The 144,179-nt window shown below is 38.9% G+C and overlaps 1 protein-coding gene across 1 annotated transcript; it reads right to left on the bottom strand.

Annotated features, from left to right (window-relative positions):
• Window positions 1–91,833: 91,833 nt before the first annotated feature.
• LOC100713917 (mammaglobin-A-like) lies at window positions 91,834–94,763 on the bottom strand. Its single transcript, XM_013150566.2, has 3 exons — window positions 94,608–94,763; window positions 93,515–93,702; window positions 91,834–92,037 (listed from the first exon to the last, which is right to left on the bottom strand). Exons 1-3 carry the CDS (start codon window positions 94,660–94,662, stop codon window positions 91,996–91,998), a joined length of 285 nt encoding a protein of 94 aa, XP_013006020.1. The 5' UTR covers window positions 94,663–94,763; the 3' UTR covers window positions 91,834–91,995.
• Window positions 94,764–144,179: the final 49,416 nt, after the last annotated feature.

Below are 144,179 nucleotides of genomic sequence, written 5' to 3'. Positions count from 1 at the left end.
GGCAGACCATGGCATGGCCAACCAGGGTCTAAGCCAAGGACCTACGGTGGACCTACACATAGGGCATAAGCCTCTGCACCCAGTCCAGGAAGGGCTACGATGCGCACATTCATAAAAAATAAAATAGGGGGAGATGTTGGGAGCCGCGTCTGTGATAGCTCGCCTTGCGCGGCGGACGTGCGGCCTGTAGTAAAGAGCAAAGCCTGAGGTAGATTACCCCTCCCATCGAATATGTTAGTTTCCTGCTTACCGCGTAAACAACCCGCTCAACAATATAGTCTGCCTGGCAACTGATGATGTTAGCCAATCAGCTTGCCTTGCTTACTTTAACATGATTGGACACTGTACCCGTATATATACCGGTGCCACCCCTGGGCGGAAGAAGAAGCCAGGTAGAAGCCCAGAAGTAAAAGCCCAAAAGGAGCCGCGGAGAGCGGACCGGTAGAGGCTTTGGGGCAGACTGAAGCACAAAAGGAGCCGCGGGGAGCGGACCAGAGGAGGCTTCAGCTGGGAGAACCCAGGGCAGGCTGTACGGAGAAGGAAAATAAAAAGAAAAGGTTGTCCACTACCAGACTTTGTCGTGTGTCCTTCCTGCCGGCCGGGAGCGGACATCGACAGAGCTCAACAGAAATGAGGCAGAGAATATCAGATGGTAGGAACAGCTATTTTGGAGAAAATAAGACATCATAGTAGCTAGTGCTGATTTAGTATCATCTTGTTTTGAAGTCCCATCAAACTTGTATTCTTCTATCTTCATTGGTCTTAAAAAGTTGTATCTTATTGGATTTTATAATATATGATAATATAAGTAAAAACTTTTATAGACAAGGAGATTATACAGAAACCATTGTTCATTTTCTGTTAATTGGTTCTAAATACCCTGTAATAATGTCATTCTCTTGAATGGTTTTATAGTGTCTTGATATGTTTGGTGCTACAGTATATGAAGTTATACTCAAAGATTTCAAGAAAAGAGACACTATGGTAACTATTTTTATGTCAGGATATCTTGTGGTAAAACACTATTTTGCTTAAATGGTTATGTTTTAACCTGCACTGTTCTGTTGTTATGCCCTCTTTTATCTCAATCCCTTTTTTAAATTATTTACTTTTTTCTTTTTATCTTTTTAATTAAGAGAAAAATAAGAAATAGAAGGATACTTTGATTTCCTATTAACTTGATTTGAAATCCTGTATTGCCCTCACCATCTTGTTTTGACTGATTTTCCCCTATTCTGCTTTGCTTGATAGTACCAAGTTCGAAAGTATAGGAAAAAGTGTGAAGACAGTAAGAATCATTATGACACCCATTCCGGCTGACTATTATCTTCTTTTAAAGTCCTGTAATGTCTCCAGTGCTTTGGTTTTATTCTTTACTGTTTTATTCAATTTTATTATAACTGGCAATTCTTCTTCTTTTTTTTGGTCTTTTTCATTTTTATTGGTACCAGGGATCAAACTTATGACTGCCTGCTTGCAAGGCAGGCACTTATGCTGCTGAGCTAAATCCCCAGCACCCTGGCAATTCTTCTTAAAATAGCAAGAGGCAGTATGGTAACCATTGTTGATTACCTTATATTTTGTTTTTACGTTATCTATTATGTCCATCTTTTTAATTTGACTGACTCTTCTGATATGTCGCATTTGGTTTTACTCTCTTCAAAAAAAGTAATAAGAACTGTGGGAGTAATAAAACCCAAATTGTGTAATTGTCATTGTACAAAAGGAAAGAAAAGAAAGTGTTCTAAAGGTTATAACTGCATATATGTTAAGATAGATAACCATATTACTGAGTTGTTTTGATCATTGAACAAAGCTGTTTGCATTCTCACTGTTTGAAAGTCCACTTTATATGCTTCAATTTTGTAACTTGAACAACTATTTCTAAGATGAGAATATATAATCTATTAACTAGTGATTTCTTACTGTTTATTTTTTAAATTTTGTATTACTTGTACCCTTTTTCTGTTTTTTTCTTTTTCTCCTTAAATAAAAAAAAGACAAGCTTGGAGTGAGGTATTTCAAGCACTAAAAGAAAACAACTCTCAATCCGGAATGATTTACCCAGCAAAATTTTCTTTCAATTAATCAAATTTCTTTCAATTAATGGAAAAACAAGATACTTTCATGACAAAGAACAATTGAACAAATTTATGTCCACAAAACCAACCCTAGAAAGAGTATTGAAAGACATACTAGATGGACAAAACAATGGCCACAACCCTGAGAACACCATCAGAAAGAAAACACCAGGTAGGACAAGAAGTTAAACAATGGGGAAAAACAGAAAGCAAACAATTGGAAGATAACATGGCAAAGTGAAGCCAGTATATGTCAATGATATTCATCAATGTAAATGGCCTCAGGCAGAGGCCCCGTCCTTTGTCTGGAGGAGGAGGGGTCCCGGGTTCCTGGGGCACCTCGGCCCGTACCCAGCAGCGCCTGGCCGTCGGTGTGCGGAGGAGGAGCTGCGCGGACCCGGAGCCGCCTGCAGAGGCCCCGTCCTTTGTCTGGAGGAGGAGGGGTCCCGGGTTCCTGGGGCACCTCGGCCCGTACCCAGCCGCGCCTGGCCTTCGGTGAGCGGAGGAGGAGCTGCGCGGACCCGGAGCCGCCTGCAGAGGCCCCGTCCTTTGTCTGGAGGAGGAAGGGTCCCGGGTTCCGGGGGCACCTCGGCCCGTACCCAGCAGCGCCTGGCCGTCGGTGAGCGGAGGAGGAGCTGCGCGGACCCGGAGCCGCCTGCAGAGGCCCCGTCCTTTGTCTGGAGGAGGAGGGGTCCCGGGTTCCTGGGGCACCTCGGCCCGTACCCAGCCGCGCCTGGCCTTCGGTGAGCGGAGGAGGAGCTGCGCGGACCCGGAGCCGCCTGCAGAGGCCCCGTCCTTTGTCTGGAGGAGGAGGGGTCCCGGGTTCCTGGGGCACCTCGGCCCGTACCCAGCAGCGCCTGGCCGTCGGTGTGCGGAGGAGGAGCTGCGCGGACCCGGAGCCGCCTGCAGAGGCCCCGTCCTTTGTCTGGAGGAGGAGGGGTCCCGGGTTCCTGGGGCACCTCGGCCCGTACCCAGCCGCGCCTGGCCGTCGGTGTGCGGAGGAGGAGCTGCGCGGACCCGGAGCCGCCTGCAGAGGCCCCTTCCTTTGTCTGGAGGAGGAGGGGTCCCGGGTTCCTGAGGCACCTCGGCCTGAGCCCAGCCGCGCATAGCCATCTGCGTGCAGAGGAGGAGCGGGGTAGATCCGGAGTGCCCGCAGGAGGCCCTTCCTTTGTCTGGAGGTTTGTGGATATCTCTGCCAGCAGGGAGGGATCACAGGCTCCTGAGGCACTGCGGTCTGTGGTGAGTACCCTAACCCGGCTGCGATCCAAGAGCTGTGGATCTACCAAGGGGCAGGTGGGTGCACAGTGTCCCTGAGGCCCAGCTTGTCTGGAACCGCGGAGTTCTGATCAAGCAGAGAAGGGCCATTGGTTCTGCAGGCCCAATGGCCTGGGGTAGAGGGGTGCCAGAGTCTCAGTAGCTGCAAACATAGAAGGGGATTTTCAACAGATCCTGAGGAGGCTTTCAAATAACACTTGAAACACAGAAATATAGGAAAATGACAAAACGAAAGACCAAATTACAACCTCAAACCTCCAGCCCAACTCAGGAAACCCTAGGAGAAGTGTATTTAGAAGAAAATATATCCCATCCTCCTCATATATTAGACACAATAGCTACTGAAGTTGACAAGCAACTCCAGGAAGCTTTAAAGAAATTCAAACTCGAAATAATTTCTCAGATAAAAGAAGAAATGATAAAAGAAATGAAAGAGATTCTAAATATATCTAAAGAAAACACAGATAAAAAATTGGAGGAATTAAACAAAAAGATAGAATCCCTAGACGAGCAATATAAGAAACAAACAGAATACATAATGCAGATGCACAGAGATATACAGGAAATAAAAAACTCCACTGAAAGTTGTAAAAACCGCCTTAATGAAAGTGAAGACAGAATTTCAGACCTTGAAGACAGGATTGCAGCAAGTGAACAGGAAAGGAAAGATCTTTTAAAAATAACAAGGAATCAGGAAATAACAATTCAACAACTGCAAGATGATGCAAAGAAGAATAACATAAGAATGATAGGGATTAATGAAAAAGAAGGAGACAACATAAAGGATATCAAGAGGATATTTAGAGAAGCAATAGCTGAAAACTTCCCAAGCATGAGATCAGAAACTGACATCAGGATCAGTGAAGCATATAGAACTCCAAATAGTCATAACCAAAATAAAACTACACCCAGACATATAATAATCACCATCCCAGAAATCCAACACAAGAATAGATTATTAAAAGCTGTCAGAGAGAAAAGACAGATCACTTATAAAGGAAAACCTATCAGAATCACAGCAGACTTCTCAGCACAAACAATAAAGTCAAGAAGAGCATGGAGTGAAGTATTCCAGATCCTAAAGCAAAATGATTTCCAACCTAGACTGATATATCCTGCAACACTATCATTTAAAATAGATGGTGAAATACGAAACTTCCATGACAAAGAACAGCTGAAGAACTTCATGAACACCAAACCAACCCTGCAAAAAATATTGAAAGACAGTTTAGATACACAAAGGAAAAAACCACTAAGCAAAGCAAATAATTAAACAGAACAGAAAGATAAAGATGCAACAGCAGAGAGATAAGAATCCTACAATTAAACAACATTTAACAGTAATAACCATTAATGTAAATGGTCTCAATGCACCAATCAAAAGAAACAGACTAGCAGAATGGATCAAGAAACAAAATCCAACCATATGCTGTTTACAGGAAACCCATCTAACCCAGAAGGATACTCACAGACTGAAAGTCAAAGGATGGAAAACAATTCTTCATGCAGCAGGAATCCAAAAAAAGGCAGGAGTAGCCATTCTGTTTGCAGACAACGTGAACTTTAAACCAACAATGACCATAAAGGACAAAGAAGGTCACTACATACTCGTAAGGGGAAAACTCCAAGAGGAAGAGATAACTATCTTAAATATATACGCACCAAACTCCAGAGCGCCCAGTTATATAAAACAATTATTAACAGAAATGAAAACTCAAATTATCAGTAACACAATTGTAACGGGAGACCTTAATACGCCATTGACACCAAGGGACAGATCGACCAGACAGAAAATGAGTAAAGAAATAACAGAACTGAATCATACCTGTGAACAAATGGGTTTGATAGACATATACAGAATGTTCCACCCAACAACATCAGAATACACATTCTTCTCAGCAGTACATGGATCATTTTCTAAAATAGACCATATATTAGCTCATAAAACATATTTAAACAAGTGCAAAAGAGCTGAAATCATCCCTTGCATGTTATCGGATCACAGCGCTCTGAAATTAGAAATTAATGATAAAAGATACCGCAAAAATCCCACAAACACATGGAAACTGAATAACACACTCTTGAGTAATCAGTGGGTCACAGAAGAAATTAAAGAAGAAATCAAACAATACCTAAAAGAAAATGAAAATGCAGATACAACTTACCGGAATCTGTGGGATACAATGAAAGCCGTTCTGAGAGGAAAATTTATTGCACTGAGTTCCCACATCAGGAAAACAGAACGAATACAAATAAATAACTTGATGCTACACCTCAAACAGCTAGAAAAGGAAGAGCAAGTCAAGCCCAAAGCCAAAAGAAGAGAGGAAATTATAAAAATCAGAGCAGAAATCAATGCAATAGAGACTAAGAAAACAATCCAAAGGATCAACAAATCAAAGAGTTGGTTCTTTGAAAGAATAAATAAAATAGATAAGCCCCTAGCCAACCTTATTAAAAAAAGGGAAGAAAAAGCTCAAATTCATGCAATAAGAAATGAAAAAGGAGAAGTCACTACAGACCCAATAGAAATACAGAAGATCATCAACACCTATTTTGAAAACCTCTACTCTCAAAAGTTTGATAACACAGAAGAAATAGACAGTTTCTTAGAAGCATATGAAGTGCCAAAGCTAGATCAAGAGGATGTAAAACTGTTGAATAACCCAATCTCGGTTACTGAAATTGAAAATGTAATTAAGTCCTTACCCACCAAGAAGAGCCCAGGCCCAGATGGATTCACTGCAGAATTCTACAAGAAATACAAAGAAGACCTAATGCCGACACTCCTCAAACTATTCAATGAAATTGAAAGGGAAGCAATCCTGCCTAAGTCATTCCTGGAAGCAAATATCACTCTAGTACCAAAACCTGAGAAAGACCCAACTAAAAAAGAGAACTATAGACCGATCTCCCTAATGAACACAGATGCAAAAATCCTCAATAAAATATTGGCAAATAGGATCCAGCAAATCATCAAGAAGATTATACACCATGACCAAGTGGGATTCATCCCAGGAATGCAAGGATGGTTCAACATACGCAAATCAATAAATGTAATTCACCATATCAATAAAGCCAAAAATAAGAATCACATGATCATTTCTATAGATGCAGAAAAAGCCTTCGATAAGGTCCAACATTTATTCATGATAAAAACTCTACAGAAAATTGGAATAGATGGTCTTTACCTCAATATAATAAAGGCCATTTATGACAAACCAACAGCCAGCATCATACTAAATGGCCAAAAATTGAAAGCCTTTACTTTAAAATCAGGCACAAGACAAGGATGTCCTTTATCACCACTCCTATTTAATATAGTACTGGAAGTACTAGCCAGAGCAATTAGGCAAGAAAGAGAAATAAAAGGGGTAAAGATAGGAAAAGAAGAAGTTAAGTTGTCATTGTTTGCAGATGACATGATACTCTACATAGAAGACCCCCTAAGCTCCATTGAAAGACTCTTAGATACAATAAATAAATTCAGTAATGTGGCTGGATACAAAATCAATACTCAGAAATCAATAGCATTCCTATACACAAACAACAAAACCACAGAGAGGGAAATAAGGGAAACTGGTCTATTCACATTAGCAAGCAAAAAAATGAAATATTTAGGAATTACTCTTACAAAAGAAGTGAAAGACTTATACAGTGAAAACTATATTACACTGAAAAAGGAAATTGAAGATGATCTCAGAAAATGGAAAGACATCCCTTGCTCATGGATAGGAAGAACAAACATTGTGAAGATGGCCATTCTCCCAAAACTCTTATACAGATTCAATGCAATCCCAATAGAAATACCATCAACATACCTTATAGATCTAGAGAAATCACTCCTAAATTTCATCTGGAACCAGAAGAGACCTAGAATCGCAAAAGCAATTCTAAGCAGCAAAGACAAAGCAGGAGGCATCACAATCCCTGACTTGAAATTATACTACAAAGCAACAGTAGTAAAATCAACATGGTATTGGAATCAAAACAGAGCTGAAGATCAATGGAATAGATTAGAAGATACAACCACAACTACAAACACACTCAACCACCTTATCTTCGATAAAGGAGCCAAGCAGGTTCACTGGAAGAACGACAGTCTCTTTAATAAATGGTGCTGGAAAAACTGGCTCTCCATTTGCCGAAAACTAAAGCTAGACCCATGTCTATCACCATGTACTAAATTAAAATCTAAATGGGTCAAAGATCTGAATATTAAAACAGAAACGCTAAATCTATTGGAAGACAAATTGGGTAGAAACCTTGGAGGCATAGGAGTAGGTAGAGAATTCATGAATAGGACTCAAACTGCACGGGAAATACTTCCCAGAATCAATAACTGGGACCTCTTCTTATTAAAAAGTTTTTGCATGTCAAAAGAAATCTCCAGCATAGTGAAAAGAAAACCCACAAACTGGGAAAAGATTTTAGTGAACTCTCTCTCAGACAAGGGCCTCTTGTCTAAAACATATAAAGAATTAAAAAAACTCAGACCTTCAAAATTCAAAGATCCAATCCAAAAATGGGCATCTGAGATGAATACGCAATTCTCAGATGAAGAAATGCAAATGGCAAATAAATACATGAAAAAATGCTCATCATCATTGGCCATTAGAGAAATGCAAATTAAAACCACACTGAGATACCATCTCACTCCTGAAAGAATGGCCAGGATCAAGAAAACCAACAACAACAAATGCTGGAGAGGCTGTGGGGAAAAAGGAACTCTCCTGCACTGTTGGTGGGAGTGTAGACTGGTACAGCCTTTGTGGAGATCTGTCTGGAGGTTTCTCAAAAAGTTGGGATTGGAAATCCCATTTATTCCAGCTATTCCACTTCTAGGCATATTCCCAGAAGAACTGAAAGCATCATACCACAGGGATATATGTGCACCTATGTTTATAGCAGCACAATTTGTAATCGCCAGATCTTGGAAACAACCCAAGTGTCCATCAACTGAGGAATGGATAAAAAAGTTGTGGTATTTCTATACAATGGAGTATTATTCAGCTATAAAGAAGGATTGCATTGAGATATTTATCAATAAATGGGCGCAGCTTGAGACCATACTCATAAGTGAAATAAATCAATCTCGCATGTATGAATACCGAATAGTTTCCCTAATGTAAGTAATGATTCAAATATATAAAAATATGTGATAATCATGATTCCCCATTATGTGGCCTTGAAGCCTTATAAAATTTTCACTTATTAATTAGAAAGGCTTTACTCTGGGCTTTTTGATATGGAAATATTTGAAGCTATAGTATATGAAGTTTTATCCAAATATTTTAAGGAAAAAGACAGACACTATGGTAACTACTATTCTTTAAAAAAAATTATTTAGCTATTTCTTATGTTTATTTTAATTAAGGGAAAAACTTAAAAAATTAGGATATATAGTAGTAACTCTTTTTGATCTCCTATTAACTTGTTTTGAAGTCCTGTAATACTCCCAAGATCTTGTTTTGACTGATTAGACTCTGTTCCATTCTGTGCGACAGTAGCAAGTTTGAAGGTATAGGCAACTAATTTGAAGGCAATAAGATTCACAAAGATGCCCATTCTGGTTTGACTATTGTCTCCTTTGGAAGTCCTGCAATGTTCACAATGCCTAAGTTTTATTGGTCTTGTTCTCCACTGTTTTGTCCAACTTTATAATATCTAATGAGATAGACAATTCCTTTTAAGGAAACAAGAGACAATGTTGATAACCATTGTTGATGACCTTGTACTCTGTTCTACATCATGTGCTATGTCTATCCTTGGTTTGGACTTACAGCTTTGTTTTGCCATATTTGACTTTATTATCTCCCCCCCAAGAGAGTAATGAGAACTGAGGAGTAATAAAATCCAAAATGTGTAAATTTTGTTATAAAAAAGTGAGGGAGGGAAAAAAAAAAGAGCTCTAACGGATATAACAACAAGTGTGTTTAGGGATGTTAAATAGCTGACTATATTAATGTTTTTGGATCATTGAACACAGCTGTTTGCAGTCTCTCCGTTTGAATGTCTACTTTGTATTCTTTGATACTGTGATTTGAGCAACTATTTCCAAGATGATATTATGTAATCTATTAACAGGTGATTTCTTACTGTTATGTTTATTTTTTTTTTGTAGTTCTGTATTATGTGTAACCTTACACTGCTTTGTCTTGTTTTGTGTTTTTCTCTTTTTCCTCTTAAATAAAAATAAAAAAAAAAAAAAAAAAGTAAATGGCCTCAAATCACCAATCAAAAGAAATAGGTTGACAGAATGGATCAAGAAACTAGATCCTCCAATACGCTGTATACAAGAAATATATCTGACCCAAAAGGGAACTCATAGATTAAAAGTCAAAGGATGGAAAACAGTATTTCATGCAAAAGAAATCCAGGAAAAAGGAGGAGTAATTATTCTATTTGCAGACAACATGAACTTGAAACCTAAAAAGGTGAAAAGAGACAAAGAAGGTCACTACATACTCATTAGTGGAAAAATTCAAGAGGAAGAACTAACAATTATAAATATATATGCACCAAATACGGGAGCACCCAACCATATAAGACAGATACTAATGGATATAAAAAACCAAATATACAAGAACACAATTATAGGGGCAGGCCCAGGCTTCCTGTCAGGACAAGTAAGTCCAGCGGAGGCACAGAACCCTGCCCCAGCCCAGCAGAGCTCTCTTCCTTGCCTGGGGGTCAGGCCCTGGCTTCCTGTCGGGACCAGTAAGTCCAGCGGAGGCAGGGAACCCTATCCCAGCCCTGCAGAACTCTCTTCCTTGCCTGAGGGACAGACTGCAGCTTCCTGCTGGGAACAGTGAGTCCTGCCAAGCTATACAACCCTTCCCAGCCTGGCTGACCTCTCTCCCTCAATTGGAACAATGCTTGAAGCTCAAAAATATAGGAAAATGACAAAACAAAAGACTAAAATGCAATCTCAAACATCCACCCCATCCCAAGAAAGGCCGAAAGCCATGTGCATAGAAGAAAATATATGCCACATACCTGAAATATCTGAAATAATAGTAACTGAAATAAAGAGGCAACTCTGGGAAGCCTTAAAGGAATTCAAACTAGAAATAATCTCTCAAGTAAAAGAAGAAATGATAAAAGAAATGAAGGAGATGCTGAACACATCTAAAGGAGACACAGTTAAAAAATTGGAGGAACTAAACAAAAAGATAGAGTCCCTAGATGAACAATATAAGAAACAAACAGAATATATAAAGCAGATGCAAAGAGATATACAGGAAATCAAAAACTCCATTGAAAGTTGTAAAAACTGCCTCAATGAATGTGAAGATAGAATTTCAGACCTCGAAGACAAGATTGCAGCCAGTGAACAGGAAAGGAAAGATGTTTTAAAAATAACAAGAAATCAGGAAATAACAATTCAACACCTGCAAGATGACACAAAGAGGAACAACATAAGGTTGATAGGGATAAATGAAAAAGAAGGGAACAACATAAAGGATGTGAAGAGGATATTTAGAGAAGTAATAGCTGAAAATTTCCCAAACATGAGATTTGAAACCGATATCAAGATCAATGAAGCATACAGAACTCCAAATAACCATAACCAAAATAAAACTACACCCAGACACATAATAATGGCCATACCAGAAATTGAACAAAAGAATAGAATATTAAAAGCTGTCAGACAGAAAAGACAGATCACTTATAAAGGAAAACCTATCAGAATCACAGCAGACTTCTCAGCACAAACAATAAAGTCAAGAAGAGCATGGAGTGAAGTACTTCAGATCCTAAAGGAAAATGACTTCCAACCTAGACTGATGTACCCTGCAAAACTGTCCTTCAGAATGCATGGAGAAATAAGATACTTCCATGACATAGAACAGCTGAACAACTACATGATCACCAAGCCAGCCCTGCAAAGATACTGAAAGACAGCCTAGATACATTTAGGAAAAAAACCACTAAACAAAGCAGACAATTAAATAGAACAGAAAGATACAGATGCAACAGCATAAAGATAACATGTCAACAATTAACCAATATGTAACAGTTATAACCATTAATGTAAATGATTTCAATGCACCAAATAAAAGACACAGACTGGCAGAATGGATCAAGAAACAAATTCCAACCATATGTTGTCTACAAGAAACATATCTAACCCAAAAGGATAACCATAGACTGAAAGTCAAAGGATGGAAAACAAAACTTCATGGAACAGGAACCCAAAAAAAGCAGGGGTGGCTATTCTGTTTGCAGACAATGTGAACTTCAAGCCAATAATGATCAGAAGGGATAAAGAAGTTCACTACATACAGTTAGGGGAAAACTCCAAGAGGACAAGATAACTATCTTAAATATATATGCACCAAATTCCAGAGCACCCAGTTATATAAAACAAGTACTAACAGAAATGAAAAACCAAATTAACAGTAACACAATTCTAACAGGAGATCTTAACACACCATTAACTCCAATGGGCAGATCAACCAGACAGAAAATCAGCAAAGAAATAAAAGAACTGAATCACACCCGTGAACAAATGGACTTAATAGACATATACAGAGTATAACACCAAACAACAACAGAATACACATTCTTCTCAGCAAGACATGGGTCATTCTCTAAAATAGACCATATATTAATTCACAAGACATATTTAAATAAATGCAAAATGGTTGAAATTACCCTTTGCATGCTATCGGACCATAGCGCTATGAAATTAGTAATTAATGATAGAAGATACTGCAAAATTCTCACAAACACATGGAAACTGAATAACACAGTTTTGAGTAATCAGTGGGTCACAGAGGAAATCAAAGAAGAAATTAAACAATACTTACAAGAAAATGAAAACACAAATACAACTTACCAGAATCTGTGGGATGCAATGAAAGCTGCCCTCAGAGGAAAATTTATTGCACTGAGTTCATACATCAGGAAAACAGAATGAATACAAATAAATAACCTGATGTTATACCTCAAACAGCTAGAAAAAGAAAAGCAAGTCAAGTTCAAAGCCAAAAGAAGAAATTATAAAAATCAGAGCAGAAATCAATGCAATAGAGAATAAAAAAAAAAATTCCAAAAAAAATCAAGGAATCAAATAGTTGGTTCCTTGAAAGAATAAATAAAATTGACAAGCCCCTAGCAAACCTTATTTAAAAAAGGGAAGAAAAAGCTCAAATTCATGCAATAAGGAATAAAAGAGGAGTAATCACTCCAGACCCTATACAAATACAGAACATCATCAACACCTATTTCAAAAACCTCTACTCTCAAAGGTTTGATAACACTGAAGAAATAGACAGATTCCTAGAAGCATACGAAGTACCAAAGCTAGATCATAAAGATGCAAAACTGCCGAATAACCCAATTTCTATTAATGAAATAAAAATGTAATTAAATCCTTACTTACAAAGTAGAGCCCAGGCCCAGATGAATTCACTGCAGAATTCTACAAGAAATACAAAGAAGACCTAATGCCAACACTCCACAAACTATTCAACGAAATTGAAAGGGAAGCAATCCTTCCTAAATCGTTCCTAGAAGTAAATATTACTCTAGTACCAAAACCGGAGGAGGACCCAAATGAAAAAGAGAACTACAGACCAATCTCCCTAATGAACACAGATGCAAAAATCCTCAATAAAATATTGGCAAATAGGATGCAGCAAATCATCAAGAAGATCATACACCATGACAGAGTGGGATTCATCCCAGGCATGCAGGGATGGTTTAATATATGTAAATTAATAAATGTAATACACCATATCAATAGAGCCAAAAGTAAGAACCACATGATCATTTTTATAGATGCAGAAAAAGCTTTTGATAAGGTCCAACATTCATTTATGATAAGAACCTTGGAGAAAATTTGAATAGATTATCTTTACCTCAATATAATAAAGGCCATCTATGACGAGCCAACAGCCAATATCACACTAAATGGCCAAAAACTGAAGGCCTTTACTCTAAAATCAGGCACAAGACAAGGATATCCCTTATTACTGCTTCTATTTAATATAGTACTGGAAATACTAGCCAGAGCAATTAGACAAGAGAGAGAAATAAAAGTGGTAAAGATAGGAAAAGAAGAAGTTAAGGTATCATTATTTGCAGATGACATGATACTCTATATAGAAGATCCCCAAACTCCATTGAAAGCCTCCTAGATATAATAAGTAAATTCAGTAATGTAGCTGGATATAAAATCAATACTCAAAAATCAATAGCATGCCTATACACTAACAACAAATTCACACAGAGAGAGAGAAATAAGAGAAGCCACACCCTTCACTCTAGCAACCAAAAAAATGAAATATTTAGGAATTACTCTCACGAAAGAAGTGAAAGACCTATACAAGGGAAATTATAATACACTGAAAAGTGAAATTGAAGATGATCTCAGAAAATGGGAAATCATCCCTTGCTCATGGATAGGAAGAATAAATATTAGGAAAATGGCCATTCTCCCAAAACATTTATGCAGATTTGATGTAATCCCAATAAAAATACCATCAATATACCTTATAGATCTATAGAAATCACTCCTAAAATTAGTCTGGAGTGAGAAGAGACCTTGAATAGCAAGGAGAGTTCTAAGTAGCAAAGGCAAGGCAGGAGGTATCACAATTCCTGACATGAAGTTATACTACAAAGCAACCGTAGTAAAATCAACATGGTACTGGAACCAAAACAGAGCCGAAGATCAGTGGAATAGATTAGAAGATACAACCACAACTAAAAACACACTCAACCACCTTATCTTCAATAAAAGAGCCAAGCAGCTTCACTGGAATAACAGTCTCTTTAATAAATGGTGCTGGAAAAACTGGCTCTCCATTTGCCGAAAACTAAAGCTAGACCCATGACTATCACAATGTACTAAATTAAAATCTAAATGGATCAAAGATCTGAATATTAAAAAAGAAACACTAAATCTATTGGAAGACAAATTGGGTAGAAACCTTGAAGATATAGGGGTAGGTAGAGAATTCAAGAACAGGACTCAAACCGCACAGGAAATACTTCCCAGAATCAATAACTGGGACCACATCTTATTAAAAAGTTTCTCCATGTCAAAAAAAATCTGCAGCATAGTGAAAAGAAAACCTACCATCTGGGAAACAATCTTATTGAACTCCCCCTCAGACAAGGGACTTTTGTTCAAAACATATAATGAATTAAAAAACTCAGACCCCCAAAATTCAAAGGTCCAATCCAAAAATTGATCTGAGATGTATAAACACTTCTCAGATGAAGAAATATAAATAGCAAATAAATACATGAAAAAATGTTCACCATTACTGGTCATTAGAGAAATGCAAATTAAAACCACACTGAGATTTCATCTTACTCATGAAAGAAAGGCCAAGATCAAGAAAACCAACAACAACAAATGCTGGAGAGGCTGTGGAGAAAAAGGAACTCTCCTGCACTTTTGGTGGGGGTGTAGACTAGTGCAACCATTGTGGAGGCCAGTCTGGAGATTTCTCAGAAAACTGGACTGCAAGCCCCATTTGACCCAGCTATTCCTCTTCTAGGCATATTCCCAGAAGAACTGAAAGCATCATACCCACAGTGATATATGCCACCCATGTTTATAGCAGCACAATTTGTAATAGCCAGATCTTGGAAACAACCTAAGTGTCCATCAACTGAGGAATGGATGAAATGTTGTGGTATTTTTATACAATGGAGTACGACTCAGGTATAAAGAATGATCACATTGGTAAGGCCCTGAGAGCTGATGCTTGCTGTACTGTGTTTTGTGGTTCCCAATCGCTGTATCCTGCTTCAGAAAGAAGCAGAGCTGCCCTCCAGCCACACAATGTGCAACCCATGGTAAGAGTAGAGACACCAAGACATATTCAAAGTTAAGAGCAACCAGGCTGAGGAGATGGGCGGATCCGGAGTACCTGCAGAAGCCCCTTCCTTTGTCTGGAGGACTGAATATTTCTGCAAGCAGGGAGGGATCGCAGGTTCCTGAGGCACCTCGGCCTGTGGTGAGTGCCCAGCACAGTCTGCCAAAATCTCAGACTGTTCCAGACCCCCCAGGCTTCTGGGTGCAGTGAAGTGGAGCAGTGGGTTAGAGGCCACTACAGCCGCCTCCCCATCCCAGCTACACTTGGAGGTCTGCTGAACTCCCGACGGGTGGGCAGGCCTGCACTATCCCCCAAGCCCAGCCGCGCCTAGACATCGGCGTGCAGAGAAGGAGCTGGGCGGATCTGGAGTGCCTGCAGAAGCCCCTTCCTTTGTCTGGAGGAGGAGGGATCCCGGGTTCCTGAGGCACCTCGGCCTGTGCCCAGCCGCGCCTAGCCATCGGTGTGCAGAGGAGGAGCTGCGCGGATCCGGAGCGCCCGCAGAAGCCCCTTCCTTTGTCTGGAGGAGGAGGGATCCCGGGTTCCTGAGGCACCTCGGCCTGTGCCCAGCCGCGCCTAGCCATCGGTGTGCAGAGGAGGAGCTGCGCGGATCCGGAGCGCCTGCAGAAGCCCCTTCCTTTGTCTGGAGGAGGAGGGACCCCGGGTTCCTGAGGCACCTCGGCCTGTGCCCAGCCGCGCCTAGCCATCAGTGTGCAGAGGAGGAGCTGCGCGGGTCCGGAGCGCCTGCAGAAGCCCCTTCCTTTGTCTGGAAGAGGAGGGATCCCGGGTTCCTGAGGCACCTCGGCCTGTGCCCAGCCGCGCCTAGCCATCGGTGTGCAGAGGAGGAGCTGGGTGGATCCGGAGTGCCCGCAGGAGGCCCTTCCTTTGTCTGGAGGACTGTGGATATCTCTGCAAGCAGGGAGGGATCACAGGCTCCTGAGGCACTGCGGCCTGTGCTGAGTACCGTAACCCGGCTGCGATCCAAGAGCTGTGGATCTACCAAGGGGCAGGTGGGCGCACAGGGTCCCTGAGGCCCAGCTTGTCTGGAACCGCGGAGTTCTGAACAAGCAGAGGAGGGCCATTGGTTTTGCCGGCCCAATGGCCTGGGGTAGAGTGGTGCCAGAGTCTCAGTAGCTGCAAACATAGAAGGGGATTTTCAACAGATCCTGAGGAGGCTTTCAAATAACACTTGAAACACAGAAATATAGGAAAATGACAAAACGAAAGACCAAATTACAACTTCAAACCTCCAGGCCATCTCAGGAAACCCTAGGAGGAATGTATTTAGAAGAAAATATATCCTATCCTCTTCATATATCAGACACAATAGCTACTGAAGTTGACAAGCAACTCCAGGAAGCTTTAAAGAAATTCAAACTCGAAATAATATCCCAGATAAAAGAAGAAATGATAAAAGAAATGAAAGAGATTCTAAATATATCTAAAGAAAACACAGATAAAAAATTGGAGGAACTAAACAAAAAGATAGAATCCCTAGATGAGCAATATAAGAAACAAACAGAATACATAATGCAGATGCACAGAGATATACAGGAAATAAAAAACTCCACTGAAAGTTATAAAAACCGTCTTAATGAAAGTGAAGATAGAATTTCAGACCTTGAAGACAGGATTGCAGCTAGTGAACAGGAAAGGAAAGATCTTTTAAAAATAACAAAGAATTGGAATCAACCCAAGTGTTCATCAAGTGAGGAATGGATAAAAAAGTTGTGGTATTTCTATACAATGGAGTATTGTTCAGCTATAAAGAAGGATCGCATTGAGATATTTATCAATAAATGGGCGTAGCTTGAGACCATACTCATAAGTGAAATAAATCAATCTCGCATGTATGAATACCGAATAGTTTCCCTAATGTAAGTAATGATTCAAATATATAAAAATATGTGATAATCATGATTCCCCATTATGTGGCCTTGAAGCCTTATAAAATTTTCACTTATTAATTAGAAAGGCTTTATTCTGGGCTTTTTGATATGGAAATATTTGAAGCTATAGTATATGAAGTTTTATCCAAATATTTTAAGGAAAAAGGCAGACATTATGGTAACTACTATTCTTTAAAAAATTATTTAGCTATTTCTTATGTTTATTTTAAATAAGGGAAAAATTAAAAAAATTAGGATATATAATAGTAACTCTTTTCGATCTCCTATTGACTTGTTTTGAAGTCCTGTGATACTCCCAAGATCTTGTTTTGACTGATTAGACTCTGTTCCATTCTGTGCGATAGTAGCAGGTCTGAGGGTATAGGCAACTAATTTGAAGGCAATAAGATTCACAAAGATGCCCATTCTGGTTTGACTATTGTCTCCTTTGGAAGTCCTGTAATGTTCACAATGCCTAAGTTTTATTGGTCTTGTTCTCCACTGTTTTGTCCAACTTTATAATATCTAATGAGATAGACAATTCCTTTTAAGGAAACAAGAGACAATGTTGATAACCATTGTTAATAAACTTGTACTCTGTTCTACATCATGTGCTATGTCTATCCTTGGTTTTGACTGACAGCTTTGTTTTGCCATATTTGACTTTATTCTCTCCCCCCCCAAAAATAAGAACTCAGCAGTAATAAAATCCAAAATGTGTAAATTTTGTTGTAAAAAAGAGAGGGAGGAAAAAAAAAAGAGCTCTAATGGATATAACAGCAAGTATGTTTAGGTGTGTTAAATAGCTGACTATATTAATGTTTTTGGATCATTGAACACAGCTGTTTGCAGTCTCTCTGTTTGAATGTCTACTTTGTATTCTTTGATACTGTGATTTGAGCAACTATTTCCAAGATGATAATATGTAATCTATTAACAGGTGATTTCTTACTGTTATTTTTTTTTTGTAGTTCTGTATTATGTGTAACCTTACACTGCTTTGTTTTGTTTTGTTTTTTCTCTTTTTCCTCTTAAATAAAAAAAACTATAATACACTGAAAAAGGAAATTGAAGATGATCTCAGAAAATGGAAAGACATCCCTTGCTCATGGATAGGAAGAACAAACATTGTGAAGATGGCCATTCTCCCAAAACTCTTATACATATTCAATGCAATCCCAATAGAAATACCATCAACATACTTGATAGATCTAGAGAAATCACTCCTAAATTTCATCTGGAACCAGAAGAGACCTAGAATCGCAAAGGCAATTCTAAGCAGCAAAGACAAAGCAGGAGGCATCACAATCCCTGACTTGAAGTTATACTACAAAGCAACAGTAGTAAAATCAACATGGTATTGGAATCAAAACAGAGCTGAAGATCAATGGAATAGATTAGAAGATACAACCACAACTATAAACACACTCAACCACCTTATCTTTGATAAAGGAGCTAAGCAGGTTCACTGGAAGAACGACAGTCTCTTTAATAAATGGTGCTGGAAAAACTGGCTCTCCATTTGCCGAAAACTAAAGCTAGACCCATGTCTATCACCATGTACTAAATTAAAATCTAAATGGGTCAAAGATCTGAATATTAAAACAGAAACACTAAATCTATTGGAAGACAAATTAGGTAGAAACCTTGGAGACATAGGAGTAGGTAGAGAATTCATGAACAGGGCTCAAACTGCATGGGAAATACTTCCCAGAATCAATAACTGGGACCACTTCTTATTAAAAAGTTTCTGCATGTCAAAAGAAATCTCTAGCATAGTGAAAAGAGAAGCCACAAAGTGGGAAAAGATTTTAGTGAACTCTCTCTCAGACAAGGGCCTCTTGTCTAAAACATATAAAGAATTATAAAAACTCAGACCTCCAAAATTCAAAGATCCAATCCAAAAATGGGCATCTGAGATGAATACGCCATTCTCAGATGAAGAAATGCAAATGGAAAATAAATACATGAAAAAATGCTCATCATCATTGGTCATTAGAGAAATGCAAATTAAAACCACACTGAGATACCATCTCACTCCTGAAAGAATGGCCAGGATCAAGAAAACCAACAACGACTAATGCTGGAGAGGCTGTGGGGAAAAAGGAACTCTCCTGCACTGTTGGTGGGAGTGTAGACTGGTACAGCCTTTGTGGAGGTCTGTCTGGAGGTTTCTCAAAAAATTGGGATTGGAAATCCCATTTATTCCAGCTCTTCCACTTCTAGGCATATTCCCAGAAGAACTGAAAGCATCATACCACAGGGATATATGTGCACCTATGTTTATAGCAGCACAATTTGTAATCGCCAGATCTTGGAAACAACCCAAGTGTCCATCAACTGAGGAATGGATAAAAAAGTTGTGGTATTTCTATACAATGGAGTATTATTCAGCTATAAAGAAAGATCACATTGAGATATTTATCAATAAATGGGCGCAGCTTGAGACCATACTCGTTAGTGAAATAAATCAATCTCACATTTCTGAATACCGAATAGTCTCCCTAATGTAAGTAATGATTCAAATATATAAAAATATGTGGTAATCATGATTCCCCATTATGTGGCCTTGAAGCCTTATAAAATTTTCACTTATTAATTAGAAAGGCTTTATTCTGGGCTTCTTGAATTGGAAATATTTGAAGCTATAGTATATGAAGTTTTCTCCAAATATTTCAAGGAAAAAGACAGACCCTATTGTAACTACTATTAAATCGGGTTATTTGGTGATGAAGCACGAGGTTGCTAAAACAGTCATGCTTTGACCTCTATTGTTATATTGTTATGTCCTGTTTTAACTCAATCTCTCCCTTATTCTTTAAAGAAATTATTTAGTTATTTCTTATGTTTATTTCAATTAAGGGGAAAAATTCAAAAAATTAGGATATATAATAGTAACTCTTTTTGATTTCCTATTAACTTGTTTTGAAGTCCTGTAATACTCCCACGATCTTGTTTTGACTGATTAGACTCTGTTCCATTCTGTGCGATAGTATCAAGTTTGAGGGTATAGGCAACTACTTTGAAGGCAATAAGATTCACTAAGATACCCATTCTGGTTTGACTATTGTCTCCTTTGGAAGTCCTGTAATGTTTACAATACCTCAGTTTTATTGGTCTTGTTCTCTACTGTTTTGTCCAACTTTATAATATCTAATGAGATAGACAATTCTTTTTAAGGAAACAAGAGACAACGTTGATAACCATTGTTGATAACCTTGTACTCTGTTCTACATCCTGTGCTATGTCTATCCTTGGTTTTGACTGACAGCTTTGTTTTGCCATATTTGACTTTATTCTCTCCCCCCCCCAAAAAGTAATAAGCACTAAGGAGTAATAAAATCCAAAATGTGTAAATTTTGTTGTAAAAAAGCGAGGGAGCAAAAAAAAAAAGAGCTCTAATGGATATAACAGCAAGTGTGTTAGGGGTGTTAAATAGCTGCCTATATTAATGTTTTTGGATCATTGAACACAGATGTTTGCAGTCTCTCTGTTTGAATATCCACTTTGTATTCTTTGATACTGTGATTTGAGCAACTATTTCCAAGATGATAATATGTAATCTATTAACAGGTGATTTCTTACTGTTATTTTTTTTTTTTTGTAGTTCTGTATTATGTGTAACCTTACACTGCTTTGTTTTGTTTTGTGTTTTTCTCTTTTTCCTCTTAAATAAAATTAAAAAAAAAGGTAATAAGAACTGTGGGAGCAACAAAACCCAAAATGTGTAATTGTCATTGTACAAAAGAGAGGAAAAGAAAGTGCTCTAAATGATATAACTGCATGTATATTTAAGTGTATAAGATAGATAATGATATTACTGAGTTTTGTTGGATCATTTAACAGAACTGTTTGCAGTCTCACTGTTGGAATGTCCACTTTATAAGCTTTAATTTTGTAAGTTGAACAATTGTTTCTGAGATGACAAAATGTAACCCATTAACTAGTGATTTCCTACTGTTTATTTTTTTCTGTAAATCTGTATGACTTGTACCCTTTCTCTGCTTTTTTTTTCTTTTTCTCCTTAAATAAAATTTTAAAAAAAGCCCTGGGCTTTTCTTTGTTGGTAAGTTTTTAGTTACATTTTCAGTTTCAATAGTTGATGGGTTATTTAAAATTGCTATATCTTCTTGGTTGAGCTTTGGTAGATCACATGTTTCTAGAAATCTGTCAATTTCCTCTGTGTGAGTAGAAATTTTCAAAGTAGGTATTTATGATCTTTTGACTTTCAATAGGATCTGTCATAATTTCCAGCTTTTCAGTCCTTGTTATGGATGAAGAACTGGTGGTCCACTTAACATCAGCTGGATTACATCAGCATGGCACTGAGTGAAGATGTCTCACCTGAGGAAAATTGTCAGCATAAATATGTGGAGAAAGAAAAGGAGATTGATAAGGCATTAATGCATTATTGCATTGAGGCATTGTGGGTTTTTCTATGAGTTGCTGTTTGAGCCTTTAGATGTTTTTTGGAGAAGGTTTGGTCTTCACATCAAGCATTGTTTTTTGGCTCTGGAAGGGAAGAGGTGTGTCACTTGGTCTCCAGGATGAACTCATCATGCTGGCTTTTTGGCAGGTATCTGACTGTGTTTGTCCTTGGAGGAGCTCAGGGCCTCTGTGTCACGAGGATGGCTGTGGTGCCTTTTCAGACAGCCCTAGTCTTTTTTGTGAGCGTGACTTTTTGGCTCCAGTGTAAAACCCTCATTTTATCAGCACAACTCCTTTACCCCACTGGCATAGACTTTTTGGCTTTTACTGCTGACCTCAGGCCTTTTCAGCATGGATCCATAAAAGAGACTGGTGTGAGTCCTTCTTGTGGGCTCTGGACCTCCAGTTGGACTTGTGGGAGGTACTGTCACGAGCTCTGGGTTTTTATCAGGACTTATGTGGGACATTGTGGTGGGATTTAGGTCCTTGACTAAATATGTTATGTCTTTGGTGCTGTGGATAAATTTTCTGCATTTTTTGTGTTAACTCCCAGGGACCATTATAAAAATAATATTATAAACTCTATGTCCAGTTCTAATTGTTTTCTGTGCACAGCCCCTGACTACAACAGAAATTGGTACTGAGAGTAGGGTCATTGCTGTTATGTGGCCTGGCTATTTTGCTTAAGAACCTTAAAAATTAATTTAAAAAATATTTGAGAGACTGGCCAAAGAGATCGCCCCTATATGCTATACTATTTTAGAGACTCTGATCAAAATCTAAAAAAATCAGAGTACTGACTGAAATGCTGCCAGTTAAGGTAAAGCTTGGGAGGCTTCTGTTAAAAAAAAAGACTGCAATGTCTGTGGGAGTCCAGGTAGTATATTGTGCTTTGGCTAAAATTTGGTCTTCTTGTTTGTGTTCAGACATACTACCTGGGTGGCAGAAAAATTTCAGTGCAGTCTATTGTTGAGATAGTAACACAGTTACTTTGACCAGGTCTATGTTAAAAATTTAGAGCAAAAAGCCAATAAAATAATTTAAAACACTTGGCCAAAAAAGTTTCCATTAAAACTGTGGGTTATAAAGATAAAACAAAAAACATGGTTGTTTTAAAAAATAAGACAATAAAAAATCAAGAATACATTTAAATTGCAGGAGATCCTTAAATTTTAGTTTTGCCATGCCATGATAAAAGTTAATAAAAAGCAAAGACTGTGATTATAATTGCTCCTTTAGTGTAATTTTAATGTTTTTATATGTTTATAACCTGGTTAATTGGTCAAAATATTGAGTTTTAATCTTGGTCACCCTTTAAATTTGTTTTTGGTGCAGAAATTAAGTATAAAAAATTATATATATGTATATATAATTGTATTAATATAAATCTAAATAGACTAAGATGGCTTTAATTTTCACAAATCTGCCACTAAGGACTATAGTTTTAAAAAATGTATGTGATTTATTAAGTTAACCAGGGGTGGCTGTTATGCATTAAGACCTGGTGGTCAACACTTCAGCTGGATTACATCAGCATGGCACTGAGCGAAGATACCCCACCTGAGAAAAGTTTTCAGCATAAATAGGTAGAGAAAGAAAAGGAGGTTGCTGAAGGGACTTCAGTCACATATCCCCTTCCAAGCGGGATTGGTGAGAAGTGCCTTGCCTATGTGACACAGCTGGCTGAGACCCAGTAGGCTAGCACAACCCAGGTCCCAGTGCTTGGAGGTGCACCCTAGTGGTGAAGCCTTCGGTAGGTTGACCTGGAGGGGCAGGCCCTACATACGCTGCCCAGTCCGTAACTCCCTGGTGCGCTGCAGTGGGTAGGAACACCTGGCCAGCACAATTCAATCAGACTGTGGCTGACAGGGAAGGAAGCTGGGCCTCCTATATATGCTTGCATATATAAGGAACAAAGAATATGGGAACAGGGAGCAAAAGAAAGACTCCTCGGCCCCAATCCTGAGAAACAGGCAATAGCAGACACGGCACCAGAGCCTCATAGATGAATTCAGGAATGAAGTTATTAATGACCTGAAGCAAGACATAAGCAGAATAGTCAGAGAAATGCTAAGCACTGCCCAAGAAAAAGCAGATGGTGAAATGGAAGAACAGGAAAAAGGGGGAGAATTGTTTGATGGAGAAAATAGAGAACATGTATACGTGAAGCAGGTTCAAAGAGATTACCAGGAAACTAAAAACTCTATCAAAAACTGGCATAACAGCTTGAAAGAAACTAAGGATAGATTATCTGAATTGGAGGGCAGATTTGTAATATGGGAGCATAAAATGAAAAACTAATTAAAAATAACAAAGAAACAGCCTCTCCCGCCCAGGGCCCAACTACCACCATTGGGTACTGGAAGGTGAGCGTCCAGCCGGGGAGAGGCTGGCCCTGCTGCCGCCTCTCCCACCCGGGGCCCATACTATGACCACTGGGGACTGGAAGGTGAGCATCCAGCCAAGCGGAGGCCGGCCCTGCTGCCACCTCTCCCACCCAGGGCCCAACTACCACTGCTGGGGACCAGAAGGTGAGTGTCCAGCCAGGGAGAGGCCGGCCCTGCTGTCACCTATCCTGCCCGGGACCCATACTACGACCACTGGGGACTGGAAGGTGCACATCCAGCTGAGCGAAGGCCAGCCCTGCTTCCGCCTCTCCCGCCTGGGACCCATACTACGACCACTGGGGACTGGAAGGTGCACATCCAGCTGAGCAGAGGCTGGGCCTGCTGCCGCCACTACCTCCCGGGGCCCAACTACCACTGCAGGGGACCAGAAGCTGAGCTTCCAGCTGAGAGCAGGCTGGCCCTGCTGCCGCCTCTCCCACCCAGGGCCCAACTACCACTGCTGGGGACCACAAGGTGAGCATCCAGCTGAGCAGAGGCTGGCCCTGCTGCCGCCTTTCCCACTCGGGGCCCATACTACCACGTCTGGGGACAGGAAGGTGCACATCCAGCTGAGTGGAGGTGACTCCGGTGCGGCCCTGAATCTGTGCAAATTGAGGTAGCTTTAGTTCTACCTGAGAGGAGCCTGGCAAGCCTCTTTTAATCCAGGGCCTCTGCTGCTCAAGGAGGGAGCTAACTACAAGAGGAGTCCCAAGAGCCCAGGACATAAGACTCAATTTACAACGAAACCAGGGGAAACTCCGAAACAACACTTGAAACACAGTAATATAGGAAAATGACAAAACAGAAGACCAAAATGCAATCTCAAACACACAACCCATCCACCCCAGGAAAGCCTAGGAGCCATGTGCATAGAAGAAAATACATGCCATATACCTGAAATACCTGAAACAATAGTAATAGAAATAAAGAAGCAGCTCCAGGAAGCTTTGAAGGAATTCAAACTAGAAATAATATATCAGGTAAAAGAAGAAATAATAAAAGAAGTGAAGGAGATGCTGAACATATCTAAAGAAGACACAGCTAAAAAATTGGCAGAACTAAACAAAAAAATAGAATCTCTGGATGAACAATATAAGAAACAAACAATATATAAAACAAATGCAAAGAGATACACAGGAAATCAAAAGCAACATTGAAAGTTGTAAAAACTGCCTGAATGACTGCGAAGATAGAATTTCGGACCTGGAAAACAAGATTGCAGCCAGTGAACAGGAAAGGAAAGATCTTTTAAAAATAACAAGAAATCAAGAAATATCAATACAACACCTGCAAGATGACACAAAGAAAAACAACATCAGGTTGACAGGGATAAATGAAAAAGAAGGAGACAATACAAAGGATGTCAAGGGGATATTTAGAGAACTAACTGCTGAAGACTTCCCACACATGAAATTGGAAACTGATATCAGGATCAATGAGGCATATAGAACTCCAAATAACCATAACCAAAATAAAACTACACTCAGAAATATAATAATCACCATTCCAGAAATTGAACACAAGAATAGAATATTAAAAGCTGTTAGAGAGAAAAGACAGATCACCTATAAAGTAAAATGTCTCAGAATCACAGCAGACTTCTCAACACAAACAATAAAGGCAATAAGAGCATGGAGCGAAATATTTCAGACCCTAAAGGAAAATCATTTCCAACCTAGATAGATGTACCCTGAAAAACTGTCCTTCAAAATTGATGGAGAAATAAGATAATTCCATGACAAAGAACAGCTGAAAAAATTCATGATCACCAAGCCAATCCTGCAAAGAATACTGAGAGACAGTCTAGATACACTTAAGAATAAAGCACTTAACAAAGCAGGCAATTAAATAGAACAGAAACATAAAGATACAACAGCAGAAATATGACGTGTCGCCAATAAACCAATATATACAGTTATAACCATTAATGTAAATGGTCTCAATGCACTAATTAAAAGAAATAGACTGGCAGAATGGATCAAGAAACAAAATCCAACCATATGCTGTCTACAAGAAACCCATGTAACACAAAAGGATACTCACAGACTGAATATTAAAAGCAAGAAACCCATCTAACCCAAAAGGATACTCACAGGATGGAAAACAATACTTCATGCAACAGGAACCCAAAGGGCCCACACTATCCCCAGAGCCCAGCCTGTTTCGCTGACGCGCCTAGCCATCCGTGTGCAGAGGAGGAGCTGGGCGGATCTGGGGTGCCTGCATCGGCCCCTCCATATGTTTGGAGGACTGGGGATATCTCTGCAAGCAGGGAGGGATCGCAGGTTCCTGAGGCACCGTGGCCTGTGGTGAGTGCACAGCACACTCTGCCCAAACCTCAGACTATTCCGGACCCTCCAGGCTTCCAGGTGCAGTGAAGTGGAGTAGTGGGTTAGAGGCCTCTACATCCGCCTCCCCATCTGGGCTGCACCTGGAGAACTGCTGAGCTCCCGATGGGTGGGCGGGTCCACACTATGCCCGGAGCCCGGCCTGTTTCGCTGTGGCGCCTAGCCATTGGTGTGCAGAAGAGGAACTAGGCGGATCTGGGGTGCCTGCATCAGCCCCTCCATGTGTCGGAGGACTGTGGATATCTCTGCAAGCAGGGAGGGATCGAAGGTTCCTGAGGCACTGTGGCCTGTGGTGAGTGCTCAGCACAATCTGCACAAATCTCAGACTGTTCTGGACCCTCCAGGCTTCCAGGTGAGGTGAAGTGGAGTAGTGGGTTGGAGGCCTCTACATCCGCCTCCCCATCCCAGCTGCACTTGGAGAACTGCAGAGCTTCTGACGGGTGGGCAGGCCCACACTATCCCCAGAGCCCGGCCTGTTTCCCTGCCGCACCTAGCCATCGGTGTGCAGAGGAGGAGCTGGGTGGATCTGGGGTGCCTGCATCAGCCTCTCCGTGTGTCTGGAGGACTGTGGATATTTCTGCAACCAGGGAGGGATCGCAGGTTCCTGAGGCACCATGGCCTGTGGTGAGTATCCTAACCCGGTTGCAATTGAAGAGCTGAGGAGCTTCCAAGGGACAGGTGGGCGCACAGTGTCCCTGAGGCCCAGCTTGTCTGGAAATGTGGAGTTCTGAGCAGGCAGAGGAGGGGCATTGGTTCTGCAGGCCCAATGGCTTGGGGTAGCGTGGTGCCAGAGTCTGAGTAGCTGCACACATAGAAGGGGATTTACAACAGATCCTGAGGAAGCTTTCAAATAACAATTGAAACACAGAAATATAGGAAAATGACAAAATGAAAGACCAAATTACAACCTCAAACCTCCAGCCCATTTCAAGAAACCCTAGGAGCAATGTATATAGAAGAAAATATATCCCATCCATGTCAAATATCGGACACAATAGCTACTGAAATTGACAAGCAACTCCAGGAAGCTTTAAACACATTCAAACTCGAAATAATCTCCTAGATAAAAGAAGAAATGATAAAAGAAATGAAAGAGATTCTAAATATATCTAAAGAAAACACAGATAAAAAATTGGAGGAACTAAACAAAAAGATAGAATCCCTAGACGAGCAATATAAGAAACAAACAGAATACATAATGCAGATGCACAGAGATATACAGGAAATAAAAAACTCCACTGAAAGTTGTAAAAACCGCCTTAATGAAAGTGAAGATAGAATTTCAGACCTTGAAGACAGGATTGCAGCTAGTGAACAGGAAAGGAAAGATCTTTTGAAAATAACAAGGAATCAGGAAACAACAATTCAACAACTGCAAGATGATGCAAAGAAGAATAACATAAGAATGATAGGGATTAATGAAAAAGAAGGAAACAACATAAAGGATGTCAAGAGGATATTTAGAGAAGTAATAGCTGAAAATTTCCCAAGCATGAGATCAGAAACTGACATCAGGATCAGTGAAGCATATAGAACTCCAAACAGTCATAATCAAAATAAAACTACAACCAGACATATAATAATCACCATCCCAGAAATCCAACACAAGAATAGATTATTAAAAGCTGTCAGAGAGAAAAGACAGATCATTTATAAAGGAAAACCTATCAGAATCACAGCAGACTTCTCATCACAAACAATAAAGTCAAGAAGAGCATGAAGTGAAGTATTCTAGATCCTAAAGAAAATGGCAAACTAGACTGATACATCCTGCAAAACTATCATTCAAAATAGATGGTGAAATCCGATACTTCCATGACAAAGAATAGCTGAAGAACTTCATGAACACCAAACCAACCCTGCAAAAAATACTGAAAGACAGTTTAGATACACAAAGGAAAAAACCACTAAGCAAAGCAAATAATTAAACAGAACAGAAAGATAAAGATGCAACAGCAGAGAGATAAGACTCCTACAATTAATCAACATTTAACAGTAATAACCATTAATGTAAATGGTCTCATTGCACCAATCAAAAGAAACAGACTAGCAGAATGGATCAAGAAACAAAATCCAACCATATGCTGTTTACAGGAAACCCATCTAACCCAGAAGGATACTCACAGACTGAAAGTCAAAGGATGGAAAACAATTCTTCATGCAGCAGGAATCTAAAAAAAGGCAGGAGTAGCCATTCTGTTTGCAGACAATGTGAACTTTAAACCAACAATGACCATAAAGGACAAAGAAGGTCACTACATACTCGTAAGGGGAAAACTCCAAGAGGAAGAGATAACTATCTTAAATATATACGCACCAAACTCCAGAGCACCCTGTTATATAAAACAATTATTAACAGAAATGAAAACTCAAATTATCAGTAACACAATTGTAACAGGAGACCTTAATACGCCACTGACACCAAGGGACAGATCAACCAGACAGAAAATGAGCAAAGAAATAACAGAACTGAATCACACCTGTGAACAAATGGGTTTGATAGACATATACAGAACGTTCCACCCAACAACGTCAGAATACACATTCTTCTCAGCAGTACATGGATCATTTTCTAAAATAGACCATAAATAAGCTCACAGCACATATTTAAACCAGTGCAAAAGAGCTGAAATCATCCCTTGCATGTTATCGGATCATAGCGCTCTGAAATTAGAAATTAATGATAAAAGATACTGCAAAAATCCCACAAACACATGGAAACTGAATAACACACTCTTGACTAATCAGTGGGTCACAGAAGAAATTAAAGAAGAAATCAAACAATACCTAAAAGAAAATGAAAATGCAGATACAACTTACCAGAATCTGTGGGATGCAATGAAAGCGGTCCTGAGAGGAAAATTTATTGCACTGACTTCCCACATCAGGAAAACAGAAGGAATACAAATAAATAACTTGATGCTACACCTCAAACAGCTAGAAAAAGAAGAGCAAGTCAAGCCCAAAGCCAAAAGAAGAGAGGAAATTATAAAAATCAGAGCAGAAATCAATGCAATAGAGACTAAGAAAAGAATCCAAAGAATCAACAAATCAAAGAGTTGGTTCTTTGAAAGAATAAATAAAATCAATAAGCCGCTAGCCAACCTTATTAAAAAAAGGGAAGAAAAAGCTCAAATTCATGCAATAAGAAATGAAAAAGGAGAAATCACTACAGACCCAATAGAAATACAGAGGATCATCAACACCTATTTCGAAAACCTCTACTCTCAAAAGTTTGATAACACAGAAGAAATAGACAGATTCTTAGAAGCATATGAAGTGCCAAAGCTAGATCAAAAGGATGTAAAACTGTTGAATAACCCAATCTCTTTTACTGAAATTGAAAATGTAATTAAGTCCTTACCCACTAAGAAGAGCCCAGGCCCAGATGGATTCACTGCAGAATTCTACAAGAAATACAAAGAAGACCTAATGCCAACACTCCTCAAACTATTCAATGAAACTGAAACGGAAGCAATCCTTCCTAAGTCATTCCTGGAAGCAAATATTACTCTAGTACCAAAACCTGAGAAAGACCCAACTAAAAAAGAGAACTATAGACTGATCTCCCTAATGAACACAGATGCAAAAATCCTCAATAAAATATTGGCAAATAGGATCCAGCAAATCATCAAGAAGATTATACACCATGACCATGTGGGATTCATCCCAGGAATGCAAGGATGGTTCAACATACGCAAATCAATAAATGTAATCCACCATATCAATAAAGCCAAAAATAAGAATCACATGATCATTTCTATAGATGCAGAAAAAGCCTTCGATAAGGTCCAACATTTATTCATGATATAAACTCTACAGAAAATTGGAATAGATGGTCTTTACCTCAATATAATAAAGGCCATTTATGACAACCCAACAGCCAGCATCATACTAAATGGCCAAAAATTGAAAGCCTTTACTTTAAAATCGGGCAAAAGACAAGGATGTCCTTTATCACCACTCCTATTTAATATAGTACTGGAAGTACTAGCCAGAGCAATTAGGCAAGAAAGAGAAATAAAAGGGGTAAAGATAGGAAAAGAAGAAGTTAAGTTGTCATTGTTTGTAGATGACATGATACTCTACATAGAAGACCCCGTGAGCTCCATTGAAAGACTCTTAGATACAATAAATAAATTCAGTAATGTGGCTGGATACAAAATCAATACTCAGAAATCTATAGCATTCCTATACACGAACAACAAAATCACAGAGAGGGAAATGAGAGAAACTGGACTATTCACATTAGCAAGCAAAAAAATGAAATATTTAGGAATTACTCTTACAAAAGAAGTGAAAGACTTATACAGTGAAAACTATAATACAGTGAAAAAGGAAATTGAAGATGATCTCAGAAAATGGAAAGACATCCCTTGCTCATGGATAGGAAGAACAAACATTGTGAAGATGGCCATTCTCCCAAACTCTTATACAGATTCAATGCAATCCCAATATAAACTCCATCAACATACCTGATAGATCTAGAGAAATCACTCCTAAATTTCATCTGGAACCAGAAGAGACCTAGAATTGCAAAGGCAATTCTAAGCAGCAAAGACAAAGCAGGAGGCATCACAATCCCTCACTTGATATTATACTACAAATAACAGTAGTAAAGTCAACATGGTATTGGAATCAAAACAGAGCTGAAGATCAATGGAATAGATTAGAAGATAGAACCACAACTACAAACACACTCAACCACCTTGTCTTCGATAAAGGAGCTAAGCAGGTTCACTGGAAGAACGACAGTCTCTTTAATAAATGGTGCTGGAAAAACTGGCTCTCCATTTGCCGAAAACTAAAGCTAGACCCATGTCTATCACCACGTACTAAATTAAAATCTAAATGGGTCAAAGATCTGAATATTAAAACAGAAACACTAAATCTATTGGAAGACAAATTAGGTAGAAACCTTGGAGACATAGAATTAGGTAGAGAATTCATGAACAGGACTCAAACAGCATGGGAAATACTTCCCAGAATCAATAACTGGGACCACTTCTTATTAAAAAGTTTCTGCATGTCAAAAGAAATCTCCGGCATAGTGAAAAGAAAACCCACAAACTGGGAAAAGATTTTAGTGAACTCTCTCTCAGACAAGGGACTCTTGTCTAAAACATATAAAGAATTAAAAAAACTCAGACCTCCAAAATTCAAAGATCCAATCCAAAAATGGGCATCTGAGATGAATACGCAATTCTCAAATGAAGAAATGCAAATGGCAAATAAATACATGAAAAAATGCTCATCATCACTGGTCATTAGAGAAATGAAAATTGAAACAACACGGAGATACCATCTCACTCCTGAAAGAATGGCCAGGATCAAGAAAACCAACAACGACAAATGCTGGAGAGGCTGTGGGGAAAAAGGAACTCTCCTGCACTGCTGGTGGGAGTGTAGACTGGTTTAGCCTTTGTGGAGGTCTGTCTGGAGATTGCTCAAAAAGTTGGGATTGGAAATCCCAATTACTCCAGCTATTCCACTTCTAGGCATATTCCCAGAAGAACTGAAAGCATCATACCACAGTGATATATGTGCACCTATGTTTATAGCAGCACAATTTGTAATCGCCAGATCTTGGAAACAACCCAAGTGTCCATCAACTGAGGAATGGATAAAAAAGTTGGGGTATTTCTATACAATGGTGTATTATTCAGCTATAAAGAAGGATCACATAGAGATATTTATCAATAAATGGGCGCAGCTTGAGACCATACTCATAAGTGAAATAAATCAATCTCGCATGTATGAATACCGAATAGTCTCCCTAATGTAAGTAATGATTCAAATATATAAAAATATGTGGTAATCATGATTCCCCAATATGTTGCCTTGAAGCCTTATAAAATTTTCACTTATTAATTAGAAAGGCTTTATTCTGAGCTTCTTGATATGGAAATATTTGAAGCTATAGTATATGAAGTTTTATACAAATATTTCAAGGAAAAAGGCAGACACTATGGTAACTACTATTCTTTAAAAATTATTTAGTTATTTCTTATGTTTATTTTAATTAAGGGAAAAATTAAAAAAATTAGGATATATAATAGTAACTCTTTTTGATTTCCTATTAAGTTGTTTTGAAGTCCTGTAATACTCCCACGATCTTGTTTTGACTGATTAGACTGTTCCATTCTGTGCGATAGTATCAAGTCTGAGGGTATAGGCAACTACTTTGAAGGCAATAAGTTTCACAAAGATGCCCATTCTGGTTTGACTATTGTCTCCTTTGGAAGTCCTGTAATGTTTACAATGCCTAAGTTTTATTGGTCTTGTTCTCTACTGTTTTGTCCAACTTTATAATATCTAATGAGATAGACAATTCTTTTTAAGGAAACAAGAGACAACGTTGATAACCATTGTTAATAGCCTTGTACTCTGTTCTACATCATGTGCTATGTCTATCCTTGGTTTTGACTCACAGCTTTGTTTTGCCATATTTGACTTTATTCTCTCCCCCCGAAAAAAGTAATCAGAACTAAGGAGTAATAAAATCCAAAATGTGTAAATTTTGTTGTAAAAAAGCGAGGGAGGAAAAAAAAAAGAGCTCTAACGGATATAACAGCAAGTGTGATTAGGGCTGTTAAATAGCTGACTATATTAATGTTTTTGGATCATTGAACACAGCTGTTTGCAGTCTCTCTGTTTGAATGTCTACTTTGTATTCTTTGATACTGTGATTTGAGCAACTATTTCCAAGATGATAATATGTAATCTATTAACAGGTGATTTCTTACTGTTATGTTTTTTTTTGTAGTTCTGTATTATGTGTAACCTTACACTGCTTTGTTTTGTTTTGTGTTTTTCTCTTTTTCCTCTTAAATAAAAAAAAGTCATTTACTTGTATTCGTTCTGTTTTCCTGATGTGGGAACTCAGTGCAATAAATTTTCCTCTCAGGATCGCTTTCATTGCATCCCACAGATTCCGGTAAGTTGTATCTGCATTTTCATTTTCTTTTAGGTATTGTTTAATTTCTTCTGTGACCCACTGATTACTCAAGAGTGTGTTATTCAGTTTCCATGTGTTTGTGGGATTTTTGCAGTATCTTTTACCATTAAATTCTAATTTCAAAGCCCTATGGTCCGATAACATGCAAGGGATGATTTCAGCTCTTTTGCACTTGTTTAAATACGTTATGTGAGCTAATATATGGTCTATTTTAGAGAATGATCCATGTACTGCTGAGAAGAATGTGTATTCTGATATTGTTGGGTGGAACATTCTGTATATGTCTATCAAACCCATTTGTTCACAGGTATGATTCAGAGTGTGCTGAGCACTCACCACAGGCCGAGGTGCCTCAGGAACCTGGGATCCCTCTCTGTGTGCAGAGATATTCAGTCCTCCAGACAAAGGAAGGGGCTTCTGCTGGCACTCCAGATCTGCCCAGCTCCTCCTCTGCACACTGATGGCTAGGCGCAGCTGGGCTCGGGGGATAGTGTAGGCCCACCCACCCATCGGGAGCTCAGCAGACCTCCAACTGCAGCCAGGATGGGGAGGCAGATGTAGTGGCCTCTAACCCACTGCTCCACTTCACTGCACCCAGAAGCCTGGGGGGGGGTCCGGAACAGTCTGAGATTTGGGCAGAGTGTGCTGAGCACTCACCACAGGCCGAGGTGCCTCAGGAACCTGCGATCCCTCCCTGCTTGCAGAGATATTCAGTCCTCCAGACCTCTTATTACTTTTTGGAAGAGAGTAGAACCAAATGTGACATAACAGAACAGTCAGTCAAATCAAAAGGGTGGACATAATAGATAATGTAAATGCATAATACTAGGTGATCAACAATGGTTACCGTAATGCCTCTCGCTATCTCTAATAGATTGCCTATATCATTAGTCATAATAAAATTGAACAAAACAGTAAAGAACAAAACCAACAAAACCAAAAGGTTGGAGACATTATAGGTCTTCAAAAGTAGATAATAGTCAACCAGAATGGGTGTCATAATGAACCCCACTATCTTCACAGCTGTTGCCTAAACTTTCGAACCTGGTACTATCAAACAAAACAGAATAGAGGAACATCAGTCAAAACAAGATGGTGAGAGCAGTACAGGGCTTTAAACAAGATAATGGAAAGTCAAAGTGGGTTGCTATAATATATCCTGATATTTTAAAATTTATTTTTCCCTTAATTAAAAGGATAAAAAAGTAAATAATAAAATGGAGATTGAGATAAAAGAGGGCATAACAGCAAATCACACAGATCAAAACATAACCATTTAAACAAAATTGTGTTTCACCACAAGATTATCCCGACATAAAAGTAGTTACCATATTGTCTCTTTCCTTGAAATCTTTGAGCATAACTTCATATACTGTAGCATGAAATATATCAAAACAATGTAAAACCATTCAAGAGAATGACAGTATTACAGGGTATTTAGAATCAACTAACAGAAAATGAACAATGGTTTCTGTATAATCTCCTTGTCTATAAAAGGTTTTGCTTATTCTATCATATATAATAAAATCCAATAAGATACCACCTGTTTAGACCAATGGAGACAGAAGAACAAAAGCTTGATGAGACTTCAAAACAAGATGATACTAAATCAGTATTACCTCTTCAGATCGCATTTTCTCCAAAATAGCTGTTCCTATCATCCAATCTTCTCTGCCTCATTTCTGTTGAGCTCTTTTTCTGTCATTAGTTGTCAGTTTGTCTTCTTCATTTTGTTTTCTGCTCCATTCATTGTGGCCTCTCTGCCACTACTTCTGGATTCTTCGTATTTTCTTTTTTAGAATATCTTGCAGTATTCTCTGTAGAGTTGATTTGGTGGTTGCATATTCCCCTAGTTCCTCTTTATCTTGAAAGCACCTTGTTTTTCCATCAATTTCCAGGGACAGTTGTGCAGGATATATCAATCTTGGCTGGAGGTTATTATCTTTCAAAGCTTGAATTATTTCCCCCCATGCTCTTCGTGATTTGATGTTTTGTGCTGAGAAGTCAGCTGTAATTCTGATGGGTGTTCCCTTGTAAGTGATCTGTTTCTTGTCTCTGATGGCTTTTAGTATTGTGTTCTTGTATTGGATTTCTGGAATTTTAATTATTATATGCCTGAGTGTTGCTCTGTTTGGGTTGTAGGTGGCTGGGGTCCTGTATGCTTCATACCACTGAGTATCTTTACCTTTTGCTAAATTAGGGAAATTCTCCTGGATTATTTCTGTGAGTAGCTTTTGTAGTTCATTTGTTTGGTCCCTACTTCTTCTTTTATGTTCTTAATTCTTAACTTATAGATCCTCTTATCATCTTCTAGTCTTTGTATTATTGCTGTTTGTTTCTTTGTTATTTTTAAGAAGTTTTTCATTTCATGCTCCCATATTACAAATCCGCCCTCCAGTTCAGATAATCTGTCCTTAGTTTCTTTCAGTTATGCCAGTTTTCAATAGACTTTTTAATTTCCTGGTATTCTCTTTGAACTTGCTTCACTTATTCTATGCTTTCTCTGTTTTCTCCATTAAACAATTCTCCCCTCTTTTTCTGTTCTTCTATTCCACCATCTGTTTTTTCTTGGGTGGTACTTAGCATTTCTCTAACTATTCTGCTTATGTCTACCTTCAGGTCATTAATAACTTCATTCCTGTACTTGTCTATGAGGGTCTCGAGATAGCCCTTTATGTCTATTGGTGCTGTGTCTGCTGTTGCCTCTTTCTCAGGATTGGAGGCCAAGGACCCTTTTTTGTTGCTGTCTCTTCCCATATTGTTTGTTACTTATGTATGCAAGCGTATATAGGAGGCCCAGCTTCTTTCCCTGTCAGCCACAGTCTGATTGAATTGTGCTGGCTAGGTGATCCCACCCACTGCAGCACACCAGGAAGATGCAGACCAGGCAGCCTATGTGGGGCCCGTCCCTCCAGGTTACCTTCAGGAGCTGGGACCTGGGCTGTGCTAGCCTACTGGGTCTCAGGCAGCAGCGTCATGTGGGCTAGGCACTGCTCACCAATCCTGCTTCAGAGGGGGATTGGTAACTGAAGTCACTGCAGTGTCCTGTTCCTGCAAGTCTGCCTGGTCCCAGAATGTCCTCTGTTGGAGTCTCCTAGACCGTGGAAGAGACCCAGTTTTCCCTCACTCACTGGAGGTGGATGCATGGCTCCCCCCCGTCCTGCTCTCAACTCCGTTCACCGATTCCCATTCTCAGAGCTTCCGCACGCGTCTCTCTCCCTGCTGAGCCGATGCAGATGCAGTGGCAGTGGCGGGAAACCCAAATCGCGGCTTCCAATGGCGTGGGCTCCAGCTTCCACACTGAGGCTTTATCTGTTCCTGTTATAGCACCAGGATTGCATTCCCAGTTGGTTTCTCTCAGCCCAGTTCATTCTTGGGTCACCGGGGCATATCTCCTCTTGCTTATGATTCCTTACGCAGCACCATGTTGGGAGCCACCACATTGCCGAGCCGCCGCATATAGCGATCATGCGGCCTGTGGTAAAGAGTAAAGCCTGAGTTAGATTACCCCTCCCATCGAGCACGTTAGTTTCCTGCTTACCGCGTAAACAACCCGCTCAATAATATGTTAGCCAATCAGCTTGCCTTGCTTACTTTAACATGATTGGACACTGTATCCGTATATATACTGGTGCCACCCCTGGGGGGAAGTAGAAGCCCGGAAGGAGCCGCGGAGAGCGGACCGGTAGAGGCTTCGGAGCGAAGCCCGAAAGGAGCCGCGGAGAGCGGACCGGTAGAGGCTTCGGAGCGAAGCACGGAAGGAGCCGCGGGGAGCGGACCAGAGGAGGCTTCGGCTGGGAGCGATCCCAGGGCAGGCTGTACGGAGAGAAAATAAAAGAAAAGGTTGTCCACTGCCAGACTTTGTCGTGTGTCCTTCCTGCCAGCCGGGAGCGACATCGACATTTGGAGGCCCGCACGGGGAACAACTGATCACCCCCGAGACGTGGTAGTGGACAACGTTCCTTGATACAGCACTGCGAGACAGGTGAGCAGGGGATAAACCTGGGCCCTGGGTGGCGCGCACCTACAGGGTTTTTAGACTCCCCTCAGGCTCACGCGTAAGTGGCGGATTTTTGGGCCTCACGCGGTGAGTAACATATTAAATATGGGTAACGTACCGAGTAACGACACCCAGCCCTTGGTACAGGTCCTCCGGAAGCTCTTAAAGTCCAGAGACCTCAAGGTGGGACGCAAAACGCTGGAGAGCTTTTTTGAGGAGATTGATAGTTTCGCTCCCTGGTTCTTGCCCACAGGGCACTTAAACCTACCCTCGTGGGAGAAGTTGGGCAGGGATCTTTCTCTAGCGGAAAGGGAGGGCGGGGCTTCAGTCTTCGCTCGGCCACTATGGGAAATGATATATGCATGCTTGAAGAGCGAGGGTGGTTGCAGAGAAGGTTCTCAAGAGCTCATTAAAGTGCGTAGGGCATTCGAACAGGCCCAGTCAGGGAGCTCCCGGGAGGGGTCCGTCAAAGGAGACAAAGATATAAAGGAGGAAGACGGGGCTCAGGCCTCGGAGTCGTCTGACTCCGAGAACGAGGAAGGCTTAGACAACGATGAGACCAAGGAGCCTAGATGCCAAGAGGATAGGCCGCTCGATAAGGAGTCGCAGGGTTCTTTCCCAGCGTTGCGCCGCGAATTGCGCTCCGCTCAACTTGGTCTGTGGAGGAGTAGAGAGCTCCTGAGCGCCCCCTGGCGCGAGAGGGAGGCGAAGCCTTCTGCCCCACCTTGGGGGCTGTTCCCGGAAGCGATCCCTCGCCACGAGGGGGCCGCGTGGGAGCTCCCTCCCCTTTCGCCAGAACAGGAAGTGATGCACGGGCCCCCATTTTCCGCCCAATCACGGCCGCTGTCTTATGCTCCGCCGCCGGCGGGTCGGTATTTTTACAGGCGGCTTTGGCAGGGGGGACGTTTGTCTCATGAGGTACATCCACCACCTGGGACGTAATGCATGGGAGCCTTTTGAGATAAAGCAGATTAAAAAACTTAAAAATGCAGTTACAACCTTTGGGCCGACTGCGCCTTACACCATTGCCATGCTGGAGAACCTGTCTTCTGGGCCCCTCACCCCCGCGGACTGGATTCAGCTGGCAAAGGCGTGTCTGCCCTCGGGTAGTTACCTGGATTGGCGAGCCTGGTACACAGAGTTCTCTGCCAAGCAGGCTGAGAAAAATGCCGGTCGAGGAAATGGGAGCTGGGGATTTAGCTTAGCGGCATAAGCGCCTGCCTTGTAAGCAGGCAATCAAAAAATAAAAAATAAAAAACAAAAAGGGGGAGTAAGCCAAGGCCTGCCTCCAAAGGCGCGGTTATCTATGGCATGACAATGGATGGGCCCGGATCCGGTAATCAGCTGGAACCAAGGCGCGGTTTGTGTTTTTCTGCAGGAATCGGGACGAGAACCACTGTGGGTACCGGAGAGACTGACACGGGCGACAAAGCCCTCGACTGAAGATCAGACCTGCCCTACCGGAGATCCATCACAGACCAACCAACAAGATGAATAGAAATAGCGGTAGCCCGAAATGGACAAGAAGATCCTCAGGCATATGCATGGCTCGCTCGCCTAGCCTACGACCGAGTCTAGGGACGGTGAGCTTCCCACACTCCTCCTCTAAAAAATTATGATATAGCAGGGTAGATGAGTCAATGACGGGTAAGAGCATGCCTCCCCAGCATGACTCAACCTAAGACAGGCCCTACCCCATACCGCACGAAAGCCGCTGAATTACTAGGTTCCGCCCAAACCAAATGTCGCCCCGGGGGGATCATGCGGAGCGACATGAGTGTATGCCTGTGTGCATCCAGGTTCCGTCCGGTTCCTTCCTGGCCCTGGAAAAAGGACGAGGGCCTCGGGGCCTCGGCAGACTCGGGGACGGCCGACCCGGTCCGATGCCGAGAGCCCTTGGTGGGCCTCCTATCAGGGCATAGGCCTCTACACTCAATTCAGGACGGGCTGCGATGCATAGACTTATTTAAAATAAAAAAGGGGGAGATGTTGGGAGCCACCACATTGCCGAGCTGCCGCATATAGCGATCATGCGGCCTGTGGTAAAGAGTAAAGCCTGAGTTAGATTACCCCTCCCATTGAGCACGTTAGTTTCCTGCTTACCGCGTAAACAACCCGCTCAATAATATGTTAGCCAATCAGCTTGCCTTGCTTACTTTAACATGATTGGACACTGTATCCGTATATATACTGGTGCCACCCCTGGGGGGAAGTAGAAGCCCGGAAGGAGCCGCGGAGAGCAGACCGGTAGAGGCTTCGGAGCGAAGCCCGAAAGGAGCCGCGGAGAGCGGACCGGTAGAGGCTTCGGAGCGAAGCCCGAAAGGAGCCGCGGAGAGCGGACCGGTAGAGGCTTCGGAGCGAAGCACGGAAGGAGCCACGGGGAGCGGACCAGAGGAGGCTTCGGCTGGGAGCGATCCCAGGGCAGGCTGTACGGAGAGAAAATAAAAGAAAAGGTTGTCCACTGCCAGACTTTGTCGTGTGTCCTTCCTGCCGGCCGGGAGCGACATCGACAGCACCATTCCTGAATTCTAAGCTGGTTGTTTCAGAGAGCCTCTGTAGCTGCTGCTATCTGTCTGCCATGTTCTCCAGGAAAAGAAAAGCCCAGGTCTTGGCGGCTTCATGGCTGAATTCTACAAGAAATTTAGAGAATATTTGATGCCAATACTCCTTAAACTCTTCAGTGAAATTGAAAAGGAAGCAATCCTCCCTAAATCATTCCTGGAGGCAAGTATTACTCTCATCCACAAACCAGAGAAAGAATACACCAAAAAGGAGAACTATTGGCCAATCTCAATAATGAACATTGATGTAAAGATTCTCAATAAAATACTGGCAAATAGAATGCAGCAAATCATCAAGAAGATTAATTATACATTATGACCAAGTGGGATTCATTCCAGGAATGCAGGGATTGTTTAAAATACTCAAATCTATAAATATAATATACCACATCAACAGAGCCAAAAACAAAAACCACATGGTCATCTCAATAGATGCAGAAAAAACTTTCAATAAAATCCAACACGTGTTGTTGATAAAAACCTTCAGAATCTGGGAATACAGTGTCTACCTCAATCTTGTAGAGGCCATCTATGACAAACCAAAAGCCATTATACTAAGTGGAGAAAAACTGAAGGCTTTCATTTTAAAATCAGGTTCAAGACAAGGATGTCAACTATCACCACTCCTATTCAACATAGTTCTGGAAATACTAGCCAGAGAAATCAGACAAGAGAGAGAAATAAAAGGAATAAAGATAGGAAAGGAAGAAGTTAAATTATTGCTACTTGCAGATGATGTGATACTTTATACAGAAGATCTAAAAACCTCCATTAAAAGACTATGATAAGTAATAAGCAAATTCAGCAGTGTAGCCTGATACAAAATCAGTGTTCAAAAATCAATAGCATTCCTGTACACAAACACAAAACTCACTGAGAAATTGTGGACATATCACCTTTCACAATAGCATCTAAAAAAATGAAATACTTAGGAATCAACCTAACTAAGAATGTAAAAGACCTATAGCTGAAAATTATGCTATGTTAAAAAGGAGATTGAAGAAGATATTAGAAAATGGAAGGATATTCCTTGCTCTTGGTTAGGAAGAACTAGTATTGTGAAAATGGCCATACTCCCAAAATTTTATACAGATTTAATGTAATCCCAATCAAGATATCATTAACATACCTCACAGATCTAGAGAAAACAGTCCTAAAATTCATATGGAAACGGAAGAAATCTAGAATAACAAAGGCAATTCTTGGAAACAAGGGCCATGCAGGAAGTATTTCAATTCCCCTGTTGAAACTATACTACAAAGCCACAGTAATAAAATCAGCATGGTACAGGGAAAGAAATAGACCAGAGGATCAGTGGAACAGATTAGAAGATGCAAGCACAAGTACAAGGACACTCAGCCACTTGATATTTGACAAAGGGGCTAAACATGTTCACTAGAAGAAGGATAGCCTCTTTAATAAATGGTGCTGGAAAAATTTGGCCTCTATATGCCCAAGAGTGAAACCAGATCCGTGCCTATCATCATGCACAAAACCATAGTCTTAATGGGTTAAAGATCTACATATTAAAACAGAAACACTAAATCTACTGGAAGACAAGGTAGGTAGAAGTCTTGGAGACATATGGTTAGGCAGACAATTCATGAACAAAACACAAACTGCAAGGGAAACCCTTCAAAGAATCAACAACTGGGCTCTCATATTTTTGAAAAGTTTCTGCACTTCCAAAGAAATCACCAAAAGAGTGAAAAGAAAACCCACAGAATGGAAAAGAATTTTAGCCAGCAACCCCTCAGACAAAGGACTTTTATCCAGAGCACACAAAGAATTGAAAAACATAAGCCTCCCAAATTCAAAGACCCTCTCCAAAAATGGGCATCTGAGTTGACCACACAGTTATCAGATGAAGACATACAAATGACAAATGAATACATGAAGAAATGTTCACCATCACTGGTCACTGGAGATATGCAAATTAAATCAGCATTGAGATTTCACCTACTCCGGAAAGAATGGCTGCGATCAAGAAATCAACTGGTAACAAATGTTGGCAAGGCTGCAGGGAAAAAGGAACACTGCTCCACTGCTGGTGGGAGTGTAGACTGGTGCAACCACTATGGAAATCAGTATGGAGAATTCTCAGAAGACTAGGATTGGAAGTTCCATTCAACCCAGCTATTTCACTCCTGGGTATTTTCCCAGAAAAACTGAAAATATCATATTACACCTATATATGTGCACCCATTTTCACAGCAGTACAATTTGTAATAGCTAAATCCAGGAAACAACCTAGATGCCCATCAACCACAGAGTGGATGGAAAAGATATGGTATTTTTATATAATGTTATATTACTCAGCTATAAAAAGCATACTCTTGAGGATTTCATGGGTAAATGGAAACAACTTGAGGCTATCCTCATAAGTGAAATAAATTAGAATCATATTTACAAATATCACATTGTGTCTTTAGTGTAAAAAGAAATAAGAAATGCAGGAGTAATAAAACCCAAAATGTGTAATTGCTACTGTAAAAGAGAGAGGAAAAGAAAGTGCTCTAAAGTATATAACTGCATGTATGTTTGAGAGATTAGGATTGATAACCATATTATTAAGTTTTTGTTGGATAGTTGAACAGAACTTTTTGCAGTCTTACTGTTTGAATGTGCATGTTATATGCTTCACTTTTGTAACTTGAACTATTTCTAAGAGGACAACATATATTATCAACTAGTGATTTCTTACTGTTTATTTTTTGAAATTATGTATTATTTCTACCCTGTTTCTGTTTTGTTTTTTTCTTTTTTTGAAATTTTATTTAAAATGAAAAAGAGAAAAACAAAATAAAACAAAACAAAACAGTGTAAGAGTACAAGTAATACAGAACTACAAAAAAACCCAGTAAGAAATCATCAGTTAATTAGATTACACATTATCATCTTAGAGATAGTTGTTCAAGTCACAAGATCAAAGCATACAAAGTGAACATTCAAACAGTGAGACTGCAAATAGTTGTGTTCAGTGATCCAATCAAAAACATTAATATAGTCATCTATTTACACACCTAAACACACTTGCAATTGTTTCCTTTAGAGCACTTTTTCCCCTCTCTTTATTACAACACAATGTACACATTTTGGGTTTTATTACTCCCATAGTTTTTATCACTTTTTTTGGAAGAGAATAAAATCAAATATGACAAAACAAAGCTGTCAGTCAAAACCAAGGATAGACATAGTACATGATGTAAAAACAGAGTACAGGGTTATCAAGGATGGTTACCATAATGCCTCTTGCTTCCTTAAGAAGAATTGTCTATCTCATTAGGTATTATTAAGTTGAACAAAACAGTAGAGAACAAGACCAATAAAACCAAAACCTTGTAAACATTACAGGACTTCAAAAGAGGATAATAATCAAACCAGAATGGGCATCTTAGTGAATCTTATTGCCTTCAAAGTAGTTGCCTATACCCTCAAACTTCATACTATCAAACAGAATGGAACAGTGTCTAATCAGTCAAAACAAGATATTGGGAGATTACAGGACTTCAAATCCAGTTCATAGGAAATCAAAAAAGTTACTACAATATATCCTGCTACTTTTTTGATTTTTTCCTCAATTAAAAAAGTAATAAAAATAAATAATTTTTTAATGAGTAAGGGGAGATTGAGATAAAAGAGTACATAACTACATAACAATACAGGTCAAAGCATGACAGTTTCAGTAACCTAGAGCTTCACCACCAAATAACCTGACTTAATAGTAGTTACCATAGTGTCTTTTTCATTGAAATATTTGAATATGACTTCATATACTATAGCATCAAACATATCAAGACAGTGTAAATCCGTTCAAGTGGATGAAAGCATTGTAGGGTATTTAGAACCAGCTAAAAGAAAATGAATAACGGTTTCTATATTATCTCTTTGCCTATAACAATGTTTGTTTATACTATCACATATAATAAAATTCAGCAAGATACAACATGATAAAACCAATGGAGACAAAAGAGCCGTAGTTTGGTAGGGCTTCAAAACAAGATGGTGTTAAATCAGCACTAGGAATTATAATGTCTTGTTTTCTTCAAAATTGCTGTTCATTTCATGACAGGCAATAATATCACACATCCCAGAATAAGGCCATTCCAATTAATAAATGAAAACTTCATAAGGCTTCAAGGCCACATAATGGGAAATCATGATTACCACATACTTTTGTATAATTGAATCATTTCCTACACTAGGGAAACTATTCAGTATTCACACATGCGAGGTGATTTATTTCACTTATGAGTATGATTTCAAGCTGCGCCCATTTATTGATAAATATCTCAATGTGATCCTTCTTTATAGCTGAGTAGTACTCCATTGTACAGAAATACCAAAACATTTTTATCCTTTCCTCAGTTGATGGACACTTGGGTTGTTTCCAAGATCTGGCAATTACAAATTGTACTGCTATAAACACAAGTGTGCATATAGCACTGTGGTATGATGCTTTCAGTTCTTCTGGGAATATGCCTAGAAGTGGAGTAGCTGAAACAAATGGGACTTCCAATCCCAGCTTTTTGAGAAATCTGCAGACTGACCTACATAAAGGTTGTACTAGTATACACTCTACCAACAGTCCATCAGGGTTCCTTTTTCCCCACAGCCTCTCCAGCATTTGTTGTTGTTGGTTTTCTTGATCCTGGCCATTCTTTCAGGAGTGAGATGGAATCTCAGTGTGGTTTTAATTTGCATTTCTCTCATGATGAACATTTTTTCATGTATTTATTTGCCATTTGTGTTTCTTTATCTGAGAAGTGTTTATTCATCTCAGATCAATTTTTGAACTGGATGTTTGAATTTTGGGGCTCTGAGTTTTTTAATTCTTTATATGTTTTAGACAAATATCCCTTGTCTGAGGGGGAGTTCACTAAGATCTTCTCCCAGTTTGTGGGTTTTCTTTTCCCTATGCTAGAGATTTCTTTTGACAAGCAAAAGCTTTTAATAAGATGTGGTCCCAGTTATTGATTCTGGGAAGTATTTTCCATGCGGTTTGAGTCCTGTTCATGAATTCTCTACCTACCCCTATGTCTTCAAGTTTTCTACCCAATTTGTCTTCCAGTAGATTTAGTGTTTCTGTTTTATTTTTTTTTATTTTATTTTATTTTTTTTAATTTTTATTTAAGGAGAAAAGAAAAGAAAGAAAAAAAAACAGTGAAGGGGTACAAGTTATACAGATTTACAGAATAAAAAAATGCGCAGTAGGAAATCACTAGTTAATGGATTACATATTGCCATCTTAGAAATAATTGTTCAAGTCACAAAATTAAAGCTTGTAGAGTGGACATTCCACCAATGATACTGCAAACAGTTCCGTTCAATGATCCAATAAAACTCTGTGATATCATTTTCTATCTTATACTTTTAAATATACATGCAGTTATATAGTTTAGAGCACTTTCTTTTCCTCTCTTTTGTACAGTGACTATTACACATTTTGGGTTTCATTGCTCCCACGGTTCTTGTTGCTTTTTTGGAAGAGAGTAAAACCAAATGTGACATAATAGAACAGAATCGGTCAAGTCAAAAGGGTGGACATAATAGATAATATAAAAACATATTACAAGGTGATCAACAATGGTTACCCTAATGCCTCCCGCTATTTCTAATAGAATTGCCTATATCATTAGTTGTAATACAATTGAACAAAACCGTAAAGAATAAAACCGACAAAACCAAAACATTGGAGACATTGTAGGTCTTCAAAAGTAGATAAAAGTTAACGAGAATGGGCGTTGTAATGAATCTCATTATCTTCTCAGCTGATGCCTAAACTTTCGAACCTGATACTATCCAGCAAAACAGAATATAGGAACCTCAGTCAAAAACAAGATGGTGAGAGCAATACAGGGCTTCAAATCGAGATAATAGAAAGTCGAAGTGGGTTACTATATTATATCCTGCTATATTTTTCCCTGTAATTAAATGGGTAAAAATAAAAAAGTAAATAATGGAGTGGAGATTGAGAAAAAAAAGGGCATAACAGCGAAACAGGGCAGATCAAAACGTAACCATTTAAGCAGAACAGTGTTTCACCACCAGCTAATCCTGACCCAAAAATAGTTACCATATTGACTCCCTCCCTGAAGTCCTTGAGTACAACTTCATACACTGTAGCATTAAGTATATCAAAACAATGTATATCCATTTAAGAGAATAACAGCATTACAGAGCTTTTAGAATCGACCAACAGAAAATGAACAATGGTCTCTGTATAATCTCCTTGTCTTTAAAAGGTTTTTTCTTATATTATCGTACATAGTAAAATCCAATAAGATACAACCTGTTTAGACCATTGGAGACAGAAGAACAAAAGCTAGATGAGACCTCAAAACAAGATGGTACTAAATCAGCATTACCTATTAAGATGTCATTTTCTCCAAAAAAAGCTGTTCCTATCATCCAATCTTCTCTGTCTCATTTCTGTTGAGCTCTTTTTCTGTCAGTAGCTGTCAGTTTGTCTTCTTCGTTTTGGTCTCTGCTCTATTCGTTGTGGCCTCCCCGCCCCTATTTCTGGGTTCTTTGTATTTTTCTTTTTTTAGAATATCCTGCAATACTTTCTGTAGGGTTGGATTGGTGGTTGCAAATTCCCCCAGTTCCTCTTTATCTTGGAAGCACCTCGTTTTTCCATCAATTTCCAGGGACAGTTGTGCAGGATATCTCAATCTTGGCTGTAGATTATTATCTTTCAAAGCTTGAATTATTTCTCCCCATGCTCTTCGTGATTTGATGGTTTGTGAAGAGAAATCTGCTGTAATTTTGATGGGTCTTCCCTTGTAAGTGATCTGTTTCTTGTCTCTTACAGCTTTTAATATTCTGTTCTTGTATTGAATTTCTGGAATTTTTATTATTATATGCCTGGGTGTTTCTCTGTTAGGGTTGTAGGTAGCTGGGGTCCTGTATGCCTCATACATTTGAGTATCTTTACCTTTTGCTAAATTAGGAAAATTCTCCTGGATTATTTCTGTGAGTAGCTTTTGTAGTTCACTTGTTTGTGTCCCTACTTCTTCTTTTATGTTCTTAATCCTTAAGTTATGGCTCCTCTTATCATCTTCTTGTCTTTGTATTATTGCTGTGTGTTTCTTTGTTATTTTTAAGAAGTTTTTCATTTCATTCTCCCATGTTTCAAGTCTGCCCTCCAATTCAGATAGTCTGTCCTTAGTTTCTTTCAAGCTGTTATGCCAGTCTTGGGTATATTTCTTGATTTCTTGATAGTCCCTTTGCACCTGCTTCACATACTCAATGCTTTCTCTGTTTTCTCCATCAAGCAATTCTCCCCTCTTTTTCTGTTCTTCCACTCCACCATCTGCTTTTTCCTGGGTGGTGCTTAGCATTTCTCTAACTATTCTGCATACTTCTAGCTTCAGGCCATTGATAACTTCATTCCTGAATTGGTCTATGAGGCTCTCTAAATGGCGCTTAATGTATATTGGTACAGTGTCCACTATTGCCTGATTCTCAGGATTGGGGGTCGAGGAGCCTTTTTTGTTGCTTCCCTTCCCCATATTTTCTGTTCCTTATAAAATGTAATCTTACACAGGAGGCCCGGCTTCCCTGCCTGTCAGCTACAGCTTGATCGAATTGCGCTGGCTAGTTGTTCCCGCTCACCGCTGCGCCCCAGGGAGTTGCGGAGGAAGCAGCCTACGCGGAAGTCGGTGGCTCCTCCGGGCCACCGTCAGGCTCTGGGATCTGGGCTAGGCCAGCCTAGGGAGTCCGCGAGCAGCGTCCCTCCGGCCAGGCACCTTTCACCAATCCCGTCCGAGAGGGAAATGCGCGGCTGCAGTTGCCGCCGCGCCCTGCTCTTACAGGACTGCCCGCACCCAGAAAATCCTTCCGCTGGAGTCAGACTGCGGTAGGGAGTCAGTTCCTCGCTCACCTCGCCACCAGTCAGCCTTCCTTCCTGCCCGTCGCGTTTCCGAGACCGTTCCCAGACGCCTGTTCCCAGAGCTCGGGGGTCGCGTCTCTCCTTGCCGAGCCGCTGTGGAGGTGGCCGGCCGCCGTGCGGCGGGAAATCCAAACCGCGGTTTCCGATGGCGCGGAGTCGAGTCTCCACACCGAGATTTTTCTGTTCCTATTTTAGCGCCAGGGCTGTATTCCAAGTTGGATTCTCTCAGCCCAGTTCGTTCCTGAGTCAGCAGAGCATATCTCTACTGGTTCGTATCTCCTTAGTCCGCATCATTCCTGGCCTCTGAGCCGAGCCTTTAGAGAGCGTTCAGCAGTTGCTGTTGTCTGTCCGCCATGTTCTCAGGAATCAGTGTTTCTGTTTTAATATCTAGATCTTTGATCCATTTAGATTTTAATTTAGTACATTGTGATAGGCATTTGTCTAGTTTTCATTTTTGACAAATGGAGAGCCAGTTTTTCCAACACCACTTATTAAAGAGACTGTCGTCTTCCAGTGAATCTGCTTGGCTCTTTTATCAAAGATAAGGTGGTTGAATGTGTTCGTAGTTGTGGTTGTATCTTCTAATCTATTCCATTGATCTTTGGCTCTGTTTTGATTCCAATACCATGTTGATTTTCCTACAGCTGCTTTGTAGTATAACTTCAAGTCAGGGATTGTGATGCCTCCTGCCTTACCTTTGATGCTTAGAATTGCCTTTGCGATTCTAGGTCTCTTCTGGTTCCAGATGAATTTTAGGAGTGATTTCCTTATATCTATAAAGTATGTTGAAGGTATTTTTATTGGGATTGCTTTGAATCTGTATGACAGTTTTGAAGAATGGCCATTTTCACAATGTTTATTTTTCCTATCCATGAGGAAGGGATGTCTTTCCATTTTCTGAGGTCATCTTCAGTTTCTTTTTTCAGTATATTATAATTTCCCCTGCACAGATGTTTCACTTCTTTCGTAACAGTAGTTCCTAAATATTTCATTTTTTGGGTTGCTAGTGTGAAGAGTGTGGCTTCTCTTATTTCTTTCTCTGTGATTTTGTTGTTAGTGTATAGGAATGGTATTGATTTCTGAGTATTGATTTTGTATCCAGGCACATTACTGAATTTATTTATTATATCTAAGAATCTTTCAATGGAGTTTATGGGTCTTCTATGTAGAGTATCATGTCATCTGCAAACTATGATAATTTAGCTTCTTCTTTTCCTATCTTTACCCCTTTTATATCTCTCTCTTGTCTAATTGCTCTGGCCAGTACTTCCAGTAGTATATTAAATAAGAGTGGTGATAAAGGACATCCTTGTCTTGTAACTGATTTTCAATTAAAGTCTTTCAATTTTTGTCATTTAGTATGGTACTGGCTCTTGGTCTGTCATAGATGGCCTTTATTATATTGAGGTAAAGACCATCTATTCCAATTTTCCGTAAAGTTCTTATCATGAATGAATGTTATACCTTATTAAAGGCTTTTTTTCCCATCTATAGAAATGATCATGTGATTCTTACTTTTGGCTGTATTTTTATGGTGGATTACATTTATTGCTTTACGTATATTGAACCATCTCTGCATTCCTGGGATGAATCACTCTTGGTCATGGTGTATAATCTTCTTGATGATTTCCTGCAACCTATTTGCCAGTACCTTATTGAGGATTTTTGCATCTGTGTTCATTAGGGAGATTGTTCTATAGTTCTCTTTTTTAGTTGGGTCTTTCTCAGGTTTTGATACTAGAGAAATATTTGCTTCCAGGAATGACATAGGAAGGATTACTTCCCTTTCAATTTCATTGAATATTTTGAGGAGTGTCAGTATTATTTCTTATTATTATTGTATTTCTTATAGAATTCTGCAGTAAATCCATCTAGGCCTTGGGCTCTTCTTTGTAAGTAAGGACTTAATTACATTTTCAGCTTCATTAATATAAACTGAGTAATTCAGTAGTTTTTCTTCTTCTGGACTTAGCTTTCATACTTCATATGTTTCTAGCAATCTGTCTATTTCTTTGTGTTTTGAAAGCTATGAGAGTGAAGTTTTTTGAAATGGGTGTTGATGATCTTCTGTATTTCTACAGAGTCTGTAGTGATTTTACCTTTTTCATTTCTTATTGCATGAATTTGAGCTTTTTCTTCCCTTTTTGAAATAAGGTTGGTGAGGGGCTTATGGATTTTATTTATTCTTTCAGAGAACCAACTTGTTATTTGTTGATTCTTTGGATTGTTTTCCTAGTCTCTATAGCATTGATTTCTGCTCTGATTTTTATAATTTCCTCTGTTCTTTTGGCTTTGCACTTGACTTGCTCTTCTTTTTCTTTTTATTTTATTTTATTTTATTTTATTTTATTTTATTTTTTATTTAAGAGGAAAAAGAGAAAAACACAAAACAAAACAAAGCAGTGTAAGGTTACACATAATACAGAACTACAAAAAAAAAAACATAACAGTAAGAAATCACCTGTTAATAGATTACATATTATCATCTTGGAAATAGTTGCTCAAATCACAGTATCAAAGAATACAAAGTAGACATTCAAACAGAGAGACTGCAAACAGCTGTGTTCAATGATCCAAAAACATTAATATAGTCAGCTATTTAACATCCCTAAACACACTTGCTGTTATATCCGTTAGAGCTCTTTTTTTTCCCTCCCTCTCTTTTTTACAACAAAATTTACACATTTTGGATTTTATTACTCCTTAGTTCTTATTACTTTTTTTGGGGGGGGGGAGAGAATAAAGTCAAATATGGCAAAACAAAGCTGTAAGTCAAAACCAAGGATAGACATAGCACATGATGTAGAACAGAGTACAAGGTTATTAACAATGGTTATCAACATTGTCTCTTGTTTCCTTAAAAGGAATTGTCTATCTCATTAGATATTATAAAGTTGGACAAAACAGTGGAGAACAAGACCAATAAAACTTAGGCATTGTGAACATTACAGGACTTCCAAAGGAGACAATAGTCAAACCAGAATGGGCATCTTTGTGAATCTTATTGCCTTCAAATTAGTTGCCTATACCCTCAGACTTGATACTATCGCACAGAATGGAACAGAGTCTAATCAGTCAAAACAAGATCTTGGGAGTATTACAGGACTTCAAAACAAGTTAATAGGAGATCAAAAAGAGTCACTACTATATATCCTAATTTTTTAAATTTTTCCCTTAATTAAAATAAACATAAGAAATAGCTAAATAATTTTTTTAAAGAATAGTAGTTACCATAGTGTCTGTCTTTTTCCTTAAAATATTTGGATAAAACTTCATATACTATAGCTTCAAATATTTCCATATCAAAAAGCCCAGAATAAAGCCTTTCTAATTAATAAGTGAAAATTTTATAAGGCTTCAAGGCCACATAATGGGGAATCATGATTATCACATATTTTTATATATTTGAATCATTACTTACATTAGGGAAACTATTCGGTATTCATACACGCGAGATTGATTTATTTCACTTATGAGTATGGTCTCAAGCTGCGCCCATTTATTGATAAATATCTCAATGTGATCCTTCTTTATAGCTGAATAATACTCCATTGTATAGAAATACCACAACTTTTTTTATCCATTCCTCAGTTGATGGACACTTGGGTTGTTTCCAAGATCTGGCGATTACAAATTGTGCTGCTATAAACATAGGTGCACATATATCCCTGTGGTATGATGCTTTCAGTTCTTCTAGGAATATGGCTAGAAGTGGAAGAGCTGGAATAAATGGGATTTCCAGTCCCATCTTTTTGAGAAACCTCCAGACAGACCTCCACAAAGGCTGTACCAGTCTACACTCCCACCAGCAGTGCAGGAGAGTTCCTTTTTCCCCACAGCCTCTCCAGCATTTGTTGTTGTTGGTTTTCTTGATCCTGGCCATTCTTTCAGGAGTGAGATGGTATCTCAGTGTGGTTTTAATTTGCATTTCTCTAATGACCAATGATGATGAGCATTTTTTCATGTATTTATTTGCCATTTGCATTTCTTCATCTGAGAATTGCGTATTCATCTCAGATGCCCATTTCTGGATTGGATCTTTGAATTTTGGAGGTCTGGGTTTTTTTAATTCTTTATATGTTTTAGGCAAGAGTCCCTTGTCTGAGAGAGAGTTCACTAAAATCTTTTCCCAGTTTGTGGGTTTTCTTTTCACTATGCTGGAGATTTCTTTTGACATGCAGAAACTTTTTAATAAGAAGTGGTCCCAGTTATTGATTCTGGGAAGTATTTCCCGTGCAGTTTGAGTCCTATTCATGAATTCTCTACCTACTCCTATGTCTCCAAGGTTTCTACCCAATTTGTCTTCCAATAGATTTAGCGTTTCTGTTTTAATATTCAGATCTTTAACCCATTTAGATTTTAATTTAGTACATGGTGATAGACATGGGTCTAGCTTTAGTTTTCGGCAAATGGAGAGCCAGTTTTTCCAGCACCATTTATTAAAGAGACTGTCGTTCTTCCAGTGAACATGCTTGGCTCCTTTATCAAAGATAAGGTGGTTGAGTGTGTTTGTAGTTGTGGTTGTATCTTCTAATCTATTCCACTGATCTTCAGCTCTGTTTTGATTCCAATACCATGTTGATTTTACTACTGTTGCTTTGTAGTATAACTTCAAGTCAGGGATTGTGATGCCTCCTGCTTTGTCTTTGCTGCTTAGAATTGCCTTTGCAATTCTAGGTCTCTTCTGATTCCAGATGAAATTTAGGAGTGATTTCTCTAGATCTATAAGGTATGTTGATGGTATTTCTATTGGGATTGCATTGAATCTGTATAACAGTTTTGGGAGAATGGCCATTTTCACAATGTTTGTTCTTCCTATCCATGAGCAAGGGATGTCTTTCCATTTTCTGAGATCATCTTCAATTTCCTTTTTCAGTGTATTATAATTTTCACTGTATAAGTCTTTCACTTCTTTCGTAAGAGTAATTCCTAAATATTTCATTTTTTTGCTTGCTAATGTGAATAGTCCAGTTTCTCTTATTTCCCTCTCTGTAATTTTGTTGTTCGTGTATAGGAATGCTATTGATTTCTGAGTATTGATTTTGTATCCAGCCACATTACTGAATTTATTTATTGTATCTAAGAGTATTTCAATGGAGTTTAGGGGGTCTTCTATGTAGAGTATCATGTCATCTGCAAACAATGATAATTTAACTTCTTCTTTTCCTATCTTTACCCCTTTTATTTCTCTTTCTTGCCTAATTGCTCTGGCTAGTACTTCCAGTACTATATTAAATAGGAGTGGTGATAAAGGACATCCTTGTCTTGTACCCGATTTTAAAGTAAAGGCTTTCAATTTTTGGCCATTTAGTATGATGCTGGCTGTTGGTTTGTCATAAATGGCCTTTATTGTATTGAGGTAAAGACCATTTATTCCAATTTTCTGTAAAGTTCTTATCATGAATAAGTGTTGGACCTTATCGAAGGCTTTTTCTGCATCTATAGAGATGATCATGTGATTCTTATTTTTGGCTTTATTGATATGGTGGATTACATTTATTGATTTGCGTATGTTGAACCATCCTTGCATTCCTGGGATGAATCCCACCTGGTCATGGTGTATAATCTTCTTGATGATTTGCTGGATCCTATTTGCCAATATTTTATTGAGGATTTTTGCATCTGTGTTCATTAGGGAGATCGGTCTATAGTTCTCTTTTATAGTTGGGTCTTTCTCAGGTTTTGGTACTAGAGTAATATTTGCTTCCAGGAATGACTTAGGAAGGATTGCTTCCCTTTCAATTTCATTGAATAGTTTGAGGAGTGTCGGCATTAGGTCTTCTTTATATTTCTTGTAGAATTCTGCAGTGAATCCATCTGGGCCTGGGCTCTTCTTGGTGGGCAAGGACCCAATTACATTCTCAATTTCATTAGCAGAGATTGGGTTATTCAACAGTTTTATATCCTCTTGATCTAACTTTGGTACTTCATATGCTTCTAAGAATCTGTCTATTTCTTCTGTGTTATCAAACTTTTGAGAGTAGAGGTTTTCGAAATAGGTGTTGATGATCCTCTGTATTTCTATTGGGTCTGTAGTGATTTCTCCTTTTTCATTTCTTATTGCATGAATTTGAGCTTTTTCTTTCCTTTTTTAAATAAGGTTGGCTAGGGGCTTATCGATTTTATTTATTCTTTCAAAGAACCAACTCTTTGATTTGTTGATCCTTTGGATTGTTTTCTTAGTCTCTATTGCATTGATTTCTGCTCTGATATTTATAATTTCCTCTCTTCTTTTGTCTTTGGGCTTGACTTGCTCTTCTTTTTCTAGCTGTTTGAGGTGTAGCATCAAGTTATTTATTTGTATTCGTTCTGTTTTCCTGATGTGGGAACTCAGTGCAATAAATTTTCCTCTAGGGGCTGGGGATTTAGCTCAGCGGCATAAGCATCTGCCTTGCAAGCAGGCGGTCGTGAGTTCGATCCCCGGTACCGATAAAAATGAAAAAGCCAAAAAAAAAATAAATTTTCCTCTCAGAACGGCTTTCATTGCATCCCACAGATTCCGGTAAGTTATATCTGCATTTTCATTTTCTTTTAGGTATTGTTTGATTTCTTCTTTAATTTCTTCTGTGACCCACTGATTACTCAAGAGTGTGTTATTCAGTTTCCATGTGTCTGTGCGATTTTTGCAGTGTCTTTTATCGTTAATTTCTAATTTCAGAGCGCTGTGATCCGATAACATGCAAGGGATGATTTCAGCTCTTTTGCACTTGTTTAAATATGTTCTATGAGCTAATATATGGTCTATTTTAGAAAATGATCCTTGTAGTGCTGAGAAGAATGTGTATTCTGATGTTGTTGGGTGGAACATTCTGTATATGTCTATCAAACCCATTTGTTCACAGGTATGATTCAGTTCTGTTATTTCTTTACTCATTTTCTGTCTGGTCGATCTGTCCCTTGGTGGCAATGGTGTATTAAGGTCTCCTGTTACAATTGTGTTACTGATAATTTGAGTTTTCATTTCTGTTAATAATTGTTTTATATAACTGGGCGCTCTGGAGTTTGGTGCGTATATATTTAAGATAGTTATCTCTTCATCTTGGAGTTTTCCCCTTACGAGTATGTAGTGACCTTCTTTATCCTTTATGGTCATTGTTGGTTTAAAGTTCACGTTGTCTGCAAACAGAATGGCTACTCCTGCCTTTTTTTGGATTCCTGCTGCATGAAGAATTGTTTTCCATCCTTTGACTTTCAGTCTGTGAGTATCCTTCTGGGTTAGATGGGTTTCCTGTAAACAGCATATGGTTGGATTTTGTTTCTTGATCCATTCTGCTAGGCTGTTTCTTTTGATTGGTGCATTGAGACCATTTACATTAATGGTTATTACTGTTAAATGTTGGTTAATTGTAGGATTCTTATCTCTCTGCTATTGCATCTTTATCTTTCTGTTCTGTTTAATTATTTGCTTTGCTTAGTGGTTTTTTCCTTTGTGTATCTAAACTGTCTTTCAATATTTTTTGCAGGGTTGGTTTGGTGTTCATGAAGTTCTTCAGCTGTTCTTTGTCATGGAAGTATCGTATTTCACCATCTATTTTAAATGATAGTTTTGCAGGATGTATCAGTCTAGGTTGGAAATCATTTTGCTTTAGGATCTGGAATACTTCACTCCATGCTCTTCTTGACTTTATTGTTTGTGATTAGAAGTCTGCTGTGATTCTGATAGGTTTTCCTTTATAAGTGATCTGTCTTTTCTCTCTGACAGCTTTTAATAATCTATTCTTGTTTTGGATTTCTGGGATGGTGATTATTATATGTCTGGGTGTAGTTTTATTTTGGTTATGACTATTTGGAGTCTATATGCTTCACTGATCCTGATGTCAGTTTCTGATCTCATGCTTGGGAAGTTTTCAGCTATTGCTTCTCAAAATATCCTCTTGATATCCTTTATGTTGTCTCCTTCTTTTTCATTAATCCCTATCATTCTTATGTTATTCTTCTTTGCATCATCTTGCAGTTGTTGAATTGTTGTTTCCTGATTCCTTGTTATTTTTAAAAGATCTTTCCTTTCCTGTTCACTAGCTGCAATCCTGTCTTCAAGGTCTGAAATTCTATCTTCACTTTCATTAAGGCGGTTTTCACAACTTTCAGTGGAGTTTTTTATTTCCTGTATATCTCTGTGCATCTGCATTATGTATTCTGTTTGTTTCTTATATTGCTCATCTAGGGATTCTATCTTTTTGTTTAGTTCCTCCAATTTTTTATCTGTGTTTTCTTTAGATATATTTAGAATCTCTTTCATTTCTTTTACCATTTCTTCTTTTATCTGGGATATTATTTCGAGTTTGAATTTCTTTAAAGCTTCCTGGAGTTGCTTGTCAACTTCAGTAGCTATTGTGTCTGATATATGAGGAGGATGGGATATATTTTCTTTTAAATACATTTCTCCTAGGGTTTCCTGAGATGGGCTGGAGGTTTGAGGTTGTAATTTGGTCTTTCATTTTGTCATTTTCCTATATTTCTGTGTTTCAAGTGTTATTTGAAAGCCTCCTCAGGATCTGTTGAAAATCCCCTTCTATGTTTGCAGCTACTGAGACTCTGGCACCACTCTACCCCAGGCCATTGGGCCTGCAGAACCAATGGCCCTCCTCTGCTTGTTCAGAACTCTGCGGTTCCAGACAAGCTGGGCCTCAGGGACACTGTGCGCCCACCTGCCCCTTGGTAGATCCACAGCTCTTGGATCGCAGCTGGGTTAGGGTACTCACCACAGACCGCAGTGCCTCAGGAGCCTGTGATCCCTCCCTGCCTGCAGAGATATCCACAGTCCTCCAGACAAAGGAAGGGCCTCCTTCGGGCACTCCGGTTTCCACCCAGCTCCTCCTCTGCACACCGACGGCTAGGCGCTGCTGTGCACAGGCCGAGGTGCCCCAGGAACCCGGGATCCCTCCTCCTCCAGACAAAGGAAGGCGCTTCTGCAGGCACTCTGGATCCGCGCAGCTCCTCCTCTGCACACCGATGGCTAGGCGCGGCCGGGCACAGGCCGAGGTGCCTCAGGAACCCGGGATCCCTCCTCCTCCAGACAAAAGAAGGGGCTTCTGCAGGCGCTCCGGATCCGCGCAGCTCCTCCTCTGCACACCGATGGCCAGGCGTGGCTGGGCACAGGCCGAGGTGCCTCAGGAACTCGGATTCCCTCCTCCTCCAGACAAAGGAAGGGGCCTCTGCAGGCGCTCCGGATCCGCGCAGCTCCTCCTCCGCACACCGATGGCCAGGCACGCCTGGGCACAGGCCGAGGTGCCTCAGGATCTCGGGATCCCTCCTCCTCCAGACAAAGGAAGGGGCCTCTCGCTTTTCTTTTTCTAGCTGTTTGAGGTGTAGCATCAGGTTATTTATTTGTGTTTGTTCTGTTTTCCTGATGTGGGAACTCAGTGCAATAAATTTTCCTCTGAGGATGGCTTTCTTTGCACCCCACAGATTCCGTTAAGTTGTATTTGTATTTTCATTGTCTTGTAAGTATTGTTTAATTTCTTCTTTAATTTCCTCTGTGACGCACTGATTACTCAAGAGTATGTTATTCAGTTTCCATGTGTTCGTGGGATTTTTGCAGTATCTTTTATCATTAATTTCTAAAATCTATCTACTATGCAAGGGATGATTTCAACTCTTTTGCATTTGTTTAAATATTTTCTGTGAGCTAATATATAGTCTATTTTAGAGAATGACCCAATTGCTGAGAAGAATGTGTATTCTGATGTTGTTGTGTGGAACACTTTGTATATGTTTATCAAGTCTATTTGTTCACAGGTGTGATTCAGTTCTGTTATTTCCTTGCTCATTTTCTGTCTGGTTGATCTGTCTTTTGGTGTCAATTGTGTTTTAAGGTCTCCTGTTACATTTGTGTTACTGATAATTTGATTTTTCATTTCTGTTAATAGTTATTTTATCTAACTGGGTGCTCTGGAATTTGATGCATATATATTTAAGATAGCTATCTCTTCGTCTTGGAGTTTTCCCCTAACGAGTATGTAGTGACCTTCTTTGTCCTTTCCGATCATTGTTGGTTTAAATTTCACATTGTCTGCGAACAGAATGGCTACTCATGCTTTTATTTGGATTGCTGTTACATGGAGTATTGTTTTCCATCCTTTGATTTTCAGTCTGTGAGTATCCTTCTGGGTTAGATGGGTTTCCTGTAAATAGTATATGGTTGGATTTTGTTTCTTGATCCATTCTGCCAGTCTGTTTCTTTTGATTGGTGCATTGATACCATTTACTTAAATTGTTATAACTTTTATATGCTGTTTATTGTTGACATGTTATCTTTCTGCTATTGCATCTTTATGTTTCTGTTCTGTTCAATTATCTGCTTTGCTTAGTGGTTTTTTCCTTTGTGTATCTGAACTGTCTCTCAATATTTTTTGCAGAGTTGGCTTGTTATTCATGAAGTTCTTCAGCTGTTCTTGGTCATGGAAGTATCTTACTTCACCATTGATTTTGAATGATAGTTTTGCAAGTACATCAGTCTAGGTTGGAAATCATTTTGCTTTAGGATCTGGAATACTTCACTCCATGCTCTTCTTGACTTTATTGTTTGTGATGAGAAGTCTGCTGTGATTCTGATAGGTTTTCCTTTATAAGTGATCTGTCTTTTCTCTCTGACAGCTTTTAATAATCTATTCTTGTGTTGGATTTCCGGGCTGGTGATTATTATACGTCTGTGTGTAGTTTAATTTTGGTTATGGCTATTTGGAGTTCTGTAGTCTTCACTGAACCTGATGTCGGTTTCTGATCTCATGTTTGGGAAATTTTCAGGTATTACTTCTCTAAATATCCTGTTGACATCCTTTATGTTGGCCCCTTCTTTTTCATTAATCCCTATCAATCTTATGTTTTTTTTCTTTGCATTGTCTTGCAGTTGTTGAATTGTTATTTCCTGATTCCTTGTTATTTTTAAAAGGTCTTTTTTTCTGTTCATTAGCTGTAATCCTGTCTTCAATGTGTGAAATTCTATCTTCACTTTCATTTTGGTGGTTTTACAGCTTTCAGTGAAGTTTTTGATTTCTTGTGTATCTATGTGATTTATGTATTCTGTTTGTTTCTTATATTGCTCATCTAGGGATTCTTTTTGTTTAGTTCCTCCAATTTTTTAACTGTGTTTTCTTTAGATATATTCAGCATCTCTTTCATTTGTTTTATCATTTCTTCTTTTACCTTGCAGATTAATTTGAGTTTGAGTTCCTTTAAAGCTTCCTGGAGTTGGTTGTGTATTTCAGTAGCTATTATGTCCGATATTTGCAGTGTATGGCGTATATTTTTTTCTATATACATTGCTCCTAGGTTTTTTTGAAATGGGCTGGAGGTTTGAGCTTGTCATTTGGTATTTCGTTTTGTCATTTTCCTATATTTCTGTTTTTCAAGTGTTGTTGGAAAACTTCCCCAGTGTCTATTGGAAATCCACTTCTATGGTCACAGCTCCTAGGACTCTGGCACCACTTCCCCCAGGTCATTGGGCCTCTGGAACCCCTGGCCCTCATCTCCCTGCTTAGAACTCTTCAGTCCCAGATAGGCTGGGCTCTGGGGACATTGTGTGCCCACCTGTTTGCTTGAAACTTCACAGTTCTCTGAGTGCAGCCGGAATAGGGAGATGGATGTGGGTGCCTGGGATCCACCTAACCACTTTGCTGCATCGGGAAGGCTCAAGGGTCCTGAACAGGCTAGGCTTGTGGGAGAGTGCACTGGGCACTTACCACAGGCTGCGGGGCCTCTGGAACTGGTGATATTCGCTTGCTTGCTTAGGAATCCACCATCCTCTGTTTTGTTTTTTCTTTAAAAAATACAAAAAAAGAGAAAAGAATAGAAAAGGAACATAGCCCTTAACAGTGGAACATCAGTTGCTGCCAACCAACAACAAAGGGGCTAGAGTTAAAGGTCTCTCTCTCTCAGGCAGGCATAAGACAGCGCCAAATCTTTTGATGTAAAGGACTCATCCTTTCCTCCCAGAGTCCTGACCCAGTTTCTCTAGAAATGTGTGTACACCTCCTTTTCACCTTCTTTTCTAAAGTTAAAGGGCTGAGGAAGTGGGATTATCAAAATTGCAACAGTATGCTAAATGTAATATTAAACACAATACAGGTGCTCCCTGGAAGATCCACAAGATGCTAAATTATGAAAAAACTGTTTTAAAGATAAAGATGTGCTGTGTAAGTCCTTTTTCCACATCCTCAAACCATCTAAAAAATCTGGGTGTGGTGGCACAAATTTTTAATCCTAGGGAGGCTGGGGCAGGAAGAACACAGCAAGTTCAAGGCCAGCTGGGGCTACATAGTGAGACTGTAATAACTTGACACGTGGTATAAAATCCAAGGAAGCAAGAGACTGAAATTTGGGGAGCAAAGGCTTTATTAGGCCAGGCCTAGTGACGAGTCTCTGGGAGCCAATTTGGAGACTGCGTGCCAGAGACTGAAGGAAGGGGGATTTAAAAAGCAGGAGAGAGGGTGGAAGAAAAAAAAGAAACCTTCAGAGCCCTCAAACTTGTTGACCCGAATCTGGAAACTGTATAGCTGTCCACTTAGTTTTTTTTTTTTTTTTTTTTTTTATTTAAGAGGAAAAAGAGAAAAACACAAAACAAACCAAAGCGGCGTAAGGGTACACGCAATACAGAACTACAAAACAAAACAAAACAAAACAAAACAAAAAACCATAACAGTAAGAAATTACCTGCTAGTAGATTACACACTATTTTCTTGAAAATAGTTCCTCAAATCACAGTATCAAAGAACACAAGGTGGACATTCAAACAGGGAGACTGCAAACAGCTGTGTTCAATGTTCCAAAAACATTGATAAAGTCAGCTATTTAACACCCCCAAACACACTTGCTGTTATATCCGTTAGAGCTCCTTTTCTTTTTTTTTTTTTCCCTCTCTTTTTTACAACAAAATTTACACATCTTGGATTTTATTACTCCTTAGTGCTTATTACTTTCTTTGGGGGGGGGGAAGAATACAGTCAAATATGGCAAAACAAAGCTGTCAGTCAATACCAAGGATAGACGTAGCACATGGTGTAGAACAGAGTACAAGTTTATCAACAATGGTTATCAACGTTGTCCCTTGTTTCCTTAAAAAGAATTGTCTATCTTATTAGATATTATAAAGTTGGACAAAACAGTAGAGAACAAGACCAATAAAACTTAGGCGTTGTAAACATTACAGGACTTCCAAAGAAGACAATAGTCAAACCAGAATGGGTATCTTAGTGAATCTTATTGTCTTCAAAGTAGTTGCCTATGTCTTCAAACTTGATACTATCATATAGAATGGAACAGAGTCTAATCAGTCAAAACAAGATCGTGGGAGTACTACAGGACTTCAAAACAAGTTAATAGGAAATCGAAAAGAGTTACTATTTATATATCCTAATTTTTTTGAATTTTTTCTTTAATTAAGACAAACATAAGAAATGACTAAATAATTTTTTTTTGAAACAATAAGGGGGAGATTGAGATAAAACAGGACATAACAATATAACAATAGAGGTCACAGCATGACTGTTTCAATAACCTAGTACTTCACCACCTTATAACCTGACTTAATAGTAGTTACCATAGTGTCTTTTTCCTTGAAATATTTGGGTAAAACTTCATATACTCTAGCTTCAAATATTTTCATATCAAGAAGCCCAGAATAAAGCCTTTCTAATTAATGAGTGAAAACTTTATAAGGCTTCAAGGCCACCTAATGGGGAATCATGATTACCACATATTTTTATATATTTGAATCATTACTTACATTAGGGAAACTATTCGGTATTCACACATGCGAGATTGATTTATTTCACTTATGAGTATGGTCTCAAGCTGTGCCCATTTATTGATAAATATCTCAATGTGATCCTTCTTTATAGCTGAATAATACTCCATTGTATAGAAATACCACAACTTTTTTATCCATTCCTCAGTTGATGGGCACTTGGGTTGTTTCCAAGATCTGGCGATTACAAATTGTGCTGCTATAAACATAGGTGCACATATATCACTGTGGTATGATGCTTTCAGTTCTTCTGGGAATATGCCTAGAAGTGGAATAGCTGGAATAAATGGGATTTCCAGTCCCAACTTTTTGAGAAATCTCCAGACAGATCTCCACAAAGGCTGTACCAGTCTACACTCCCACCAGCAGTGCAGGAGAGTTCCTTTTTCCCCACAGCCTCTCCAGCATTTGTTGTCGGTTTTCTTGATCCTGGCCATTCTTTCAGGAGTGAGATGGTATCTCAGTGTGGTTTTAATTTGCATTTCTCTAATGACCAATGATGATGAGCATTTTTTCATGTATTTATTTGCCATTTGCATTTCTTCATCTGAGAATTGCATATTCATCTCAGATGCCCATTTTTGGATTGGATCTTTGAATTTCGGAGGTCTGAGTTTCTTTAATTCTTTATATGTTTTAGACAAGAGGCCCTTGTCTGAGAGAGAGTTCACTAAAATCTTTTCCCAGTTTGTGGGTTTTCTTTTCACTATGCTGGAGATTTCTTTTGACATGCAGAAACTTTTTAATAAGAAGTGGTCCCAGTTATTGATTCTGGGAAGTATTTCCCGTGTGGTTTGAGTCCTGTTCATGAATTCTTTACCTACTCCTATGTCTCCAAGGTTTCTACCTATTTTGTCTTCCAATAGATTTAGTGTTTCTGTTTTAATATTCAGATCTTTGACCCATTTACATTTTAATTTAGTACATGGTGATAGACATGGGTCTAGCTTTAGTTTTCGGCAAATGGAGAGCCAGTTTTTCCAGCACCATTTATTAAAGAGACTGTCGTTCTTCCAGTGAACCTGCTTGGCTCCTTTATCAAAAATAAGGTGGTTGAGTGTGTTCGTAGTTGTGGTTGTATCTTCTAATCTATTTCACTGATCTTCAGCTCTGTTTTGATTCCAATACCATGTTGATTTTACTACTGTTGCTTTGTAGTATAACTTCAAGTCAGGGATTGTGATGCCTCCTGCTTTGTCTTTGCTGCTTAGAATTGCCTTTGCAATTCTAGGTCTCTTCTGATTCCAGATGAAATTTAGGAGTGATTTCTCTAGATCTATAAGGTATGTTGATGGTATTTCTATTGGGATTGCATTGAATCTGTATAACAGTTTTGGGAGAATGGCCATTTTCACAATGTTTGTTCTTCCTATCCATGAGCAAGGGATGTCTTTCCATTTTCTGAGATCATCTTCAATTTCCTTTTTCAGTGTATTATAATTTTCACTGTATAAGTCTTTCACTTCTTTCATAAGAGTAATTCCTAAATATTTCATTTTTTTGCTTGCTAATGTGAATAGTCCAGTTTCTCTTATTTCCCTCTCTGTAATTTTGTTGTTCGTGTATAGGAATGCTATTGATTTCTGAGTATTGATTTTGTATCCAGCCACATTACTGAATTTATTTATTGTATCTAAGAGTATTTCAATGGAGTTTAGGGGGTCTTCTATGTAGAGTATCATGTCATCTGCAAACAATGATAATTTAACTTCTTCTTTTCCTATCTTTACCCCTTTTATTTCTCTTTCTTGCCTAATTGCTCTGGCTAGTACTTCCAGTACTATATTAAATAGGAGTGGTGATAAAGGACATCCTTGTCTTGTACCCGATTTTAAAGTAAAGGCTTTCAATTTTTGGCCATTTAGTATGATGCTGGCTGTTGGTTTGTCATAAATGGCCTTTATTGTATTGAGGTAAAGACCATTTATTCCAATTTTCTGTAAAGTTCTTATCATGAATAAGTGTTGGACCTTATCGAAGGCTTTTTCTGCATCTATAGAGATGATCATGTGATTCTTATTTTTGGCTTTATTGATATGGTGGATTACATTTATTGATTTGCGTATGTTGAACCATCCTTGCATTCCTGGGATGAATCCCACCTGGTCATGGTGTATAATCTTCTTGATGATTTGCTGGATCCTATTTGCCAATATTTTATTGAGGATTTTTGCATCTGTGTTCATTAGGGAGATCGGTCTATAGTTCTCTTTTATAGTTGGGTCTTTCTCAGGTTTTGGTACTAGAGTAATATTTGCTTCCAGGAATGACTTAGGAAGGATTGCTTCCCTTTCAATTTCATTGAATAGTTTGAGGAGTGTCGGCATTAGGTCTTCTTTATATTTCTTGTAGAATTCTGCAGTGAATCCATCTGGGCCTGGGCTCTTCTTGGTGGGCAAGGACCCAATTACATTCTCAATTTCATTAGCAGAGATTGGGTTATTCAACAGTTTTATATCCTCTTGATCTAACTTTGGTACTTCATATGCTTCTAAGAATCTGTCTATTTCTTCTGTGTTATCAAACTTTTGAGAGTAGAGGTTTTCGAAATAGGTGTTGATGATCCTCTGTATTTCTATTGGGTCTGTAGTGATTTCTCCTTTTTCATTTCTTATTGCATGAATTTGAGCTTTTTCTTTCCTTTTTTTAATAAGGTTGGCTAGGGGCTTATTGATTTTATTTATTCTTTCAAAGAACCAACTCTTTGATTCGTTGATTCTTTGGATTGTTTTCTTAGTCTCTATTGCATTGATTTCTGCTCTGATTCTTATAATTTCCTCTCTTCTTTTGGCTTTGGGCTTGACTTGCTCTTCTTTTTCTAGCTGTTTGAGGTGTAGCATCAAGTTATTTACTTGTATTCGTTCTGTTTTCCTGATGTGGGAACTCAGTGCAATAAATTTTCCTCTCAGAACGGCTTTCATTGCATCCCACAGATTCCGGTAAGTTGTATCTGCATTTTCATTTTCTTTTAGGTATTGTTTAATTTCTTCTTTAATTTCTTCTGTGACCCACTGATTACTCAAGAGTGTGTTATTTAGTTTCCATGTGTTTGCGGAATTTTTGCAGTATCCTTTGTCATTAATTTCTAATTTCAGAGCGCTATGATCCGATAATATGCAAGGGATGATTTCAACTCTTTTGCATTTGCTTAAATATGTTCTGTGAGCTAATATATGGTCTATTTTAGAAAATGATCCATGTACTGCTGAGAAGAATGTGTATTCTGATGTTGTTGGGTGGAACATTCTGTATATGTCTATCAAACCCATTTGTTCACAGGTGTGATTCAGTTCTGTTATTTCTTTGCTCATTTTCTGTCTGGTTGATCTGTCCCTTGGTGTCAGTGGTGTATTAAGGTCTCCTGTTACAATTGTGTTACTGATAATTTGAGTTTTCATTTCTGTTAATAATTGTTTTATATAACTGGGTGCTCTGGAGTTTGGTGCGTATATATTTAAGATAGTTATCTCTTCCTCTTGGAGTTTTCCCCTTACGAGTATGTAGTGACCTTCTTTGTCCTTTATGGTCATTGTTGGTTTAAAGTTCACGTTGTCTGCAAACAGAATGGCTACTCCTGCCTTTTTTTGGATTCCTGCTGCATGAAGAATTGTTTTCCATCCTTTGACTTTCAGTCTGTGAGTATCTTTCTGGGTTAGATGGGTTTCCTGTAAACAGCATATGGTTGGATTTTGTTTCTTGATCCATTCTGCTAGTCTGTTTCTTTTGATTGGTGCATTGAGACCATTTACATTAATGGTTATTACTGTTAAATGCTGGTTAATTGTAGGAATGTTATCTCTCTGCTGTTGCATCTTTATCTTTCGGTTCTGTTTAATTATTTGCTTTGCTTAGTGGTTTTTTCCTTTGTGTATCTAAACTGTCTTTCAATATTTTTTGCAGGGTTGGTTTGGTGTTCATGAAGTTCTTCAGCTGTTCTTTGTCATGGAAGTATCGTATTGCACCATCTATTTTGAATGATAGTTTTGCAGGATATATCAGTCTTGGTTGGAAATCATTTTGCTTTAGGATCTGGAATACTTCACTCCATGCTCTTCTTGACTTTATCGTTTGTGCTGAGAAGTCTGCTGTGATTCTGATAGGTTTTCCTTTATAAGTGATTTGTCTTTTCTCTCTGACAGCTTTTAATAATCTATTCTTGTGTTGGATTTCTGGGATGGTGACTATTATATGTCTGGGTGTAGTTTTATTTTGGTTATGACTGTTTGGAGTTCTATATGCTTCACTGATCCTGATGCCAGTTTCTGATCTCATGCTTGGGAAATTTTCAGCTATTACTTCTCTAAATATCCTCCTGACATCCTTCATGTTGTCTCCCTCTCTTTCATTAATCCCTATCATTCTTATGTTATTCTTCTTTGCATCGTCTTGCAGTTGTTGAATTGTTGTTTCCTGGTTCCTTGTTATTTTCAAAAGATCTTTCCTTTCCTGTTCACTAGCTGCAATCCTGTCTTCAAGGTCTGAAATTCTATCTTCACTTTCATTAAGGCGGTTTTTACAACTTTCAGTGGAGTTTTTTATTTCCTGTATATCTCTGTGCATCTGCATTATGTATTCTGTTTGTTTCTTATATTGCTCGTCTACGGATTCTATCTTTTTGTTTAGTTCCTCCAATTTTTTATCTGTGTTTTCTTTAGATATATTTAGAATCTCTTTCATTTCTTTTATCATTTCTTCTTTTATCTGGGAGATTATTTCGAGTTTGAATTTCTTTAAAGCTTCCTGGAGTTGCTTGTCAATTTCAGTGGCTATTGTGTCCGATATATGAGGTGGATGGGATAAATTTTCTTCTATATACATCGCTCCTAGGGTTTCTTGAGATGGGCTGGAGGTTTGAAGTTGTAATTTGGTCTTTCTTTTTGTCATTTTCCTATATTTCTGTGTTTCAAGTGTTACTTGAAAGCTTCCTCAGGATCTGTTGAAAATCCCCTTCTATGTTTGGAGCTACTGGGACTCTGGTGCCGCACTACTCCAAGCCATTAGGCCTACAGAACCAGTGGCCCTCCTCTGCCTGCTCAGAACTCCGCAGTTCCAGACAAGCTGGTCCTCAGGGACACTGTGCGCCCACCTGCCCCTTGGAAGCTCCACAGTTCTTCAATCGCAGCCGGGTTAGGGTACTCACCACAGGCCGCAGTGCTTCAGGAACCTGTGGACCCTCCCTGGTTGCAGAGATATCCACAGTCCTCCAGACACGCAGAGAGGCCAGTGAGGGCACCCCAGATCTGCCCAGCTCCTCCTCTGCAGACCTGTGGCCAGGCGTGGCAGCTAAACAGGCTGGGCTAGGCTGGTAGTGTGGGCCAGCCCACCTATTGGGAGCTCAGCAGGTCTCCAAATGAAGCCGGGAATGGGGAGGCTGATGTGGAAGCCTTAAACCCACCTCTCTACTTCACTGCACCTGGAAGCCTGAGGGAACTCCAGCAGTCTGGGCGCAGAAATCCAGAGTCCTCCAGACACGCAGAGAGGCCAGTGAGGGCACCCCAGATCTGCCCAGCTCCTCCTCTGCAGACCTGTGGCCAGGCGCGGCAGCTAAACAGGCTGGGCTAGGCTGGTAGTGTGGGCCAGCCCACCTATCGGGAGCTCAGCAGGTCTCCAAATGAAGCCGGGAATGGGGAGGCTGATGTGGAAGCCTTAAACCCACCTCTCTCCTTCACTGCACCTGGAAGCCTGAGGGAACTCCAGCAGTCTGGGCGCAGAAATCCAGAGTCCTCCAGACACGCAGAGAGGCCAGTGAGGGCACCCCAGATCTGCCCAGCTCCTCCTCTGCAGACCTGTGGCCAGGCGCGGCAGCTAAACAGGCTGGGCTATGCTGTTAGTGTGGGCCAGCCCACCTATCGGGAGCTCAGCAGGTCTCCAAATGAAGCCGGGAATGGGGAGGCTGATGTGGAAGCCTTAAACCCACCTCTCTACTTCACTGCACCTGGAAGCCTGAGGGAACTCCAGCAGTCTGGGCGCAGAAATCCAGAGTCCTCCAAACACGCAGAGAGGCCAGTGAGGGCACCCCAGATCTGCCCAGCTCCTCCTCTGCAGACCTATGGCCAGGCGCGGCTGCTAAACAGGCTGGGCTAGGCTGGTAGTGTGGGCCAGCCCACCTATCGGGAGCTCAGCAGGTCTCCAAATGAAGCCTGGAATGGGGAGGCTAATGTGGAAGCCTCAAACCCACCTCTCGCCTTCACTGCACCTGGAAGCCTGAGGGAACTCCAGCAGTCTGGGCGCAGAAATCCAGAGTCCTCCAGACACGCAGAGAGGCCAGTGAGGGCACCCCAGATCTGCCCAGCTCCTCCTCTGAAGACCTATGGCCAGGCGCGGCAGCTAAACAGGCTGGGCTAGGCTGGTAGTGTGGGCCAGCCCACCTATTGGGAGCTCAGCAGGTCTCCAAATGAAGCCGGGAATGGGGAGGCTGATGTGGAAGCCTTAAACCCACCTCTCTCCTTCACTGCACCTGGAAGCCTGAGGGAACTCCAGCAGTCTGGGCGCAGAAATCCAGAGTCCTCCAGACACGCAGAGAGGCCAGTGAGGGCACCCCAGATCTGCCCAGCTCCTCCTCTGCAGACCTGTGGCCAGGCGCGGCAGCTAAACAGGCTGGGCTAGGCTGGTAGTGTGGGCCAGCCCGCCTATCGGGAGCTCAGCAGGTCTCCAAATGGAGCCGGGAATGGGGAGGCTGATGTGGAAGCCTTAAACCCACCTCTCTCCTTCACTGCACCTGGAAGCCTGAGGGAACTCCAGCAGTCTGGGCGCAGAAATCCAGAGTCCTCCAGACACGCAGAGAGGCCAGTGAGGGCACCCCAGATCTGCCCAGCTCCTCCTCTCTGTCCACTTAGTTTTGACAACCTCGGGAGCCTTTGGCACCTTTTGAGTTACTCCCATCCTGCAGAAAAGAATTATCTGCAATAACATTTGGAGAAGAAAGTAGAAAGCTAATTATCTCAGGACAGCTCAATAACACTAACAGGTGGGAAGGGGTCGAAAGTTACAAGAAGCTGAAACTTAAGCCTTCACAAGGATTTGGAACTTAACCCTTTTGGTACATTAGGGTTAAGCCACAACATTTTCCTGTAATTTCTTTGAAGCTAAGCAGTTCTTAAAAACAGAGTAGGCTCGTTTTATGACAGACCACCAGCAGGTCGGGAAGAAGTCACCAGAAACTCAAAATCTTTATGGCCTAGCCTAGATAGATAGGTAAGGGGAGAGGGGAGGCAATAAGGTGCAATACAGAACAGCAAACTGCGGTTATGTTTTTCTTTCTTTCTGGGGAGGGGGATCAAGGTCAGGTAAAGGGTTATGCTAATAAGCAAATCTCCCTGCACACAAGCAAGTTACTTCAAACAAGTGTTAAATTAGAGGGCCATCCTAGTTTTCTTTAGCTCTTTAGCAGAGAATAGAGGTGCCTAACAGTGATTAACAACACTTGTTAGTTTGTTTTAGCACCACTTCTATTGTTTGTAGAGGGCAACTCTGGTTAACATATCAATTAGGTAAGGTTTTACAATTCTTTACAGAGAAGATCATTGATTAACATATCAATTAGGTCATACAAAGGGAAAAGGAAAACACATACATAAGCGGTGTTACAGGTTTTGTTATAATACACATATAATGAAGCTATTTTCTTAGAGTACAACAAGACCTTGTCTCAAAAAAGAAACAATCACAATTTTGGAAGTTCCCTCGTATCCCCTTGGCAGGATTCTGTGGCTAAAATAAAGTCTTGACCTTTTTATATTCCTTGCCTTTGTAAATTCTTTTATTGCCTGAGTCACAAGCCCTTCATCCCCTACTTTGTATAGCAGCATCCTTAACAGTTTAGTAAATCCTTTTATATCAGAGATCTCTTGTTCTTAAGGTTTTGATTTCTTTCCAGCCAGTGTTCATCAGTAATGGAGGATGACACTCAGTTTCCAGCCTGCCTGGGTCAGAGTCCTGATTGCTAGGTCCACGCCCAGCACTTGCTACTCAGCAGATCTTCATAAACACATTCACTCTGAGGCTGAGGATGGTATTTTTATGGAATCCAAAATAGCCTAATAGGAAGTTGGGAAATGTGCACCCAGTTTAGTGTTTGTCTTTTCATCTAAGTGCCTGATGAATGGTTAGTGGACTTCTTTTGTTTGTTAAGCGCCGAAGGCCATGTGCATGAGTAAACTGGGAATTGAAGATCTGAGAATGATGAAAACTAGGACTGTACAGAAATTCTTCAGTGATGATGAAAGCCTCAAAACAGAGGCAGCTATTCCAAAAGGTATCTACCACCTGAGCTCCCCTCTCACCTTAGTATTATAAAAAAAAAACCTGAAAAATCCCATTGGCTTCACTTTCTCTAAGTTGAATCTAAAGTGACTAGTTTGGACACAATGCATCCAACACTCCACCATGAGTCTGTGCAGAGCAGGCTGCACTCTCAATTCCTCCATGTCACACAGAACAGTAGCTCTCAGGTCATATCCAGGAGGGACTTGATTTCATCACATGACAGTATGACCTGAGTCATTCCATTGTGAGTATGTTATCACAGGTCATGGGGTCTGGGAACAGGGTCTTACAATGAACAAACAGCTGGATGCAACACATGATGGCAAGGAAACAGTGACAAAATTTATTAATGTGAAATATACTCAAAATGAAAAAGGAAACTGGTGCGAGCATGGTGGATGTAATAGGGTGTAGAGTTTAAATGTCTTGCCTGGGGTGTAGAGCTTTAAGGGCCTTTAAGGCACTCTTAAAGACCTGTGGTACTGCAGAACATAACAGGGAGCAGGACTGATACGATGCTGAATTCTAGCTGCTCTGCCTACCATGTGTGTCCTTTCCCATAGCTCACTCTGTTGTAATTGCATGTACAAGATGCAGTTTATGTGCATGGACCTTCGGTGAGCTCCAGGGGAGGAAAGATTACTCTAGGTCATGTACAGAGGTCCAGGGAGATGTGTGCCAGGGTCTTGGTTTAGAATTTTTGGAATTTTCTGGGGCAGTCATAGGGTTTTCCTTTTCCCTATTTTAACCACTGTATGTTAAGCCTTTGGGAAGAGTAAAAAATTGGCTCTGGAGCATCGCCCAGGTTTGGGTGAGTGTAGGAGTGGGTGATCCTGAAGCTCTAACTTGTGGCATCTGTATTAATCCCCCTTGAGAGACCTGGACTCCAAAAATCTTTAAGAGATGCTGAGTGTGGAATGTCTATCTTCTGCATCTGCTTCCTTCTGAGTAGGGGTATTGACCCTACTGAGACAGAGACCATGAAGCTTTCACCCTGCCAGATCTAGAAGCCCAAGAGAACTATATTCACCTCAGAAGATGCACAGATGGTCTCTAGATAATGTGATAGTTTAGACCCCAGAATAAAATCCAAGGAACAAGAAATTAAAATTTGGGGAGCAAAGGCTTTATTTTAGGTCAAGCCTGGAGACTCAGTCTCCAGGAGTCAGTATGGAGACTGCAAGCCTTACAGCTCAAAGGGTTGAGTTTAAAAGCAGAAAAAGCACAGGAATATTGTGAACTTTGACCCAATTTGATAACTTCCTTGTAGTTAAACATTTCTTAAGGACTGCACATTGTATTGCAGATAGGCTGGTGGAGGGTTATTACAAGAAACTGAAACTTAAATCTTTTTCAGGACATGGAGACTTAACCTGAAAAGAATGGGGAGGAGAGGAGCATTTACAAGGAGCTGAAACTTAAGTCTTTACTGGAAATGGAATTTTAATCTCTATTGAACCAGCACATACAAAACAGGAAGGAGGCGCATTGGTTAGAACTAGGTTACAACAGATAAGGGTGGTTTTTTTTTCTTGGCTTGAGTCATCATTTCTAGTGTAACAGCTATTCAAAAGAAGAACTAAATTTGATTACGAGATTAAATATAAATGAATAATAAGACTATGAGAAGGATTAACAAAGACCCCACTAAGGAATGTAGCCAGGATACCAATTCCAGATTTTTAGACCCTCATGAATCAATTTCTGGTGGACCTTAGAAACTTGGTCAGTAGATTTCTTGTTGCATCTCTCACTATTCCACACTGACTGATATAAAAACAACATTCACTGTTAATCCTTCCCATAGAAGCACTTCTCAGCCTGCCAAAGAGGGTTCAAGGCTAAAGAAGAATGAGGATAGGACAAAAGAAGCCATTCTGTAACAGGGTGCAAGGATCTCAAAAGTGACACCACAGTGTTGTAGCAAGCAAGAGAATAGAACTAGTCATGCAAGACAAACAAGGAGAAACCAAATTCCTAGGATGGGGGATGGTTTTTGCTGTCCATCTAGATGGAGGAAATCAGTTTACCTATCTGCCTTTGCAGATTTAATGGGTGTTTTTCTCTCCTGAAAAGAAATTTAAGGGCATGCAGTTGTTCACAGTGTACAGGCTTTATGGTCTCTTCTCTTCACTTTCTAGTGCCTCAGGTAGTATGAGTTTTACTCTAAGAGGTTAATCCAACTATATGTCTTCTGTCCCTGTGCATTTTGGTATCCAATGGAACTACTGCACTCAGAATTGGAAGCCAGGTATGCAAATTTTGTCCAAAGTATCTTTCAGAGATTGGGATGAAGACACTGAGGAATTGCTTTGAAAGCCAGATAAGCCTGACACCTGCCCCAGCTTCCTTTTCCAGGTTAGTTGTTTGCTGCATGCGTCTAAAGGATTTTGCACTGCCTGTAACAGGAACAGGGACTCACATGGGCACATAAACATTTCCCCAGAGGAGTTTGGGATAAAAATGATAGTGTTGTGTGACCGGCGCAGCTCCAATGAAACAGGAGACAGGAGATGCTCTTGTGGACGACAGTTAACTGCTAGTTTATTTACGCGGGCTCTGGTTTATATATTTGGCCGTGACCAATCACAGGCTGCCACAAGGAAGCAGGGTGGGAATGGGATGTAGGCTCTGGCTACTATATCCAGCTGTGGCCAATCAGGAGTTGCCACAGAGTACGGAGTGAGCACGGGCTGCGCGCGGGTTGGCTAATTTAAAGAGGGACGTAGTGCATTGCGGAAGCTGGCGTGGTCCTTAGTCCCAGCTAGGGTATGGTATGTTGAGCGCCTGCGCCCAACATCTCCCCCTTTCTTTATAACTGACGCAGGGTCTCCAGAGGTCAGTGCCCCTCGTGAGGTGTCATGCTGCGCAGTCATGACAGTGCCTCACTACTTGTTGGTGCTCTTTTGGAGGGGGCGGGAGTATTGTTTTATGAGCCCAACCCGCATGCTCACCAACATGGGGACCGTGGTGTCTCCTGGCCAAGGACAACACCCCCTGCGATGCTTTGCTCCACACCTGCGTCACAGCATGGTGAGCCATGCTGCCGGGCTTTGACCAGATTCCATGATCAGCAATGCTTGTTTGATACTTTGTCCCTATTCCTTTGTCCGCGAATCCGACAGAGCAGAAGTAGACTGCCGAATGCGCAAGTGTAGTTATGGTAGCCAGAGCCCCTGTTCCTGCCCATTCCTTTATGAAAGCCAATTGGAGAGTTGGCCCGAGCTGGATCACAGGAAACTCGTCTGAGTCCGTCATAACTGGAACCGGTGCGAACTGGAGTACCTGCATAACAGCTGAAAGTGTACTGTTATCCCAACATTATAACACATAACAGGTTGTGGTGGAGCAATTTAGAAAAGTCATTGGCTGCAAGGACCGTACGAGATGCAAGAAGGAGGGGAAAAGGAGGCTACTAACCAGGGGAGTTGGCCAAGGTGCCATAGTTAATGGGTGTTGTGGGTATACTTGCTAGGTCTGGCTTGTGAGGCTCCTGTTGGTTCCCCTGTTCTGTGGTTGACGTTTCCTCTGGGTCGGGGTCTGGTGGTTTGCAGGGACGTATCAGGCGTTCCGGGACCCAGACAGGTTTGCTGCCTTCTTCCTGCGGGAAGATACAGACCGCCCCTCTCGCCCAACTAAGTACTGGGCTGGGGCCTCTCCACACCCCATGCAGGAGGTCTTTCCAGCGTACCCAACCATGTTTGGGTGCGACAGGGTTGGCATGTAGCTGTGCTGGCGTGGATCCTTGTGGGTTGATGTTTACAAAATTGTAAGTAAAGAGGGCGAGATTTAGTCTGGCCCTAGGTGTCATGCCCTGGGCAATACCCTCCTTTTGTTTAAACAGAACAGACTTGAGGGTTTGATATGGCCTAACTTTAATTGCTCTTGAATAAGTTTGGATGCGGCTTTTGTTTTGTCTCGTGGTAGGGCCGTCAACAATGGCAAGCTGCGACTCCTGCTAAGTTAACAAACTACACCTGGTGCTGACCCAGAGCAGCTGTGAGCTGCTTAATGAGCGGCATGGCTGTCTCTGCATCTCCAAAAATTTTCTCTGCCGCCTCCATCATGCGGGCCACAAAATCTGAAAAAGGCTCGCTCGGGCCCTGCAAAATTTTTGTCAAGTGGCCTGAGACTTCTCCCCTAGCCGAGACCCGTTTCCATGCTTGTATGGCTATTTTATTTATCTGTGCATATACCTCTTGTGGAAATATCAGCTGGTTATTGAGATACTGCCCTTGTCCTAATAACATATCTGCGTTCCAGGCGGCCTGATTGTTCTGGGCATTAGCTTGGGCCTGTTCTGTGGCAAGTTCAACATTCCAAGCTTTCCAATCAAGATATTGGCCTGGGCTGAGCACCGCCTTGCACAAACTGGCCCAATCAGCAGGTGTCATGGCGTTTCCTGCCATGGCTTCTACTAGGGACAGGGTATACGCCCCGTTAACACCGTACATGGTGCTGGCCTCCTTAAGATGCTTTATCACCTTTATATCTATAGGCAGGTGGGCTCTGTTTCCCTGAGCATCTACAGCAACCGGAAAAGCCTGGAGAAAAGGGCCCAGGCCTCCTGGGTCCTCTCTTTTGACTTGATGTCAAAGGTCTTCCTGGAATGTCCCAGGGGATGTCTGGACCCATTGCAGACAGCTACATAGCTGATGGCAGGGTCTCTGGTGGGCATGATAATCTGGCGGGTCAGGAGGTAGAGCCGTAGGTCTTATACGGGGTGGCCCTGGGATCCCATACTCGCTTTTATTGACCCATTTACTCTGAGAAATCCTGCGTTGCAGCTCATTTATGGCCTCAGAGTAAGGCCCTCTCGACTGCGTGTGTGTGACTTCCCCTCTTTCGGTGGTGTCTGCATCTGCCATTTTGTATACTTCTCCTTCCTTCCCCTCATTATCTGACGAGTCTGGGTTGGGTGGGGTCACCTCGCCTGTGACACTGGGCTCATGAGATTGCTTGCGGGAGGATTCTGCCTGATGGTAATCAAGCGCCATGACGCCAGCCCTTATATGGTCACGACAAGAGGTGTCTGCGAGGCAGATTCTCACGACTGCCCAAAGGGGTTTGACTCCTGCTGTTGCAAAGTCAAGATCTCTCCCTAATTTATCCCAGCTGGGGATGGTAACGGACCCCGTGGGACCAAACCAAGGTGCTACCTTATTGACCTGATCGAGGAAGTTTTGAATTTGTTCTCGTTTCATTTGTAATCCCTTTTCTCTCAGTAAGTCACTTAAGGTGACTGACAGTGGCTGAGTAGCCGTGTTACCCATGTTAACCGGAATTTCAAGAGTTTCTTTTTATTTTTTTATTTTTTTAATTTTTTTATTATTTATTTATTTATTTATTTATTTATTTATTTATTTTTTTAATACAGGGACAGCTTAGTCCCCGCGCCCCTTTACAGCGCCCCCAAAACCGGCCTCTTTACGGCCCCCGGAACTCTCTTTACGAGTTCCTGACCCTTGCGACGCGTCCGCCCAAGGTTGCCCGATAGCCCCCACTATCCGGCCCTGTTGCGTAGCACCCGCTACCAACGTTGAGCAGTTTAACCTGTCAGCCCCCGCCCGCCAAGTAGCCCCCGCTATTGGCACTTGACGGTTTTACCTGTTAACGTCTCTGTTCCGTCGGAGAGAGAGATTCGTTCCCCGTACTGTCGGAGAGAGGGTCTCAGCGTTCCGGGCTCCCCGTACGGGCCACCAGTTGACCGGCGCAGCTCCAATGAAACAGGAGACAGGAGATGCTCTTGTGGATGACAGTTAACTGCTAGTTTATTTACGCGGGCTCTGGTTTATATATTTGGCCGTGACCAATCACAGGCTGCCACAAGGAAGCAGGGCGGGAATGGGATGTAGGCTCTGGCTACTATATCCAGCTGTGGCCAATCAGGAGTTGCCACAGAGTACGGAGTGAGCGCGGGGTGCGCACGGGTTGGCTAATTTAAAGAGGGACGTAGTGCATTGCGGAAGCTGGCGTGGTCCTTAGTCCCAGCTAGGGTATGGTATGTTGAGCGCCTGTGCCCAACATTGTGGAAAACAGACTTGACATGGGAAGAAACAGCATGGAGGAGGTACAGGAGGCAGTTTATTACACTAGTGGGCTTAACGGGGAATCTCTTCCAAAGAGTCAGCCCTGCATGGTGGGGTTTTAGAGTTTTTCTGTGGAAATCAAGAAGAAGGTATGCAGGCAGACAGCGCAAAATGATTGGAAGGTTGGGTGTTATCTTGGGTTGCTAAGGGAGTTTAAATATTTTAAGTTACATTGCAAGGGCATCAGCTACATAAAGCATAGGGTATATAGAGGAAAAAATGTCCCATTGCACTTTAGGTTACATTGCAAGGTCATTAGTTATATAAAGGTGGTAAAGACAGGGGTTACACAAAGGAACATTTCAAGTTACATTTTAAGGCTATCTGTTAGATAAGCTTACACAAAAGAAGGAATGTTTTATTATCAGGTTGGTCCAGACACGTCTACTTGGTCTTGGCAGGCTTTCTTGACAGGCATTTATTTGAAATTGTAATTTCCCTTTCGAGAGAGGCCTAAAGGGTGATAAAGCAACCAAATTCTATGCCAAGAACCAGAACACACACTGTGAGGTCAACACAAGAGGTTTTAATCAAAGGAAGCTGAAGTGGCACTTTACCCAGTGGACCAGGGCAAGGCACCAGTGGGGCAGAAAAAGCGTCTTTAACGGGTCATAAGAGGGCTCAGTGGAGGGAAGGGGGTTAGGCAGATGTGTCTTCTTTTGATTGGTTGGTGGGTCTCATTGCTGGGCTGTGGGTCTGCTGTCAGTTGGGGTTTTTGTTTTGCCTCTGTTGCTTTTGATTATTGTTTGTCCTCACTGGGACAGAATGAACTTGTACTTTCTAAGTTTTGGGCCTCTTCCTCTTTTGGGGATGGGAGGGGAGGCCTTATCAGAGGGTAGAAGCAAAGAAGTGAAATATTGCATCATGCGTCATGCCTTGTGTTATGCTCTATGCTCATCACCCTAGTAACCATGTACCTGGAGCACTGACCACATTGTTATAAATTAACTGACTGTGTTGTCATGTTGTTTCTGTATGCGTTGTCCCCCCACCTTAGTAACCTGTTTGCTGTGTTGACTTTTGTTCCCCTTGTAAGAGACAAATGATGCTGTGTCAGCCATTGTTTCCTTTATGAGAGACAGATGTTCCTGGAATTGGCAGACCAAGGGCTATGCATTGGCTAACCACCCACTGTCAAATGCCTCTTGATAGAACTGTGGGGCACTGGTGGCAGCTGAAAAGATAAGAAGTATGAATTATAAATGACCTTTATTTTTAGAATGCAGGAGAGATATCCCTGACCCCCTGGGGTGTGGCCTCTCCCCCGGGGTTGGCAATCTCTCTCCATGGTACACATGGAGTGGAGGCATATAAGGTTCCTTAGGGTGGAACCTAAGGGGCATTAGTGATGCACAGGTAGCCCATTGGCACTCATTTTGTTCCAGAGGTAAATTCCTAGGGGTGGGGGAGATGGAGCTCCTTGGTTCTGCCTGAGGGTTTACCAGCTACAGTGTCCTGTCTGGGCCAAAACTCTTTCATATCTCATCTTATGATTATTATTATGGAAAGGGGTGAAGATTTCTTTCTTACCTGCTTCCTGCTGGAAGAGAGCACTGTACTGGTGTCTAGGGGAGTTGATGGGATGACGGTTGATGCCCAGGTAGAAGCTGGTACCATGTGTTTTAGCCAGGACAACTTCACTCGTGAATGCACATATGCTAGACTGGGAAAACAAAGAGTCAAGATGTTATGAGGAGACACGGCACTGTCATATTTAAGGACCCAGGTGAGGTAGAAGGAAAGGTGCCTTTGATTTAGACATGCCATTTTATCAGGATGACGTTGAGGTAGGATCATTGTCATGGTGAGGTAGATTTCTGAAATATAAGTGTGAGGTTAGGAGGAATGAAGTTATGAGATGTGATTACTCTCCCATCTGAAAGGGTAAAAGTTAAGATAGTAGGTAGGTAAGGCTTGTCTCTGGTATGCATGACATTGAAGTCTTTAGGAAATACTGTTAAGAGTCCTGCTGTAAAAAGAATAAGAAATTAGAAACCAAACTAGATAACAAAACATGACAGCCTGAGAGTTGTGGCTGTGAGGTCTTGGTAAGGCAGAGATGAGTAGACAAAAGGATGGTGAGATCTAGGGCTGGAAGGGCACCACTGAGCTTGAGTGATATTCTCCTCTCTCTACTCCTACCTCTAGCCCCTACAAAAGTCCAAGCTGTCCCCAGATCACCTACTGAGTTAAGCCCCTCTCAGCTTATGTAGAGTAGACCATTTGTCTTACAAAACTTGCCTTCACCTTCTCCATCTTCCTCCCTTAGGTGACTACATTTTGGTTTTCTCATTTCTCTGACACTTTCTTCAACAATACACAGATCTTTGCCTCCCTCAACTCTCCAAGGGACACCTAAAGATCTTCATTCATCTCCCGGAGACTCAATCCATATTAAAATTGCTAAACCCACAGGTTCAATTTCAACTTTTCAATCTAAATAAATTGGACCTCACTTGATATAACTTGCAATTCCAACTGCGGTAAAAGTAGAGTATTTCCATGCTGGTTTCCAATCACCCAGATAAGAGATATCATCTGCTGCCTGGTATGCTTGATTGCAAACACATTAAAGGGACTTTGTGGATCTCATGTCCAATAGCTGCCACTCATTTCAGATTAACATAAGACATGTTGCTTTGCTACCCTACCTGGTTTTGGCCTATATATGGCTCTATACTTCTCCTTTTCCTCACAGGTGCTCTAACACTCTACCTCCCAAAATGCACCATTCTCCAAAGGCTTACAGTTATCACACTCTTCATGTTAATAATCTTACTGTTTACATTCCTCAGTTGCCTTAGTCAACATGGTAGGCTTCCTTCTCTTCCTCAATCTGTGCCTTCACCTAATCCTACAACACTAAGGCAGCCCAAAATACAGTTTCTACCTGACTAAACATGGGGGAACCGTGGATCCTTCCCACACAATAATTGCTCAATCTAATTAGACTTCAGGACCTCTAATATTTGATTTCCCTTGGAGTGTGTGCACAATTTTAAATTTTTTTTATTTTTAAAGAGAGTAAAATTAAACAACAAAACAGATCATAACATAACAATTTAAGAGACACAGATTTCAAAACAAGACAACTGGAGATCTTCACTGTCTATCAACATTGTCTCTTGTTTTTTTTTTTTTTCAAATAATTGTCCATATCTTCACATACAGTGAATTCATACAAAAACAAAATAGTATAGAACTGATCAGAACAGAGTGATGAAGGCCCTCTAGGTCTTCAAGACCAGACAATAAGAAAGTCAACAATGGCTGGGATAATGTCTCTCTTTCTCTTCAAAGTAGATGTCCATATCTTCATGTATATTGAAATTAAACAAACAAAACAGACTAAAATCTCTCTGAACAAAGAATAACAGTATTGCTGGATTTCACATCATGATGCTACGGAATCAGTACTTGATACCCTAGTGTCTCCTTTTCTTTAAATTAGCTATTCATTTCATCATGCATTATATCATTAATTCTCTTAAACTTTTTAGATGTTCTATACATGCATGAGTCTCTACACATATACCTATCATTTTTTTAAAATTTTATTTAAGGAGAAAAAAAGCAGAGAAAGGGTACAAGTTATACAGATTTACAGAGAAAAAAATAAACAGTAGGAAATCATTAGTTAATGGATTACATATTGTCATCTTAGAAATAATTGTTCAAGTAACAAAATTAAAGCTTGTAAAGTGGACATTCCAACAATGATACTGCAAACAGTTATGTTCAATGATCCAATAAAACTCTGTGATATCATTTTCTAACTTATACACTTAAATATACATGCAGTTATATAGTTTGGAGCACTTTCTTTTCCTCTCTTTTGTACAATGACTATTACACATTTTGGGTTTCATTGCTCCCATGGTTCTTATTACTTTTTTGGAAGAGAGTAAAACCAAATGTGACATAACAGAACAGAGTTGGTCAAATCAAAAGGGTGGACATAATAGATAAAGTAAATACATAATACAAGGTGATCAACAATGGTTACCATAATGCCTCCCGCTAGCTCTAATAGAATTGCCTATATCATTAGTTATGATAAAATTGAACAAAACACTAAAGAACAAAACCGACAAAACCAAAACATTGGAGACATTGTAGGTCTTCTAAAGTAGATAAAAGTCTATGGGAATGGGCATCATAATGAATCTCATTATCTTCACAGCTGTTGACTAAACTTTCGAACCTGATACTATCCAGCAAAACAGAATAGAGGAACATCAGTCAAAAACAAGATGGGGAGAGTAATACAGGGCTTTAAATTGAAATAATGGAAAGTCAAAGTGGGTTACTATAATATATCCTGCTATTTTTATTTATTTTTCCCTTAATTAAAAGGATAAAAATAAAAAAGTAAATAATGGAGTGAAGATTGAGATAAAAGAGGGCATAACAGCAAAACAGCGCAGATCAAAACATAACCATTTAAGCAGAATATGTCAGATAATCCTGACATAAAAGTAGTTACCATATTGTCTCTTTCCTTGAAATCCTTGAGTACAACTTCGTATACTGTAGCATTAAATATATCAAAACAATGCAAAACGATTTAAGAGAATGACAGCATTACAGGGTATTTAGAATCAACTAACAGAAAATGAACAATGGTTTCTGCATAATCTCCTTGTCTTTAAAAGGTTTTTGCTTATACTATTGTACATAATAAAATCCAATAAGATACCACCTATTTAGACCAATGGAGACAGAAGAACAAAAGCTTGATGAGACTTCAAAACAAGATGATACTAAATCGGTACTACGTTTTAAGGTGTCATTTTCTCCAAAATAGCTGTTCCTATCATCCAATCTTCTCTGCCTCATTTCTGTTGAGCTCTTTTTCTGTTAGTAGCTGTCAGTTTGTCTTCTTCATTTTGTTCTCTGCTCTATTCATTGTGGCCTCCCTGCCACTATTTCTGGATTCTTTGTATTTTTCTTTTTTAGAATATCCTGCAATACTCTCTGTAGAGTTGAATTGGTGGTTGCAAACTCCCCCAGTTCCTCTTTATCCTGGAAGCACCTTGTTTTTCCATCAATTTGCAGGGACAGTTGTGCAGGATATCTCAATCTTGGCTGGAGACTATTATCTTTCAAAGCTTGAATTACTTCCCCCCACGCTCTTTGTGATTTGATGGTTTGTGCAGAGAAATCTGCTGTAATTTTGATGGGTGTTCCCTTGTAAGTGGTCTGTTTCTTGTCTCTGACAGCTTTTAATATTCTGTTCTTGTATTGAATTTCTGGAATTTTTATTATTATATGCCTGGGTGTTGCTCTGTTTGGGTTGTAGGTAGCCGGGGTACTGTATGCCTTATACATCTGAGTATCTTTACCTTTTGCTAAATTAGGAAAATTCTCCTGGATTATTTCTGTGAGTAGCTTTTGTAGTTCATTTGTTTGTGTCCCTACTTCTTCTTTTATGTTCTTAATCCTTAAGTTATGGATCCTCTTATCATCTTCTTGTCTTTGTATTATTGCTGTTTGTTTCTTTGTTATTTTTAAGAAGTTTTTCATTTCATTCTCCCATATTACAAATCTGCCTTCCAGTTCAGAAAGTCTGTCCTTAGTTTCTTTCAAGCTGTTATGCCAGTTTTCGATAGACTTCTTAATTTCTTGGTAGTCCCTTTGAACCTGCTTCACATACTCAATGCTTTCTCTATTTTCTCCATCAAACAATTCTCCCCTCTTTTTCTGTTCTTCCATTGCACCATCTGTTTTTTCTTGGGTGGTGCTTAGCATTTCTCTAACTATTCTGCATACTTCTAGCTTCAGGTCATTGATAACTTCATTCCTGAACTGATCTATAAGGCTCTCTATATGGCGCTTTATGTCTATTGGTGCGGTGTCCCCTATTACCTGTTTCTCAGAATTGGGGGCCGAGGAGCCTTTCTTGTTGCTGCCTCTTCCCATATTCTCTGTTCCTTATATATGCAAGCTTACATAGGAGGCCCAGCTTCTCTCCCTGTCAGCCACAGCCTGGTCGAATTGCGCCGGTTAGGTGTTCCCACCCACCACAGCACACCAGGAAGTTCCAGACCCGGCAGCCTACGCGGGGCCTGCCCCTGCCGGCCACCATCAGGCTCTGGGATCTGGGTTGGGCTAGCCTACTGGGTCCGCCATCAGTGTCACATAGGCTAGGCACTTTTCACCAATCCCGCCTGATAGGGGGATGTGGGGCTGAGGTCTCCACCGCGCCCTGCTCCTGCAGGACTGCCCGGCCCAGAATGTCCTCCGCTGGAGTCAAACTGTGGTAGAGTGTCAGTTTCTCTCACTCACCTCACCACAAGTCAGTGCACACCTCCCTGCCCATCCTGTTTTCGACTCTGTTCACAGATTCCCGTTCTCAGAGCTTCCGCGTGTCTCTCTCCTTGCTGAGCCGATGTAGAGGCAGCCGCCTCGTGGTGGGAAACCCAAATCATGGCTTCCAATGGTGCGGGCTCCAGCCTCCATACTGAGGCTTTTCTGTCCCTGTTTTAGCACCAGGACTGCATTCCAAGTTGGTTTCTCTCAGCCCAGTTCGTTCCTGAGTCAGCAGAGCGTATCTCCACCGGCTTATGTCTCCTTACTCCGCACCCTTCCTGACTTCTGAGTCAAGTCTTTCAGAGAGCCTCCGTAGTAGGTGTTATCTGTCCACCATGTTCTCCCCTCAATCCTCATTTTTGTATTAGAGGGAAAAGCAAAACAAATCAAGACAGAACAAAACAAAATACTGGAAAAACTCCTGATGAAAAAGACATATAAACAACAGTAGCAAATAATGCAGAAAACTGGCATTATGAAAACAAGGTGGTATGAGCATAACTAGGGTTGTTATTCTACATGATGATCTTCAAATGTTTCTCAGATCCCTGTACAATAATACACACAATTGTTCCAATTCTCCGAATGTTAACTATTTTGTTCCAAGAACTTATAGAGTTTGCAGCACAATCATCTTATCTATCCTAAGTGTATTTATATAATTTTAGGCATTTTTATTTTCCCTTCCTTTTTCTTTTTCCTCATTTTCCCTGAGATATTATTTTTTCTCCATTAAGCAGATACTTATCCTTTCACTGTATTTATTGAGTTTTTTGTATCTTGTGTATTCTTACCATTTCTTACACTAGGGAAACTATATTGTATTTACAATTAAATACAATACAATGCAAATACAATTACACATTTACATATCCAGTTGGGAATTTAGCTCAGCAGCATATGCGCCTTCCTGGCAAGCACGTGGTCGTGAGTTTGATCGCTGGTGAAAAAAAATCTCCAGCATAGCCAAAAGAAAACCCACAAATAGGGAAAAACATCCTCATGAACTGTCCCTCAGAAAAAGGACTTCTGTCTAGACTCTATAAAGAATTTTGAAAAATGAGAACCCCAAAATTTGAAGACCCATTCCAAAAATGGGCATCGGAGATGGATACACAGTTCTCAGATGAAGAAAAACAAATGGGAAATAGATAGATGAAAAAATGTTCATCATCATTACTCTTTGGAGAAATGCAAATTAAAACAACACAGAGATTCCATGTCACTCCTGAAAGAATGGCCGGGATCAAGAAAACTACCACCAATATATGCTGGAGAGGCTGTGGGGAAAAAGGAACTCTCCTGCACTGTTGGTGGGAGTGTAGACTGGTGCAACCACTGTGGAGATCAGTCTGGAGATGTCTCATAAATCTGGGATTGGAAGTCCCATTTGACCCAGCTATTCTACTTCTAGACATCTTCCCAGTAGAACTGAAAACATCATAGCACATTGATATATACACACCCATGTTTTATTTTGGTTATGGCTATTTGGAGTTCTATATGCTTCACTGATCCTGATGTCAGCTTCCATTGTCATGTTTGGGAAATTTTCAGCTATTATTTCTCTAAATATCCTCTTGACATCCTTTCTGTTGTCCCTTTCTTTTTCTTTAATTTTTTTTATTTAAAGACAAGAGAAAAAGAAGGAAAAAAAAGGAAAGGACATAAAAAACCAATGCAGTTGTTACTATCAATCGCACATTGTTTTTCTTTGCATCACCTTGCAGCTGTTGAATTGTTATTTTCTGATTCCTTGTTATTTTTAAAAGGTCTTTCCTTTCCTGTTTGCTAGTTGCAATCTTGTCTTCTAGACCTGAAATTCTATCTTCACTTTCATTGAGACAGTTTTTACAACTTTCAAAGGAATTTTTGATTTCCTGTATATCTCTTTGCATCTGCTTTATGTATTCTGTTTGTTTCTTATATTGTTGATCCAGGGATTCTCTCTTTATGTTTAGTTCTTCCAATTTTTAAACTGTGTCTTCTTTAGATATGTTCATCATCTCTTTCATTTCTTTTATCATTTCTTCTTTCATTTGGGAGATTATTTCTAGTTTGAATTCCTTTACAGCTTCCCAGAGTTGCTTCTTTTTTTCAGTTGGTATTATTTCAGATAGTACAGGTTTATGGCATACATTTTCTTCTGTGTACATAGCTCTTAGGGTTTTTTGGGATGGGATGGAGGTTTTTTTTTTAAGAGGAAAAAGAGAAAAACACAAAACAAACCAAAGTGTTGTAAGGGTACACGTAATACACAACTACAAAAAAAAAAAACAAAAAACAAAAACAAAAACAAAAAAAAACATAACAGTAAGAAATCACCTGTTAGTAGATTACATATTATCATCTTGAAAATAGTTCCTCAAATCACAGTATCAAAGAATACAAGGTGGACACTCAAACAGGGAGACTGCAAACAGCTGTGTTCAATGATCCAAAAACATTGATATAGTCAGCTATTCAACACCCCTAAACACACTTGCTGTTATATCCATTAGAGCTCTTTTTCTTTTTTTTTCCCTCTCTTTTTTACAACAAAATTTACACATTTTGGATTTTATTACTCCTTAGTGCTTATTACTTTTTTTGGGGGGAGGAAAGAATACAGTCAAATATGGCAAAACAAAGCTGTCAGTCAATACCAAGGATAGACATAGCACATGGTGTAGAACAGCGTACAAGTTTATCAACAATGGTTATCAACGTTGTCCCTTGTTTCCTTAAAAAGAATTTTCTATCTCATTAGATATTATAAAGTTGGAGAAAACAGTAGAGAACAAGACCAGTAAAACTTAGGCATTGTAAACATTACAGGACTTCCAAAGGAGACAATAGTCAAACCAGAATGGGCATCTTAGTGAATCTTATTGCCTTCAAAGTAGTTGCCTATACCCTCAAACTTGATACAATCGCACAGAATGGAACAGAGTCTAATCAGTCAAAACAAGATCGTGGGAGTATTACAGGACTTCAAAACAAGTTAATAGGAAATCAAAAAGAGTTACTATTATATATCCTAATTTTTAAAATTTTTCCCCTTAATTAAAATAAACATAAGAAATAACTAAATAATTTTTTTAAAGAATAAGGGAGAGATTGAGTTAAAACATGACATAAGTTGGTATTATTTCAGGTAGTGCAGGTTTATGGCATACATTTTCTTCTGTGTACATAGCTCTTAGGGTTTTTTGGGATGGGCTGGAGGTTTGAGATTATATTTTGGTCTTTTGTTTTGTCATTTTCCTATATTTCTGTGTTTCAAGTATTATTCCAAGGCCTGCCCAGGGCCTGTTGGAAATTCTCTGCTATGCTCTCCTATCCTGGGACTCTGGCTGCCCAGTTCTCTGGATTGAGAGAGGGTCACTGGGGGTGGGGCAGGCAGGCCTAAGCCCTATGGTGTTGGTTGAGTGTGGCAGGAAGCTATGAAGTTCCTGGATCGTGGGATTAATGATCCCAACCTTCCTGGTTCCAGATGGTGCAGGGACACTCCCCACAGGCCACGTTGCCTCCAGAATTGAGGGCACTGGCAGACCCAGAACCTCAGAGTCCACCAAACATGACAGGGAGCAGGGCAGTTGGTGCAGACAGGCTCAGGACCCACTGTGTTGGTTCAGCTCAGCAGGAAGCAGTAAAGTTCCTTGGCAGGGACCTAATCAAGGATCCCAAACTCCCTGGCTTGGAGGATGGTGGGGGACACTCAGCCCAGGTCACCCAGCCTCCAGAACTGAGGAAGCTGGCAGGCTCAGGTCCCCAGAGTCCACCAAGCATGGCACAAAGGGGGGCAGTTGGTGCAGATGGGCTCAGGATGTGCTGAGCTGGTGCAGTGCAGCAGGAAGCTGCAAAGTTCCCTGGTCAGGGCTGGAGCGAGGATCCCAAACTCTCTGATCTCTGGGGATGGTGCGGGACACTCACCCCTGACCACCTACCTCTGAACCTAAGGGCGCTGGCAAGCCCAGGACCCCAGAGTCCGCCTAGCATGACAGGGAGTGGGGCTGTTTGTGTAGGCGGGCTCAACACACACTGAGCTCCATTTTCTTTTTCTTTTTTTAAATCTATTTTAATAAACACTAGGAACAAGGAATAGCAGTGAGTTCTGTTGGTTCTTCCCTTCCCAGACCAGATTGTTGGGATATGCTTGGCTGGGGTCATGCCTCTGGCTGGGAACCAATAAGTCACCCCAAACTAATTCCTTACACACAGTGCACACTAAGGCAGTCAAGACCCCTGCAGGTTGACTGACCCAGAAGCGATGGGCCAGTATACACTGCCCCTGCTTGCATCTCAATGACCAATAGCAAACTGGAGAGGGCAGAAATGCTTTAGAAGAACCATAGCCAGCATGCTTTAGCCAGCATGCTTTAGAAGAACCATAACCAACAAGGGAAGGGGCTGGGACCTCCTCTATACACCTTTTTGGAAGAAAACAACAACATAACAAGAGAAAGAGATTAAAAAAAGTCCCCAGCCCCAGACCTGAGAACATTGATCCCAGAGACTGAGGGCAAAATCATGCAATATCAGACATGGCACCAGTGGACATAAAGAGATATCTTTGGAACCTCATAGATGAGCTCAAAAGTGAAATATTTAATCAAGCAAAGCAAGATATAAGTAGATTAATAAAAGAAATGCTAAGCAGCTCTCAAGAAGGCACAGATGGAAGAATGGAGGAACACAAAAAAGAAGATACACTTTTGATAGAATGTAAAGAAAACCTAGAATACATGAAGCAGGTTCAAAGAGATTACCAGGAAATAAAAAACTCCATTGAAAGCTGGCAAAATTCCTTGAAAGAAACTAACCATAGACTATCAAACTTAAAGACATGTTTGCAATATGTAATCATGAAAGGAAAAACCTCTTATAACTAACAAGAAACAGGCAGTAACAGCACAAAGTCTAGAAGAGCACAAGAGGATCTATAATTTAAGAACAAAAAATATGAATGAAGAAGCAGGGGTAAACACAAAGGAAATACAAACGTTATTCATAGAAATAATTAAGGAAAACTTCTCAAGCATAGGAAAATGAAATAATATTCAGATGTATGAGGCCAGCTATGCTCAAAACTCCAGCCACCTACAATCAAAACAGAGCTACATCCAGACACATAATAATTATGATCACAGAAATTCTGTTTAGAATAAGAACAGAATATTAAAATCCATCAGAAAAAAGAAACAGATGACCTATAAAGGGAAAGTCATCAAAATCATGGCAGACTTCTTGACACAGACCATTAAATCAAGAAGAGCTTGGAGTGAAGTATTTCAAGCCCTGAAAGAAAATCACCTCCAGCCCAGATTGATGTGCTCCACAGAACTGTCTCTAGAAATTTATGGAGAGACAAGAGGCTTCAAAGACAAAGAGGAACTGGGGGAATTTATGACCACCAATCCAATTCTATGAGAATACCAATGGACATACTAGAGAGAGAATAAAATACCAGAATTTCAGGAACAGTGGAAGAAAGGCCTCAATCAGTGGAGCAGAAGGAGAAAAGCAGACAATAAATGGCAGAAAAATAGCACAACAGAAACGAGGCAGAGAAGGTTGGCTATAATCTCTAATATAGATGGTTTTGATACACTAAAAAATGAAAAGGAAACAAAAGGAACACAGGCAGAGTAGATCAGGAGGGAGGGGCCACTGATAAGCTCCATACAGGAAATATAATTAAGCTGAAAAAGGATTTATAGACCAAATCTCAAATATGAGAAATCAATATTGTATGTGACAGGGAACCAGAGAGTAACAGGGGCAACTCAACCAGCACCTGGAGATGGGTTGGAAGGATAGGTTTTGTAGGTAAAGAATACCACTTGAGATCAAATCCAGGAGGGAAGAGGTTTGGAATCACTTAGGTGAATATCAGGTTGCCCCCTCAATCTTAAAACTGAGGAGTTGATGGGACCCAAAAGTGCAGAGTGCACCCTATGGGAGTGAAAGGGGAGGAATAATTTTAAAAAAGAAGGCAGAAGATATTGTTAATAATGTATCAGGATCTAAAACCCACATTACTTACACTGCTCTGTTTTGATAGATTATATTCTGTCCCGGTTTGTCTACTTATACTAGATGTCTGGGCACAGAAAGTTCTCCCCAGAAGCAAGATATACTATGGTAATCATCCTTAATTCACTATTAACTTAATCTGAAGCCTGTATAACTTATACTGTTTTACCATGACTGATCTTATTTGAATCTGGTTTGTATGATTGCTTTTTGGGGGCTGGAGATTTAGCTCATGGCATAAGCACCTGCCTTGCAAGTGTGTGGTCATGAGTTTGATCCCCGGTACTGATAAAAAAGAAAAAGACAAAAAAAAGATTGCTGTTTGGTATCAATGGATTTTATTCAAAGCTGTTATGATTGATAGCATCAAGTCTGAGAGTATAGGCAACTACACTGAAGATGACAAGATTCACTACAGTACCCCTTCTGTCTGATATTACCTGCTTTTGAAGTTTTACACTATCTACAAATTTTGTTTTTATTAATATTGTTATGTACTGCTATATTCAATTATACTATGCCTGATGACATGTACAATTCTATTGAAGATAACAAGAGACGACACAGTAACCACTGTAGAACATCTTGTATTATGGTTTTATATGACTTTTTTGTTTCATGTGTTTATAGTAATATGTTTTGTTTCGTATTCCTTTGTTTTGTTTCTCTCTCTAACATAGAAAGGATAGAAATACATGTAGAGACTCAGGCACGCATAAACCTATAAACAGTTTATGAGAACGCATCTTATAATCCATGATGAAATGAACAACTACTTTAAAGAAAAAGAGACATTACAGTACCCAGTGTTGATCCCATAGTGTAATGATGTGAAATCCAGCAACACTATTATTTCTTGTTCAGAGTGATTTTAGCCTGCTTTGGTTTGTTTAATCCTAACATACATGAAGACATGGATAACTGCATGTATGTTTAAGTGCATAGGATTGTTAACCATATTACTAAGTTTTTGTTGGATAGTCGAACAGAACTATGTGCAGTCTCGCTGTTTGAATGTCCAGTTTGTATGCTTCACTTTTGTAACTCGAACAACTATTTGTAAGAGGACAATATGTAATTATCAACTGGTGACTTCTTATTGTTTATTTCTTCTTTGAAATTATGTGTCATTTCTACCTTTTTTCTGTTTTGTTTATTCTTTCTGTACATTTTAAGAAAGAAAATGATCATGATGCAATGTGCATAGTTACCAATTCTCTAATGATAGATGTACTTACAATTTACCACAAATCTATACAAATAAAAAATTGAGAAAAAACTTGAGGGAGATGATGGGTACAGAGAGTTGATAAAAGCATTTCCGGAGAAGATATTTCTGGTAAGGAGACATTTAAAAATATTGAGAGATAAAAAGCAGCAACAGTAAAATGCCTTTTAAGAAGAGTTGCCGCATGCTGTATGTATTCATAAGTGTAAAACACAAGTAGAAAGAAAAAATTTCATGCATATTTATATATACAAACTACATAGATAATTATACTACTAATCTCTGTTAATTCATGAAAAAGAACAATTTGTGCTTTCATTGTTTGATCATTTTTTTTCATGTGTATATCTTGTAATGTGAACAGCTACTTTGAGGATAACAATAAGCAGACTATTAACCATTGTTAATCACTTATTATTTTGAAATTCTACATCATCATTTTAATTCTTTTTCTGTTTTAAGATAAAAATGAAAATGCAAGTAAGAGTTATCTTGCAGAAACTTTCTCATCTTAGCCTGTGCAATTTGGGCAAATAATACTTAGGAGATGGGACCAAGATGGGGATCAGGAGCAGTCAACTGCATTAGGACATCTCGAGTGAATGATCTTCTTCATTTACATTCAAAATACACCTGCCTCTGAATGCATACCCTTGTTTGTGCATTATTTCTGTGTCTTCCGCAAGTTGGCCTATCACTGTTACAGGGCAGTCCAGTACAATTCTCCAGGACATACGAGAAGTAGAGCAGCACATTGTGGAGAGCAAAGGTAGAGGCCAAGGCTGTGTTCGCCAGAGATAGGGGATGATATGGAATTGGCTTTGGTAAGTAGCGTCAATTGTTAGATATTACTCCCTGAAAACATATGATGCTAAGTTCTAAGTAATTGTAAAAATGGCCATGATATTCTGTAGAACCATCCAAGCTCTGTGTCTATGTGGTCTCTGGGGTGTCTCAGGTTCTTCTCAGGAGGGGCTGCAGTGGTTCAGGGACACAAGTGGTGTACTGGATTTCAGCATGTGGTGGCACATAGGCCAGAGGGCAGGAAGGGAGGAGGGTGTATGGGTCAGACCTGGAGGTACTGTTTGTCGTTTCCACATCATTCCACTCAGCTTAACTCAGCAACATGGCCACAGCACTGGGAAACCATGGTCACTGTGTGGGTTTAGGGGAAAAATGGAAAGTGGAAAGGAAAGAGTATTTCACTGTTTTCTATTTCTGTCCTCCAGCTCTAAACAACATAACATTTTGAATACAGTTTACATATGTAAGCAAACACTTGATTTCATTCCTTTTGAGGTTCCCTTCAGAAGAACTAGAAAACACGCATTTTACTCTTCCTGCATGGGTCCTAAGCCAATCTTTATCAGGTCCTGGCCTAGATTTCTGATCTCCCAAACGATTGTATGGCAGAGGCTTAAATAAAATGTCACAAGTGATATGATTTTAGGGCTCCAGGAGGATCAAAACCATTTAGTTGAGCTCGAGAGTCCGAGGGCTAAGACAAAGACTTGTCTGGATCAGCCCACTTTTGTTAGGACTGACAACAAAGGGTGGGGAAACTGAGGAAAGCGTGGGAAATGAACAGGACCTTGGGAGTCATTTCAAAGACTTCTCCAAGTAGTAAATTATGCCAATTTAGGAGAACCATCTTATCTTTAAGATGACATTTATGGTAGGATTGTGACTGCAGGAGTGAAATTCCTTCAGCTGTAGTCTCATTTACTTAATTAGTGTTGGAGCCAAAGTGTCTTCGACTGTGGTCTTTCCTTGCCCTTTGAGGTATCTCTGGCCTCACAGGCCACTATAGCCCTCATCTAAACCAGTGATTCATAGAGGTCCACTTACGGTGAATCAGCTCCCATCACCAGGCAAGGGGCGAAGGCCTAGGACAGACTCACAGATAAACATAGAGCCAATAAGTAAAATTTAAATCGTGCTCAAAGCCATTTTGTAGTGGTGTCCAACAATTCTTAAACTTTTAAAAAGAAGGATGTGATTCAGACATCACCCCAAACCCCGTGAGATGCATTTCCTGCTGAAATCCATCTCCATGCTGTGGGATGGGGCTAATCTGATGTGTTTCTCCATACACATGGGTTCCTGTCTCTCTCCAAACTCAAGTGGTCCTGTGTCCTTTTATGTAATACTCTAGATAGTGTTCACGGACTGGAGGAGGAGAACGTTCTCCATCTGTTGACCATCCTCCTCTTCCATAAACTGGAAGCCATAGGGGCAGGCCTCAGGGAGCACATAAACACAGTGGCAGGTGCCAGGCTCCGAGCACAGCCTGACCTCAAAACTCTGAGCTAGAGGACCTCAGGGAGGTTCACGAGAAGATGCCAAAGCACTTGTCTAGAGAGAGGATCTGTGCTGGGGACAGAAAGGGACAGTAAATGTGCTTTTGAGGCTCCTCAACAGCACACCCTGCAGTTTTTTAATGAAGAAGAATTTCTTTAATGATCTCATGTGCAGAAGTCTTTCAAAGTCTCCAGTGTTGTGGCAGAACAAACAGGAGCTTTAGTGTTGCAGATAGTTTATTGAAATGAAAATGTACTTAAGGTTTCAACAATTGTCTTGCAGCTTATAGGTAGAAGGAGAAAGGCAGGAAGGAAGGTTAGGCTCTGTAGCTTCGGCATCTCAGTTCTTTTCATGCTCTGTAGTCTCGGGAGACAAGAGTCTTATTTATAGAGCTTACAGAAAATGCTGTTATATATTATGTTCTGTAAAACAAAAAGAGGGACATCATGAAGACTTTTAGCTCTGTCTTGTAAATTCAAATATTGACAATCAAGTACTTTTCCTCTTGTGATTTTTCTGTGGTTGTGATGACTGTGTAGCATCCTAAAAAGCTCTGGAAACAGAACAGGTTATCTCCTCACATGTCCCATCATCAGGTGATATTTATTGATACCAAAGAAGGCCTCTAGCTCCTTTCTCCAAAATGAACCCTTTCAATAATTTTTTTCCAAAGCTTCGGGGTCTTCTAAAGAGTTTACATTGAAATATGCCCTAGGTATAAGTTGTGAAAGAACTGCCACAGTAAACTACAGCAATATCAGCTTTTCAGCTGAGCACTGTTAAACTCTCTCCTCAAAGAAGGATGTGACCTCACTCAGTTACCTTATTGCCTTAAATGTTTAATGGCTGAAGGAAAACCAAAGACCTACACCTCTGCCTCTGTGGCCTGCAAAACACTGGTGCTCCACACTATGGATGGTAACTCTAACCTGGGTTGAAATAAGGATAATCACATTATCTTGGAGTGCAGGTGGTGTGCAGTTAAGTCTTATGCTGTTTGACATTTTCCCAAGCTTTCTACAACAAAACGAATTAACAAAAATATTGTAAGATTCTGAACTAAAATCTTACATAAATTGAAATTAGGATTTGTGTCATGCTTTCTTTTAAATGATCCATCAACCACTGTCCGTGTTCACTATCATAATGCACACTTGGCGTTTGACAAACATTTGATGTGGAATAAAAAGATCTAAGGATTTCAAACTTTTCTGCTAAACAGCTTTCAAACAGCTAAAATATGTGTGCGATTAGACAGACAACTTGAAAATCTTTAAAGTAGGTACAAACAATCTTACCAGAATGAGGTTTTTATGGATTCTACCAAACTGTCCTGTTTTTAGCATGTATTTTGTTTCAGGTGAAGCCTTCTTGATTTTTCTGATTGTGCCTAAAGATGATGACTGCTTTTGTTTTTCTTGCAGATGGGGTCTCAGTATGTAGTTCACGTTGGCCTTGAATTCACCATGTACCCCAGGCTGTCCTCAAATACACTGATTTTTCTGCCTCTGTCTCCTGCATGCTGGGATTACAAGTGTGTGCCAGCACACCCTGCTGAGGGATACTTGAGAATCACAATTTTACCCTTCATTGAAAATTTGTGTTTGCATGCGTGCCTGTCTGTGTCAGTGTAAATGTCCTGAAGAACTGAGGGTACCTAAGTCATTTCTTGAGAATTCTTTTCTTTCTTTTGGCTTTTTCACTTGTACTTTAATGATGATTCTAATAGTAAAGTAGAAATGAAAAGCTGATGAAGGAAAAGTCACCACACACCTTTTCCATCATGTGCTTTAGAAATGGAATGTGCCTCAGGTGCTTTGTCAGCATTGGCAAGAGACAGAGAGACTACTCTTTCCAGGTCAAGGACTTAAGAGGTATGAAAGAGGAAGGGAAAATTACCATCAGCTGCTGAACATTGGCCAGTGTTTCATCTGACTGGCTGAGAAAACATTGCTTGAGTTGCTCTGCAGCCTGTTCACTGGGCTTATCATCTAGGTAAGGTTGAAGAAATTCCTTGTACTGAGACACAGTCACATTACGTTCGATGGTTTTTGTGATTACATCCTCAAGAAGCTGGCAGCCAGAACCTGGGGAAGAAACAGAAGAACTGTGCCCCACTGCCATTGTTGAAACCATCATGTAGGAAGTTGAAAAAGCATGGAACTACTGGGTCTAGAATAGTGTTCACTCACCCTTTGAGTTCTAAACTACCTGATACCCAGAGCAGTGAGAAACAGAATTTCTTGTAATGGAGGGGACAGTGGGTGGCCAGTCTGTGCAGAGGAAGTGTTGGCTTGCTCACAGCAGCTGGTTACACATGGCTCTGCAATTTTGTCTCAGGTTGTTGAACACAATGCCTTTTGAACCACCCTCAGGAGCAGAAGGCTGAGGCAGCTTATGAAATGTGCAGAGCATATGACAGCATCGATGTCCACCATGTTGCTTTTGCCAGAGCTTGTTTCCCCTTCATGGCTGCAGGGGACTCCTGAGAATGAGTCCCCCTGCCAGTCAGCACTGATCACAAAGGTAGTGGGAGCCAAAGGGCCATCAGGGAGGTCCAGATCAGCCCCATCTGTTTGTTGTGTGGCCCTCAATATGTTTCCTGCTGGGTCATTTGTTGGAGTCTGGGCTTTCTCTCTTGAAGCTTTTCCATTTCCTTTCCATTTGTGGAGATTCATTAGTACTTCAAGGGAAACTTGTTTGTGTCAAATGCAAGGTAATCATTTGTTTCTACATTTGTCCCATTGGAACATCTGATTCTAGTATCAAATCTCAAAACCCACCCTGGTTCATGATAGCTGTGAACGTGCCGGCACACCTAAGTGCCAATGACACTCTGTGTGCCTCTCCAGTGTGGCTAGAAAGATTCCAAAGAGCACTCCTGATTGCCTGAAATTAATGTCCTGTGCTGAAGCTCGAGGACCAGAACTTCCACTCCAATGACACAGGCACCACCCTTGGTGAAAGACTGTATTCCCTGCATGGAACTCACCTGCATAGCAGCAAAAGGGCAGGGCAGCCAGCAGGAAGAGCAACACCAGCTTCATCTTGGGGCTGCTGTAGAATGTTCTGTCGTGTGTGACACAGGGGAGGGAATTCACTTGCAGGTGAGCACTCTGAACTCTGCTATTTATTACTCAGGTAGCAGCCTTAGTTCCTCCCAGGAGTGAGTGGACAATTGCAGCAGCTCCCTGGCAGTGAACCAGGAAACTTTGCCGGTGCCAAGGGGAAGCAGCAGCCTCTGGTCTATTTGCACAGAGTAGCAAGCTTGGAACTTAGACAATCCAGAGGTGACCATGATGGGAGTGCTTTAGGTAAGCTGGATGAGAAAGGCATTTTTAAATTACAATCCAACATTCCAGGTGAGATTTGCTGCCATGTCTGTCATGATGATTTGTGGCCTTGTTCTATTTTCCCTCCTTTCTTCCTATTCTGTCATCTCCTCATTTTCACACCCTCACCTCCATCTGCTTTCTTTTTTCCTTCTTCTGTAACGTGACAGCGGCTTCATGTCCTTGGGCCCTCCCTTAATCAAACACCTAAAGTACAGAGTTCCAACTTGACTTTTACTAGCATAAAGTTGTTCAGTGGAACAGGAATTGATAACAACGGTGTAGTTCTTACTGAACTACAAAGCACTTGTCGTGGGGTCAGGACCCAGAGGTTCCTGTGATCCTGTGCTGTTGAGTTCAGACTGATGCTTGTCTTTACTGGAAATTGATATTTTCAAGAGCTCTTATTTCAAAGTAAGTATAGAACTGAAGTATGTGATGATCAGTGCATTGTTAAAAGCATAGATATCCTGGTGCTACAATCAGTCATGCGACTTGTTATGAAGCAGTATCTCTAGGATAATGACACTAAGACCAGAGGTCCAGCAGATGTGTCCTTGAAGATCAAGATCAGGGAGAATCTAAAAAGTGGAAGCCACTCTTGTAGCTTCTCCATGACTTTGTGATGGCAACCTTGTAGGTGGGCTGCTGTGAAATATACTGTGCAAGGTGGGGTCGCTTTAGAGCAAAGACAGCACTAATTGGTTTACAGGAGCAATGGTAAACCTGGACTGTCCTGAGCACTGGGTAAGTGTCACCACCCTTTTGATAAGGGACTCATTTCTCAAGTGGGGAACACTCAGGGAGGGATAATAAACCCTCCTTAGGCAGAGCTAGCTATCAGCACAACCGTGATATGAACACCGGAGTTCCTGCTCTGGAGATCGCCTTCAACACTATTAAGCTCCTCACTGTGACTCTCAGGGCTGTCTACAGTGTGACTCCATGGATCCCTGTGGTCTCAAGGGCACTGCTGCCAAATGTCACCTCCCAGTGTGCTTTCTGTGCAGGGCCTGCAGTTTTGTCTCAAGGCCTGTGCTCCCTGAAGACTCACATCCTCCTGCCTCAGTTACTCCAGGTTGAAAGTTCTCACTTATTGTTTGATCTTTCCTAAGGCCAGCACACTGCTCAGTGCCTTTAAAGTCCCCCCAAATGGCCGTGCAGCCCCTCTCTCACAGGATCTCTCTGTGAGCAACTCTCTGCATACCCCAAGATTCTGATTACTCTTCTAGATTCTCCCTGATCTTGATCTTCAAGGACACAGCTGCTTGACTTCTGGTCTTAGTGTCATTATCCTAGAGATACTGCTTCATAACAAGTCGCATGACTGATTGTAGCACCAGGATATCTATGCTTTTAACAATGCACTGGTCATCACATACTTCAGTTCTATACTTACTTTGAAATAAGAGCTCTTGAAAATATGAATTTCCAGTAAAGACAAGCATCAGTCTGAACTCAACAGCACAGGATCACATGAACTTCTGGGTCCTGACCCCATCACAAGTGCTTTGCTGGGTGAGGATTCAGAGGTCAGGAAGGGTGGAGACAGCAGAGGAGAAGTGGTGCTCATGAACATGTCACTTGTGTGACCTACCCTAGATGTGTCTAAAGCCCTGGGACCAGGAGCCAGATGTGGAAGCAGAGCCAAAGTCAGGTGTCACCCGTGGAGTGGTTCTCCCGGGTTTCTTCCCTCAGCTCCCATACTTTACACAATTGCTCATCACTGGGTGTATATGATTGAGCCATTCATCCTTTGCCAATGTGATGGGTAATTAGGCCCCTGAGTTTTCCACATCCACATCCCCAGTGGTCTAGAGGCTGGTGCCCTGTGCAAGTCCCATAGTTTTCTGCTCCTGTTGTCACCACAGGTGTGATCTTCATGAGACAGGGGTGTTGGCAGCGGGTTGGGGAAAATTTCTATAAGAAATTTCTGTACCAAATAAGCATTCTCATAGGAGAGTAGTTTTATCTCTCCCTTTACCAACAAGGCAGTGATTTTGGACCTAGGAATTTGTAGGGTGTAGTAATGACAGAGCCTTCTGCTTCAATGGATCTTTTGGTGATTTAACATTATAAAATAGCTGTGCCTGCGTGAGCTTGTGATGTTACTGCTCTTTATCATTACTGCACTGTGATTTTATTCCTCTTTTTATTTTTCCCTTACTCTTGTAGTTCTTTCCCTTCTCCTACTGGGGACTGCAAATGACTAGTTCACTTGTGCGTCTATGCTGGTATAACAAGGTAGCTGAGTGTGGTTCAATTGTCTCAGCAAGCTCTAGGGGAAAGATGCCCCTCACCCATGGATACCTTTGTATTGGGACTTGTGGAGAACTATTTGCTATTTAATTCCCACTCAATTTAAGTACCTAAGCTTCACAACATCTGTTAGAAATAAGATTTGGCCTGAGGCGTGAGCCCACAATTTGGTGGCCAGCCCGGGCAACAGACAGCCCTTGTCTCCAAACATTTCTAATAATTTGAACAACTCTCCCATTTTTATTGGTTTCACTGAGGTTTTTTGTTTTTAAACTCATTGAATTTCCAACATATGGGTTGGAAAAATAAAGTAGATAACTCTTATATTTTACTTAAAATTCATATGAATGTATAACATATCAAATGTGTCTTGTCAAAATAATTTTTAATCCTTAGAGTACTTGGTGTTAAGGAACTCAAAAATAGTGATGTTTGTACACTGATTTTTCAAAATGAGTTATAAGAATCTGACAATAGAGAGGGACACTGGAGCAATGCTTAGAACAAGTGGTAGTTTTCAAAATCAACCAAAGCAAGGATCACGCACTCATGAGACCAAGAGGAGGAAAAGGCAAGGTTGAGTGATACAAACCCAAGCCAATTTCCTTAGGGATTACACGAAACAAGTAGAAAGATAATCAAACATTGCATCAGGCATACTTAAACAAGCAAATGAGTGTGCCAGAGAGACAAGCCCATCCTTAATGACACAGAAACACATTATTTGCACTGTGGATTATTTGTAACAGCTTTCCTTCCATCATTCGGCAGGAACGTAAGAGGCCAAAACATAACTGCTGTAAGTGAGAACAGAAAGGATATGCTTTCACGTGTACTTTCAGCCACTGGGTAAGGCCAAAGTCTTACTCCACAGTCAACTGAAAGAGTGACATGGAGGTGGACAGTGTCTTGTAGCCCAGAACATGGTGGGGCTGTACCTGGTGCCTCAGTCCTCATGGACTTGCCCTGGCTTTGGCTGGACCAGTGGGTCACTCAGATGTTTCCCATTTGTCTTGAGACATCACACTTCTGTTACATGGGGCCACAACGAAGAGGGCTATTTGTCTTCTCCATCTGGTGGTGATTATTTTGGTCTGCTTTGCTATCACTGAGACACAAAACTCAGCACTCCTTTTTAACTCATTTATCATTTAGAAGAAAAAGTGCAACTGCCTGCCAGACTTATTTAATTTAACAAAAACTTACAAAGTTGATCTAATCTATGAATGCTAACTGTTTTTGACCTGCTCTCAGGCTTTTGGAAGACCTTAGTTATGGACACAAGAAAGTTCTGTTCTTTAAAAGGTCTTCACTTATCTATTACAGAAACATAACATATTTGTGAGCCATTTTTCTCAGGGGTTTGAGTATTTCTACAAAAACTCTACAGCAAGAACTAATGGAATTAGTAGCCCAATCATCTTACCTCCCTTAAGTGTCTTCCTATAAATTTCTAACTTTTTGTCCCTTCCTTTTCTTCTCCTTTTCCCTGGGTTATTTTTCCCCTTTGACAATGTTTCACAATATTGTTGAGGATTTTGTATTTTATTTACCCTTACAGTTCCTTATCCTAGGGAGACAATACTGTATTTACAGTGAGTTTTATTTATTTCACTTATGAGTATTGTCTCAAGTCACATTCATTTATCTATGCCTTAATATGATCCTTCTTTCTAGTTAAAAGTACTTTGTTGTATAAAAATACCACACCTTTTGTATCCATTCCTCAGTTGATGGAAATTTATGTTGTTTCCGAGACTTGGCTATTACCAATGGTGCTACTACAAACATTGGTGAAAATATGTCACTGCAGTATGTTTTCAGTTCTTCTGGGAATATGCTCAAAAGTGGAATAGCTGGGTCAAACAGGACTTCCCAACCCAGCTTTTTGAGGACCCTCCAGACTGATTTCCACAGTGGTTTTACCAGTATCCACTCCCACCAACAGTGAAGAACAGTATATACACACTGAAGATAGCTAAGATAATTGTGCTACTTTATTAGCTCTTGGAACAAAACAGTTAACATACATAGGATTGGATTAATTTTGCATGTTTATATCTGGCAATATGAGGTAATTTTGATGATTACTATGGCAAATAATAATCTTAATTGTGTTCCTATCACCTTGTTTTGAAAGCCTGTATTGTCATTGTTTTGGGTTGTTATTGTTATTTATTTTTCCTTTTTGTTTCTTGCTTTTCCTAGCAATTTGTTTTGTTTTGTTTTTCCCTCCAATACCAAATGGATTTATGTACATATAGAAGCTTATATTCACCTAGATCTTCTCCTAAAGAATTTATGATTGTACTATGCGTGATGATCTGAGCAGTTTGAAGAAAATGAGACATTATGGGGTAGCCACTGCTGATTTCCTATCAGCATGTTGTGAAGTCCAGGAATGCTCTTATTTTTTGGTTAGATTGGTTTTAGTTTGCTTTTTATTATTTAATTCCAATATCTATGTGAAGATATGGACAGCTATTTTGAAGAGAACAGGAGACGTTATGGTGGCCATTGTTGAATTTCCTAATGTCTGGTTTTGAAGGCTTGTAAAGCTTTTATTTTTCTGTTTTGATCAGTTTTATAGCTATCGGTTGCTTGAATTCATTGTGTGAAGACATGGACAACTATTTTGAAGAAAATAAGAGACATTATGGTAGCCACTATTGATCTTCTGTTGTCTTGCTTTGAAAACCTGTGTCACTTGCATTATTCAGCTCTGATCTGCTTTGTTGTATTTTGTTTTACTCCCTTTAAAGCAAAAAAATAATACTTTTACAAAAATGCATTCTCTGGAGCAAATCTGACTGGTTCTCAATGTGAAAATAAAGTATGAAATTTGTCCTTGAAATATTAACATTTAAGAGTGCCATGACAATGACAATGAAAGCAAGATATTTGATGACAGATTTGATGGTTAGTTTAGAACTATAATCTGTGAGTTATCTGTGGGCAAGTTTTGCAGCCCCATGTTCTTCCTGTGAGTATTCTTGGGGAAAACAGATTAAAGGAGATTCTAAACATGACTGTGGTTTTAGGAGATTGAGTTCAGATATGGTTGTCTCTGTGTCAAAGACATCCTGACAGAAGGGTGAGACCAAGGACAGATAGTAGGTGCCTAGAAACCTGGAAGCAGGGCAGGAGAACTGGACCAGACAGACAAGGTCCAGGAGTCACACACAGTACCTAACATCATGCCACCACAGCCCCACAGACTCACACCACAGTGTGTGTTCCTAATGACCACATAGCTACCATTCTTATCCAATTGTCACAGTTGATGTTTCCATCACAAGTGTAACTCTTGGGGCAGTCAGATCATGAGACTTTGGTCCAGGAAAGACTCCTTGGCAGTCAATGTTTCCACAGAGAAAAAGGGACACATAAAGTTTGTAACACTTATTTCTTGACGTTTTACTCTCCCGTAGGAAACTGCCTTGTGAGGATTTCCGAATATACTTCAGAAACTGGACACATGTGGCACTCTCAGTGTCTCACATTTCTCCAAGAAATATGTGGTCATCAACCTCTATGAGAAATATATGAGAATGATAAGTCAGTCACAGGTTCTATGTGAGAGTTGGTGCATTTGGAGAGAAATAAAAATATGGTATAATAAAATGATATTTTACCTGCTCTCAGGATTTTGGAAGATCTTAGTTATGGACAAAAGAAAGTTTTGTTCTTCAAAAGGTCTTCACCTATCTACTACAAAAACATAGCATATTTGTGAGCCATCTTTCTCTGAGGTTTGTGCATTTCCACAAAAACTCTACAACAAGTTATTAGCAAGTTAAATAGGCATCAAATTTTTTAAAAAATTGGTACACATCTGACATGTGTCTGTTCTACAAAATTTGGGAGAAAACATTATACATGGCTTTGATTCTTTTTAAAATTTTTTTATTTTGAAGAGATTAAAACTACATGTGAGAAAACAAAATGGAATCAGTCAAAACAAAAGAATGGACACAGTACATGACTTAAAAACAAAATACAAGGTGATCAACAATGGTTACCATAATGCCTCTTGCTATCTTAAAAAGAATTGCCTATATCATCAGTTATAATAAAATTGAACAAAACAGTAAAAAACAAAACCAAGAAAACCAAAACATTGGAGACATTACAGGACTTCCAAAGAAGATAATATTTAAACCAGAATGGGCATCATAGTGAATCTTATTGTCTTCACAGTTGTTGCCTATACTCTCAAACTTGGTACTATCAAGCAAAACAAAATAGAGTAAAATCAGTCAAAACAAGATGGTGAGAGCAATACAGGGTTTCCAATAAAGTTAATAGGAAATTGAAAATGATTAGCATAGTATATCCTGCTATCTTTGGAATAGCTGTCCATGCCATCAAATCTAGTACAAGTAGACAAACTAGAACAGAATAAAACTGAACTAAGGAGAATGATGAAAGCAGTATGGCTTTCAAATCATGATACAAGATTAACAATGGCTACTGCCTTCCATTTTTAGATAATCCCTACCCTTTAACTTTCACAGGGTGCATTTTACAGTTTGTAACCCACTAATTCCTTTAGTTTTTAAATTAGGAAGGCAACCAGGTATTTAGCTAAATGATTCTGAACCTTTTTACCCCTGAGCATGGTCTCAAGTTGTATCCATTTATCTATAGGAGCCTCAAGGTTTTCTTTCTTTATAGCTGAGTAGTTTTCCATTGCATAAAAGTGTTATGGTTTTCTAACCAATTTGCAGCTGAGGGGAAACTCATCTCCACTTTGCATTGGTGCCCCACCACATAGAGCATTGTTTTCTCATCTTTGACTTTCAATCTATAAGCCCTCTTTTGGGTTAATTGTATTTCTTGTATAGAGCATATTGATGGACCCTATCTCCTGTCCACTCTGCCTCTGTTTCTTTTTATTGGTCAGGTGAAATCATCTATATTAGTGATTATGGCCAACCTTCTCTGTCACATCTCTGCCATGTTATTTTCCTGCTGTTGCTCGTCTACTTTTCCCCTTCATTCCACTGTCTGCCCCATTCAGTGGGCAACCTCTACTGCTATTCCTGAAACCGTGGTCTTTTTCTCTCTGTCTAGACTGTCCTTAAATAGTTTTTGAAGGGTTGGATTGGTGATCATGAACTCCCCCATTTCCTCTTTATTGTGGAAGCATCTTGTTTCTCCATTAATTGTGAGAGATAGTTTTGTATGGTACATCCATCTGGGTTGGAGGTTATTTTCTTTCAGGAGTTGGAATTTATCACTCGAAGCTTTTCCTGATTTGGTGGTTTGTGTTGAGAAGTCTGTTGTGATTCTGATGGGTTTTCCTTTGTAGGTGATCTGTTTCTTTTCTCTGAAAGCTTTTAATATTCTGTATTTATGTTGAATTTCTGGGATCTTGATTATTATATGCCTGGGTGTTTTTGGTTCTGGCTGGCTAGCTATATCAATTTTGGTTATAGCTGGTTATAGCTGGCTATCCAATAAATATATGCCTTATTTATCTGGATATCATTTCCTCTTCCTGTGCTTGGGAAGTATTCTTTTCTTTTTAAAAAATTTTATTTAAAAGGAAAAACAGAAAAAACAAAACAAAACAAAACAGTGTAAGGGTACAAGAAATACAGAACTACAAAAAAAAGTAAATCACCAATTAATAGATTACACACTGTCATCTTAGAAATAGTTGTTCAAGTCACAAGATCAAAGCATACAAAGAGGACATTTAAACAGTGAGACTGCAAATATTTGTGTTCAATGATCCAATCAAAAACATTAATACCATCATCTATTTTTTAAAATATATTTTTTGGCCTTTTTCCTTTTTATCGGTACCAGGGATTGAACTCACGATTGCCTGCTTGCAAGGCAGGCACTTATGCCACTGAGCTAAATCTCCAGCCCCTAATATCATCATCTATTTAACACACCTAAGCACACTTGCTGTTGTAACCTTTAGAGCACTTTTTTCCCCTCTCTTTATTACAACAAAATTTACACATTTTGGGTTTTATTACTCCCATAGTTCTTATTACTTTTTTTGGAAGAGAATAAAATCAAATATGACAAAACAAAGCTGTCAGTCAAAACCAAGGATAGACATAGCACATGATGTAAAAACAGAGTACAAGGTTATCAACAATGGTTACCACAATGCCTTTTGCTTCCTTAAGAAGAATTGTCTATCTCATTAGGTATTAAAAAGTTGAACAAAACAGTAGAGAACAAGACCAATAAAACCTAAACCTTGTAAACATTACAGGACTTCCAAAGGAGATAATAGTCAAACCAGAATGGGCATCATAGTGAATTTTATTGCCTTCAAAGTAGTTGCCTAAACCCTAAAACTTGATACTCTCATACAGAATGGAACAGAGTCTAATCAGTCAAAACAAGATAGTGGGAATATTACAGGATTTCAAATCACGTTGAGAGGAAATCAAAAAAGTTACTATAATATATCCTGCTAATTTTAAAAATTATTCCCCTTAGTTAAAAAAGTGATAAAAATTACTTAAATAATTTTTTTAATGAATAAGGGAGAGATTGAGATAAAAGAAGACATAACAACATAGCAACACAGGTCAAAGCATGACAGTTTCAACAACCTAGTGCTTCACCGCCGAATAACCCGACTTAATAGTAGTTAGCATAGTGATTTTTACCTTGAAATATTTGAGTATAACTTTGTATACTATAGCATCAAACATATCAACACAGTGTAAAACCATTCAAGTGGATGAAATCATTGTAGGGTATTTAGAAGCAGCTAACAGAAAATGAATAATCGTTTCTATATTATCACTTTGCCTATAACAATGTTTGTTTATACCATCACATATAATAATATTCAGTAAGATGCACCATGATAGAACCAATGGAGACAGAAGAGCCATAGGTTGGTGGGGCTTCAAAACAAGATGGTATTAAATCAGCACTAGCTATAATGATGTCTTGTTTCCTTCAAAATAGCTGTTCATTTCATCACAGGCAATAATATCAAGCAGCCAAGAATAAAGCCATTCCAATTAATAAGTGAAAGCTTTATAAGGCTCCAAGACCACATAATGGGGATTCATGATTACCACATACTTTTATATAATTGAATCATTTCCTACAATAGAGAAACTATTCGGTATTCACACATGCGTGTTTGATTTATTTCACTTATGAGTATGGTTTTAAGCTGCGCCCATTTATTTCTTTTTTAAATTTTATATAAAAGGAAAAAGAGAAAAACAAAATAAAACAAAGCGGTGTAAGGGTACAAGTATTACAGAACTACAAAAAAAAGTAAGAAATCACTAGTTAATAGATTACATATTATCATCTTAGAGATAGTTGCTCAAGTCACAGTATCAAAGCATACAAAGTGGTTATTCAGTGAGACTGCAAACAGTTGTGTTCAATGATCCAACCAAAAACATTAATATGGTCAGCTATTTAACACCCCTAAACACACTTGCTGTTGTATCTTTTAGAGCACTTTTTTTCCTTCTCTTTTTTACAACAAATCTGGCTATTACAAATTGTGCTGCTATAAACATGGGTGCATATATATCACTGTGATATAATGTTTTCAGTTCTTCTGCAAAGATGCCTAGAAGTGGAATAGCTTTAGAGTCCCCAAATGGCCGTGCAGCCCCTCTCTCACAGGATCTCTCTGTGAGCAACTCTCTGCATACCCCAAGATTCTGATTACGCTTCTAGATTCTCCCTGATCTTGATCTTCAAGGACACAGCTGCTGGACTTCTGGTCTTAGTGTTATTATCCTAGAGATACTGCTTCATAACAAGTCGCATGACTGATTGTAGCACCAGGATATCTATGCTTTTAACAATGCACTGATCATCACATACTTCAGTTCTATACTTAGTTTGAAATAAGAGCTCTTGAAAATATGAATTTCCAGTAAAGACAAGCATCAGTCTGAACTCAACAGCACAGGATCACAGGAATTTCTGGGTCCTGACCCCACCACAAGTGCTTTGCTGGGTGAGGATTCAGAGGTCAGGAAGGGTGGAGACAGCAGAGCAGAAGTGGTGCTCATGAACATGTCACTTGTGTGACCTACCCTAGATGTGTCTAAAGCCCTGGGACCAGGAGCCAGATGTGGAAGTAGAGCCAAAGTCAGGTGTCACACTTGGAGTGGTTCTCCCGGGCTTCTTCCCTCAGCTCCAATACTTTACACAATTGCTCATCACTGGGTGTATATAATTGAGCCATTCATCCTTTGCCAATGTGATAGGTAATTAGGCCCCTTAGTTTTCCATATCCACATCCCCAGTGGTCTAGAGGCTGGTGCCCTGTGCAAGTCCCATAGTTTTCTGCTCCTGTTGTCACCACACGTGTGACCTGCACGAGACAGGGGTGTTGGCAGCGGGTTGGGGAAAATTTCTATAAGAAATTTCTATACCAAATAAGCATTCTCTTAGGAGGGTAGTTTTATCTCTCCTATTTACCAACAAAGCAGTGACTTTGGACCTAGGAATTTGTAGGGTGCAGTAATGACAGAGCCTTTGCTGAAATGGATCTTTTGGTGATTTAACTTTATAAAATAGCTGTGCCTGCGTGAACTTGTGATGTTACTGTTCTTTATCATTACTGCACTGTGATTTTATTCTTCTTTTCATTTTCCTCTTACTCTTGTACTTCCTTCCCTTCTCCTATTGGGGACTGCAAATGGCTACTTCACTTTTGCGTCTATGCTGGTATAACAAGGTAGCTGAGCTTGGTTCATTTTCTCAAGAACCTCTAGGGGAAAGATGTCCCTCACCCATGGAAACCTTTGTATTGGGACTTGTGGAGAACTATTTGCTATTTAATTCCCACTCAATTTAAGTACCTGAGCTTCACAACATCCATTAGAAATAAGATTTGGCCTGAGGCGTGAGCCCTCAATTTGGTGGCCAGCCGGGGCAGCAGACAGCCCTTGTCTCCAAATACTACTAATAATTTGAACAACTGTCCCATTTTTATCGGTTTCACTGAGGTTTTTTTTTTTTTTAAAACTCATTGAATTCAAGTTTGAAGCATACGGGTTGGAAAAATAAAGTAGATAACACTGTTATATTTTAATTAAAGTTCATATGAGTGTAACATATCGAATGTGTCTTGTCAAAATAACTTTTTATCCATAGAGTACTTGTAGTTAAGGAACTCAAAAATAGTGATGTATGTACACTGATTTTTCAAAATGAGTTACATGAATCTGACCATAGAGAGGGACACTGGAGCAATGCTTAGAACAGGAACACTGGAGCAATTTCAAAATCAACCAAAGCAAGGATCACGCACTCATGAGACCAAGAGGAGGAAAAGGCAAGTTTGAGTGATACAAACCCAAGCCAATTTCCTTAGGGACTGGGTGAAACAAGTAGAAAGACAATCAAACATTGCATCAGGCATACTTAAAAAAGCAAATGAGTGTGCCAGAGAGACAAGCCCATCCTTAATGAAACAGAAGTATGTTATTTGCACTGTGGATTACTTGTGACAGTTTTCCTTCCATCATTTGGCAGGAACATAAGAGGCCAAAACATAACTGCCGTAAGTGAGAACAGAAAGGATATGCTTTCACGTGTACTTTCAGCCACTGGGTAAGGCCAGAGTCTTACTCCAAAGGCAACTGAAAGAGTGACATGGAGGTGGACAGTGTCTTGTAGCCCAGAACATGGTGGGACTGTACATGGTGTCTCAGTCCTCATGGATTTGCCCTGGCTTTGGCTGGATCAGAGGGTCACTCAGATGTTTCCCATTTGTCTTGGGACCCCACACTTCTGTTACATGGGGCCTCAACAAAGAGGGCTTGTTGTCTTCTCCATCTGGTGGTGATTATTTTGGTTTGCTTTGCCATCACCGAGACACAAAACTCGGCACTCCCTTTTAACTCATTTATCATTTAGAAGAAAAAGTGCAACTGCCTGCCAGATTTATTTAATTTTACAAACACTTACAAAGTTTATCTAATCTGTGAATGCTAACAGTTTTTGACCTGCTCTCAGGCTTTTGGAAGACCTTAGTTATGGGCACAAGAAGGTTCTCTTCTTCAAAAGGTCTTCACCTATCTACTACAGAAACATAACATATTTGTGAGCAATCTTTCTCTGGGGTTTGAGCTTTTCTACAAAATCTCTACAACAAGAATTAACAGAATTAGTTACACAATCATCTTACCTACCTTAAGTGTCTGCCTACAAATTTTTATCTTTTTGTCCCTTCCTTTTCTTCTCCTTTTCCCTGAGTTATTTTTCCCCTTTGACAATATTTCACAATATTGTTGAGGATTTTGTATTTTATTTACCCTTACAGTTCCTTATCCTAGGGAGACAATACTGTATTTACATGAGTTTTATTTATTTCACTTATGAGTATTGTCTCAAGTCACATTCATTTATCTTTGCTTTAATATGATCCTTCTTTCTAGCTGAAAAGTACTTTGTTGTATAAAAATACCACACATTTTGTATCCATCCCTCAGTTGATGGACATTTTTGTTGTTTCCAAGACTTGGCCTATTACAAATGGTGCTACTACAAACATCGGTGAAAATATGTCACTGCAGTATAATATTTTCAGTTCTTCTGGGGATATGCCCAAAAGTAGAATAGCTGGGTCAAGCAGGACTTCCAAACCCAGCTTTTTGAAGACACTCGACACTGATTTTCACAGCCGTTTTACCAGTATCCACTCCTACCAACAGTGAAGAACAGTATATACACACTGAAGATAGCTATGATAATTGTGCTACTTACTCTATTAGCCCTTGGAACAAAACAGTTAACATTCATAGGATTGGATTAATTTTGCATGTTTATATCTGGCAATATGAGGTAATTTTGATGATTACTATGACAAATAACAATCTTAATTATGTTCCTATCACCTTGTTTTGAAAGCCTGTATTGTCATTGTTTTGGGTTGTTATTGTTATTTAGTTTTCCTTTTTGTTTCTTGCTTTTCCTAGCAATTTGTTTTGTTTTGTTTTTCCCTCCAATACCAAATGGATTTATGTACGTGTAGAAGCTTATACTCGCCTAGATCTTCTCCTAAAGAGTCTATGATTGTACTATGCGTGACGATCTGAGCAATTACTTTGAAGAAAATGAGACATTATGGAGTAGCCACTGCTGATTTCCTATCAGCATGTTGTGAAGTCCAGGAATGCTCTTATTTTTTGGTTAGATTGGTTTTAGTTTGCTTTTTATTATTTAATTCCAATATCTATGTGAAGGCATGGACATCTATTTTGAAGAGAACAGGAAACGTTATGGTGGCCATTGTTGAATTTCCTAATGTCTGGTTTTGAAGGCTTGTAAAGCTTTCATTCTTCTGTTTTGATCAGTTTTATACCTATCGGTTGCTTGAATTCAATTGTGTGAAGACATGGACAACTATTTTGAAGAAAATAAGAGACATTATGGTAGGCACTGTTGATCTTCTGTTGTCTTGCTTTGAAAACCTGTGTCACTTGCATTATTCAGCTCTGATCTGCTTTGTTGTATTTTGTTTTACCCCCTTTAAAGCAAAAAAATAATACTTTTACAAAAATGCATTCTCTGGAGCAAATCTGACTGGTTCTCAATGTGAAAATAAAGTATGAAATTTGTCCTTGAAATATTAACATTTAAGAGTGCCATGACAATGACAATGAAAACAAGATATTTGATGACAGATTTGATGGTTAGTTTAGAACTATAATCTGTGAGTTATCTGTGGGCAAGTTTTGCAGCCCCATGTTCTTCCTGTGAGTATTCTTGGGGAAAACAGATTAAAGGAGATTCTAAACATGACTGTGGTTTTAGGAGATTGAGTTCAGATATGGTTGTCTTTGTGACAAATACATCCTGACAGAATGGTGAGACCAAGGACAGATAGTAGGTGCCTAGAAACCTGGAAGCGGGGCAGGAGAACTGGACCATACGGACAAGGTGCAGGAGTCACACACAGTACCTAACGTCATGCCACCACAGCCCCACAGACTCACACCAGAGCGAGTGTTCCTAATGACCACATAGCAACCACTTTCATCCAATTGTCACAGCTGAGGTTTCCATTACAAGGATAACTCTTGGGGCAGTCAGATCGTGAGAATTTAGTCCAGGAAAGACTCCTTGGCTGTCAATGTTCCACAGGGAAAAAGAGACATGTAAAGTTTGTAACACTGATTTCTGGACTTTTTACTCTCCCACAGGAAACTGTGCCTTGTGAGGATTTCCAAATACACTTCAGAAACTGGACACATGTGGCATCCTCAGTGTCTCACATTTCTCCAAGAAATATGTGGTCATCAACCTCTATGAGAAATATATGGAAAGATAAATCAGTCACAGGTTCTATGTGAGAGTTGGCACTTTTGGAGAGAAATAAATATATGGATAATAAAGTGATATTTGACCTGCTCTCAGGATTTTGGAAGAGCTTAGTTATGGACACAAGAAAGTTCTGTTCTTCAAAAGGTCTTCACCTATCTACTACAAAAACATAGAATATTTGTGAGCCATCTTTCTCTGAGGTTTGTGCATTTCCACAAAAACTCTGCAAGTTTTTAGCAAGTTAAATAGGCACTAAGTTTTTTTTTAAAAATTGTACACATCTGACATATGTGCTCTACTAAATTTGGTAGGAAACCTTACACATGGCTTTGATTCTTTTAAAATTTTTTTTTATTTTGAAGAGATTAAAACCAAATGTGATAAAACAAAATGGAGTTAGTCAACACAAAATAATGGGCACAGTATATGAGTTAAAAACAAAATGCAAGGTGATCAACAATGGTTACCATATTGCCTCTTGCTATCTTAAAAAGAATTGCCTATATCATCAGTTATAATAAAATTGAACAAAACAGTAAAGAACAAAATCAAGAAAACCAAAACATTGGAGACATTACAGCACTTCCAAAGAAGATAATAGTCAAACCAGAATGGGCATCATAGTGAATCTTATTGTCTTCACAGTTGTTGCCTATATTCTCAAACTTGGAACTATCAAGCAAAACAAAACAGAGTAAAATCAGTCAAAACAAGATGGTGAGAGCAATACAGGGTTTCAAATCAAGTTAATAGGAAATTGAAAATGGTTAGCATAGTATATCCTGCTATCTTTGGAATAGCTATGCATGCCATCAAATCTAGTTCAAGTAGACAAACTAGAACAGAATAAAACCATACTAAACAGAATGATGAAAGTAATATGGCTTTCAAATCATGTATAAGATTAACAATGGCTGCTCCCTTCCCTTTTTAGATAATCCCTCCCCTTTCAATTTCACAAGGTGCGTTTTATGTTTGTATCCCCCTAATTCCTTTAGTTTTTAAATTGAGAAGGCAACGCAGCCTGAGGGAACTTCCTTCCTGATCTGGGGACCAGGCCAGTCCCTGCCGAGCCTGTGAGAGAAGCAGCGATGGTTGAGAATGCTGCCTAGCCTGAGAGAACTTCCTTCCTGACCTGGGGACCAGGCCGAGATTCCCTGCCAGTTCCAGTGAGTGGCGCCACTGGAGGGAACCCCTCCCCATGCTGGCAGATCTCTCCCACACCTGGAACAACACTTGAAGCTCCAAATTATGGGAAGATGACAAATGAAAGACCACAATGCAACCTCAAACATCCAGCCCAACCCAAGAAAGCCTATGAGTCATGTACATAGAAGAAAACACATGTCACACACCTGAAATACCTGAAATAATAGTAACTGAAATAAAGAAGCATCTCTTGGAAGCCTTAAAGGAATTCAAACTAGAAATAATCTCTCGACTATCAGCCTAGCCCAGCCTGTTGAGCTGCCGCGCCTGGCCATCGGTCTGCAGAGGAGGAGCTGGGCAGATCTGGGGTGCCCTCACCGGCCTCTCTGTGTGTCTGGAGGACTCTGGATATCTCCGCCCAGACTGCTGGAGTTCCCCCTGGCTTCCAGGTGCAGTGAAGGGGAGAGGTGGGTTTGAGGCTTCCACATCAGCCTCCCCATTCCGGCTTCACTTGGAGAACTGCTGAGCTGCCGATGGGTGGGCGGGCCCACACTATCAGCCTAGCCCAGCCTGTTTAGCTGCTGCGCCTGGCCATCGGTCTGCAGAGGAGGAGCTGGGAAGATCTGGGGTGCCTGCAACGGCCTCTCCATGTGTCTGGAGGACCGTGGATATCTCTGCAACCAGGGAGGGTCCACAGGTGCCTGAGGCACTGCGGCCTGTGGTGAGTACCCTAACCCGGCTGCGATTGAAGAACTGTGGAGCTTCCAAGGGGCAGGTGGGCGCACAGTGTCCCTGAGGCCCAGTTTGTCTGGAACTGCGGAGTTCTGAGCAGGCAGAGAAGGGCCACTGGTTCTGTAGGTCCACTGGCTTGGGGTAGCGTGGTGCCAGAGTCTCAGTAGCTTCAAACATAGAAGGGGATTTTCAACAGATCCTGAGGAAGCTTTCAAATAACACTTGAAACACAGAAATATAGGAAAATGACAAAACGAAAGACCAAATCACAACCTCAAACCTCCAGCCCATCCCAAGAAACACTAGGAGCAATGTATATAGAAGAAAATATATCCCATCCACCTCATATATCGGACACAATAGCCACTGAAATTGACAAGCAACTCCAGGAAGCTTTAAAGAAATTCAAACTCGAAATAATCTCCCAGATAAAAGAAGAAATGATAAAAGAAATGAAAGAGATTCTAAATATATCTAAAGAAAACACAGATAAAAAATTGGAGGAACTAAACAAAAAGATAGAATCCCTAGACCAGCAATATAAGAAACAAACAGAATACATAATGCAGATGCACAGAGATATACAGGAAATAAAAAACTCCACTGAAAGTTGTAAAAACCGCCTTAATGAAAGTGAAGATAGAATTTCAGACCTTGAAGACAGGATTGCAGCTAGTGAATAGGAAAGGAAAGATCTTTTGAAAATAACAAGGAATCAGGAAACAACAATTCAACAACTGCAGGACGATGCAAAGAAGAATAACATAAGAATGATAGGGATTAATGAAAGAGAGGGAGACAACATGAAGGATGTCAGGAGGATATTTAGAGAAGTAATAGCTGAAAATTTCCCAAGCATGAGATCAGAAACTGACATCAGGATCAGTGAAGCATATAGAACTCCAAACAGTCATAACCAAAATAAAACTACACCCAGACATATAATAATCACCATCCCAGAAATCCAACACAAGAATAGATTATTAAAAGCTGTCAGAGAGAAAAGACAGATCACTTATAAAGGAAAACCTATCAGAATCACAGCAGATTTCTCAGCACAAACGATAAAGTCAAGAAGAGCATGGCGTGAAGTATTCGAGATCCTAAAGCAAAATGATTTCCAACCAAGACTGATATATCCTGCAAAACTATCATTCAAAATAGATGGTGCAATATGATACTTCCATGACAAAGAACAGCTGAAGAACTTCATGAACACCAAACCAACCCTGCAAAAAATATTGAAAGACAGTTTAAATACACAAAGGAAAAAACCACTAAGCAAAGCAAATAATTAAACAGAACAGAAAGATAAAGATGCAACAGCAGAGAGATAACATTCCTACAATTAACCAGCATTTAACAGTAATAACCATTAATGTAAATGGTCTCAATGCACCAATCAAAAGAAATAGACTAGCAGAATGGATCAAGAAACAAAATCCAACCATATGCTGTTTACAGGAAACCCATCTAACCCAGAAGGATTCTCACAGACTGAAAGTCAAAGAATGGACTTCTTCATGCAGCAGGAATCCACAAAAAGGCAGGAGTAGCCATTCTGTTTGCAGACAACGTGAACTTTAAACCAACAATGACCATAAAGGACAAAGAAGGTCACTACATACTCGTAAGGGGAAAACTCCAAGAGGAAGAGATAACTATCTTAAATATATACGCACCAAACTCCAGAGAACCCAGTTCTATAAAAACAATTATTAACAGAAATGAAAACTCAAATTATCAGTAACACAATTGTAACAGGAGACCTTAATACACCACTGACACCAAGGGACAGATCAACTAGACAGAAAATGAGCAAAGAAATAACAGAACTGAATCACACCTGTGAACAAACGGGTTTGATAGACATATACAGAATGTTCCACCCAACAACATCAGAATACACATTCTTCTCAGCAGTACATGGATCATTTTCTAATATAGACCATATATTAGCTCACAGAACATATTTAAGCAAATGCAAAAGAGTTGAAATCATCCCTTGCATATTATCGGATCATTACGCTCTGAAATTAGAAATTAATGATAAAAGATACTGCAAAAATTCCGCAAACACGTGGAAACTAAATAACACACTCTTGACTAATCAGTGGGTCACAGAAGAAATTAAAGCAGAAATTAAACAATACCTAAAAGAAAATGAAAATGCAGATACAACTTACCGGAATCTGTGGGATGCAATGAAAGCCGTTCTGAGAGGAAAATTTATTGCACTGAGTTCCCACATCAGGAAAACAGAATGAATACAAATAAATAACTTGGTGCTACACCTCAAACAGCTAGAAAAAGAAGAGCAAGTCAAGCCCAAAGCCAAAAGAAGAGAGGAAATTATAAAAATTGGAGCAGAAATCAATGCAATAGAGACTAAGAAAACAATCCAAAGAATCAATGAATCAAAGAGTTGGTTCTTTGAAAGAACAAATAAAATCGATAAGCCCCTAGCCAACCTTATTAAAAAAAGGGAAGAAAAAGCTCAAATTCATGCAATAAGAAATGAAAAAGGAGAGATCACTACAGACCCAATAGAAATACAGAGGATCATCAACACCTATTTCGAAAACCTCTACTCTCAAAAGTTTGATAACACAGAAGAAATAGACAGATTCTTAGAAGCATATGAAGTACCAAAGCTAGATCAAGAGGATATAAAACTGTTGAATAACCCAATCTCTGCTAATGAAATTGAAAATGTAATTAAGTCCTTACCCACCAAGAAGAGCCCAGGCCCAGATGGATTCACTGCAGAATTCTACAAGAAATACAAAGAAGACCTAATGCTGACACTCCTCAAACTATTCAATGAAATTGAAAGGGAAGCAATCCTTCCTAAGTCATTCCTGGAAGCAAATATTACTCTAGTACCAAAACCTGAGAAAGACCCAACTATAAAAGAGAACTATAGACTGATCTGCCTAATGAACACAGACGCAAAAGTCCTCAATAAAATATTGGCAAATAGGATCCAGCAAATCATCAAGAAGATTATACACCATGACCAAGTGGGATTCATCCCAGGAATGCAAGGATGGTTCAACATACGCAAATCAATAAATGTAATCCACCATATCAATAAAGCCAAAAATAAGAATCACATGATCATTTCTATAGATGCAGAAAAAGCCTTCGATAAGGTCCAACACTTATTCATGATAAGAACTTTACAGAAAATTGGAATAGATGGTCTTTACCTCAATATAATAAAGGCCATTTATGACAAACCAACAGCCAGCATCATACTAAATGGCCATAAATTGAAAGCCTTTACTTTAAAATCGGGCACAAGACAAGGATGTCCTTTATCATCACTCCTATTTAATATAGTACTGGAAGTACTAGCCAGAGCAATTAGGCAAGAAAGAGAAATAAAAGGGGTAAAGATAGGAAAAGAAGAAGTTAAGCTATCATTGTTTGCAGATGACATGATACTCTACATAGAAGACCCCCTAAACTCCATTGAAATACTCTTAGATACAATAAATAAATTCAGTAATGTGGCTGGATACAAAATCAATACTCAGAAATCAATAGCATTCCTATACACAAACAACAAAATTACAGAGAGGGAAATAAGAGAAACTGGACTATTCACATTAGCAAGCAAAAAAATGAAATATTTAGGAATTACTCTTACGAAAGAAGTGAAAGACTTATACAGTGAAAATTATAATACACTGAAAAATGAAATTGAAGATGATCTCAGAAAATGGAAAGATATCCTTTGCTCATGGATAGGAAGAACAAACATTGTGAAGATGGCCATTCTCCCAAAACTCTTATACACATTCAATGCAATCCCAATAGAAATACCATCAACATACCTTATAGATCTAGAGAAATCACTCCTAAATTTCATCTGGAACCAGAAGAGACCTAGAATCGCAAAGGCAATTCTAAGCAGCAAAGACAAAGCAGGAGGCATCACAATCCCTGACTTGAAGTTATACTACAAAGCAACAGTAGTAAAATCAACATGGTATTGGAATCAAAGCAGAGCCGAAGATCAGTGGAATAGATTAGAAGATACAACCACAACTACAAACACACTCAACCACCTTATCCTTGATAAAGGAGCCAAGCAGGTTCACTGGAAGAACGACAGTCTCTTTAATAAATGGTGCTGGAAAAACTGGCTCTCCATTTGCCAAAAACTAAAACTAGACCCATGTCTATCACCATGTACTAAATTAAAATCTAAATGGGTCAAAGATCTGAATATTAAAACAGAAACACTAAATCTATTGGAAGACAAATTAGGTAGAAACCTTGGAGACATAGGAGTAGGTAAAGAATTCATGAACAGGACTCAAACCGCACGGGAAATTCTTCCCAGAATCAATAACTGAGACCACTTCTTATTAAAATGTTTCTGCATATCAAAAGAAATCTCCAGCATAGTGAAAAGAAAACCCACAAACTGGGAAAAGATTTTAGTGAACTCTCTCTCAGACAAGGGACTCTTGTCTAAAACATATTAAGAATTAAAGAAACTCAGACCTCCAAAATTCAAAGATCCAATCCAAAAATGGGCATCTGAGATGAATATGCAATTCTCAGATGAAGAAATGCAAATGGCAAATAAATACATGAAAACATGCTCATCATCATTGGTCATTAGAGAAATGCAAATTAAAACCACACTGAGATACCATCTCACTCCTGAAAGAAGGGCCAGGATCAAGAAAACCGACAACAAATGCTGGAGAGGCTGTGGGGAAAAAGGAACTCTCCTGCATTGCTGGTGGGAGTGTAAACTGGTACAGCCTTTGTGGAGATCTGTCTGGAGATTTCTCAAAAAGTTGGGACTGGAAATCCCATTTATTCCAGCTATTCCACTTCTAGGCATATTCCCAGAAGAACTGAAAGCATCATACCACAGTAATATATGTGCACCTATGTTTATAGCAGCACAATTTGTAATCGCCAGATCTTGGAAACAACCCAAGAGTCCATCAACTGAGGAATGGATAAAAAGTTGTGGTATTTCTATACAATGGAGTATTATTCAGCTATAAAGAAGGATCACATTGAGATATTTATCAATAAATGGACGCAGCTTGAGACCTTACTCATAAGTGAAATAAATCAATCTCGCATGTGTGAATACCGAATAGTTTCCCTAATGTAAGTAATGATTCAAATATATAAAAATATGTGGTAATCATGATTCCCCATTAGGTGGCCTTGAAGCCTTATAAAGTTTTCACTCATTAATTAGAAAGGCTTTATTCTGTACTTCTTGATATGAAAATATTTGAATCTAGAGTATATGAAGTTTTATCCAAATATTTTAAGGAAAAAGACAGACACTATGGTAACTACTATTAAGTTGGTTTATATGGTTTTAAAGTACTAGGTTGCTGAAACAGTCATGCTTTGACCTCTATTGTTATATTGTTATGTCCTGTTTTATCTCAATCTCCCCCTTAATGTTTAAAAAAATTAGTTAGTCATTTCTTATGTTTGTCTTAATTAAAGAAAAAATTTAAAAAATTAGGATATATAAATAGTAACTCTTTATGATTTCCTATTTACTTGTTTTGAAGTCCTGTAGTACTCCCACGATCTTGTTTTGACTAATTAGAGTCTGTTCCATTCTATATGATAGTATCAAGTTTGAAGACATAGGCAACTACTTTGAAGGCAATAAGATTCACTAAGATACCCATTCTGGTTTGACTATTGTCTTCTTTGGAAGTCCTGTAATGTTTACAATGCCTAAGTTTTATTGGTCTTGTTCTCTACTGTTTTGTCCAACTTTATAGTATCTAATGAGATAGACAATTCTTTTTAAAGAAACAAGGGACAACGTTGATAACCATTGTTAACAACCTTGTACTCTGTTCTACACCATGTGCTATGTCTATCCTTGGTATTGACTGACAGCTTTGTTTTGCCATATTTGACTGTATTCTCTCCCCCCCCAAAAAAGTAATAAGCACTAAGGTGTAATAAAATCCAAAATGTGTAAATTTTGTTGTAAAAAAGAGAGGTGTAAAAAATAGAGCTCTAACAGATATAACAGCAAGTGTGTTTAGGGGTGTTAAATAGCTGACTATATCAATGTTTTTGGATCATTGAACACAGCTGTTTGCAGTCTTCCTGTTTGAATGTCCACCTTGAATTCTTTGATACTGTGATTTGAGCAACTATTTTCAAGATGATAATGTGTAATCTACTAACAGGTGATTTCTTACTGTTATGTTTTTTTTGTTTTGTTTTGTTTTGTTGTAGTTCTGTATTACGTGTACCCTTACACCGCTTTGTTTTGTTTTGTGTTTTTCTCTTTTTCCTCTTAAATAAAAAAAAAGAAATAATCTCTCAGGTAAAAAAAGAAATGATAAAAGAAATGAAGCAGATGATAAATATAGCTAAAGAAGATGCAGTTAAAAAATTGGAGGAACTAAACAAAAAGATAGCAAAACAATATAAGAAACAAACAAAATACATAAAACAGATGCAAAGAGGTATACAGGAAATCAAAAAATCCATTGAAAGTTGTAAAAACCACCTCACTGAATGTTAAAATAGAATCTCAGACCTCGAAGACAAGATTGCAGCCACTGAACAGGAAAGAAAAGATCTTTTAAAAATAACAAGAAATCAGGAAATAACAATTCAACACCTGCAAGATGATGCAAAGAGGAACAACATAAGGTTGACAGGGATAAATGAAAAAGAAGAGGACAACATAAAGAATGTCAAGAGGATATTTAGAGGAGTAATAGATGAAAATTTCCCAAACTTGAGATTGCAAACTGATATCAGGATCAGCGCAGCAAATAGAAATCCAAATAGCCATACCCAAAATAAATCTACACCCAGGCATTTAATAAGGACCATCCCAGAAATCCAACCAACGAATAGAATATTAAAGGCTGTCAGAGAGAAAAGACAGATGACCTATAAAGGAAAACCTATCAGAATCACAGCACACTTCTCAGCACAATCAATAAAGTCAAGAAGAACATGGACTGAAGTATTCCAGATCCCAAAGCAAAATGATTTCCAACCTAGGCTGATGTACCCTGCAAAACTGTCCATCAAAATCGATGGAGAAATAAGATACTTCCATGACAAAGATCAGCTGAAAAACTTCATCATCAGTGATGTACCCTGAAAAACTGTCCTTCAAAATCGATGGAGGAATAAGATACTTCCATGACAAAGATCAGCTGAAAAACTTCATGATCACCAAGCCAACCCTGCAAAGAATACTGAAAGACAGCCTAGATACATTTAGGAAAAATCCACTAAACAAAGCAGACAAATAAACAGAGCAGAAAGATAAACATGCTACAGCAGAAAAATAACATGTCAACAATAAACCAATACATAACTTCTCTAACTATTAATGTAAATGGTCTCAATACACCAATTAAAAGAAACAGACTGGCAGAATGGATCAAGAAACAAAATCCAACCTTATGCTGTCTACAGGAAACCCATCTATCCCAAAAAGGATTCTCACAGACTGAAAGTCAAAGGATGGAGGGCAGTACTTGATGCAACAGGAACCCAAAAGAAGTGGGGGTAGCTATTCTATTTGCAGACAAAGTGAACCTCAAGCCAATAATGATCAGAAGGAATAAAGAAGGTCACTACATACTGGTTAGGGGAAAACTCCAAGAGGAAGAGACAACTATCTCAAATATACGTGCACCAAATTCCAGAGCACCCAGTTATATAACACAAGTTCTAACAGAAATGAAAAACCAAATCAGCAGTAACACAATTCTAACAGGAGATCTTAACATAACATTGACACCAAAGGACAGATCAACCAGACTGAAAATCAACAAAGAAATAAAAGAACTGAATCACTCCTGTGAACAAATGGACATAATTGACATACACAGAGTATTCCACCCAACAACAGAATACACCTTCTTCTGAGCAGTACATGGGACATTCTCTAAAACAGGCCATATATGAACTCAAAACATATCTAAATAAATGCAAAAGTGTTGAAATTATCCCTTGCATGCTATCAGACCATAGTGCTATGAAATTAGAAATTAATGATAAAAGATACCACAAAAATCCCACAAATACATGGAAACTTAATAACACACTCTTGAGTAATCAGTGGGTCACAGAGGAAATTAAAGAAGAAATTAAACAATACCTACAAGAAAATGAAAATACAAATACAACTTACCGGAAATTGTGGGATGCAATGAGAGTTGTCCTCAAAGGAAAATTTATTGCACTGAGTTCCCACATCAGGAAGACAGAACGAATATAAATAAAAAACCCAATGCTACACAAACAGCTAGAAAAAGAAGAGCAAGTCAAGGCCAAAGCCAAAAGAAGAGAGGAAATTATAAAACTCAGAGCAGAAATCAATGCAATAGACACTAAGTAAACAATCCAAACGATCAACGAATCAAAAAATAGGTTCTTTGAAAGAATAAATAAAATCGATAAGCCCCTGGCCAACCGTATTAAAAAATGGAAAGAAAAAGCTCAAATCATGCAATAAGAAATGAAAAAGTGAAATCACTACAGACTCTATAGAAATACAAAAGATCATCAACACCTGTCTTGAAAAGCTCTGCTCTCAAAGATTTGATAACACAGAAGAAATAGACAGATTCTTAGAAACATATGAAGTACCAAAGCTAGATCAAGAGGGTGTAAAACTGCTGAATGACCTAATCTCTATCAATGAAATTGAACAAGTAATTAATTGCTTAACTACAAGAAGAGCCCAGGCCCAGACGGATTTACTGCAGAATTCTACAGGAAATACAAAGGAGATCTAATGCCGACACTCCTCAAACTTTTCAATGAAATTGAAAGGGAAGCTATCCTTCCCAAGTCATTCCTGGAAGCAAATATTACTCTAGTACTAAAACCTGAGAAAGACCCAACTGAAAACGAGAAGTACAGACCAATCTCTCTAATGAACACAGATGCAAATTCCTCAATAAAATATTGGCAAATAGGATGCAGCAAATCATCAAGAAGATTATACACCATGACCAATTGGGATTCATCGCAGGCATGCAAGGATGGTTCAACATACGTAAATCAATAAATGTAATCCACCATATCAATAAATCCAAAAATAAGAATCACATGATCATTTCTACAGATGTAGAAAAAGGCTTTGATAAGGTCCAACACTTATTCACGATAAGAACTTTACAGAAAATTGGAATAGATTGTCTCTACCTCAATATAATAAAGGCCATCTACAACAAACCAAAAGCCAGTATCATACTAAATGGCCAAAAATTGAAAGCCTTTACTTAAAATCAGGCACCAGACAAGGATATCTTTATCACCACTCCTATTTAATATAGTAGTGGATGTGCTAGCCAGAACAATTAGGCAAGAGAGAAAAATAAAAGGGGTAAAGAAAGGAAAAGAAGAAGTTAAATTGTCATGTTGGCAGATCACATGATAGTCTACATAGAAGACCTATAAACTCCATTGAAAGACTCTTAGATATAATAAATAAATTCAGTAATGCAGCTGGAAACAAATTCAATACTCAGAAATCAATAGCATTCTTATACACTAACAACAAAATCACAGAAGAAATAAGTCAAATCTTCACACTAGCAACCAAAAAAATGAAATATTTAGGAATTACTCTTACAAAGGAAGTAAAAGACCTATACAGGGAAAATTATATTACACTGAAAGAAGAAACTGAAGCTGATCTCAGAAAATGGAAAGACATCCCTTGCTCATTAATAGGAAGAATAAACTTTGTGAAAATGGCCATTCTCCCAATACTGTTATACAGATTCAATGCAATCCCAATAAAAATACCACCAACATACCTTATAGATCTAGAGAAATCACTCCTAAATTTCATCTGGAACCAGAAGAGACCTAGAAGAGCAAAGGCAATTCTAAGCAGCAAAGGCAAGGCAGGAGGCATCACCATCCCCGATTTGAAGTTATACTACAAAGCAACAGTAGTAAAATCAACATGGTACTGGAATCAAAACAGAGCCGAAGATCAATGGAATAGATTAGAAGATACAACCACAACTACAAACACACTCAACCACCTTATCTTTGATAAAGGATCCAAGAAGGTTCAATGGAAGAATGACAGTCTCTTTAATAAATGGTGCTGGAAAAACTGGCTCTCCATTTGCCAAAAACTAAAACTAGACCCAAGCCTATCACCATGTACTAAATTAAAATCTAAATGGGTCAAAGATCTGAATATTGAAACAGAAACACTAAATCTATTGGAAGACAAATTAGGTAGAAACCCTGAAGATATATGGGTAGGTAGAGAATACATGAGTAGGACTCAAAGTGCACGGGAAATACTTCCCAGAATCAATAACTGGGACCACTTCTTATTAAAAAGTTTCTGCAAGTAAAAGAAATCTCCAGCAGAGTGAAAAGAAAACCCAAAAACTGGTAAAAGATCTTAGTGAACTCCCCCCTCAGACAAGGGACTTTTGTCTAAAACATATAAAGAATTAAAAAAACTCCGACCCCCAAAATTCAAAGATCCAACCCATAAATTGGCATCTGAGATGAGTACACACTTCTCAGATGGCAAATAAATACATGGTAAATGATAAATGGTAAATAAATACATGAAAAAAATGTTCATCATCATTGGTCATTAGAGAAATGCAAATTAAAACCACACTGAGATTCCATCTCACTCCTGAAATAATGGCTAGCATAAAGAAAACCAACAAAAACAAGTGCTGGAGAAGCTGTGGGGAAAAACGAACTCTCCTACACTCTTAATGGGAGTGTAGACTGGTACAACGTTTTTAAGGAGGTCAATCCGGAGATTTCTCAAAAACTTGGGATTGGAAGTCCCATTTGTTCCAGCTATTCCATTTCTAGGCATATTCCCAGAAGAACCGAAAGCATTGTAGCACAGTGATATATGCACACCTATGTTTATAGCAGCACAATTTGTAATCGCCAGATCTTGGAAACAACCCAAGTGTCCATCAACTGAGGAATGGGTAAAATAGTTATGACATTTCTACACAATGGAGTACTGTGGAGTACTATAAAGAAGGATCACATTGAGATATTTAGAAAAAAATGGGCGCAGCTTGAAACCATACTCATAAGTGAAATATATCATACTCGCATCTGTGAACAGAGTAGTTTTCCTAGTGTAGGAAATGATTCAAATGTATAAGAGTATGTGGTAACAATGATTCCCCATTATGTGGCCTTGAAGCCTTATACAGTTTTCACCCATTAATTGGAGTTTCTTTTTTCTGGGGCTGTTCGATATTATGGCCTGTGAGGCAATGAACAGCTATTTTGAAGAAAACAAGACATCATAATAGCTAGTTCTGATTTAATACCATGTTGTTTTAAAGCCCCACCAAACTATGGCTGTTCTGTCTCCGTTGGTTTTATCATGTTGTATCTTGTTGGATTTTATCATATGTGGTAGTATAAACAAAAATTGTTAGAGGCTAAGAGACAATATAGAAACCATTGCACATTTTTCTGTTAGCTGGTTCTAAATACTCTACAATGCTTTCATCCACTTGAATGGTGTTACACTGTCTTGACATAGTTGATGCTATAGCATATGAAGTTATGATGCTATAGCATATGAAGTTCAAATATTTCAAGGAAAAAGACACTATGGTAACTACTATTAAGTCGGGTTATTGGGTGGTGAAGCACTAGGTTCCTGAAACTGTCATGCTTTGACCTCTATTTCTATGTTGTTATGCCCACTTTTATCTCAACCTCTCCCTTATTCATTAAAATATTTCATAATTTTTTTACTTTTCTTTTTTAAACTAAGGAGAAAAAAATAAAAAAAACTATCAGGATATATTATGTAACTTTTTTGATTTCCTATTAACTTGATTTGAAGTCCTGTCATACTCACACTATCTTGTTTTGACTGATAAGACTGTTCTGCTCTGAATGATAGTATTAAGTATCAGAGTATAGCCAACTACTTTGAAGGCAATAAGATTCACATTGATGCCCATTCTGTTTTGACTATTATCCTATTGAATTTTGTAAGGTTACATTGTTTAGGTTTTATCAGGTCTTATTCTCTACTCTTTAGTTCAACTTTATAATAACTAATGAGATAGACAATTCTTCTTAAGAAAGCAAGAGGCATTATGGTAACCATTGTTGATAACCTTACACTCTGTTTTTACATCATGTGCTATGTCTATCCTTGTTTTTGACTGATATCTTTGCTTTATCATGTTTGATTTTATTCTCTTCCAAAAAAGTAATAAGAACTATGGGAGTAATAAAACCCCAAATGTGTAAATTTTGTTGTAATAAAGAGAGGGAAAAAAAGTGCCCTACAGAATACAACAGCAAGCGTGTTTAGGTGTGTTAAATAGATGACCATATTCATATTTTTGTTTGGATCATTGAACACACCTATTTGCAGTCTCACTGTTTGAATGTTCACTTTGTATGCTTTGATCCTGTGACCTGAATAACCATTTCAAAAATGATAGTGTGTAATCTATTCACTGATAATATCTTACTTTTTTTGTAGTTCTGTATTATTTGTACCCTTACATTGTTTTGTTTTTTTCTGTTTTTTTCCTCTTTTTCCTTTTAAATAAAAAATTAGGAAGGCAGCCAGGTATTTAGCTAAGTGATTCTGAAAGTTTTTACCCCAGAGCATGATCTCAAGTTGTATGCATTTACCTATAAGAGCCTCAGGTTTTCTTTCTTTATAGCTGAGTATTTTTCCAATGCATAAAAGTGTTATGGCTTTCTAACCAATCTGAAGCTGATGGGCAAACTATCTCCAGTTTTTATTGGTGCCCCAGCACTTAGAGCATTGTTTTCTCATCTTTGACTTTCAGTCTACAAACCCTCTTTTGGGTTTATTGTATTTCTTACATGGAGCATATTGATGGACCCTATCTCCTGGTCCACTCTGTCTGTGTTTCTTTTTACTGGTCAGTTGAAGCCATCTATATTAGTGATTATGGCCAACCTTCTCTGTCACATCTCTGCCATGTTATTTTCCTGCTGTTGCTTGTCTACTTTTCCCCTTCATTCCACTGTCTGCCCCATTCAGTGAGCAACCTTTACCGCTATTCCTGAAACCATGGTCTTTTTCTCTCTGTCTAGACTGTCCTTAAATAGTTTTTGAAGGGTTGGATTGGTGATCATGAACTCTCCCCCATTTCCTCTTTGCTGTGGAAGCATCTTGTTTCTCCATTAATTGTGAGAGATAGTTTTGTACGGTACATCCATCTGGGTTGGAGGTTATTTTCTTTCAGGAGTTGGAATTTATCACTCGAAGCTTTTCCTGATTTGGTGGTTTGTGTTGAGAAGTCTGTTGTGATTCTAATGGGTTTTCCTTTGTAGGTGATCTGTTTCTTTTCTCTGAAAGCTTTTAATATTTTTTCTTACGTTGAATTTCTGGGATCTTGATTATTATACATCTGGGTGTAGATCAATTTTGATTATTGCTGGCTAATTATATCAATTTTGGTTATAGCAGGTTATAGCTGGCTATCTGATAAATATATGCCTTATTTATCTGGATAACATTTCCTCTTCCTGTGCTTGGGAAGTATTCTTTTCTATTTAAAATTTTATTTAAAAGGAAAAAGAGAAAAAACAGAAAAATCCAAAAGAGTGTATGTAAAACAGACCAAAAAAAAACCAGTAAGAAATAACCAGTTAATAGATTACACATTATCAATTTAGAGATAGTTGTTCATGTAACAGGATCAAAGCATACAAAGTGAACATTCAAACAGAGAGACTGCAAATAGTTGTGTTCAATGATCCAATCAAAAATATTCATATGGTGATCTATTTAACACACCTAAGCACACTTGGCTGTTGTATCCTTTAGAGTACTTTTTTACCCTCTCTTTATTACAACAAAATTTACACATTTTGGGTTTTATTACTCCCATAGTTCTTATTACTTTTTTTGGAAGAGAATAAAATCAAATATGACAAAAAAACCTCTCAGTTAAAACCAAGGATAGACATAGCACATGATGTAAAAACAGAGTATAAGGTTATCAACAAAGGTTACCATAATGCCTCTTGCTTCCTTAAGAAGAATTGTCTATCTCATTAGGTATTATAAAGTTGAACAAAACAGTAGAGAACAAGATCAATAAAACCTAAACACTGTAAACATTACCGGATTTCTTTTTTTAAAATTTTATTTAAAAGGAAAAAGAGAAAAACACAAAACAAAACAAAGTGGTGTAAGGGTACACGTAATACAGAACTACAAAAAAAAAAAAACCAGTAAGAAATCACCTGTTAATGGATTACATATTATCGTCTTAGAAATAGTTGCTCAAATCACAGTATCAAAGAATGCAAAGTGGACATTCAATCAGTGAGACTGAAAACAGCTGTGTTCAATGATCCAAAAACATTAATATAGTCAGCTATTTAACACCCCTAAACACACTTGCTGTTATATCCGTTAGAGCTCTTTTTTTCCCCTCTCTTTTTTACAACAAAATTTACACATTTCAGATTTTATTACTCCTTAGTTCTTATTACTTTTTTTGGGGGGGGGGGAAGAATAAAGTCAATTATGGCAAAACAAAGCTGTCAGTCAAAACCAAGGATAGACATAGCACATGGTGTAAAACAGAGTACAAGGTTGCCAACAATGGTTATCAACGATGTCTCTTGTTTCCTTAAAAAGAATTGTCTATCTCATTAGATATTACAAAGTTGAACATAACAGTAGAGAACAAGACCAATAAAACTGAGGCATTGTACACATTACAGGATTTCCAAAGGAGACAATAGTCAAACCAGAATGGGCATCTTTGTGAATCTTATTGCCTTCAAAGTAGTTGCCTATACCCTCAAACTTGATACTATCATACAGAATGGAACAGAGTCTAATCAGTCAAAACAAGATCATGGGAGTATTACAGGACTTCAAAACAAGTTAATAGGAAGTCAAAAAGAGTTACTATTATATATCCTGCTAATTTTTTTAATTTTTCCCCTTAATTAAAACAAATATAAGAAATAATTAAATAATTTTTTTAAAGAATAAGGGAGAGATTGAGATAAAATAGGACATAACAATATAACAATACAGGTCAAAGCATGACTGTTTCAGCAACCTAGTGCTTCACCACCAAATAACCAGACTTAATAGTAGTTACCATAGTGTCTGTCTTTTTCCTTGAAATATTTGGATAAAACTTCATATACTACAGCTTAATATATTTCCATATCAAAAAGACCAGAATAAAGCCTTTCCAATTAATAACTGAAAACTTTATAAGGCTTCAAGGCCACATAATGGGGAATCATGATTACCACATATTTTTATATATTTGAATCATTACTTACATTAGGGAAACTATTCGGTATTCATACATGCGAGATTGATTTATTTCACTTATGAGTATGGTCTCAAGCTGCGCCCATTTATTGATAAATATCTCAATGCGATCCTTCTTTATAGCTGAATAATACTCCATTGTATAGAAATACCACAACTTTTTTATCCATTCCTCAGTTGATGGACACTTGGGTTGTTTCCAAGATCTGGCGATTACAAATTGTGCTGCTATAAACATAGGTGCACATGTATCCCTGTGGTATGATGCTTTCAGTTCTTCTGGGAATATGCCTCAAAGTGGAATAGCTGGAATAAAAGGGATTTCCAATCCAAAATTTTTGAGAAATCCTCAGACAGACCTCCACAAAGGCTGTACCAGTCTACACTCCCATCAACAGTGCAGGAGAGTTCCTTTTTCCCCACAGCCTCTCCAGCATTTGTTGTTGTTGGTTTTCTTGATCCTGGCCATTCTTTCAGGAGTGAGATGGTATCTCAGTGTGGTTTTAATTTGCATTTCTCTAATGACCAATGATGATGAACATTTTTTCATGTATTTATTTGCCATTTGCATTTCTTCATCTGAGAATTGCGTATTCATCTCAGATGCCCATTTTTGGATTGGATCTTTGAATTTTGGAGGTCTGGGTTTTTTTAATTCTTTATATGTTTTAGACAAGAGTCCCTTGTCTGAGAGAGAGTTCACTAAAATCTTTTCCCAGTTTGTGGGTTTTCTTTTCACTATGCTGGAGATTTCTTTTGACATGCAGAAACTTTTTAATAAGAAGTGGTCCCAGTTATTGATTCTGGGAAGTATTTCCCGTGCGGTTTGAGTCCTGTTCATGAATTCTCTACCTACTCCTATGTCTTCACGATTTCTACCCAATTTGTCTTCCAATAGATTTAGTGTTTCTGTTTTAGTATTCAGATCTTTGACCCATTTGGATTTTAATTTAGTACATGGTGATAGACATGGTTCAAGCTTTAGTTTTCGGCAAATGGAAAGCCAGTTTTTCCAGCACCATTTATTAAAGAGACTGTCGTTCTTCCAATGAAACTGCTTGGCTCCTTTACCAAAGATAAGGTAGTTGAGTGTGTTTGTAGTTGTGGTTGTATCTTCTAATCTATTCCATTGAGCTTCGGCTCTGTTTGGATTCCAATACCATGTTGATTTTACTTCTGTTGCTTTGTTGTATAACTTCAAGTCAGGGATTGTGATGCCTCCTGCTTTGTCTTTGCTGCTTTGAATTGCCTTTGCAATTCTAGGTCTCTTATGGTTCCAGATGAAATTTAGGAGTGATTTCTCTAGATCTATAAGGTATGTTGATGGTATTTCTATTGGGATTGCATTGAATCTGTGTAACAGTTTTGGGAGAATGGCCATCTTCACAATGTTTGTTCTTCCTATCCATGAGCAAGTGATGTCTTTCCATTTTCTGAGATCATCCTCAATTTCCTTTTTCAGTGTATTATAATTTTCACTGTATAAGTCTTTCACTTCTTTCGTAAGAGTAATTCCTAAATATTTCATTTTTTTGCTTGCTAATGTGAATAGTCCAGTTTCTCTTATTTCCCTCTCTGTGATTTTGTTGTTAGTGTATAGGAATGCTATTGATTTCTGAGTATTGATTTTGTATCCAGCTACATCACTGAATTTATTTATTATATTTAAGAGTCTTTTAATAAAGTTTAGGGGGTCTTCGATGTGGAGTATCATGTCATCGGCAAACAATGATAATTTAACTTCTTCTTTTCCTATCTTTACCCCTTTTATTTCTCTTTCTTGCCTAATTGCTCTGGCTAGTACTTCCAGTACTATATTAAATAGGAGTGGTGATAAAGGACATCCTTGTCTTGTGCCCGATTTTAAAGTAAAGGCTTTCAATTTTTGGCCATTTAGTATGATGCTGACTGTTGGTTTGTCATAATTGGCCTTTATTATATTGAGGTAAAGACCATCTATTCCAATTTTCTGTAAAGTTCTTATGATGAATATATGTTGGACCTTATCGAAGGCTTTTTCTGCATCTATAGAAATGATCATGTGATTCTTATTTTTAGTTTTATTGATATGGTGGATTACATTTATTGATTTGCGTATGTTGAACCATCCTTGCATTCCTGGGATGAATCCCACTTGGTCATGGTGTATAATCTTCTTGATGATTTGCTGCATCCTATTTGCCAATATTTTATTGAGGATTTTTGCATCTGTGTTCATTAGGGAGAATGGTCTATAGTTCTCTTTTTTAGTTGGGTCTTTCTTAGTTGGGTTTTTTACTAGAGTAATATTTGCTTCCAGGAATGACTTAGGAAGGATTGCTTCCCTTTCAATTTCATTGAATAGTTTGAGGAGTGTCGGCATTAGGTCTTCTTTGTATTTCTTGTAGAATTCTGCAGTGAATCCATCTGGGCCTGGGCTCTTCTTGGTGGGTAAGGACTTAATTACATTTTCAATGTCATTAACAAAGATTGGGTTATTCAACAGTTTTACATCCTCTTGATCTAGCTTTGGTACTTCATATGTTTCTAAGAATCTGTTTATTTCTTCTGTGTTATCAAACTTTTTTTTATTTAAGAGGAAAAAGATAAAAACACAAAACAAAACAAAGCAGTGTAAGGTTACATATAATACAGAACTACAAAAAAAATTAACAGTAAGAAATCACCTGTTAATACATTACATATTATCGTCTTGGAAATAGTTGCTCAAATCACAGTATCAAAGAATACAAAGTAGACATTCAAACAGAGAGACTGCAAACAGCTGTGTTCAATGATCCAAAAACATTAATATAGTCAGCTATTCAACACCCCTATACACACTTGCTGTTATATCCGTTAGAGCTCTTTTTTTTCCCTTCCTCTCTTTTTACAACAAAATTTACACATTTTGGATTTTATTACTCCTTAGTTCTTATTATTTTGGGGGGGGGAGAATAAAGTCAAATATGGCAGAACAAAGCTGTCAGTCAAAACCAAGGATAGACATAGCACATGATGTAAAACAGAGTACACGGTTATTAACAATGGTTATCAACGTTGTCTCTTGTTTCCTTAAAAAGATTTGTCTATCTCATTAGATATTATAAAGTTGGACAAAACAGTAGAGAACAAGACTAATAAAACTTAGACATTGTAAACATTACAGGACTTCCAAAGGAGACAATAGTCAAACCAGAATGGGCATATTAGTGAATATTATTGCCTTCAAAGTAGTTGCCTATACCCTCAGACTTGATACTATCACACAGAATGGAACAGAGTCTAATCAGTCAAAACAAGATCGTGGGAGTATTACAGGATTTCAAAACAAGTTAATAGGAAATCGAGAGCCGCGCCTGGCCACAGGTCTGCAGAGGAGGAGCTGGGCAGATCTGGGGTGCCCTCACTGGCCTCTCTGCGTGTCTGGAGGACTCTGGATTTCTGCGCCCAGACTGCTGGAGTTCCCTCAGGCTTCCAGGTGCAGTGAAGGAGAGAGGTGGGTTTAAGGCTTCCACATCAGCCTCCCCATTCCCGGCTTCATTTGGAGACCTGCTGAGCTCCCAATAGGTGGGCTGGCCCACACTACCAGCCTAGCCCAGCCTGTTTAGCTGCCGCGCCTGGCCACAGGTCTGCAGAGGAGGAGCTGGGCAGATCTGGGGTGCCCTCACTGGCCTCTCTGCGTGTCTGGAGGACTGTGGATATCTCTGCAACCAGGGAGGGTCCACAGCTTCCTGAAGCACTGCGGCCTGTGGTGAGTACCCTAACCCAGCTGTGATTGAAGAACTGTGGAGCTTCCAAGGGGCAGGTGGGTGCACAGTGTCCCTGAGGCCCAGCTTGTCTGGAACTGCGGAGTTCTGAGCAGGCAGAGGAGGGCCACTGGTTCTGTAGGCCTAATGGCTTGGAGTAGCGCGGCGCCAGAGTCCCAGTAGCTCCAAACATAGAAGGGGATTTTCAACAGACCCTGAGGAAGCTTTCAAGTAGCACTTGAAACACAGAAATATAGGAAAATGACAAAACGAAAGACCAAATTACAACCTCAAACCTCCAGCCCATCCCAAGAAACCCTAGGAGCGATGTATATAGAAGAAAATATATCCCATCCACCTCATATATCGGACACAATAGCCACTGAAATTGACAAGCAACTCCAGGAAGCTTTAAAGAAATTCAAACTTGAAATAATCTCCCAGATAAAAGAAGAAATGATAAAAGAAATGAAAGAGATTCTAAATATATCTAAAGAAAACACAGATAAAAAATTGGAGGAACTAAACAAAAAGATAGAATCCCTAGACGAGCAATATAAGAAACAAACAGAATACATAATGCAGATGCACAGAGATATACTGGAAATAAAAAACTCCACTGAAAGTTGTAAAAACCGCCTTAATGAAAGTGAAGATAGAATTTCAGACCTTGAAGACAGTATTGCAGCTAGTGAACAGGAAAGGAAAGATCTTTTGAAAATAACAAGGAACCAGGAAACAACAATTCAACAACTGCAAGACGATGCAAAGAAGAATAACATAAGAATGATAGGGATTAATGAAAGAGAGGGAGACAACATGAAGGATGTCAGGAGGATATTTAGAGAAGTAATAGCTGAAAATTTCCCAAGCATGAGATCAGAAACTGACATCAGGATCAGTGAAGCATATAGAACTCCAAACAGTCATAACCAAAATAAAACTACACCCAGACATATAATAGTCACCATCCCAGAAATCCAACACAAGAATAGATTATTAAAAGCTGTCAGAGAGAAAAGACAAATCACTTATAAAGGAAAACCTATCAGAATCACAGCAGACTTCTCATCACAAACGATAAAGTCAAGAAGAGCATGGAGTGAAGTATTCCAGATCCTAAAGCAAAATGATTTCCAACCAAGACTGATATATCCTGCAAAACTATCATTCAAAATAGATGGTGCAATACGATACTTCCATGACAAAGAACAGCTGAAGAACTTCATGAACACCAAACCAACCCTGCAAAAAATATTGAAAGACAGTTTAGATACACAAAGGAAAAAACCACTAAGCAAAGCAAATAATTAAACAGAACAGAAAGATAAAGATGCAACAGCAGAGAGATAACATTCCTACAATTAACCAGCATTTAACAGTAATAACCATTAATGTAAATGGTCTCAATGCACCAATCAAAAGAAACAGCCTAGCAGAATGGATCAAGAAACAAAATCCAACCATATGCTGTTTACAGGAAACCCATCTAACCCAGAAAGATACTCACAGACTGAAAGTCAAAGGATGGAAAACAATTCTTCATGCAGCAGGAATCCAAAAAAAGGCAGGAGTAGCCATTCTGTTTGCAGACAACGTGAACTTTAAACCAACAATGACCATAAAGGACAAAGAAGGTCACTACATACTCGTAAGGGGAAAACTCCAAGAGGAAGAGATAACTATCTTAAATATATACGCACCAAACTCCAGAGCACCCAGTTATATAAAACAATTATTAACAGAAATGAAAACTCAAATTATCAGTAACACAATTGTAACAGGAGACCTTAATACACCACTGACACCAAGGGACAGATCAACCAGACAGAAAATGAGCAAAGAAATAACAGAACTGAATCACACCTGTGAACAAATGGGTTTGATAGACATATACAGAATGTTCCACCCAACAACATCAGAATACACATTCTTCTCAGCAGTACATGGATCATTTTCTAAAATAGACCATATATTAGCTCACAGAACATATTTAAGCAAATGCAAAAGAGTTGAAATCATCCCTTGCATATTATCGGATCATAGCGCTCTGAAATTAGAAATTAATGACAAAGGATACTGCAAAAATTCCGCAAACACATGGAAACTAAATAACACACTCTTGAGTAATCAGTGGGTCACAGAAGAAATTAAAGAAGAAATTAAACAATACCTAAAAGAAAATGAAAATGCAGATACAACTTACCGGAATCTGTGGGATGCAATGAAAGCCGTTCTGAGAGGAAAATTTATTGCACTGAGTTCCCACATCAGGAAAACAGAACGAATACAAGTAAATAACTTGATGCTACACCTCAAACAGCTAGAAAAAGAAGAGCAAGTCAAGCCCAAAGCCAAAAGAAGAGAGGAAATTATAAGAATCAGAGCAGAAATCAATTCAATAGAGACTAAGAAAACAATCCAAAGAATCAACGAATCAAAGAGTTGGTTCTTTGAAAGAATAAATAAAATCTATAAGCCCATAGCCAACCTTATTAAAAAAAGGAGAGAAAAAGCTCAAATTCATGCAATAAGAAATGAAAAAGGAGAAATCACTACAGACCCAATAGAAATACAGAGGATCATCAACACCTATTTCGAAAACCTCTACTCTCAAAAGTTTGATAACACAGAAGAAATAGACAGATTCTTAGAAGCATATGAAGTACCAAAGCTAGATCAAGAGGATATAAAACTGTTGAATAACCCAATCTCTGCTAATGAAATTGAGAATGTAATTGGGTCCTTGCCCACCAAGAAGAGCCCAGGCCCAGATGGATTCACTGCAGAATTCTACAAGAAATATAAAGAAGACCTAATGCCGACACTCCTCAAACTATTTAATGAAATTGAAAGGGAAGCAATCCTTCCTAAGTCATTCCTGGAAGCAAATATTACTCTAGTACCAAAACCTGAGAAAGACCCAACTATAAAAGAGAACTATAGACCGATATCCCTAATGAACACAGATGCAAAAATCCTCAATAAAATATTGGCAAATAGGATCCAGCAAATCATCAAGAAGATTATACACCATGACCAGGTGTGATTCATCCCAGGAATGCAAGGATGGTTCAACATACGCAAATCAATAAATGTAATCCACCATATCAATAAAGCCAAAAATAAGAATCACATGATCATTTCTATAGATGCAGAAAAAGCCTTCGATAAGGTCCAACACTTATTCATGATAAGAACCTTACAGAAAATTGGAATAAATGGTCTTTACCTCAATATCATAAAGGCCATTTATGACAAACCAACAGCCAGCATCATACTAAATGGCCAAAAATTGAAAGCCTTTACTTTAAAATTGGGTACAAGACAAGGATGTCCTTTATCACCACTCCTATTTAATATAGTACTGGAAGTACTAGCCAGAGCAATTAGGCAAGAAAGAGAAATAAAAGGGGTAAAGATAGGAAAAGAAGAAGTTAAATTATCATTGTTTGCAGATGACATGATACTCTACATAGAAGACCCCCTAAACTCCATTGAAATACTCTTAGATACAATAAATAAATTCAGTAATGTGGCTGGATACAAAATCAATACTCAGAAATCAATAGCATTCCTATACACGAACAACAAAATTACAGAGAGGGAAACAAGAGAAACTGGACTATTCACATTAGCAAGCAAAAAAATGAAATATGTAGGAATTACTCTTACGAAAGAAGTGAAAGACTTATACAGTGAAAATTATAATACACTGAAAAAGGAAATTGAAGATGATCTCAGAAAATGGAAAGACATCCCTTGCTCATGGATAGGAAGAACAAACATTGTGAAAATGGCCATTCTCCCAAAACTGTTATACAGATTCAATGCAATCCCAATAGAAATACCATCAACATACCTTATAGATCTAGAGAAATCACTCCTGAATTTCATCTCGAACCAGAAGAGACCTAGAATCGCAAAGGCAATTCTAAGCAGCAAAGACAAAGCAGGAGGCATCACAATCCCTGACTTGAAATTATACTACAAAGCAACAGTAGTAAAATCAATATGGTATTGGAATCAAAACAGAGCTGAAGATCAGTGGAATAGATTAGAAGATACAACCACAACTACGAACACACTCAACCACCTTATTTTTGATAAAGGAGCCAAGCAGGTTCACTGGAAGAATGACAGTGTCTTTAATAAATGGTGCTGGAAAAACTGGCTCTCCATTTGCCAAAAACTAAAGCTAGACCCATGTCTATCACCATGTACTAAATTAAAATGTAAATGAGTCAAAGATCTGAATATTAAAACAGAAACACTAAATCTATTGGAAGACAAAATAGGTAGAAACCTTGGAGACATAGGAGTAGGTAAAGAATTCATGAACAGGACTCAAACCGCACGGGAAATACTTCCCAGAATCAATAACTGGGACCACTTCTTATTAAAAAGTTTCTGCATGTCAAAAGAAATCTCCGGCATAGTGAAAAGAAAACCCACAAACTGGGAAAAGATTTTAGTGAACTCTCTCTCAGACAAGGGACTCTTGTCTAAAACATACAAAGAATTAAAGAAACTCAGACCTCCGAAATTCAAAGATCCAATCCAAAAATGGGCATCTGAGATGAATATGCAATTCTCAGATGAAGAAATGCAAATGGCAAATAAATACATGAAAAAATGCTCATCATCATTGGTCATTAGAGAAATGCAAATTAAAACCACACTGAGATACCATCTCACTCCTGAAAGAATGGCCAGGATCAAGAAAACCGACAACAAATGCTGGAGAGGCTGTGGGGAAAAAGGAACTCTCCTGCACTGCTGGTGGGAGTGTAGACTGGTACAGCCTTTGTGGAGATCTGTCTGGAGATTTCTCAGAAAGTTGGGACTGGAAATCCCATTTATTCCAGCTATTCCACTTCTAGGCATATTCCCAGAAGAACTGAAAGCATCATACCACAGTGATATATGTGCACCTATGTTTATAGCAGCACAATTTGTAATCGCCAGATCTTGGAAACAACCCAAGTGCCCATCAACTGAGGAATGGATAAAAAAGTTGTGGTATTTCTATACAATGGAGTATTATTCAGCTATAAAGAAGGATCACATTGAGATATTTATCAATAAATGGGCACAGCTTGAGACCATACTCATAAGTGAAATAAATCAATCTCGCATGTGTGAATACCGAATAGTTTCCCTAATGTAAGTAATGATTCAAATATATAAAAATATGTGGTAATCATGATTCCCCATTAGGTGGCCTTGAAGCCTTATAAAGTTTTCACTCATTAATTAGAAAGGCTTTATTCTGGGCTTCTTGATATGAAAATATTTGAAGCTAGAGTATATGAAATTTTACCCAAATATTTCAAGGAAAAAGACACTATGGTAACTACTATTAAGTCAGGTTATAAGGTGGTGAAGTACTAGATTATTGAAACAGTCATGCTGTGACCTCTATTGTTATATTGTTATGTCCTGTTTTATCTCAATCTCCCCCTTATTGTTTCAAAAAAAATTATTTAGTCATTTCTTATGTTTGTCTTAATTAAAGAAAAAATTCAAAAAAATTAGGATATATAAATAGTAACTCTTTTCGATTTCCTATTAACTTGTTTTGAAGTCCTGTAGTACTCCCACGATCTTGTTTTGACTGATTAGACTCTGTTCCATTCTATATGATAGTATCAAGTTTGAAGACATAGGCAACTACTTTGAAGACAATAAGATTCACTAAGATACCCATTCTGGTTTGACTATTGTCTTCTTTGGAAGTCCTGTAATGTTTACAATGCCTAAGTTTTATTGGTCTTGTTCTCTACTGTTTTGTCCAACTTTATAATATCTAATAAGATAGACAATTCTTTTTAAGGAAACAAGGGACAACGTTGATAACCATTGTTGATAAACTTGTACTCTGTTCTACACCATGTGCTATGTCTATCCTTGGTATTGACTGACAGCTTTGTTTTGCCATATTTCACTGTATTCTTCCCCCCCCCCCAAAGAAAGTAATAAGCACTAAGGAGTAATAAAATCCAAGATGTGTAAATTTTGTTGTAAAAAAGAGAGGGGGAAAAAAAAAAGAAAAAGAGCTCTAACGGATATAACAGCAAGTGTGTTTGGGGGTGTTAAATAGCTGACTTTATCAATGTTTTTGGAACATTGAACACAGCTGTTTGCAGTCTCCCTGTTTGAATGTCCACCTTGTGTTCTTTGATACTGTGATTTGAGGAACTATTTTCAAGAAAATAGTGTGTAATCTACTAGCAGGTAATTTCTTACTGTTATGGTTTTTTGTTTTGTTTTGTTTTGTTTTGTTTTGTAGTTCTGTATTGCGTGTACCCTTACGCCGCTTTGGTTTGTTTTGTGTTTTTCTCTTTTTCCTCTTAAATAAAAAAAAAAAAGGAAATCCAAAAGAGTTACTATTATATATCCTAATTTTTTAAATTTTTCCCTTAATTAAAATAAATATAAGAAATAACTAAATAATTTTTTTAAAGAATAATAGTTACCATAGTGTCTGTCTTTTTCCTTAAAATATTTGGATAAAACTTCATATACTATAGCTTCAAATATTTCCATATCAAAAAGCCCAGAATAAAGCCTTTCTAATTAATAAGTGAAAATTTTATAAGGCTTCAAGGCCACATAATGGGGAATCATGATTATCATATATTTTTATATATTTGAATCATTACTTACATTAGGGAAAGTATTCGGTATTCATACATGCGAGATTGATTTATTTCACTTATGAGTATGGTCTCAAGCTGCGCCCATTTACTGATAAATATCTCAATGCGATCCTTCTTTATAGCTGAATAATACTCCATTGTATAGAAATACCACAACTTTTTTATCCATTCCTCAGTTGATGGACACTTGGGTTGTTTCCAAGATCTGGCGATTACAAATTGTGCTGCTATAAACATAGGTGCACATATATCCCTGTGGTATGATGCTTTCAGTTCTTCTGGGAATATGCCTAGAAGTGGAATAGCTGGAATAAATGGGATTTCCAATCCCAACTTTTTGAGAAACCTCCAGACAGACCTCCACAAAGGCTGTACCAGTCTACACTCCCACCAACAGTGCAGGGGAGTTCCTTTTTCCCCACAGCCTCTCCAGCATTTGTTGTTGTTGGTTTTCTTGATCCTGGCCATTCTTTCAGGAGTGAGATGGTATCTCAGTGTGGTTTTAATTTGCATTTCTCTAATGACCAATGATGATGAACATTTTTTCATGTATTTATTTGCCATTTGCATTTCTTCATCTGAGAATTGCGTATTCATCTCAGATGCCCATTTTTGGATTGGATCTTTGAATTTTGGAGGTCTGAGTTTTTTTAATTCTTTGTATGTTTTAGACAAGAGTCCCTTGTCTGAGAGAGAGTTCACTAAAATCTTTTCCCAGTTTGTGGGTTTTCTTTTCACTATGCCGGAGATTTCCTTTGACATGCAGAAACTTTTTAATAAGAAGTGGTCCCAGTTATTGATTCTGGGAAGTATTTCCCGTGCGGTTTGAGTCCTGTTCATGAATTCTTTACCTACTCCTATGTCTCCAAGGTTTCTACCCAATTTGTCTTCCAATAGATTTAGTGTTTCTGTTTTAATATTCAGATCTTTGACCCATTTAGATTTTAATTTAGTACATGGTGATAGACATGGGTCTAGCTTTAGTTTTCGGCAAATGGAGAGCCAGTTTTTCCAGCACCGTTTATTAAAGAGACTGTTGTTCTTCCAGTGAACCTGCTTGGCTCCTTTATCAAAGATAAGGTAGTTGAGTGTGTTTGTAGTTGTGGTTGTATCTTCCAATCTATTCCATTGATCTTCGCCTCTGTTTTGATTCCAGTACCATGTTGATTTTACTACTGTTGCTTTGTAGTATAATTTCAAGTCAGGGATTGTGATGCCTCCTGCTTTGCCTTTGCTGCTTATAATTGCCTTTGCGATTCTAGGTCTCTTCTGGTTCCAGATGAAATTTAGGAGTGATTTCTCTAGATCCATAAGGTATGTTGATGGCATTTCTTTTGGGATTGCATTGAATCTGTATAAGAGTTTTGGGAGAATGGCCATCTTCACAATGTTTGTTCTTCCTATCCATGAGAAGGGATGTCTTTCCATTTTCTGAGATCATCTTCAATTTCCTTTTTCAGTGTATTATAATTTTCACTGTATAAGTCTTTCACTTCTTTCGTAAGAGTAATTCCTACATATTTCATTTTTTTGCTTGCTAATGTGAATAGTCCAGTTTCTCTTATTTCCCTCTCTGTGATTTTTTTGTTTGAGTATAGGAATGGTATTGATTTCTGAGTATTGATTTTGTATCCAGCCACATTACTGAATTTATTTATTGTATCTAAAAGTCTTTCAATGGAGCTTAGGGGGTCTTCTATGTAGAGTATCATGTCGTCTGCAAATAATTTCAACTTAACTTCTTCTTTTCCTATCTTTACCCCTTTTATTTCTCTTTCTTGCCTAATTGCTCTGGCTAGTACTTCCAGTACTATATTAAATAGGAGTGGTGATAAAGGACATCCTTGTCTTGTGCCTGATTTTAAAGTAAAGGCTTTCAATTTTTGGCCATTTAGTATGATGTGGGCTGTTGGTTTGTCATAATTGGCCTTTATTATATTGAGGTAAAGACCATCTATTCCAATTTTCTGTAGAGTTTTTATCATGAATAAATGTTGGACCTTATCGAAGGCTTTTTCTGCATCTATAGAAATGATTATGTGATTCTTATTTTCGCTTTATTGATATGGTGGATTACATTTATTGATTTGCATATGTTGAACCATCCTTGCATTCCTGGGATGAATCCCACTTGGTCATGGTGTATAATCTTCTTGATGATTTGCTGGATCCTATTTGCGAATATTTTATTGAGGATTTTTGCATCTGTGTTCATTAGGGAGATCGGTCTATAGTTCTCTTTTTTAGTTGGTCTTTCTCAGGTTTTGTTACTAGAGTAATATTTGCTTCCAGGAATGACTTAGGAAATATTGCTTCCCTTTCAATTTCATTAAATAGTTTGAGGAGTGTCAGCATTAGGTCTTCTTTGTATTTCTTGTAGAATTCTGCAGTGAATCCATCTGGGCCTGGGCTCTTCTTGGTGGGTAAGGACTTAATTACATTTTCAATTTCAGTAACAGAGATTGGGTTATTCAACAGTTTTACATCCTCTTGATCTAGCTTTGGCACTTCATATGCTTCTAAGAATCTCTCTATTTCTTCTGTGTTATCAAACTTTTGAGAGTAGAGGTTTTCGAAATAGGTGTTGATGATCTTCTGTATTTCTATTGGGTCTGTAGTGATTACAGGATTTCAAAAGAGGAAAATAGTCAAAGCACAATAAGCATCATAGTGAATCTTATTGGCTTCAAAGTAGTTGCCTATATCCTGAAACTTGATACCATCATACAGAATGGAACAGAGTCTTACAGTGAAAATAAGATAGGGGGATTACTATAGGACTTCAAATCTTGTTGATAGGAAATCAAAATTTACTATAATATATCCTGCTAATTTTTAAATTTTTTACCCTTATTTAAAATAAGTAATAATAATACTTAAATAAGTTTTTTAATGAATGAGGGAGAGATTGAGATAAAAGAAGACATAACAACATAGCAATACAGGTCAAAGCATGGCAATTTCAGCAACCTAGTGCTTCACTGCCAAATAACCCGACTTAATAGTAGTTACCATAGTGTCTTTTTTCTTGAAATATTTGAATATAATTTTGTATACTATTGCATCAAACATATCAAGACAGTGTAACACCATTCAAATGGATGAAAGCATTGTAGGGTATTTAGAAGCAGCTAACAGAAAATGAATAATGGTTTCTATATTATCTCTTTTCCTATAACAATTTTTTAATACTCTCACATATAATAATATCTAGCAAGATACAACATGATAAAACCAATGGAGACAGAAGAGCCATAGTTTGGTGGGGCTTCAAAACAGGATGGTATTAAAGCAGCACTAGTTATTATGATGTCTTGTTTTCTTCAAAATAGCTGTTCATTTCATCACAGGCGATAACTTCAAGCAGCCAATAATAAAGCCATTCCAATTAATAAGTGAAAACTGTATAAGGTTTCAAGGCCACATAATGGGGAATCATTATTACCACATAGTTTTATATATTTGAATCATTTCCTACACTAGGAAAACTATTCGGTATTCACACATGTGTGTTTGATTTATTTCACTTATGAGTATGGTTTCAAGCTGCACCCATTTATTTCTAAATATCTCAATGTGATGCTTCTTTATGGCTGAGTAGTACTCCATTGTATAGAAATACCACAACTTTTTAATCCATTCCTCAGTTGATGGACACTTGGGCTGTTTCCAAGATCTGGTGATAACAAATTGTCCTACTATAAAGATAGCTGTGCATAATTCACTGTGCTATGATGCTTTCAGTCCTTCTGGGAATATGCCTAGAAGTGGAATAGCTGGAACAAATGGGACTTCCAATCCCAGTTTTTTGAGAAATCTCCATACTGACCTCCACAAAGGTTGTACCAGTCTACACTCCCACCAACACTGTAGGAGAGTTCCTTTTTACCCCCAGCCTCTCCAACATTATTTGTTGTTGTTTTTCTTGATTCTGGCCTTTCTTTCAGGAGTGAGATGAAATCTCAGTGTGGTTTTAATTTGCATTTCTCTAATGACCAATGATGATGAACATTTTTTCAAGTATTTATTTGGCATTTGTATTTCTTCATCTGAGAAGTGTGTATTCATCTCAGATCAATTTTTGGATTGGATCTTTGAATTTTGGGTGTCTGAGTTTTTTTTAATTCGTTATGTGTTTTAGACAAAAGTCCCTTGTATGAGGGGGACTTCAATAAGATCTTTTCTTAGTTTGTAGGTTTTCTTTTCACTATGCTGCAGATTTTTTTTGGCATGCAGAAACATTTTAATAAGAGGTGGTCCCAGTTATTGATTCTCGGAAGTATATCCCGTGCGGTTTGAGTCCTGTTCATGAATTCCCTACCTACCCCTACGTCTTCAAGATTTTTACCCAATTCCAATAGACGTAATGTTCCTGTTTTAATATTCAGATCTTTGATTCATTTAGATTTTAATGTAGTACATGGTGATAGTCATGTGTCTAATTTTAGTTTTTGGCAAATGGAGAGCCAGTTTATCCAACACCATTTATTAAAGAGACTGTCGTTCTTCCAGTGAACCTGCTTGGCTCTTTTATCAAAGATAAGGTGGTTGAGTGTGTTTGTAGTTTTGGTTGTATCTTCTAGTCTATTCCATTGTTCTTTGGCTCTGTTTTGATTCCAGTATCATGTTCATTTTACTACAGTTGCTTTGTAGTATAACTTCAAGTCAGGGATTGTGATGCCTCCTGCCTTGCCATTGCTGCTTTGAATTGCCTTTGCTATTCTAGGTCTCTTCTTGTTCCAGATGAATTTTAGGAGTGATTTCTCTAGATCTACAAGGTATTTTGAAAGTATTTTATTGAGATTGCATTGAATCTGTATAACAGTTTTGGGAAAATGACGATTTTCACAATGTTTGTTCTTCCTATCCATGAGCAAGGGATGTCTTTCCATTTTCTGAGATCATCTTCAAATTCTATTTTCAGTGTATTATAATTTTCTGTGTATAGGTCTTTCACTTCTTTCATAGGAGGAATTTTTAAATATTTCATTATTTGGTTGCTAGTGTGAAGATTTGGCTTCTCTTATTTCTCTCTCTGTGTTTTTGTTGTTAGTGTATAGGAATGTTATTGATTTCTGAGTATTGATTTTGTGTCCAGCTACATTACTGAATTTATTTATTATATCTAAGAGTCTTTCAATGGAGTTTATGGGTCTTCTATGTAGAGTATCATGTCATCTGCAAACAATAATTTAACTTCTTTTTTTCCTAACTTTACCCCTTTTATTTCTCTGTCTTGTCCAATTGCTCTGGCTAGTACTTCCAGTAGTACATTAAATAGGAGTGGTGATAAAGGACATCCTTGTCTTGTGTCTGATATTACAGTAAAGACTTTCAATTTTTCGTCATTTAGTATGATACTGTCTATTGGTTTGTCACAAATGGCCTTTATTATATTGAGGTAAAGACCATCTATTCCAATTTTCTGTAAAGTTCTTATCATGAATGAGTAATGGGCCTTATCTAAGGATTTTTCTGCATCTATAGAAATGATCATGTGAAGCTTACTGTTGGCCTTATTGATATGGTGTATTACATTTATTGATTTAAGTATAGTGAACCATCCCTGCTTGCCTAGAATGAACCCCACTTGGTCATGGTGTATAATCTTCTTGATGGTTTGCTGGATCCTATTTGCCAATATTTTATTGAGGATTTTTACATGTGTGTTCATTAGGGAGATTGGTTTTATAGTTTTGTTTTTTAGTTGGGTCTTTCTCAGGTTTTGGTACTACAGTAATATTTGCTTTCAGGAATGACTTAGGAAGGATTACTTTCCTTTAAAGTTCACTGAATAGTTTGAGGAGCATCGGAATTGGGTCTTCTTTGTATTTCTTGTAGAATTCTGCCGTGAATCCATATGGGCTTAGGCTCTTCTTTGAAGGTAAGGACTTCATTACATTTTCAATTTCATTGACAGAGATTGGGTTATACAGAATTTTTACATCCTCTTGATGTAGCTGTGCTACTTCACATGTTTCTAAGAATCTATCTATTACTTCTGTGTTATCAAACCTTAGAGAGTAGAGGTTTTCAAGATAGGTGTTGATGATCTTCTGTATTTCTATAGAATCTGTAGTGATTTCACGTTTTTCATCGGTTATTGCATCAATTTGAGCTTTTTCTTCCCTTTTTAAAATAAGGTTGGCTAGCAGCTTATCGATTTTATTTATTCTTTCAAAGAACCACCTTTTTGATTCGTTGATTCTTTGGATTGTTTTCTTAGTCTCTATTGCATGATCTCTGCTCTGATTTTTATAATTTCCTGCCTCTTTTGACTTTTCCCTTGACTTGCTCTTCTTTTTCTAGCTGTTTGAGGTGTAGCATCAGATATTTATGTTTATTCATTCTGTTTTCCTGATGTGGGAACTCAGTACAATCAATTTTCCTCTGAGGATGGCTTTCATTGCATCCCACTGATTTCTGTAAGTTGTATCTTTATTTTCATTTTCTTGTAGGTATTGTTTAATTTTTTGTTTAATTTCCTCTGTGACCCACTGATTACTCAAGAGTGTGTTATTCAGTTTCCATGTGTTTGTGGGATTTTTGCAGTATCTTTTATCATTAATTTCTAATTTCAATCCACTATGATCTGATGACATGCAAGGGATGATTTCAACTGTTTTGCATTTGTTTAAATATGTTCTGTGCACTAATATATGGTGTATTTTAGGGAATGACCCATGTACTGCTGAGAAGATGGTGTATTCTGATGTTGTTTGGTGGAACACTCTGTATATGTCTATCCATTCTGTTTGTTACAAGTGTGATTCAGTTCTGTTGTTTCTTTGCTGAATTTCTGTCTGGTTGATTTGTCACTTGTTGTCAATGGTGTGTTAAGGTCTCCTGTTACAGTTGTGTTACTGATAATTTGGTTTGTCATTTCTGTTAATAGTTGTTTTATTCACCTGGGTGCTCTGAAATTTGGTGCATATATATTTAAGGTAGTTATGTCTTCTTCTTGGATTTTTCCCCTAACGAGTATGTAGTGACCTTTTTTGTCCTTTCTGATCATTGTTGGTTTAAATTTCATGTTGTCTGCAAGCAGAATGGCTGCTTATGCTTTTTTAGGATTCCTGTTGCATG

Source organism: Cavia porcellus, unplaced genomic scaffold (genome assembly GCF_034190915.1).
Source record: "Cavia porcellus strain 051 isolate PalLab524CR breed Dunkin Hartley unplaced genomic scaffold, mCavPor4.1 scaffold_17, whole genome shotgun sequence".
In the NCBI taxonomy this organism is placed as follows: domain Eukaryota; kingdom Metazoa; phylum Chordata; class Mammalia; order Rodentia; family Caviidae; genus Cavia; species Cavia porcellus.
This window is presented reverse-complemented; position numbering and strand designations above follow the sequence as displayed.

Bases quoted from the DNA above. Each gene is read 5' to 3' on its own strand.
- LOC100713917 (XM_013150566.2), bottom strand. From the start codon at position 94,662: ATGAAGCTGGTGTTGCTCTTCCTGCTGGCTGCCCTGCCCTTTTGCTGC. The intron at 93,703-94,607 runs GTGAGTTCCATG...TTTCTTCCCCAG, and splicing joins GCCCTTTTGCTGCTATGCAG to GTTCTGGCTGCCAGCTTCTT. The intron at 92,038-93,514 runs GTAATTTTCCCT...TTTGTTTTACAG, and splicing joins CCAATGTTCAGCAGCTGATG to AACATAATATATAACAGCAT.